The following is a 144,179-nucleotide window of genomic DNA, read 5'->3' on the forward strand; positions in this document are numbered from 1 at the left end:
CACAGGACACACGGAGATTTCTGATGCCAGAGGTTCAAAACCCCATGGGTTGTGCTTGCACCTGCACCCTTCAGAGGTCGGGGAGTGTTGCTGCTGCTTCGCAGGGGCAGTTCATCTGCAGCAGGCCTGAAAACTTGTGTCTGCTCGACTCTGCAGGCTCTTTGTGTAACCGTCACTGTCCTTGGGCAAAACCTTCAACCCCATGCCATCCATTGGGATGATTGTGCAAGCAGCTTCTTGCTGCTCAGCAGCTCTTCTGCACCTCTGAGACACGCACAGGGCAATGGGAAGGCAACTGCATGTGGATTGCAAGGCCCTTTGTTGTCCTGATTTGTTCGTTTTCCAGCCATTTTCAGTGCTAAAGTATTATCTGCAGAGAAGGGACTGCTTTTGTTCCCTGCACCTCCCCTGCACAGAGCAGTGCGGGGGACCTCGTAAGGAACTGGCTATGGTGACATTGAAACTATGGCACAACTTCACAGAGATACAAAAGAGCTGCCAGCCCATTTGTGGACATTTTCCCTCCCTGGCCAAGCACATATCCTCCCTTTCCAGAGTCGCTTCTCTCGCAGGGACAGAGGGAAAAGCACCAATGCGCGGAATTTCCTCTGATTCTGCCATCTTGATCCAAATTAAAATCACAGGTGAGGGGATAGCCTCTAACTGCCCCTTTTTAGGCTAGAATGGATTTAACTGCAATTATGTTTACTGTGTTTTTGAGGAGATTTACATATGGTTTTCTGCTATGAAAAAGTACTTTGGAAAATGTGTAAAATACCACAGCCTGTGAGACAAGCAAAGCCTTTCTCCTTCAACAGCATCAATGACTTCCAGCCAAGTTAATGCCTGGTTACATATGTCTGCAGTAAATCTTCACCTTCTTCTACACCTCCACACGATTTTCTGTCTCTAGGTGTACTGACACCTTTTCTCATGTGAGAACTTTATGGCTTGATAACTATAAAGGGACAGCTGGCTCAACAGAATGGTTACTACTTACTCTCACCTCCTAGTTAGTAGGAATTTAAATATATAGAAATGCATGTACAATTCTTGCTTGTAACCTGATCTCGGGAAATGTTCCTTTATGTATAAGCTTATTATGGGGATGTGTGTCTTATATCAGCAGTGGCTTTGTAAGTCCCTTTGTAAAAATATAGCTATTAGCAATGGGCTCAGTCTGAACACCCCTGAACTCTGAAAGAGGCTGGATCCAGCCCTCAATCTGAGCCAATGGCTCAGGCTTATTTCCAGCTTCAACTGCCTCTGTGCATGGTGTGCAGTAAAACCAAAGGCATAGGTAGGTATTGCTTAGAAAAAAAAATACCTGAATTGCCTGTGCTGAAAGTATTTTTCTGGCTGATTTTATAAATAAGGAAATGGTTCTCTTAATTTCTCCCTCTTCCTTTCCCAGTGTTGTGCTGATAATGTTTAATTTTGGAGGTGATGCGTGGAGCCCCATTTGTGTGGGGCTGGGACTCCCTGTGATTTCCCATCTGCAGGAACAGCAGACTGTCTCATACTTTACAGACCAGGCAGATCTGCAGGGACAGTGACTAATTACCTTCATCTATCATGCTTCCAGGCACCCTTTCAGGTAATCTGATTGAAATCTCCTACTTGTCAGTGGCTCAGGAGTCATCAGTTCACAGGACCACTGCAGAAAAATACTGAGGTTTTGGTATCCATGATTGTGCTGGCTGCTAAGGCACTTAATTACTATAACACAGAGGGAGTAAACTGCATGTGTAAATTGCTAATAAAAGGCAAGTCTTCAGTATTGCTTTTAGAAATCCTATATTCAACAATAATTTTATCTTTGCGGTTCCTGTTCCCTCATCTCACTGGGATGGGAAAGAATAGACAGTACAGGAGAACTGTTGTTTCTATGTGGCTGGGAAAGAAAGAGTAAGGGAATATGCAGGAGCATCACCACATCTAACCTGGGCAACCTGTTGCTATGAAACTGCTTTCCTTTATCTTCCTGGCAGCGTTAAGGCATCCTGTGTATGGCCTTTTCCCCAGAGGAAGAGGTGGAGACCAGACACCGCCTCTCACCAGCGAGCTGCTTCTGGAGTTCTTCCTCCTCTCATGCCACTGAAGAGAGGTCCTGGCCACAGGGAAGGTGTTTAGCAGGGCTTGTGCCTCTCCTGTGGTGAGGGAAGGCACATACACAGGGTGGGGACAGTGGCTGGAGTGCATCCACCATGGCTTCCTCGGCATGAGAAAGCCTTTCTGCTGTCGCTAGCTTTTGGCTGGCTGAACCCTGGAGAATCTTTTAGGAAAAAGAGAAGTGGATGTAATGAGATGGAATAGCTAGAAGCAGCAGCTGTCATGTTTCTCAGAAGGCAGAAAGCCCACTGCCTCTCCCAGCCACTGCAAGGGCACCCCACAGTATGACAAAAAGCTGTCTTTGCTGGATGGTTTCTATGATAAAAATTCCTACAGCTGGACTGCCCTGATGTTGTTTTGAGAAATTTCTTAAAAATTACCTTTTTCTGCCAAATTAATAGCACCACTTCACAAAGCTTGTCTCTTGCCACCATGTTTTCTTTTCTGTTCAGGATGTGAAAAATATTCTTCTTTACTTTTAGACACTGCTTTATTAAATTATTCCCAATTCATGGGGTGTGCTTTAAGTTCTGTAATATGAAATTCCCAATTATTTCATTAAAACTTTAAGCCTCATGCTCCTCCTTTTGTAAAAGTCACAATGCTCGACCCTGACCCCAGGATTCCTTCTCATTTTTTTTCCCTATCTGAACAAAATCTTACTTTGCAATTCCAAGCACTTAAGAAATGTGTTTGCACGCTTTGAAGGAGACTAGATTCATTAGTGCAGAAGGCACCTTCCCTTCCTCTGTTCCTAACTCTTTTGTTACCTTTTTCAAAATTCACCCAAGGCAAGAGTTAATCTTTATTTAGGGAGAGTTGTATTTTATTGTGCTTATTCTCTATACCATTAATTTGAAGTCTTCCCCTTGAAATCCCATGATTTGAGCACAAAAATCTTATGCATGGAAAGATGTCAGTTGTCAGGCATGAAAATGAAACAGTAAAAAAAAATTTTTTTTCCAATTGCAATATTCCACGAGAGAAAAAAAAGTCATTAAAATTAATTATTGTTTAGACAGAGATTTTATTTTCCTATTTGGTGCATTCTTGGAATGGAAAATGTTGAATCAGTCCATTGACTTAAGATCTGAAATTTCCTTTGTTCAATGTTCTAGAGCTCTGCTAAATATTTTTCAGCCAGATCAGTAGCAGTGTAAGTCTATGGTTTTGTCAGTCATATGCTGTATGGTATTGTGTTACCTCAATGATATATTTTGAGTCCCGCACACATCCATTACTGTACAATGGGCAAGCACTTTCCTTTTGGCTATGCTCTCTTAGATATTTCCTTACACTTGACTGACATCCTCAAATACTTATTCTGTTTGTTAAATACATATTTATAATTTAATAATACATTCCAAGGATGATCGCTTAAAGCACCAGGTACTTGGAAAATTTGCAGAGCAAAGCCAGTGCATACTTGTACACATTTCATGACCATTTGCCAACATATACTGTATTTTCCTTGACCCATTCCTTGCTTTTACAGCTTAAAGCAGTGCTTTCCTGAAATAGATGTTTCTTTTTACAGTCACTTCATCATTTGGAATGTAATCACTTGGACTGCAGATATCAGCTCTGTCTTATGTGAGTTGTGCACCTACAATCAGAACCTGAGTCCAGTACAAGTATCAGAGCTCATGACTGTCTCCCAAACTCTTTGGGTCTCCCACCTTGCTGATTTTCCATTCACCTGAGTGGGCAGGAAGTGTTTGTGTCAATAATGATGTCCTACATTCCTTAGTGATTATTTTAATGCAATACAATTTATATTAAGGCTCTATAGTTCACAAGCTTTTATATAGAAAGGAAAAATTGCAACATTATTCACACTACTGATATGCCTCAGAACGGTGACAGGAATGTAACATCAACAGAAGCAATGAAAAAATTCCCTTTCCTGGCCAGAGGGAGGGAAAAAGCCTATGGTATGCAATTATTTCTACAATTCATTTAGAAAGATATTTTACTATGATCTGACCTGTTTTCTCTTTGGTGTAGATGAAACTTGGAAAAAAAACCCAAAAGTGAGATTACCGGAGATAAGGAAAACGAAAATCAATGAGCAACATGAGACTGTAGTAAAAGTCTCTTCCAAACCTGTATTTTACCTAACTTAGTGAATTTTCCTGAATGTCACTGGAATGTCTACAGTCACTGTACTGTGCATTCTTAATAGTTTGTAGTAAAAAACAGAAGGTAGAAGGATTTTTGTGTGACTTTATGGACTAGTCAAAGTTTCACTGATTTTGGAAGGCACTTACATCCTGCTAACCTCCCGCCATTCCAGAAACTGTCTCATACAATTGCGTGACATCTCATGCACATTGTTATGCCAGATGTTCAGTGGGGCAAGAGGGCTTTTGCCTCTCCAGCTACGTGGGAAAGTTCAGCTCTGAAGGGGAAAGGAGAGATGCTGATTTTGGCCACTTAATCATTCTTGTACATGAAAAAGGTTGTTTGAAATTTCTCAGAGTGGTTCCAGTTGTATAGAAAGAGTTTTAGGAAAGATGGATTAATGGATATAACCAAGGTAATAACCAATCCAAACTGTACTTTATCCCTGAGGTAGGTCTACATCTTATCAAAGCAAGTATATGTTTACAGGTGGTAATACCTTAAAACTGAATCACTACTACTGCACGTAGTCATGACTCTTAAAGTGAATGTATTTGGCCTGACTCCAGAGTCCTGACAAGCAGAAAGGGAAGGCAGACTCGTGGCTTTCACATAAGAAAATGCCTGTAGTAGCGCTACTCAGGGTTTGGGTGGAGGTGAGGGGGGCAGGGTTGGGTTTTTATTTTCATTTTTGTAACAGAGGCCCAGGGTAATTCTCCTGAAGGATGCTTCAGCAGGAAAAAGTGTTTCCTTTCTAGCTGGGCTGAGCCAGGTGGATGCTGCATTTTGTTTTCCTGGCAAGAAGCGGTGATGACTCTCCACATCTGCTGCCCCAGGAACGGTAAGAGACGTGCTGCAGGAAGGTGGGAGGCAGCATGTGCTCAGGATTGGGATGCAGCCTGGGAATCCCATCCAGGGACTGCCAACTCTGCAGCTCTGGCTGGCAGCAAGGTCAAAGATCCTTGAAACACAGATTGTCACTGATGGTTTGATTTAAATTCATTGGTCTGGGCAACTTCTTAGGCAATTAGCTGTGCCTTGTGGGTAATCCACAGACATATCCCTATAACCCAGGGGGCTGAGATTAAAAACTATAAAATTATTTCTTCAGGCTGGAAAATAGAAGCCTGAAGCCATGTAAGTATCTGCAGAGATTGTGTTTCAGGGCACAGATTATATCAGTAATCATTAATGTGCTACCTTTAGGCATCACAAGAAAATTTTTCATTGTAAAGAAGAACTTTTTAGTGCTGGGAAATTATGAAGAAAAAAATAAATCTGTAAATACCTGTAAACACTCCTATTATGCAGGTGAGATATCCCAAAACCACCTGTTGGATGAAAAAAATCACAGCTATAAGAGACCTCCAATCAAATTACAGTGTAAAAAATAAAGAATGAGTCTGTGTGACTGGCTGTACCCTTTCAGCATTGCCAAACAGCCCCAGAAAATGAAATTGATTTTTTCCTGACTGTATGATTTGTGTTATTATTCAAACACATCTTTTTCTTGGTAGGAACATTTTTTCAGGAGTTTGTTCACCAAATTGCAATTATTTTAACATTATGAACCATGAGCCATCACTAGGTTAACCACAGATTTATTCCTGTGATAGGCAAATAAAGCAAGTACACCAGCTCCAGTGGGTTCTGCTATCCCTGGAACCAGTTTGCAGCCGGAATGCTCCCTTCATTGGAGTGGAGTAATGCCAGAGCAGACTTCCCCAGCACCTCCCATTGCTTGGCCTCAGCGGCTACGTGGGTTCCCACTGATGTAGTTGGGTCTCTGTGACAGTGGGTCTACCCCAGTGAATTACTGCTGTGGGTGGAGACCTTCTAGTACAGGAGCACAGTCTGAGCAATTCCCTGGGGGAGTTTCTTAGCATTGTTTTAGCTTCTTGTAGATTTTTTTTTTAAAGGTTCACAGAAGAGCTGAGAATGGAAGGGACCTCTCTGGAGATTGCTAAGTCCAACACCCCACTACAAATGGTGTAGTCAGACTTTGCTGTACCTTTCTGTAAATATCTGCTTTGAGATGCTTTGAATTAAATCGTACAGAAAAAATCTACAAAAGCTTTTAAAATCAACCAAAGCTGTTAAATAAGTGCTTTGAGATGCTTTGGTTCACCAGCCGAACAGCTCACCAGCTGTAAACAAGTGACAATTCAATAAACATTTTGGGAACTTGGGATAATCTGAATGGCTTGACTTCTGGCTTGAGCAGGCATGAGGAACATATTAATTCAAAAGGAGGAAGACTGGCTTCTCTTGTGGAAGAAGGTCATTGAAGCTTGAGGCAAAGGTACATCAAAGCATGGGCAGGACATCAAGTACAGGAGCACAGCCATTGATTTCAGTGAGACTGCTCCCAACCTGAGGGTGAAACCAGCAGTTAAATACTTCCCTGGGTTTGTGCTTTATCTTGCGCAGATTTTTAAGGCATGATTTCAGAGATATGGTTCATTTTTTAAGCATTAAACAATACTTCATCCTATTGCAGGCTAATGTAACAAGATGGGCTCACTTTATACACTAAATTAAAAAATAATTCTGTCCTTAGTTTTCACCTGAAGTTGATATTTCCCTTGCTCTCTTTGTGTGTAAATTGCAAAGTGGTAGCCTAAAGGAGGGTGTTTGAAGAATTCTGTGTTTATAAATGGTCTATATTATTTTTATATATGTAGGCAGCAGCTATAGTCTCCACTTTTAGGCCTGAGGGGAAGGTAATGGTTTCCTGCGTCATGGAGCCGCAGCTCCTGTCTGTAAGCAGGTACACAAAGCTCCCTTTAACCGGCTCAAAAGGAGCGGTGAGATGAAACATGCCCACTGATGGTTAACAGATCTGTCCCTCAAGACTGCTTTTTGCTGAACACGGCATTTGTTTACACTCAGCTAAAGCTTTTAGCATTTTCGGGCCTATAAGAGGGTTTGGCTGGTAGCCCTGCTGTTGATTGTCATATTCCCTAGCTAGAAATGTCAGTTACCACTTCTCTTTCTTCTTCCGTTCATTAAACTTTTTGTATATTTTCTCTATCGTTCCCAGGAATTAGCGATGACATGTGCCATTTGCATATTACTGTAGTTTTTCCAGGGGATGTGGGTGCATACAGAGCTTGCAGCTTTTAACCCACTAGGGATTCAGGGGACCAGGAGTGACATAATATGATCTGAATATTATTTGTAGCATCTTGTGTATAGAAAAACCTAGTGAAAAATTAAGAGCTGTTCAGCTGGGACTGAATATGCACACCTATTACTTTTCTTTCATAACCTACCACTGAGTATTTTCTTTGCAGATGACAGGAAGACATTTCTGGAAATCTACCACATTATAACTAACTGGAAGGGTCTCACAGCTAGAGTTGTTTAACCCACCCTTTTATTACCCTGTGGGCCTGAGTCATCAGCGTGGCTGCACAGCTGATTTCTCAGATTTGTCATTGAAGACCTCTCGTGGAGTTGCTGTTTCACACCGCCTGCCTGAGAAGCTACCATGAGCTTTCTCTGCTTCTCTCCTGTGCTAACGTACAGGGGAGAAATGTTCTTCCCCTTTCCTTAGGAAAGATGACCTGCATAATATACAGAATACTTTGCTGTGCAGGGCCTATGCTCAAGATCACAAAATTAAAGCTTCAGTCATGGTCAGATGATGTAGCCCAGCTGCTACTGATTCATGTTTGGTAATTTCTACCCCAGATCACTTTGTTCAGCCATTTTTTCCCCCCCTGGTTCATTCACAAACCCAAACTAAATTTCACTGACTGTTAGTTACACCAGCAGAACTGAGGAGGCAATAGGCTTGGGGAGGAGGGTAGGAGCAAGCAGCTGGGCATCAGTGGCTGTTGACTTAATTTGCCTACCACAACTGTCTTTGGCTTGTTGCACCAATGAACTGGAGGGGCTTAACTACACTGGAGTAATTTTATGTACATCTACCCAGCTAAAAGTTATGAGCTTGTCCTCGCACATGAGTCCCTTTGGTGTCTAGAAAAGAGACAAGCACCTCCAGAAGGAAGTTCATCTGTCTTAGGTGCTTTTAGAGTAACTCATCTGACTCTGTCTCCCTGAGTGACGATGAAAGCACAAATCAGGGCAACCAGATCTATCGTCTGGTCGTAGACATCCAGGGATCCAAGAAAGCTTTCAAGCCATTAACTTGTCCAGATTTTAGTAACACCAGTTACTAAATCCTGCAAGGGATTCATCTAGGATGTGTCTTCCTCCTTGATATGAGTCTTGGACCCCCTTATTTATTTCAAACCTGCAGTGACACAGAAGGAGACTTTCTGCCCGTCATGCTCCCTGACATGCTTGCCATTCCCATTATAGCCATTAATCCCGTGTTTATATTCAAGCTGCCCTATCCCAGGTGGCTAGATTAGACTATCTTTCTAACCTCAGATGGTTAAAATCTAGAGAAATTAAACGCATTTTAAAAGGATAATTATGGCCACACTGGCTTTAAACTAGTTAGCTCAGAGAACATTAGCAAGTAGCTACAGCAGCAGGGAGCTCAGCTCAGGCTGCAGAACCTGCTTTTAGAAAAAGTTTTGTCAAATACTCAAGCCAGCACTCCATTCAAGCAGGGCTGCATCCACAGCAATATCCAGTAGCTACTCAAAGCCTAAGGCTGTATCACACAAGTTACCTGTGTAGTAATTGAATGCTTACGATCTTACTCCCTGTCAGCCCCAAATGAGACTCCAGATAGTCTTTGGCAAAGACTCTGCCCTAGAAAGGCTGTCGTTTATTAAAAGACCCACAGTAATCCCAGCTCAATTTGTGGCCAGCGCTTGGCTTTTATGTATGATGAATTAGAAAGTGGGATGGTTCCTCCTCACACTACAGGTTTCATTTTACTCTTTGTGAGAAATTCCTCCCTTTCAATGTACAGACCTGGAAAACATTTCAAAGCCTGTCCTGTTCATATGATAGTTTGGTAACTCCTCAAAAACTGGTGAATTTAAAAAGTGACACTGTTTCCCACTTTCAATTCCTGAAGCATATCTCAGAGCCACTCAGTTAGTTTCCATTTTGTACCCCTTCTGGAATTTCAGAGATAACTTATTTGATCTTAGCTGGGAAAAAAATGTAACTACATAGCTAATAATTCAACCGGACCAGCTGAACATCTTCTATATCAGCATCAACACTGCAAAGGGAAAAGCCTTCTAACAAAATCTTTATTGAAAATACCCTACACGAACTTGCACAAATTGCAAGTTGATGCTTTTCAAACACACCTTGTTTATTCTGTTTGGTTTTTTTTTTTTTTTTTCCCAGTGAATTAGTCCCTTTAAAAAAAGTTCTATAACTATTTTTTAATTACAAACTGTAATGTGCATGCCAGGCTGTACATCCTCATGTTATCCTCTGGACAGTCCAGTGAAATCTCTGCTAGACACCGCATGCAACACAGCACAGCTGCTGTCGGATTTGGTTTCATTAGCCACTTCCTGTGGCTCTGTGCTGTTGCTGGGGCTCTCAGCTATCCTCCTTCCCTTCCTTCAGTTCATTCCCCCCTCATTTATTCTCAATAGAGTCATATACTGTAAGGTACATCAGCTCCGATGTCTCTTCTGAACAGTTTTCAAAAGAACTGGTACTCTTGAAGCATGCATTGATTAATGTATCTAGTTTCACAAAAGTATACATAAATTGATTGTGAAGAGGGAAAATTCAGGCCATGGCCTCAGGGCCAGCAGGTAGCAGGGCTGCATTTGTAGCTTGTACATCAGCAAATTGTTTACATGGCTGAAGTGCAGTGAGAGCATTGATGGAGAAACGAAGGGACAGCCATAATTTTGAAGCACAGATGCACTTTCTGGGAAAATTAAAAAATGAAGGTACATGCTGAAACTGGCCACATTCTGCCCTCTGAGATGCTCTGCAAATTGTTGCACAGGTTTCACAGAGTGCAGTTTGGCTTGCTGTACATCCTACAGTAAGTTGTTTGCAGATATTTGTGAGATTTGGATAAGGATGTTGTACTTGATCCGTTTAGAACCAAGGCTTTTCAGTGCAGATGGTCTCTCTTTATGGTTGTACTTTATTAACCCAATGGAAGAGGGTGGCTTGTCAATGTTATGTGATAAGAACAGTAATGCTACTGATTTAACAGGAGCTTACAGCTGCCTAGGATTTTTTTCCTTTTACATTATTACTGTTCTTAAGATTCCACCTTTCAAGCTTTCAAGGATTAGACTCCTGAAGGAGTGTTTTGCAGTCATTCATTTGTCCTTTTCCTCATAGTTTAAAAAACATGATGTATTCATTTTTAAGTGCACAAAATAATTTTTTTTAATTTTATAACAAATATTAACACATTTTTTAAGTAGCTGCAGCTTGTAAGTATTTCTTGGATAAAGACCTGAACTTGGCACACAAATAATTCCATGGTCTGAAATGTTCCAGCATTTCAACAGCCTGGTGAAAGTCCATTTTCTTTTGTCCAGATTATCACAGTTAAGTATATGCGGCTTTTGCAGAACGCAGAAAGTGATTCTTTTCCTAACTATCTGCCTCTCAATTTTCTCCTGCCTCTGTGCATGCTTGTGTAAGTAACCTGAGATGAGTGTTCAGTCTCTGAGGCTACAACTATTCTAGTAAATTAAAAAGTGGCAAGGAATGTTCCCAGGCACTGTGCTTCAATTGCCTGTACTCCTAAACTTTTAAACAGGTCTCAGGGATGGTTTTGGCTTAGGTCAAATAGCACTCTCCTGGACAATACCCAGGCATGGTCTGAGGGTTAGCAAGGGACAGAAAGTCTTCTCAGTGGGCAACTTGAATGTAGGGACCCTGATTTGGAGGGCAAGAGTGTGATGATGTGATCCCAAGTGCCAGTTGCACTCATTGCCAGAGAGTGGTTCCAAGCACGTTTACTTTATTAGTTCAGACACAATTTGAGTGGTATTAGGGGACTTTTACCTCTTTGATATTTGAAAGACCTATAAAATACCCCTCTCATTTCAAAGGAACTGTTAATGGACCCACACAAACTTTGATGTACCAAGACACTTAACCAAGTAAGTAGTTCTGTGACAGTCAGTAGTGTAACTCATACGCTTGAGGTCAGCTCCATCTTCGTCACATCTTTGGGTTGGAGCCTAAAGTATGTGAGCTTTGAGCTGTCTGGCCTCACTGAATTTGGATCTTCACAGGACAGTCTCTTGTTACATCTTGAAAAGTATCTGAGGAGAAACAAGACAAATTCAGCCCAAATTCAGAAAGGAGGCCTTTTTTAGTATAACTGCCACTTGTATAGTTACTGTAGTTATAACTTGCATAGTGTAGAACCAGAAAAAGGCATCAAATGATGCTTCATGTCACCTGCCTCAGCAGAGTGATGACAGCACCCATGTTGTCATCCAGATGAGTGTCTTCAAAATTGCACAGGTCCATAGGGATGAAGGCTAACATGGCTGACTCAAAACTGGCAGATGTCATTCACATCTTAAATGATAAAATAGAAAAGGTAGTACACTTGTCACTGATGAAAGAGTGAAAGTTTCTTTCACTTAATTTTAACCATCTGAAAACTACATCTCTGACCTAATCTAGCTTAGGTTTCCTTTGAGAGAGAAACTACACTAAAGGGAAGTTTAGTAGCTCAGAGAGTGGTCTTAAAATGAAAGGCTTCTGAACATACCTTGAGGTTGTACACTAACTTTGACTTTTACATAGCTAGAAGTGAATCCTACATTAAATCCTTACATGAGGATTTTGATATCTTTCTGAAAAATAGATGTTATTTCAGTTAGATATAAAGGATCTGGAGCATTCAGTGAAGTTGTGTGATCTATGTTCATATTAGAGGACCTTAACAGTACATTAAACGGGTTTAAAAGCTACTGGTGCAAAGAGATGACATGCACTGAATGAAACACCTAAGATGTATAAGTAGGCATACTATACACACAGATGGCTTTACATGTTTGTGTCTAACAGGGTCCAATGCCACATATTCAGCATCAGTATCTGACATGGCATCACTTGGTATTGGACAGCCCTCGTGCCAAACAGCTAAAACAACAACGCTGTTTTGAATGTGGGTCTGGGTTGCCTTCGTTGCTGCTTGTAAGAAGTGTTAACAGAATTTTTGCCATAACATAAAGGGACTCCCAGGTAGATAACTGAGCTTTGATGATCATTTATTCACATGAAACTCTGGATGGGGTGACAATCTAGCAGACTCAGTGTAGCGAAGCACTCACTGCAGTAACTAAGCAATACAGCCCTGACCAATAAATAGGCATCTTCTGCTAGGATGGATTAGAAGGGCATCTGAGAAAGCTGACAGAAGATTACAAAAGATAAACTTTTTTTTACCACCTTTACCATCATATATCCACCATGACAAACTTCTGAAAAGTGAACTGTAAATCTTGATTCCCCAGAAGTGGAGAAATTAAATCCAAGGAAATAAAAGCTTTATAACCTATGGGGAAGTCTGTTGGCTGGGGTCAAGGGCAAAAGGATGCTATAAGGGAGGGCAGACAGAACACCTAGGACAAGGAAAAGCAGCTAAGAAAATAAGAACATGGCTATTTATTGAGACCAGAGGAAGTCCAGATGTTGTGGGCTAATGTGCCATCCTTGTGAAGACCAGGCTGGTGGCCAGCCTCAGTGCCCTGCCAGAGCTGTATAGCTTGATTATAAATAGCTGGTCATGTGGACTTCTCATATTTATTAAAGACATTTTACTTCTCCTCCTGCTTTGGATTAAAAGCCAGCAACTTTTTAGAAGAAAGACCAGCGACTCAGTCAGATGAGGATTTTCTAAGTCCAGAGAGCACAACAGCCCTCAAAGTGGGAAACACGGAAGTTAATTGCTGCTTCTCTTCTCCTACCCCTTCCCCTTGAACAATTTGTCATATCTGATTGAGGCTGGCTGATTTTGTAGTGCAGATGACAGGTCTAGGCAGGCAGTGCTGCTTGTACAGTAGGACTAGGAGGGAAGCCCAGGCAAATCTGTGCCAGCTCATGAAGTTAAAACAATTTTGCATATAAAAAGGAAACCATAACTAATTAACACCAGGCAGGTGGTCTAGCTGAAAAACTAAAATCCAAACTAGGTCACAAGGGAATATGGGACTTGGCAGATGAAATGGTAGCTGAAATAATCTCCCAAGACCAGCCAAGTGAGAGCAGAGCCAACTACCCTTATGAAAAAATGTGCCTGTGCCAGTCATTTCTGGGAAAAACAAGCCAAGGACAAATGACTGCAGCTCTCAAAATGAGCATGATTGCATTTAGTCTTCAGGGCTTTGTTTCTAAAAGGGTTTTTTGTTAAATGCCAATCTTATTTGGTCAGATTCACAGTGAGATCAAAATCAGCCTTCACGGTGCTTTAAGAAAATCAGCAGGGAAGACGACTGGGTGGGTATCAAATATTAAAACAAAGAGGAGGGTGTGAAAATTTATGTTAAATTTAGGTGGGGTTTGGAGAAAGCAATAGACCCTGCTGAGTTACAAAAGCAAAAGCAGATACCAGCAAAGTACAGAGCTGGCTGTTTATCAACTACAGTATTGGGGACTGTGGCTGTTACCAAAAAAGTGGGGTGGGGGTGGGGGGGAGAGCTTGTTTGGAGGAAAGAAATGGAGAAAGTGAGATTTGTGAGGTGAAGGGCCTCTGCTCTTATACTGAAAACAAGGACTGATCAAATAGAAGTATAGTGTCTTAAAACTTACCATGGGTAAGTGTATGGGCTCTGGGAAACTGAACACCCAGATCACATTTTCAACTGGTGGTCCTTAGGGATACAGAAATGATCCCCTCCCCTCAAACTCCTGAAATGTAATCTTATGACATACCTAAACACAAGAGCAGGCTGATGGGGATTTACCCACATGCTAGAGAAACAGTTGATAGATTTGGATTTATGAAAGCTTGCAAACGTGTAATGTATGTACAAAGTCCCAGTTTTTGCTGTTGCAGGTAAATTATTCCACTCACCTCACTGTACTCGTGGTCAGAGTATGTATAGTTCTCCATGTGAAAAACTTCAGCTGTGCATTTACTGCATACTAAAAATACAGCCTGTAAGGTCAATTGACTGTAGCTTAATGGAGTCCTTTGGCAAGCAATTCAGTGAAGAGCTAATTGTAATCAGTGAGCAGGAAAAGTAGCTCTTCAGCTTTAATCAGCCTCATGGTACCATTTATACCTACTACTATAAACACTATTATGGTAATTCTATAACAATTCATGTTCATACTTTACTAAGGCTATGATTGTTCTCCTTTACACTGCAATGCTCGCAGTCACTCACATATGTATAGCATTATACATATGCTTAACGTACAAAGGGCAAAGCTCTTAGCTGGTCAATACTGGTGTAACCTACTGATGCCAGGTGGAGCCCATACACATACTTGCAGTCGCATCAATTGCAAATATGTTTCAGCCCTATTTAAATATGTATAAGGCAAGGGATAAAATACTAAGGGATCAGTGTTTGCTTGTAAAGAAAGTTTGGGGCATGGAACAGTGTCTTCTACCAGATCAAAATGGAGAACTTGAAGACCTAACTGTCCTCCTTTCTCTGTTGCTGGCTCACTGGACCTTTCCCAGCCTTCAGCTCCGCATTATGCAGGCCGCTCAGGGTAAATGTGGCCAGATAAACTTCAAAACCCATCAGCGTGGTTTGAGCTAATCCACTAACCCTGTGCTGAAGCAGATTAGGAAACACTTGCCATGCTTACTGTTGAGGCTGTATTGGCATAGCAAATATTTGTCAGGATGAGTAACATCTTCTGGCACCACAGGGTTTGCAAGGTAAATGTGTCATGCATAAGAGAAATGTGCCCAGTCATAACAACTAGTTTTTCCCTTAGGGAGACAGAAAGGAGAAGTGATTTGTCACAAAAGGCATAGGAAACTATTTCATCTAGAAAACAGCAGCATGGAGGGGAAAAAATGCTAAGATTGGGAGGACATGAAAAGGGGAAAGTTAATGCCAGAAGCTGGAGTGGCAGCATGAGAATACATTTTATAGCACTTAGTGCATGAGAAGAGCTGTCAGACTTCTGCACCAGGCTGGGAATAGACCATGCAGGAGCTAGCATCCATTTCATCAAGCAAAAGGAGAGTTTAATCCCCCTTTCATATCATGTTCTCACTAATTAACTGCTCCCAAGACATTGCCCGGCTAACTGCTTTTCTTGTGTCCCTCCAAAAAGTCCTCAGTTCCTAAAAAAATATTTTTTAAAAAAGAAAAAGAGCAGTCTGACAACTGTGCTGTTGGGACCTCTTCTCTTTCTATGTTTTACTTTAAGCAAAATAGTGCCCTTCCAATAGGTGAAAATCCTCTCTGAATGGGAGCTAAAATAGCTGAGTACCACTGTTTTACAGCTCCATACCATCACTGACCTGCTGCAGGAAACGACTCAAATCATTTGGGAACCTTCTATAGTTTGTGCACAGAGGAGTGATGGACTAATTTATACAGTCATCATAATCTCTATAGAAACACTTCTCATTTTCTTGAGGGAAACATATCTGAATCTGTAAGAGCCTTTATTGCTTATATTAAAATTATTCTCTTGGACAATTGTCACACCTGTTGATTTGGGCATTCAGTTGAAATGGAGCTATTAAAAACCACCCTGAGGTGATCTTTGTAAAACTTTTAATTATTGAGTTAAATAAAACATCAGTTGTCTTTTAATGAAATGTCACTGTGTTCAGCCTTTCCCTTGAGTTTACCAAGTGTGTTCAAATAAACACTTAGAGACAGCTCTGTTATTACCATTATTACATTTATAGTGCCAGATAAGTGCCTGTTGTATTCTAGAGGGAGACAGATAGTAGTCTAAGTATGCTTGAACTATTTAGCAATGTAAATTAAAATCACAGGAAAAGAAGCTGTAGGAGAATGAAATAAAAGAAGGTTGGTGTTTGGCTCCATAGAGCAAAGCTGATAGTCCATATTACAAACTAACTGCTGCACAGCTACAGAAAAAGCCAGGCACTTATTAAGAATGTTAATTAACGTGTTCAGCACGGGTGACATAGCCAAATGCTATTCTCTGACCAATTTCATAGAGGTGCCAGAACTGAAATACTCCCATGGTACAGGAAAGCAATGCCTGGGGCTGGACTATTCCTCTGCCAGGATACAACTGCTGTCCATATGGCACTGAGCCCAGGCACACTGAGAATCCCATTATGGCTTTGCTGTGCATGAAGTCCAAGGGAAGAGAGTGTCCAAAATGGCCTGGGAATCACATTATGGAACTTCACGAGGTTTGCCTGGAGGCCTTAGATGCTCCCATCCCTGTCAGGGCATACGCTGGCTGCATACATTCATGGCTGTGACTATGAATGCCCTCTTGCAAAGCAGGAGTGGCCCTTGGCAGGATAAAGTGCTTCACTGATGTAAAGCATCTTTTCTGTCTTTAACTAGCAGCATAGTGACAGGGTAGCGTCTTTGCTATCAGAGTGCTGCTGTTCTGTAACCACTTAAAGTTGAAACAATGGTTACCCTGCAAGGGAAGAAATATACGCTGAGATGATACGCATGCTACTGCTGGACTTGACCCAAAGCACACTTTGGGTGAAATCAGAGTTATCCCATTGGCCTCCCTGGGACTTGGATGATGCCAGTTTTGCTCCCTGACCACCAGGTACAGTTTGTACTTTTCATGCAGATTATATTGCTACCCTTTTCAACTTGATTGTCTATGCCAAAAAACTGGAGGCTTGAAGGTTATTCTCTTTAAGAAGAGAAATCGATGATGGAGTCAGGCCGTTTGTATGCAGTTCTCCCTGATTACAAACCTCATGTTCTTGAAACCAGGCAGTATTAAGCAATGGGAGACGACTTTGGCTTTAGCAGCAAAATTTTTAGGGCAGCTTCCCCATAGAAGCTCTTTTCCCTCTTGATGACTCTGCTGAATCAGGCCATTCATCAACTTTCTGCTTTTGAGCTTCCTGCTACTGCACCTGCCCAGCCTTTTCTACAAAGAGCAAAAGCACGCACAAATGCATATACACACATCCAACTACATCCCACTTAATGTAAGGCCAAAGCCCTTCTGCCCAAATTGTTTACATTTTTTAGCAATATCTTACACCCCTTTGAGTGGAGACATAGGCTTGTGCTCTGGTTTGGGAGGCTGTTATAATTTCAGGTACATATTTCCACAGAGGCACTTAATAGTTTTTTCCAGCCTTTTAAATGAAGGGTGGCAGCTTAGTCCACTTCCTTCGGTGAATTCATGCCCAGCCTGACTCAGACTGCTTGCTTCACTGTAGCATTCCTCAGACTGCATGATTCTCTCTATACATTGCCCTTTCATTCGGTATCAGATTTTCTGCACGTTTTGTGTATTTTATGCACTATGAAAATCAATAAAACAGATCGAACAAAGAAATGTTAATGAATAACAACTGAAAGACTGCAGCTGTTTCATTTTAAGATGCTTTTAATCTCCATTACCATAGCCAACAGCATGCTCTGGAACAACAATAGTTACCAAGACAGACGTACTGCCCTCATCACTAATGATAAATCACTGAAAAACCTACTCAGACACAGCATTACTGTGAGTGAAACTCCTCCACCAAAATCAAGGAGCCTCTATGCAGCATCAGTTTCAAACACCCAGATCCATGGAATCATTCCATGAAGTGACTGAACCAGTGCAGCCCAGACTCTTTCCATGTCTGCTTATCTGCCTAGGGACACACAGGAAAGTTAAGGCAAACCAGCTTAAGGTGGGAAGTCACTGCACATAAATTACAGCATGCTAATCCCTTCCACAGATGCTCTCATTTAGGTGTAAAATGGTTTAAGGTTATTGAAGTTCCATGCCACCCTTGGCAGGATTTGTTTACATTTCCTGTAGGAGGCTGCGGTTTGATGTTACAAAATGGTCAACAGTGACACCAGCTTAAGAGAAAGTTCCCCAGCTAAAAAAAAAACCAACAAAACAAACCATGGTCAAAGCAACTTTTAAACTGATTTTGCATCCAGATCAGTACACCAATCTTAGTCACAATGAAGTCACACAAATAGCATGCTCAAAGCTCTCCTTTTTTTCAGATAAAGTTTGTTCTGGATACATTGAGGTTTTATGTCCATGTTTTACTTTAAGCAGTTAAGGGTAGTCCCATTGTAATCAATCTTGTTCAGTTCTGCCTACTTACCGGCATAGTAATTGCAAAAATAATTTCTAATGAATGTCCTAATTAGCTAAATATATACAGGCATAAATAAGGCAGAAACAAAACCATGTCCATTCACAAGTTTTCCTCATCAACCTGTACTTCTGCAAACACTTTAAGTACTTGCACAGTTGCAGTGAAGCCTAATGCAGAACCAGTGAATAACATGAAGTCAGTGCAGTGGCCCTGATTAGTGAGATATAATTCAAGATGTATAAAGCTCACCTTACTGAGATTGGTGTATTAGGTCAGTAGGTACCTTGGACTCATAGCACCTCAGAAAACACCTGGGGTTGCAAAGTCTCTGTAATCAGTGTTCTAGCTCAGAGACCTGTGTGGAGATAAGAAATTTAGGGACCGGAAGAGAAGTGTTGGAACCAGACCATGACTGAGTGTGTACAAAATGGAAGGAAAGTGTGTGAGAGACAAGTTTGGAGTGGTAGCACTTGAACCCCCCTCTAGGAGACCCAGAAAACAGGCCAGGGTTTGGCAATTCCAGGAATTAGACCTGGTGGTGATCCCCTGATATGGGGATGGACCAGAGCTTCTTCCTGTTGCACGGAAAACCTCATTAACTCCAGAACAACACAGCAGGAACTACTGAGCTGGTATTGCCTGACCAAACAAGAGGCAATGGCCTTTATTCTGCACTTTGCTGTGGCTGGACACACTGGATAAATACTGGGAGATCTGCCATTAAGGTACATGGGACTATTCAGGAGGATTAATCTCCATTGCTAAAAAATGGGTCAACACAATTCCAGTGCATTTGAAAATGTTTGAAACTATTTAAAAATTCCCTTTCACTAAACCTATCATCTTTTTAGGATTATTTCAACATTAGTCAGTAACATTCTTTGAATAATAGACTAGTGTCCAGCTCCTTGGCAAAACTCACCTTGATCTGTATTATCATTTAGAGTCCACCTGAAAACATCATTAATTTAAATAAGCAATAGAGACTGAAATAAAATTCCATTCGTGCTTAACTCTCCAATGTGGTTTTAAAAAACCTTTCTTCTTTAGCCAGTCTTATGTTACATGCTGGATGGTCTTTGCTTTGACCACCTCATAAAAAAAGGCTCATAAATACTTTTCATGTGTTATTTAAACTAGCGGTATTCCCTGAGGCACCATGCTTTTATTTTTAAAAATCCTTTGTGTATTCCTAAAACATTTCTAAACCAGTAGCAGAGGTAAATGTGTATTTTAACCCAGGCAAGCCATGTTCTGTCAATATCAGACCACAAATTTTCTTACTCCATGCTGATAAGAATAAAACATTTCTAGCAACTTCTACCTGATTTATGTGCTTTCCTTCTAAAAATCATCAATTTTTGAGTATGAGTGAAAATAACTGAAATTATTTTGCCTGACTAGATGCTTTCCAAAACCAAAAATGCATTCCTAGTATGCTACCACAGGCACAAGTAAGAGACCAAGAGCCTCTCCCCCTGCTGCTGCTTGGGAATCATAGAATAATTTGGGTTGGAAAAGACCCTTAAGATCATCAAGTCCAACCGTTAATCTAGCACTGCCAAGTCCATCACTAACCCTTGTCCCCAGGCACCACATCTACACGTCTTTTAAATACCTACAGGGATGGAGACTCAGCCACTTGCCTGGGCAGCCTGGTCCAATGCTTGACAACCCTTTCAGTGAATAAATTTTTCCTAGTAACCAATCTAAACCTCCCCTGGTGCAACTTGAGGCCATTTCCTCTTGTTCTATCGCTTGTTATGTGGGAGAAAAGACCAACCCCCACCTCACTACAACCTCCTTTCAGGTAGCTGTAGACAGCGATAAGGTCTCCCCTCATTCCCCTTTTCTCCAGGCTAAATAATCCCGGTTCCCTCAGCTGCTCCCATAAGACTTGTGCTTTAGACCCTTCACCAGGTTCGTTGCCCTTCTCTGGACACACTCGAGCACCTCAGTGTCTTTCTTGTAGTGAGGGGCCCAAAACTGAACACAGTATTCAAGGTGTGGCCTCACCAGTGCCGAGTACAGGGGGACAATCACTTCCCTGCTCCTGCTGGCCACACTATTCCTGATACAAGCCAGGATGCTGTTGGCCTTCTTGGCCACCTGGGCACAACGCTGGCTCATGTTCAGCCAGGTGTAGACCAACAGCCCCAGGTCCTTCTCTGCCAGGCAGCTCTCCAGCCACTCCTCCCCAAGCCTGTAGCATTGCATGGGGTTGTTGCGACCCAAGTGCAGGACCCGACACTGAGCCTTGTTGAACCCCACACAGCTGGTCTCGGCCCATTGATCCAGCTTGTCAAGATCCCTCTGTAGAGCCCTCCTACCCTCCAGCAGATCAACACTCCCACCCAACCTGGTGTTGCCTGCAAACTTACTGAGGGTGCTCTCAATCCCCTCATCTAGGACATTTGTAAAGTTATTAATCAGAACTGGCCCCAGTACTGAGCCCTGGGGAACACCACTTGTGACTAGACACCAACTGGATTTAGCTCCACTCACCACTTTTTGGGCCTGGCCATCCAGCCAGTTTTTGACCCAGCAAAGAGTACACCCATCCAAGCCATGAGCAGGCAGTTTCTCCAGGAGACTGCTGTGGGAAATGGTGTCAAAGGCTTTACTAAAGTCCAGGTAGACAACGTCCACAGCCTTTCTTTCATCCACTGAGTGGAGTGGGTCATCTTGGCATAGATGGAGATCAGGTTAGTCCAGCAGGACCAGCCTTTCATAAACCCATGCTGCCAGGGCCTGATCACCTGCTTGTCCTGTATGTACCACGTGATGGCACTCAAGATGATCTGCTCTATAACCTTCCCTGGCACCCAGGTCACGCTGACAGGCTTGTGGTTCCTGGATCCTCCTTCTGGCCCTTCTTAAAGATGAACATCACATTTGCTAACCTACAGTCAACTGGAACCTCCCAGGTTAGACAAGACTGCTGATAAAGGACTGAGAGTGGCTTGGTGAGGACTTCTGCCAGCTCTGCCAGCACCCTTGGGTGGATCCCACCTGGCCCCATAGACTTGTGTGTGTCTAGGTGGTGTAGCAGGTCACTGACAATTTCCCCTTGGATTATGGGGGGTCCATTCTGCTCCCTGGCCCAGCTCAGGGGACTGGGTACCCAGAGAACAACTGGTGTTCCTATTAGAGACTGAGGCAAAGAAGGCACTAAGTACCTCAGCCTTTTCCTCATCCTTTGTCACTATGATTCCCCTTGCATCCAATAAAGGCTGGAGATTCTCTTTAGCCCTCCTTTTGTTGATAATGTATTTATAGAAACATTTTTATTGTCTTTTACAGCAATATCCAGATTAAGTTCTAGCTGGGCTTTGGCCCTTCTAATTTTCTCCCTGCATAACCTCATGATATGCTTGTAGTCCTCCTGAGTTGCCTGCTCCTTCTTCCACAGGTCATAAACTAATTTTTTTTTTCCTGTCTTCCAGCCAAAGCTCTGTTCAGCTGGGCAAATTCTCTTCCCTGCCAGCTTATCTTTCAGCACATGGGGACGGCCTGCTGCTGTGCCTTTCAGATTCCCTTCTTGAAGAATGTCCAGCCTTTCTGGACTCCTTTGCCCTTCAGGACTGCCTCCCAAGGGACTCTGTCAATCAGGCTCCTAAACAGGCCAAAGTCTGCTCTCTGGAAGTGCAAGGTAGTCCAAGGGAATGCTCTGAAGGAAGAAGGGATGCATGAAAGCAGCATCTGGGATGGGTGACAGCTTGACTGGAGAAAAGTGGGACTAGTACAGGTGTGGTGGGCAGTGACCATAGGTGCATAGAGCAGGTAGGTAGATGGGAATGCAAAATTTCACCTGGCATAAAAGACTTTTAGTGTTCCCTAACTGACAAGTATAGAAGCCTTTAGAATTAAGTTGTACTGCAAGCAGAAGACCCTAGGTTCACAAAATGTAGGCAACAAAAAAATTAAACATTAATATTATATTGATATACTATAATGTGTAATTTATATCTTATATAAAAATATGAGAACAACAATATTGATGGAATATTACATTTAACAAAATCAAATGTACAGTAGTATTTAAACCAACAAGATTAAAAACTATGTAGCCAGAATAGGCATTAGACAATTGGATAAACCCAGATATTCGAGAAAATCTAGAGTGGTTCTTCCATGTTCCAATCCTGCTTCTTGTTTACGTTTCCGCAGGGAAAAAAAAAACAAACCCAACAAAACCTTTTTTGGATCACAACTGAGCATATTCTTCTTGGCAATTTATAACATGTCAGCTGATTGTATTGTCATGAATTAAAGCAGAAATTACATCATCCTGAGTGAGACAGGTGTTCTCAACCTCCTTGAAAGATCGAGGCTGTGGTGCTCACACAGAATGCTGACAATAAAACCAAGAGAGAGAAGGCAGGCAGGCTTTCTAAGCTAAACCTTTTCCTTAGACTGCTGTTGCAGCAGTGTCTCCTTTGACACGTGGAGGTCACTGGTAGAAGGGGTAACACCTTCTCCTTTGCTTATGGAGTTTGAAATCTTTGCCAGGACCTGACAGCCCTTTAAGGGTTCACATTTCTTTAATGGATAAATCCCTATTTATTAATTTTTCATCCTTCATAAGAACCTGCAAAACACTAGCTCTTGCTGAGATAAATCACTAAGACCCATTTACAGCTTTAGATGTAGCTGGCTTGCTAGATACTATATTTTAGAACAAATATTACAGAAAACTGTTTACATAGTATTTTTAACAGTTGTTTAAACAAATGCTCATATTGTCAAGACTTCCCTTCCATTTATCCTCACAGTTTTAAAAAAACATACTGAAGAAAACAAAATAATTTATTCCCCTACTCCTTGCCCAGCCATCCCAATTACTGGGTAGCCAATCGGGCATGAAAAATATGAGGAAGAAATACAGATTTATGAAGAGTTTAGGATTATATTTGGCAAGGGAGACAGAAAAGTGGCATCAGAACTGGTCTAATAACACTGGAATTGAAGAGGATTTTTCTGTATAACTTTCTCACTCTCAGATCATTCCCTTCAGACAAAAGTCAGCCTTTCACAACACCGTTACCATTTAGCTGACAGAGTAGCTATAGGATTCAATTCCAGGTCAAATTTCGCATAATGTGAAAGGCTGCTGGACTGTAATTATCTGGCACACACCTTGATGGTAGCTAAAGTGGGAACCATGGTCCTGGACAGAAGTGGAGTTATAAGCTCTGCTTGTAGGATGATTTCTCCTCTGAATATCTTCCCAAATTAACAAGAGATGAGATTCCTCCCTGCAGAACCACCAGCCTTGCATTTAGAGGGGTGGGACAGCAGAAAGTGTCATCTCTGTGTACTTTTGCTGTGTGGCCACCAGGGATGACTCTTTTCTCTATCTCTTAGTGCACCCTACACACTACATGGGAAGCCAGAGGCAGGCCACAATGGCACACTCTCAAGGGACATGGAAATTCAGCAGGAGGAGGAGGAGGAGGAGGAGGAAGAGGAGGACAAGAAGAAGGAGGTGGACTGTCTTACAAACACCAGGACATCTGGTTGATCCACTGGGATTGGTAGGGGGTAAATAAAATAAAACAATTGAAATAGAAATAAGACACAATTAAAATGGAAATGCACATACAATGAAATACTGACCTCACTGAAAACATTTGAACTTTTTTGTATGTCTGAGAAGTGCACAATGCTTCATAACTGTAATCATGCCAGTCTCCCGGCAGCTATTTTGGGTATGATTTCTTTTTTACTAAGAGATAAGAGACAGCAGATAAGGTTGATAAGTCACTTACTTAGCATGATGTGCGGAATCAGAGGATACAACCCAGACATCCTGGATACTGGAGCTGCATCAGTCCTTGTTCTCCTTCCAATGCCATACTATTGACTCAAAAAAGTTATCAGCTTGAAAAGTGTTTTTCCATGATGTGCATTGGTTGGAGGGCAACAGTTGATAAGGATAGGAGCTTTTTGCTGCTGGCCATATTCATGCTTTGCCCTTCTATGGGACTTAGGGCAGTTTCTAGAGGATACATATGCTGTACAACTCTGCACTGTGTCCAGTATTTTAACTCTAGCTCTGAAGGGGTCCAGGTGTCCCTACAAGTACAGCAGAGGTGCAAGCAAAGATCCCTGATTCAGGAGAGGGTCATATGTGGCTGCACTGCAGCTGGATGAGCCCAGCTGTTCCTGTCATGGAGCACTTCCTGCTGTCCTTCCCACTCTGGAGGGGGATGGGTTAAGCGCCAGCCGAATTATTTCAAGATATTTTAGCTAACATGGGCTCTAAACCTAACCACAGGTGCTGGCATGGCATGCAACATGCTCTCTAAGCCAACTCATTCCTCCTAGCCTGGCTGATCCTTCCTCCAAAACTGCTGCCCATCTTTTAGTCTGGGAGATAAGTAATGGTGGCTGTCTTTCCATCAGTTATGTTATTCAACCAAAACCATTTATTTGTTTTGCTGCTTTAATCCTGTCTTTTCCTGTCCTGTCCTATCCTTTCCTATCCTATTCTATGCTTCTATTTCAAAGATCCAGAATGGTTGTTATCTACCAAGCAACCTCAACACAGAAGAGTAGAATAGTTGCAGACTGATGTAGTCAGCATCTGGCAAGCTGAAATGCTGTGGCAAAGTTGCAGAGACCACAGGCTAGGTTTGTGGGCAGAGGCTTTTACCATTATCCTATTTGGTTTTTTGGGTCTTTGGTCTTTTTCAGCAGCTGTACCAATTAGTGTTACTGAAACATGGTTCTTTACGATTTACTGTCTGTGCTACAGACCTGAGGCTTTGGGGAGTTCTGGCAGAACAAAACATTGGTACTGATGGATAAATAAAATGACACAGTTGCATGGGTTCAACTTCTGGCTGAGTAATTTCAAATCATAGCTGTGCTTTTCGATTTATATTTGTTTGCCTTCCTTTTTGCAGCAAAGAAAACTACAAACCACTGTAGGTTTACAAGAATATATAAGGATGTCAGAGTTGGTTATAATCTGACCACTAGGGCTCAGTAGTTTATTTTTTCATGGGCTATATCACTAACAGCATGCTTAATCTATGTTCTGGAGAACCAATGATTAATTTTATTTATACAATTAATGCAATTGTTTCCTCCTGGTGTTGTTTAGACAGGCTTAAATTTTGCATACTGTTCTTAAGAAGTATTGTAATGAGTTTGAAACAAAGCCTTTCTTCTAGCCACAGGCATAAATACATGGTGTTTTTTTTTTTATTTTACCCAGGCCACCTTTGGAAAACACTGAACATGAAGATGAAACAGAAAATACTCTTTCAAGTGAAGATATAAAATGAATGGGACATGAGGACCTGACGTGTGACTCAGAGACTTGACTTCAATTTAATAAACAGGAATCCAACCTGAGTAGAAGAGCCAATATGCCATGACAACAAGCCACAGCTCTGCCATTTCACAGTTTACATTCTTGCAACATTACTACACTGACTGTGAATGCAGGGAATTAATATTTTGTAATACCAAAATACCAAGGCCAATGGAGTTGAGGAATGTATGAAATAGGGCTGTATATGGAATAGCTTGAACCCAGCCATGGCAGAGCACTCCCTGCATATACTGTGTTGAGGCTGTTAATGAGAAAGATGAGCATGGACACATAGGCTGCTGCTTCTGCTTCCTGACTTATCATGTCACAAGACTGACAGAAGATGAAGGTGATTGGATGCTAACATACTGATTTCTGTATAAATGTATGTTCACAACAGAGTCTATCTGAAGATGGGTGGGAAGGACACATGATGGCCTTGGGTCTATTTGGGAACTCCTCATACCCACACTGATACTAACTGTGCAGCTGATGCTGGAAGGGAAATCTGAGTGACTGGGAATGGAAACGTATGGGTTAGGGATCTCAGGCGTACTTGTTACATGTGTTTTAGCATGCTCATGTACCAGTTCAGCCACAAACATACTGCATCTTGGTTAGCTTTTCTCACTTACTTAGCCTCTCGTCGATGAAAAGCAATGCCATTTGGTTATTTAGGTGGATTAGTAAATTAAAGGGCCAAAATCCAAATCTCAATCTCACTACTGAATTGTGGGAATAACTGTACTTAACCTCAGACTGCAGCTGTCCCTCATTTATGATTCAAAGTATGATTGAAGGGGGGTCTACTTTCCATTTCCAGTTAGAAGGGAGTGGATTAAATTATTTTTTTCCATCTATGAGAGCCAAAATCTCCTTATGCTTTATGTCCCTGAATGAACACAAACCCCTCAATCTCACCTACAAGTCTAATAAAGTCTAATTAACAGACTGATTTGAAAGCAGCATTCATAGCTCATCTTCAGATTTATGTTACAAAATGAATCATTTACAATAGTCTATTCTTCTTTTACATAACAATTAGGTCATCATTTCAAAGAAGATTTTTATTTCTACAAAATTATTGGCAATTAGTTTGTCATCTGGATAGTAAAACCATCTGTCCAGAGCTATTCCCACCAGGAAACTGAGGGTTTAGAAATCCCATGTACTTCCACACTTTAGAACGATACCACAAATATTCAGCAGAAAGCCACTGTCTAAGAATTAAACTGGTGTCTTGTGGAACAGAGTCCTTTTGCCAGCATGTTTTCAAAATTACTAGACTGGTTTTTAGAAACCTGACCAGAAACAACATAACTGTTCAAAGTCCTGCCAGAGACCTACACAAGGTTTGAACATCACTCTATATTTGGTACAGATGCAAGAGTAATTAGAAGCCTGTGGAAAATATTAGTATCTGAACTTTAACTTTTTCTGCACATTTCAGGTACAGTATTCTCCATCTCAGAACAGAAGGAAATGTATTATATACTACTATGGAAGTATTAAATAGCTTCTGTCTCAGATGTCAATGTTTAAAACATTGGGTATCATTGAATATGGAGGAGGACATTGCACCCAGTAGGAAGAAGTTAAAATGACAAGAACAGGATCACAGATCCGTTCTTCACAGACAAATGTGGGTGAAAAGGTGGTCAAAAAAAAAAAAAAAAAAAAAAAGAAGCATGAGGTCAGTATCTTCTCTCATCACCCAGCGGCCCAGCTCAGGACTTGGACTGCTCAGCAGGAAGGAGGAAATAACATCAGACCACATTCTCAAGCAAAACAAAGTTCAGAAACCAAATTAAAGTCTTCAGAAAAAGTTCTGGCTTGGGATTGCCATAGCAATGATCAGGTTTGTCTCATTTCTATTCCTAGTGGAAAAAAAAAGAGCAAATATCAAGCAAAAAATGCTAACAAACTTTCAGGGGCTGCTACAGTTCCAGGTCTGCACAGATGCCCATAACTTTTATAGAAACCAATGGGTTACCCAATGTCTGGGATTTGTAATAGTTTATGTTCAGGTTTTCATGGAAATTTAGTCTTTGACATCAATGGAAGTAAATTTATAGCCACCATAAGTTAATTCCAACCCTCCTTATCTGTAAGAAAGAGAATTACAAAATATAGTTCAGAAATTGAACTTTTCACCTGTCATTAACACTGAAATATATTAGCCTGTTTCCTATGAACATCCAATGGTAACAAGAGCACTTTCAAGAAGATATTAACATTGGCTCTGTTACCTGCTCTGCACACCTGTCCCCTGGTTTTGGTCTTCTGCAGGGAAATGCCCAAAGATCCTCAGCAAAATCCTCAGACCTGCTGGTTCACACAGCAACTGGAGCAATGGGGAGAGGAACCATGTGGTGTAAGAGCAAGTATTTAAGAAATGCTGGACCAAAAGATTACTGAAGGATGGATTTCAGCTGGATTGTAAGAACACAAAAAGGGATTGCTAGCATTCACAAGAACTTCTTTTTCCCCATGCAATTGCCATTTAAAAGGGATATTGCAACTTTCATAGCTTCTGTTTTCATTTTACCTTGCTGAGCTTTCCTTGTCTTCTAGAGAGCTAAGTATATAGTTTACGGGGTTTTTCAATTCCTATTCAAATACTTTCCATCTTAAAACAAAAGAGCTCCAGGAAGGCTGTTACTAGGGATAAATCTGGCCCTTTTTAATTGAATTCCAAACTCTCAGTTTATAAGATAGCAGAGGCAGTCCTGGAGGATTTACCCTCTCTGTAGTGGAGATATTACTGGACTAACCTCCTGTGACCCCAAATTAATGACAAGTACGAAATGGCATGTAAGTAGACCTCTGATATCTATGACAGAGATGCTCTACTGAATGTTTAGTGAGTCACATATAAATAATGACTGCATAGATAGATTTAGGAGCTGGAATAGGATTTTAATGCAAGGTTAATTATCCCTTCTGGAATTATAGAGTTTATTGAGGTAAAAGGGAATGTCACGATTTTTTTCTATTCAGTTCCTCATCTTTGTACCAAGATCTCAATTTTTTTTACTCCAGAGAGGAGGGGAAACAGGTATCATCACCCCTCCTGCTGAATCTGTGTCAGTCCACCCAATGGATTTTGCTAAAGAGAGCAAAGGGCATGACTGTCATTCAGCAGTGTGAGCACACGCCTCAGAGGTGGGAGCCCCGAGCTGAGTGACAGCTCCCAGGACCTTCTGTTTTTTGCATTAAGCATCTATACAGAGGCAGAGCGTTCTTGTTCTGCAAACACCATCCTCGTGCTTCTCTGAGAGTCTGTGTGCTTACTTGCTCCCTCTCTCCTGTCTTCTTCCACTCCCACAAAAATCCTCTGATTCTTTGAGAATATTAACAGCAGGCAGCCTCCCAGGAGTACAACACATAGACCTGGCTAGGGTTGAAAGCAGACTTGGATTAAAGTCACCTGTATCCTGTGTGAGTGGTCACTAATCACTAAGGTTCTGCAGAGAAGGTGAACAGCAGGAGCTGTGCAGGGCATGGGGAACCTCCTGCCACGTGCCTCAGCATGGGCAGCCTCAACTCCTGCACGGGAAAGGGTTCCCAGCTATCAGTCAAGGGGCGAGAGGTAGTGCCTAAGCTTGTGGCGAGGACACGATTTTGTGCACAGCTCTGGAGCCAGTAGCTGGCTTCAGCAGCTCCTCACTGAGGCTCCCAACTCTCTCCATGGACAGCACGCATGCCCATCTGAAGCTCTGGATGCTCCACTGGTGACCAGCCACAGTGACACTTAGCTTTGCTGAGTCTGAGCCTTTTTTGGGCTGAAGTCCTAACAATATGTTTGGGTCATTCTGTGGCAGAGCCAAGAAAGGAAACTTGCTTTTCTAAATGTAAAGTTAATTCACTCCATGCCAGACAACTCATCATTCTTCCCCACTCCTTGCTTTGGATTATTTTCCCCCAAATTTATTATCTCACATTTTTCAAATAAAAATTTTTTTCTTTCTCTTTCTAACCACTCTCCACCTCCTCTGTATTATACCTCCGGTCTCTGCAGTCCCAGCTACTCAGTTTAATGTAAGCTCTAGATCTCATCTCACCTCCATGTCAAATCTGACATGAGTTGGCAATGAAGAAAATGAAGCAGACTGGGGCTTCCTTTGCAAATGCTTCAATTCCCACTCTGGAAAATAATGCTGCATCTATACATAAGATTGGAAATAGCACAGTGTCAAAGGCCAGCCCTTTGGGGAGTAGTAGTCAGCAGTCTCCACAAAAGATTTCAAAGAGTGGGTGAGAAACAAAACCAAAGCCACAAATACCTCTTACCAACAGAGTAACTGCCAGTGGCTGTGAAGCAACGGAAAGGGCAGATAGCTAATAACATACATAGTTGTGCCTTGGGCTGACTTCTACAAGGTGTTAGCTGGCAACATCATGTGGCTTCCATAAGAGCTGGCAGAGCTGTATTTTCCTTTGGATAAATCAAAATCTTTTGTTTTCCTTTTGTTGTTCTAACACCATTAGCAGGTACTAATAGCCACTTAAAGACCAGAAATGGCAATGTAGAATATTAGTACAGAATGAGAAATGTATTTTTCCCCAGTGTATCAGAATGTGAAAGTTTATTTGCACTAATATAAAATGAAATGCTCACAAACAGCTATAAAAGAAGAACGATTTGGGTAGGCAAAAGTTTTATTTATCTCCTGGATATCTGAAGAGTGAGAGTAAGGGGTGTTTCCTATTGCAAACCATTTGTTTTAAAGTCAGTCAATGACACACCATTTTCATTCTGCTGCCATAACCAAGCTTGGCAACATATATATATATGTGTGTGTGTATGTGTACAGGTTCACAGATTTAGTAGACTGTGCAGGCAGCCCAGGACACACAGCCCACAGATTTCTACATCTTACTGCGGCCTTCCTGGCACATGGTGAGAGGCTATGCTGCAGCTGCACAGACGTAATGGGGACAGGGCAAGAGGTTCAGAAGGAGCCAGAAGAGGAACTGCAACCAGTCTCCTCTTGATTTACACCATCCCCATCTTGAGTTACAGCATGTCCTTGATGTCCTTGCTATGGCCAAGCTGGCCTTCCACACCATGAAGATGGTGGAATAGGGTAGCTGAAAGACTGTGAGGCCTCTCACCATCCCTTGTCCCATCACATCCCTGGACAGAGCACTGGGCAGCTGCTGGGAGGCCACCTGGGAGTGCTGGGTGCTCTGCTCAGTGACCATCACTGGTTACCTACAGACCCTTTTTGGAGCCTTGCAATTCTCACACCTCTCCCCTTTTTTTTCAACCTGGGAGCTGACTGTTTTCACCCACTTTTTCCCTTTTTCTTCTAGCCCTTTGCTGGTACAAGAGAGCTGGACAATTTTGTTAGAGCCGGTCCCTGGCTAAAAGGAGAATGACAAAAGTGGCAGCTGTGCAGCCTTGCCATTGACAAAGTACAGAGGAAGACTGGTGCAGGACTGTGCCTCTTCCTTAGCATTTGACGCAAAGCAACATGCCTCTTGACATCCGTCATCTACTCATGTTGCAGGGCAGAATCCAAGAATCACAACACGGAGAGACACAGAAATTTGAAGGAAAAGGAAAAAAAGAGAATTTCTAACAATATTTTATTGGCTTGCATTGCAAGCATTTTTGAGGCAAAGATACCGCTCACTGAGCATGCTTTCCAGTCATGAAAGACATAAATAATAATAATTACTACTACTACTTTTACTTTCTTGGCACTACCTCAAAGTTACACACTGTAATGATTTTGATGTGTTTTATTCTTAGAACTAAAGCTATTACAGCTGAACATTGTTATCAGTGAGCATCTGAGAAATGGAAACTTCAAGCAATACTGACAGGTTCCAAAAAGCAGACCCCAAGCTTATGAGCTACCTACATCATAACGCGATGGCCTTCACTCTAAAGCTTTCTTACAAGATTTCGATTTAAGTAGGGTGTTCATATGAAGTTTGTTAAAAAATAATTCATTTTCTGAGCCTTGAGAGGCCATTGGTGCTGAAAACATATAGACATAAGTTAATTCTGAGCATCCAACTTCCGGGGTGGTGCCAAACACATAGAAGCAGTTCCTTGGTTGGTCTTGGTTTTGCTTCCATTTGTTGTGTTGTCAGCTTTAAAAGGAAGGGATGGAAATATAAACCAAAACCTCAATTTCATCTTCACATTATAAGTAAAAGTTTGTAAAGCTGTAATTGTGATTTGCTAGTGTGAACTCAACGCTGTAATGGATTACAGCAGAATAATATATTGCATGTCTCTGTTTTGCCTCAAAACCAGCAATAGTACTGTACATATAATAATTTTAAGATGCAAAAGTTTAAAATAAATGAGGGACCCGAGGCAAGATTTTTTAATAGGGGTATGTGTATTCATGTATCAAAGGAGCCGATTCACAGTGTAGAATATTTCAGCTACATAGCCTTCATCAGTAATGTCAGATAATGTTTAGCTACAGGCCTTCCAGGGTTCTGGAAGCAAATGTTTGGAGTTAAGCAACACTTGCAATTTCATGTTCTTGGTTTAAGACTAATCTGAGATCAGAAGCAAGGATGAAAGAGGATGTCTTTAAAACACTGTGATCATCCACCAGCCTAAACACAAAAACCTCCAAAATGTGTTCAATAGAACAGCCAGTGCATTTTCACGGGCAGTGCAGGAGCACACCTGAGCACTGCATTCAGTGAATCAAGGGGAGGAGATAGGTTTAAAGACGGCTTTTTAAAGTGTGGCCAGCTGGCAATGGGATTTCAGTCTCCAAAAGATCTCTATCCTAGTAATCACAAGAAACAGCAAACCTCAGAGGCTTTGTTTATCATTTGCAGAAGCTAACCGCAAAACCTCCTGGAGTTACAGCCACTACACTTGTTCCAGAGTTCTACTTTTTTGGAAGAATTTCTTCAATTTGTCTGTAACAGAGACACCTTCACTTTGACCCTTCTGAGGGTAAGCCATTTCCTAAGGGAAGACAATTTCTGGCACGTGGCGGCATAGTGGAACTGAGGCCATCACACATACTGTGACAGGACACCTTGCAACAAGCACTGCCAAAGAACAAGCTACACTGTAGCAAAACCCAAGTAATCATTTGTTGGAGGAAAGGTGAAAGTAAGGAAGATATAAGAAAGTAAAGGTGTTTAGCACATGGAAGTTGATAATACTACAGCTTAGTTTGTTGCCCATAACCTTTTATTCAGGTTATTTTCCTCTTCCACAGGACTGAGGGAGATGATAAAGGCTAGATACAGAAAGAATTCAAGGTACCTAAAGTGAGACTTCGGCAGACTCTACAATGAAACGATCGTCCTGTTCCTTACCTAAAATTATCAGATACTGCGGTTTGTAAAGTTAAGGGTAACTTGCATTTAGTTGTTTCACCTATTTACATATGCCCTGAATTGGTTTCTTGCTCACTCCCCGGGCCATCAGGGAGTTGGAAAGGAAATATTTCTTCTCCCAGATCTCCTAAGGATGTGACTTGCCAGGCACTTCCAGCACCTCAGACACAAGTAAGATCAAGTTGCTCAGAAAACATGGCAGACATCAGTTAATTCTACGCCATGCAGGGAATGGGTGAAATGCACTCCTTTTGGTCACTACTGTTATAATTGGACGATTAGTTCAAAAAGAAGTTATGCTGACTTAATCCCTTTCTCTCTGAGAAGACTAAAACCCATACTTGTCTAAGCCATGCCATTTTTCAGTTTGGGCACTGTCCATCTCTCCTTTTGAAGATGTACCACAACGTAGCAACAAAACTCATGTCTCACTAGACCAGAAAGTGAGCACAAGTGCCCACTAGCCTCCATTCAAGGCTCTGACTCATGGGTGAAGGAGCAAACAGATCTCTTCATCAGCCACTGCAAAACAACCATACACCGTTGATGGACACGTTTTCTTCTCCTGGCTGATCCTGCTTTTCCCTTCAGTGCAGCCACAGCCATACTCATGCTATGGCTTCTTTTCTGCAGTCTCTGGCTCAGCTAATCCCTTTGTGCAGGGTGGCACAGCAGTACCAGGAGGAGTGGAGGATATTTCTTGGGTAGATTAGTCTAAAAGTTGTTAATTAGGATAAACTTGTGGAAGGTGAGATGTGGGTTTGGGCATTCCCCTCCCTCTCCTTAGAAAAGTGAATTAAACCCACGCTCTGGACCAATACTTCATGGGTCTACAATAAAGTGTCTGCTGTAAAATAGTGGGCATCGCCACTCTCCCCCTGATTTAGAGGGTGCCCCTGCTCTGTGCTTGCAAAAGATAAATACCAGTCCTGAATTCCCAGAGACATTCAGGCCTGTAGATCCTCTGAGGATGGAAGACTTGCTGTAGCCCTGAGTGAGATATCTGAACAATAGGACTCATCCATTCAGCACATGGATTGCTTCAGATGACATTCAGAGGCACTGCAGCAGCTAACGTTGAGTGACTTAGGCACACATTTCCAGTACACCATGAACCGAGTCCCTCTTCTGCACTGACCTTCTCTAGCTTCTTCCATATGAAAAACAACTGCTGCCCATCTAACTGAGCCTTTTGTATACCAGATGCAAATATTTTTTATCCTATTTAATGTCTCAGCTGGGCACAAGCAGGTGAACAACTTCTGCCTTGTGACAGCAAAGAGATGAGAGATCTCTCCTCGTTCCCAAGCTAGAGGGCAGAAATGTCATAGACTTGCATACAAAACAATTGTTTAATACGTTCACAAATCAATTTTATTAATTTAAAACAAAATTAATGAAGAAAAATTCTGTACACAATAGTGGACACAACACACTTTTTGTACAATAAGGCCCAGATAAATGGTTTGGTTTTTTTAGTCTGCGAGTGACTAAAAATTGGAAAAAGCCAAAAAAAAAAAAAAAAAAAAAAAGACAACCAACCCCCCATCACTGTCTACTTTGCTTGAGGAAAAAAAAAAGGCTAATTATAGTCTCGATTCTAAAAACTACCCACAATGTGCTTTATGTATGTATGTGAGTGAGCGCTGGGTGAATTCCAGCACTCATACTGGATAAAGTAAAGCACATGCACAAGTCTTGGTAGGATAAAAACCCCTGTTGGTAAAAAAGCAATCCACAAACATTGAATTCTAGCAGCAATATGATTCCTCCAGTAGAGAAAGGTGTTGTGTAGCTACATTGGTGCTTTGTAGCTTTGCAGGTAGCTCTTTCAGGGCTGGTGTTTTTAGCAAAAGAAAACAAGAAGAAAAGCTGGAGAATGAACCAAAAAAGCTGAGGCTTCTTTTTAATGAAGAGATTTAAATTGGGTAAAGGGAATTGGTACAATTCAAGCCGAAAAGTCAGACTAACAGTTTATCTGACCAAGTAGCTCATGGCCTTCAGGATTAGAAAAGTCACAAGTCACAGACAGACACAGTCTAGGTTTGTCCTGTAAATGGGTATAGACAAAAGCAAATTTTAACTCCTTGGCGGTAACTATTTCAGTATTTCCATTGCCGGCAATGGATGTTATATCTTAGGAAAATCTGACTCCTGGTGGAAGAGGATTAAAAACCTTAAATGTATATGACTATTCTTGTTCAATTTCTCCAAAATATTCCCATTACTGATTTCTAAAAATAACAATGATGATAATTTCCTTCATTTTTGGATGACACAGAAACCTTTTGGTACCAAGATTCCAGTTTAAGTTATGTCTTAAAATATATTTGTGTTGTCTCTCTATTTCTTTATGGAATGAATCTGCTAATTCATTTTTTCAATACTTTAGAAAAGGGTTAATATGTTAAATTTAAAAAAGGAAACAGAAGACAGCAAAGGACTCCTCTTCAGTTGTGTTTTATCTATATTTCTTTCATGCGGGGAAAGAAATCAATCTTTTCATACTCAGAGTAGGTGAGAGAAGAAAAAGGTAGAGAAACAGCTGAGAAGAACACAACCCAATTCTTATTGACACTTGACATCCATGCTTTTGGTCTTGACAAATTTATCTAAAAAAATCCGTTATCTACATATTTATATCCAACGCATTGATAAGGCACTGCACAACAGTTTGTGCACACATGGCCTCATTCTTCACCAACAAGGCATTACTATCTTTCAATAGCATTTACCTTAACAATATGTAAAAGAATCATTCATTATTACAAATTTACACAAAAAATTCTTCCTGTACATGATTGTCTCAGTGATGTACCTATTAGTTTAAATTAGACATATTTTAAACTACTCTGTAATGTGCTAAAATCAAAAGTAGTTGCTGTACCATAAGGCAAAGGCTTATAATAGCCTTTAATCCTATTATACATATCCTCAGTTATATGATGTCAAAATATAGTCTGTTCATAAATAAGTAAAGATGTACAGAGTACCCTGGGCATGAGAAACCAAAAAGTAAACCTTCTTTACAAGAAAATTACTCCACTGGTATTTTGAAAAATCTCAGTCTTCATTGTGCAATCAAGTTTGCTGTGTTGAAGAAACGGTGTGTGTCACTTTGAAGAGTCTAAAAACTACAAAGCATTTGCAGGTCCTTTTTTTTTCTTCACAGGTATGAACCTTTTAATCTCTTTTTTTTTTCCTTCTCTATTTCTTTTTGGTAGCAAATACGGTAAAGATGAGTTGTTCAAACATTTGCATGGCTTATTTTTGTTGGACTCACAGTACCAGAGTCAACAGCTGTTCTGAAGAAAAAGACATGCTCCTCCGTTTACTGAAAGGGCAAGGGTTAAGACCAATTGCAGCTGTACGTCAACATGTTGAAATCACAAAGTTCTGTAGTCCAATGCTGACACAAGACACAGGCATCCCGTCCACGGGCAGAAGGAGGCTCTGGGGTTTCAAAGTGCTGCTGAGCTGCTACAAGTACTCCAGTTCCAAGGCATGGTGAAGGGCCATAAGGTCAGAGTGGCTTGAGATCCTCCAAAATGGCATAGCATGCTGTGAACAGCACAGACAACATGTAAAAATAACCCCAAGCATTCTGGTATTTAGACCCACCCATTGTCTTTCGCAAGGATAAGGGAACACTGCGAGGAGAGAAAAAGAGCTCTCAAAACCTCGAGCCCTTCACGTTTATCTCTGGTTTCTCTGACCCACCCCCTCAGCATAAATTCTCAGTAATAGCAAATCTATTTACCAACAGGAACAATAGCAAACATGTCAGAAGATCATAAGAAAGGGAGGGGTTTCTCATGTCTTTATAAGAAAAACAGATTTCAGCACACTGCAAAAGAACATATTTCTAGAAAAAAAAAAAAAAGAAAAATAACCTATATATTAAGCATGTGCGTTGTTTGAGGAAGGGAACAGAACTTGATTAAAAAACAAAAAATAGAGGAAGTGAAAATATTATTTAGTATCAAAATGTGTTTGTTCCTTGTGGAACTATCCCTGGCAGGTGAGTTAAGAACATAGCCATGGTGATTCAGAATAGCTCATGTGTTGCTCACATCACTCTGAAAGGAATTTTGTCCCAGTGGTTTGTATAACAACATCATTGCTTAGCACTAATCTTTAAAATTATTTTCCATATGGGACAATTTTAAAATAAATACATATTTTTTTCCTATTAGCTGTAATAAAATCTGTCTGGAGCACAAATACATTTGCAAAGAACCTGAATAAACCGAAAACATAAATAGCAGGAAAAAGCACATATTACCTCATCCGTGAAGGGTAAAAATCTGATTAAGAACTATCTTTATACTCTAAATCAGGGATTATAGTGTCAGCAAGAACTCTTGCATAAATAAAAAAAAGATAACCATCAGCTTTCATCAGGAAAATATTCTATAAAACCCATGGGAAAACAATTTCAATTCAATGATGTTCTGAAGGCTAACATGATCATGTTCACCTTTTCACTGGGTCAGCTTGTGTCCTGTCATCTTTGGGGGGCAAACCACAAGCAATTTACTGTCATAATAGCTTCTGAGTTCCCCAAGCATTTTATTGACAGCTTCTCAGAGAGTCTTTCTTCATCCTCCTTCAGCACTTCCTGAGTAAATTCCTAATTCTACTGAAATCAGTGGCAAAACTCCATCTCTCCTGATTATCGCTTCTATGCTTACCTCCTTTTTTCATTCAGGCTTTCTCCTCAAATTTCAAGTTATAGAACTTTTTTAAAAACAATGTGAAACTCTCTGTTTCCAGCTGCATGTTTACTGTAAGCCCTGTAATTTTACCTTATACCTATTTCAGAAGCAAACATCTTAGCACAGAGCCTATCATAAATTTGACTTTAGAAGCTCAGGTAAACATCTGTCTGTCAGTGTATAAATAATTATTATTTTTAGAAGAATGCTGCTTCAATCCAGATAATGCTGAGATGATGAATTGGGTTGGATTTATAGAATAAAGCAGAGATTTTAAAAAGTCTCTCTGAAGTCAAATGGCAACTGTTAAGGAACAATCAAGTGTTGCTCTTGCAAAAGCCAGAGAAGATAATACTTAAGTAATTAATATTAATAAGCAAGACTAAAGAAGCATACATGATCAGCAAGGGAGTGCTGTAAGGAGCCTGGAAAATGCACGCCCAATGAAGGACAAGTGTTAGCAGGTAGACTTGCACAATTAGAAGGACTGCAGAGTGAAAGAGGTGGTGCTGAGCACCCAGTGCCTGTGTTTCAGGATTTTCACTTCAGAATAGCTCTAGTCTGTAATCATGGAAAAAGTGCCCATTAGCATTTGGAGGGCATTTGGTGAGCACCTGGACGATATATTGTTTAGTTCTATCCAAAAGAAATCTGTTGGGTTTGGTGTCCCCCCACCACCCCCAGAACCAGTCCAGGATGTTAATCAAATCATAGTGAGGGGGAATGACTGGAAGGTCTGCTTCGATATGACACTCCTGTAATATGGATGCATCAACAGATGCCCACATTCAGAGTATGCCTAGCTTACAGAGCAAAGGCATTTCTTCAGGAGGAAAATAAAATGACCCTCAAGGAAGCACCACTGGAAGAGTTTCTGTTCTACTTCACTTTACTCTAGGTTGTACAAAGCCTTGAGAAACAGCTGACTAAACCTCAGCTTGAAGACGAATGCATGAGCGATAGCTGCTTATGGAGAGAACAAAACAAACAAAATAATTCAGAGACAATTGAGATGGTGTTGGAAAAAACACTTATGATATTTCCAAAAGACTTTTACAGATTAATCCTTTCTTTAAGAAGGAAGTGTTAAACACTATGACACTTACTATTCCTACATCTTCAATCAAGACTTCCATGGTACTGTGCGTACACTCCACCAGCAACAGAAACTAGGTGCAATTAGCTCCCAGAGTCTCCATGTCTTCCCTATTACGTTATACAGATAGTCTATCCTGTGCGCTCTGTCAGGTCAGACATTGCTGCGTTCCAACTCAAATCTTTCCCGAAGATTAATTTCTTCCACCATGTTCAGGAAATGAACCAGCAAGAGCAAAACAAAATAAAAATTCCTAACCATGCTGTTCTGCAGGCTCACCAAAAGCTTCTGTGCACCTATCTCTTATTTAGGCTGCAGATCTTCCTGGCAGAATTTATAACATCTGACAGGGTATTATATCAAGGACAAACGGGCACAGGTTTGTGCTTGCAGCAGGTCCGTGCAATGTTTGACAGCTGCCTGTGCTTGGCTGGTGGTGCTCAGCTGTGCTGCCTCTCTTTCTTGGGCAGCTGCAGTTTCCCTCTTCTCTCACAAGCCCCCTGCCAGGTAAGACATACCTGCTCTCCCTGCCAGCCAGCCATAGTTCCCCCAGGCCAGCCAGGTATAGCTCCCTGCTTCTCTTAGTCAGCTTGGCACCAACTCTGCCTCAATGACTGGGTCGGGGGGTGTAAATAGCATACCTAAGATGTGGTGTGGTGAAGAGTTTGGTGGACACCTGCCTTTGTGTAGTGTCTCTGCAGAAGCCAAGAGTCAATGACATGGATTCCCTCCAAGGTCATATAGCAAACTAATGAATAGGGAGAGTTGGAGTAATAAATTCTTGGCTTCCAGCTCCTACTTCATGCAGCTCCAGCATTATACTGCTTCCCTAGTAACAACCTCAGCATCACACAGCGTACACACACCAGGCAGCTAGGGCAGTTAAAGATCCTGATTGATTTAACAGAAGGTTCAGCTTCTGCTAAATCAAATCACAGTGATTCTTGCTGGATGCCCATATGCAATATCCAGTTTTGGATTACCCTCAGCTGTTTATGGTCAGATTTTAAACCAAAACTTTAAGTGGTCATTACTTTGGCTATATCTTTCTATTTCAAATTCATTTAACTGCCCTCTGCTTTATTTATGTCTGTCTGTGAAAGGAGCATATCTCCATTTACTCCACGTAGTTACATGAGTGAGGTGTGGAATGATTCTGGAGAGTACCATGAAAATAAAGAGGTTGTGTAAACCTCAGGATTATAATTATTTTCAGTCCTCCTGCATACAGGTCAAAAGACCAGCAGCACACTCCCAAGAAATAAAGCATGCCAGGAACGCAGCGGCTGCACGGGACTGGAATCTGCACGGGCGCTCTCTGCACGGCCGAATGCGGCTGATTCAGATCTCTATCAGTCTGACCCTATGGCACAGCCTTCACACCTAAGAGGAGGGGAAACAAACCTGATACAGATCTAAAAATATATCTCTATATATATGTTTGTGTATGCATATCCAGTCTCACACACATATGTGTCCATATATATGTGTGTGCATTCACAGGGCATACACAGTTAACTTCCACCTTATCTGGGAAAACAAATGATTGTACAAAACTAAAACTTCTAAAGTAATGAAATTATCATACAAAACCTTACAAATTATCCTGTATTAACATGCCCCATTTATCCATGGCTATTCAGACCTGTGAAAAGTGGCAACACACCCATGGGACAGAAGTACATTTTTTTTCTTACCAACTGACCGGGCAAGAGTCTCTTTGTCTATTTATTTACTGAATATCGCCTTTAGAAAGCCATCCCTACCAACACTTAGCACACATGTCATGTACAACACATGTCTTCTATTCTGAGCACTGAAAATTGCTAATATCTCATTTGCTGCTGTGGGTGAATGGATGACAAATGCTAACTGCTAATAAATAGGCAGTGTAACTGGATGCATTAGTATCTAATGAAACTATAAGAAAGCTTTTCTTATTGCATATTGGAGGAATATGCATCTAGACTGGAAGTATAACAATGATCTTGTGTACTATTTCAATGTCTTCTATGTAAACATGAAGCTTTTGTCTTTTAAAAAACATTAATTATTTTGTAGATGATACTTGGTAATAAATACATTTATGAACTTTTTAATGACTTAATTTTGAGGACATTTTGAAATGAACTATGGTGGCAAAAGTGTGATTTTGGTTTTGGTGTAGAAAGCATGAAAATTGAAATTATTAATTTAGTAAATCTGATAATTATAACATTATTAAATGACCTCAAGTATTAAGGTATTTAATTTCTGAAATAGAAACAATATTATTTTTCAGCAGATATTTACTAAAAGAACAAAACTTCCAACTATTTTAGACAACAAAATAAAGTGTTTCTATTAATACACGTGCAAAACAAAGCCATTTTTTGACAGCAACGCTGAAAAGTACAGACTACCCTCTTTCCCTTAAATGAATACATATTTATGCAAAAACCTTACTCCTGAGGTCTGTGTCGGATTTGAATAGAAAATCTACCAGTTACTGTCATCTTTCACAGTATTTTTGTTGTGTTCCTGCCAGATTTGCTAAGCGGTTGTCTTTACTTCCTACCCTGAACCTGACCAGCACAGTGTGACTGTGAGCTTAAAAGCAGTGGCATATTGGATACCCATTTATATTCTATTTATTGCTCCACAAAGATTTATGATTTTTCCTCCCAATTTCCCTCTGAGGCAGCATGACCATTTTGGAAACAAAGGGAGAAGCCGATTTGCCCAGGCTCTCCCGAATCACCTGATGTAAAATCCAGCTCCTCAGTGCAGAAAGTCTCCTCCTTTGTCTCCTCTTGCAAACTAGAAATCTTTTGGAGGATCCTCCTAGGTAGAAAAACTCAGGAATTGGGGTTTTTTCTGCCTTATGAGTATTTCCCGATTATGTCTCCAAAGGGAAAGGCAAAAGATGAGCTCAAACAAAACAAAACAAAGCAAAGCAAAGCAAAGCAAAACAAAAACCAAAACGCAAAACAAAACAAAACAAAGCAAAACAAAATGCCAAGACAATGGAGTCTCTGGCAGAAAACCCCAGGAACTTGTTCTGCGAATAGCTACGTCAGGGCAGTGGCACTCAGAGACGGTGGCTCTGATCCATGCAGCACCCGCACCGATGCCGGCAGCCGTCCTGAGCACCCCTCAGCTCTCGTACCCGTTCCTCTCTCCCCTCCTCTCCCTCTTTTCCTGCGTAAGCTGATCGGAAGGTAGCAACCTCCACGTAAACCCTGGCGTTACAGCCACCCTGGCTGTGTGCGGAACTGATCCAGAAGGGTATGATTATTCCTCAGTCTGCAATGCAAACGTCCCGAGCATTTTAATTGTCTTATAAAATATTTTGCTGGAAGTGACAGCTAAACGAACGCGTTGATACCATGGCTTGTCCCGTGCTACGTGAAACTTAAGAGCGTGCGGTTTCCTCAGTGTATTGTATTTATTTTTGTCAATCAAAAGAGGCATTTCATGACAAAACAGTCTACCCTAAAAATGTTTCTCGAAAGAGCAATGATCTTTTAAATGGTATTAAAAAGTTTCTACTACTGAATTTTTACAATAATGACAATAATAAAAAATTTTAAATGTGTCCTTTATTTTTCCTGTTGTTGTATTGACTCAGGGTTTTCTGTGAATGAAGGACATGAATGAAAATCTTGTCTTATGATGAAGCATTTGATAAATTATTGGTAAATTACTTTTAATAACAAACCTTAACTTTCTTACATCATAAGCTGGAAGTTCAGCTCTTTTAATGAAATGAACACAGAATAAAAAAGTATCTCAAATTAAATAGGTTTGAACCTATATGCTTACTTAAAAAATACTCATTACAGTTTACATGTACTCAGTGAAGTGCTATTTAAATACTGTGTACTGTTTACGCTGTAAGTAGTGTGAAGAAATGCACATATACTAAGGGCTTCACCATAGGCCAAACCCTTTCAGCAAAGTGCTGTGCGAAGGGATAACACAAAAGCTGTTGCTGCCATGAGAATATCACAAAACCCAACATGCTGATGGGCAGGAAGGTAGGAAGGAACCAGCTAGCAAGGTTCAGAGGATAAGCAAAGGAATGGGGTACATCATGGGACAGTTACGCCACTTTGGACTGATGGCCTTTGGGTGTTTTTGTGGGGGTAAATCTTCTGTTTTGTTTGCACAATCTCCAGAGAAAGTCTAGGCCTTTACTGTTTTCTAGTACAGCGATAGCATTTATTCCTTAGACAAGGCATATGTCTTTAAACTAGGGTACATTCCCATGCACACTCCTCCTAATAAATGTAAAAACAACCTGAGGATAACCAAAACCTCATCACCTGAGTTGGGAGCAGCTCCTCGTACCACAGGTATTGTTTGGTTCTTGCTCTTGCAGTATGCAAGGGCCAAAACTTAAGAAGGAAATCCTGTTTTCACAGTGTGAAACATTGACTTCTTTTTCAGTGGAGTAAGAAGCAGGACAAGAATCACAGAAGCATTTTCCTTAATCAAATTAATTGTTTCTGCAGAAAGGCAGGGCTGCTGGTCTACTTATTGACTCCTCTGGCATTGCTGCAGCAGATAATTTAATCCAGAGCATCTAACATGCTTTAAGTCTGAAAATTCCTTCCACCGAGAAAGAATACACAGAAGTAACGGCACAAAGGAACTTTCTATACTGCTACTCCTCTTAGTGACTGGAAAGGCTTTTTCTTATGCTTTTCTGAATCATGTTTCCTGTTCAAAAAAGCCTTGAATTAGATAATGTTACCAAAAGGACTACTCCTGCCATTACCATATACAACACTATTTCACCGAGCAACAGAAAAGGAACAAAGAGAAGAATTTTTTTTCCCCCTGATCTTAAATGCAGCTTTTAAAATGTAATCATTTACAGCGGGAAAACATTTCTCCGCAAAGATGAAAGGCATTTCTGAAGGAGAAAGGAGCAAACTGTTCCCGTCAGCCCGCCAAAGGGATATATGAAACTGAGACTCTGCAAAGTGCTGGGACAAGCCGGGAACCTACCCGCAATGCTTCAGGGGCACAAACCCGAGATTTCACAAAGCAAAACCAGTCAACAGTTGTTAAAACGCCACGCGGACTAATTAGTTTCACTTCTCCAATTTAGAAAGTTCCAGTGGAAACAGATATAGAAGTACCACAAAGAGTTTTTTTGGTTAAAAAGCAGCTGCATAAAAGCAGTTTACCTGTAAAAGGAAGCAAGAACAGAAATGCCAATTTTCCTACTCTTCCTCCTATTGTTTAAATAGCCAATGCTATGCCTCATTGCTCCAAGCGAAGATTCTGTATCTGCCATACTTTGGTAGAACAGCAAGGCTAGGAATACTGCCCATTATTTGTCAGTGGGAAGTATTGCTTTTTATGGAGCTTACACCACACTGGGGGAAAAAAAAGTGAATTTTTCCCTTCTTCCCAAAGGAATGCAAAAAATAATAAAGACATAGTCAAATAGTATCCTCTGCTCAGTTAACGGAGGTTATGAATGCAGGACAAGCCACAAGTAGTTACCTGAATGCAAGATCCAAATTATGGACACAAAAGAAAAATGAAATTTATGTATACCTACTCCATTCCTACATACCTTTTCAAGGTGTGACATAGACATATTTCATATAGTCAAACAGTACACTGCCTTTGATCAGCAAGAATTGCTATTTTTTGCTTGTATTCATAACATCCTATGTGGTATTTTGGAATGCCAATGAAAACAGAACTATTAGTTCTTGGCACAAAAACTGGGGTCCATTTTCTGGCTCCTTTTTGAAATACATTAAACATACATAGCTAGCTTAATATGTCTCTTGGAGAACAGCAGGGTACATTATTATCTACAGTTTAACGCAGTTTCCTAATAGATATGGTCAAAACATATTTCATAAAGCAAAGATAAAAACCCCAAATGTTAATGCACGGTCTCCCATGTTGAAGAAAAGACAATTTTGCTTTACGACTCTTGAAATAAACCTGCACTGAAAAAGGGCCATTACCTTTTTTGCGCCTTGTTCTTCTTCGACACCATCCCCTATAACAACATAAACTACTTTTCTTCCAAATCTTTGAATTATTCGCTCAAAACAACTTTCCTTTCCTGAAAGAAAAAGATCAGACTATTCAGGCTAGGTGGTGATGGAATGATATCAAATAAATCACTTTTTAGCCTGGATCTCCCCAACACTTTGAATACATAATTAGAGCTACTGGGAGAGAGGAGCTTTCCTGCAGGATGGTGTATTAAGGCCAACTGCAGCTTTACTCTTGCCACAGCAGCTGACAGACAACTTAAAATCTGCTCCATGACGTCCTTTAGTACACACACCATGGTAGACATAGCAGACCAGAGGTCCGCAATACCACCTCTCTTGTCTCCTTCCCTAATCTGAGACAGGCTTTGGGAGGAATTTCCCTATTAGGAGAATTGTCTAGTGGCTGTTTACAGACAGTATCCTGAACTGAGCAAACTGACTGAATCTGAGTTGAAATTCTAGCTTTTTCTCCACAACCTGTGACAAGATTAATCACATCTCCTGAAACAGTAGTATCCTGACTTAGAAGATCACCCAAAAGATTTAGATTTAAATGCCTGTAATCCAATACATGGGCAAGGTCCTTGATCCTGTACTGGGATCCATTAACGTGACTCCTTACTTCACTGCACAGACCTAGGGACATGATCCCAGTGCTCCAGTCCTACATGTAGGTACTGAAACTGGGAAGCTTCAGGTACTGGTACGGGGAAGCCAGAAAAAATGCTTAGAGTTGATTTTTCTCAGATGTCCCCATTCTGAAAGATCACTTCAGTCTGGTCATGGTACGTGCTTACCTGTGTGTCTACAGCAACCGACAGGAAAAATCATGTTTTTCAAAATACTTATTTCAGCTACAGAACAATACCACCGTAAAAGCAAACAGGTTGGAAATTAAAAAAAGGTTTTTAGCCAGCAGAGGAGCCAAACTACTCAGTGACACCTTTTAACAGGAGCACCAGGCATAAGAAACCTCCAACACTACAGTAGGTTGAAACGGTGCTTGAAGAACATGAATCGTGTCATGTTACAAAAATCTCATAATTTCCTGTGACAGTCAGTGACTGAATGTAGTTTTCCAAAAATACGTCTGTCCTGTGTACATGAAGTCACAAGTGAATATTTATAAAATGTTTTAATTTAAATGTGTATTTAAAGTATTATATTCAAAGTTTTAATTTACTTTAAAGTTTTGACAGATTATACCATAACATTTCTATCCAGAAAAAAGTTTTAAATCTTTTATGGCAATGCTTTCAAATTTCTACATAAAACTGTCAACAAAGTTATGTTTTTAAAAACAAAACCAAACAACCCACCATTCTTTCTTGGCCATTTGAGCTTCCTGTATTATAGATACTTAAGAACACATGAAAAATGTTTTCATGTAGCCCACAATTTTGAGGGAATCTGAGACAGAACAGATATGTCATAATCATGTTAAAAACTACAAGCACCATTGCCATCTGGTCCTATGTACTTCTACATGCTCAGAATAACATCTTTTATATTGAGCCAGAAAACAAATAAACATTTGCCCGGCTGAAGCTTATTACAGTCAGTATGAACGAACTTAAATAATTACATTCTGCAGCAAAACATTCTTGCTTCTGGTAAATTGTTTACCAAAATTTGCTCCAGAGCCCGTGAAAACAAATGGTGCCAGGGCTTACCTTTACAGAATTTCTTCTGCTAATCTGGGGAGACTTCAGCATTCTGCACTCACAACCTACTAAAAAGCCTTCTCAGCTGCTACACAGACTCACAGTTTTGAGAAATGATGACAAAAAAGCAATGATATTTCCTCCCAACAGAGGCTGCAGCAGTGTTAATAGAGCTATAGGAAGCTTTCTGTGCTGGACCATGACAAACATTTGCAAAGCACTCCTAGAATGCTTTAGCATGAAAAGTGTTTAATGAGATCAGGTATTACTAATCTCTATATTTGCAAAGTGAATGCATGTAAGAAATAAATATAGACCACAATATCTTTTTATTTATAATTACAGCTTCAAATGTATCATAACCTTATAAAAATAGCTCACCTATTTTAGTTGCACTGTAAATATTCTCTATGGGAAATACAACCCCTAGTCCATACAACAAGACTTTTGCCAGAGCTGGAATTAGCTGAGTAGTTGTTACGAGAATGTTCACACAGTTTGTCCTATGGGAAAGAAAATGCAAACTTCACTTTTTGAACAAAACAAAACAAGGAAAACCTTATCCCTCCCATCAGAACCCCTCACCATTATTATTGCCACTTACAAAGAAAGGGGTTTTCTTCCACCTTACAGGAGAGCAAGGTAGAGAGTGGCATGGTCAGACCAGAACAAGGAATGAGAAGAAGGTCCTCCAGGTTCAGCATTTTGCCCATCAGACCACGCAGACTCTTTTAGATCATCAGCATAAGTTCACAAAAGATCTTCTAGATCATCAGGTAAAGTTTCCTAACTACCCCGTACTCTTTGTACTCACCTCGAATGAATAAGGGTGAGTGCTTTCAGTGCAAGTGTTAACCAAGAATCCGTCAAAGCTTCAATTTCTGCTCTTAGTTGTAACCAAGCCTCTCTTTTTGCTGGACCAAGAAGACCTGTGGAGTAGATAAGGGTATGTCTGCACTGAAATTAAGTAACGTTTTGTCATTTTCCTTTGCTTTCGTTAGCTTGAAGACAATTTTCCACACACTGCAAACTAAACAGCTCACTAAACGCTACCATGTTAAAAAAGGAACAGAAACCAAAAGTTCTTCCTTTTTAGTACTTCTCATCTAGATTTTTTATATACTGCAGAGTCACTTGCCTCCGACATTATTTTTGTAGGTATTGTATATTTCTTTTACTCGTCTGTAGCGGAAAGCCAATTTTCGCATCCAGTCCACTCCTCCGCGCACCCCCGTCGCGAGGCACAAATTCGCACTGGTGGCAGCCGCAGGAAAGCCGTCTGTTCCGAAGTTATAGGTGCTAGTCAGAGATAAGAAAACCCCCAGATTAACAAAAGGCAACAGGCTAAATTCAACCAGCAGCTACTCACTTTGCTGAGTTGCAAAGGCTAAGACAGCTAAGAAGACAGACGGCTACTGTAAGTGTTACAGCAGTTCATTGCTTTCCCAGGACGGAACTTGCAAAGCAACGTATTATCTTGTTCAGTTCTCTTGTACCTTAAATCTTGACCGTTGTCGTCTGAAGACACGTCGTCAATGTGAACCTGGTCGCATTCCTAAGGCGACAGAAAGACTTTATAATTTTCTTGATCTCACAAATCTCAAAAATAAAGCTGTAAAAAACTATGAACAATCTACTCATCAGGGATATTTTTAATTGTGGAAATCAGTAGATGGCAGTCTTGTTAAAACAACTATTTTACCTATTCCTTGTGTTCATTTCTTAGAATAAATGCACACCATCATTAGCTACTACTGTTAAATAGCTTTCCAAAAACACATTTTTGTGTTTAGAAAGGAAAGTGGTTAAAAACAATTAGCATATGTGTTCCATAAACGTTCTTGTAGCCTTTCAGGTACCTTAAAACATCATGCTGCTCAAAGCTGATTCAGTCAGTGCATAAGTGTAACTGAAACCAGACATTTTGGTAAATGTAACATATTAGAAAAATTAAACCTGATGCTAACCGCCAATGAAATTATGACCTCTGATTGCTGTTGAGCCACACACCAACACAGCCTGAGGCCAGTGTTTCAGAGGAGCACAGACGAAAAATCTGTTCCTAGTTTGCCATTCATTTGAGAGTTGTGAGTTTCCTTCTCTCCGTTTGGTCTTAGTGCATGAAAGCAGCATGCAAAGATGAAGAAAATCTGAACAGAAATAGCCAAATCAAACCATCTTTCTTCAGCGACTTGTATGCAAACTAATGTGGCACATTCATAATTAGCTTTGTGCATCACTAAATTAAAAATCGTAATGCATATTGTTTATCCACCAAGAAAATATTAGAACATTACTATTAACAATTTAACTTCTGGCAGGAAAACAAATAAACCTCCTGCACTCTAGATCAATCTCAATTCAATGCTTGAAACAATAATGGATTTCAATTATTTTAATAATTTCCTCTTCCCTCTTAATGTGAAGTCCTATAACAATCATGATCTATTTTAAACATTAAAATACAGCAATCCTTTATTTTTGTGTTACTGCTTTCCTCTGAACAAATTTTTCTCTCTCCATGGATTTGTGAGGAAGGGAGGGAAGATAGAAGTGGAAAGAAACTCAAACCAGCTGTTCCCTAACAGAATTAAAATCATGACCCTCAACCCTTTTTCTAAAACATCTATTTTCCAGCCAACCCTCTCCCAGCAAGCAGCAAGCTCCAAGGAGGAAAAGACTTTGACCCTGTAACCTTCTCCTCCTCTCCTGAGGTCAACAACTTCAGATAAGAAAAAAGCTGAAGAAGGCTATTTGGCCTCACATGATGGCTGTGGATTCTAGATTTTTAAAAACATAGGTCTATGAAAAATACCTCAGAAACTTTTCAAATGCTTTGAAGAACACGGTGTGGTCTTTTGCACTTGTACACCATATACTTATTCTTACTGTAATACATTTTCTTTTGTATTTTAGGCATAGGTAGCTTGTGCTAGAGAGAGAGGCAAGAGCAACAACAAGCACAGGAAAGACAATACTACATTTGCTCATATTTAACCACCATACAGTGAATTTCCTCCTCAGGCAGACAAAATGTATTAGATGTACAGACACAGCTGAAACTACAAGTGTGAACATATGTTGCCAGGCTTTGAAAATCAGCTTGGCTAAAAAAAAGCCGGAAGCTTCTCCAGCAAGTTATCAATTTCACAGAAATTAAGGGGTTTTTTTTTGTTTAAAACTGAAAGGAACAGTCCATCCAAATGTCTACAAAGTTAACAATTCAAATATGAGCTGACTGTTAGCTAATGAGGGGACACCTTCCTGAATCCACAAGTTTCCCATTGTAGTTACTCCTCCACTGCTCAGTGACTTCTCAAAGTCTCCATGGACAGAAAGCATAAGCTTAAGTTGTCAATGTGGCAGTGAAAATTATCAAGCCAATAGCTTCCTCCTCTGGCTTGGAAACTATGAATGACAACTGGAACAAGCTGCTGGAGAAGAGGATTCAAAATAGAAATCTGGGGAAAAGAAACAATTTTTTAGTAACCACAAAACTATAGGAAGGGGTAGAAGATCAGCTTCTCACAGCAGCAGCTGAAGGAAGGAATAACTCAAAAGACGTCCAAATTCAGCTCTCTCAAGCAAAAGATAGAGGCAGAAAAGACACCACATCTTAGATCCCACAGTTAGAGAGGACATGAGGAGCTAGAATTTTAATTTACGTTGCATGGTCTTGGGACCGTCACAAGCCCTGGAACATCACAGACATTCTCCCCTTTTGTCTAACCATCTGCTGCAGGTAGAAAGTGAGAACTGAAATGATACATTAGAAATAGAAATCGTGGTATTGAAAGAAAGGGATTTTTGCAGAGAAAAACCCAGAAAAAGAAATCAGATACTAAAAATTGGTGAGGTAAAGGTACAGAAATAGTGTCAAGAAAGTAAGCAAAGTGAACAAAAGGTCACAAACATCACAGATTTCAGGTGAAATAGTAATATAATAGAAAGAGATAGTGTCCTCTTTTGTCAGGAATAAAAGAAGAAAAAAGTAAAGTCAGGAAGGGACTGAAGCAAAATTAAAGCACGAGAGATACATGTTATAATTTGGAAAGGATTAAAGAGCAATGTGATTGACACTACGTTACAAGTAAAGGAAGGTCACAAACAGTGCACGACTGTTTTGTTCCTGTTGAGTGGCAGGACACAGCTTTGAGGCTAAATGCGAGCTTTGAGTGCCAGGTATTTTTTCATGCTGTCTAGCTGACTCTGACTTTGGGCTAATGAGTGATGGGTGCATTTTTCAACCCCTGAACACAGGGAGGGAAAACACTCATTTAGCAATTGCTCTTTTAGCAGTAAAGTTATTTAGGAATACCTCTTCAAAGCAGCCAATTAGCTGCCCACCACTAATTGACCTGGTCCAGCCTTCGTTTAGAACACCTTGCATTTGTTTTCACCTGCTTGCTTTGTGTGGAGTATTTTGTTTGTGAGCAAAGACTACCTGAGACACTGCTCAGTCCCCTGATGAGTTATAAGCAAGCACCCACACATTGAACATTTTAAAATAGCAGATTACTCAATATGCACCATAATCTGGGATACACTAAAATGAAGTTTGACACTGACCAACAAATAAATATGCACTTCCAACCAGTACATTTTTGCAAAGATGTATTTTAATAAAAATACAAAGACTCATAAAATCCTCGAGTATTTCCCAAAAAAACTTCTGTAACAGGAGCCAACTTAGGGTTAAACAGCCATTCAGAAAAAAAAAAACCAAACTCTGGTTTGTTTGCAGGGTTTACCATTTCAAACTTTTACAGATATATTTGACACTTTTGTAAAATTTTCATAGGAAATACAGTACCAGTATTCTCCCTCTAATTGCTCTAGCGAAGTGATATCTGAAATTAATATTGAAAGCCCCTGTAGAAACACTATAAATACATGTTATTTATGCAGATGTATTTTATTATAATAGAATCAGTTTAGCAGTCAGCTCCAAAGCAGAACATTAAAATTGTTGGATTCTCTTTTAAAATAGGCTGAATTGGCAAGTAAGGAGCAAAATATCCTGTGGCTTATGTATAAAGATTATGCAGCAAGCTGTGTTTTGCTCCTAAAGGTGTTGACCTTGCAACTTCAGTGTATCCAGTTTGAAATCTTCACGAGGGACTACAAGTGATGACATGTTTGCACTGAAGGTTTGGATTTCAGTCAGACAGGCTGAGATGCAGCTCTGCACTTTGGGATCAATCCCTGGAAAGCAAAATGCACTTGGTATAGTTCAGGGATAATATTTTCAGCAGGGCAAAGCACCTTAGGCATCTAAACCCTATTCTCACACAGGTCTGTTAAACTGCACTGATTTTTATGAAACCCTTGCCAAAGTGCTTAATTCGCATTTGAAAATGAGATTTGGGCTACTAAACCATAAAGAAACTTTAAAATACCTTATTCATGGTGCTGCATGCATGCTCTGTGTAAAAGGGGCAGACACTGTGGAGGACAGGTATTCACAAAGGGTAATTTAGTCTAGGGAAGCAACGCTGCTCTGATTCAGATCTCTGCTGCAGACCCCTTGCAGCCACAGCCAGCAATCATACGCCAAGTTGGTCAGAAACCTGGAGCAGTTGTTTCTTCTTGGTTGGTTTTCTGTGGGATCAGCACACTAGCTTGATGGCTGCTTTGGGAAATGACAAGAGAGAGGGGCTGAGGGTGGGAGTGGGACTGGTTCTCCTGGAAGCAGCCCAAGGCAGCACCCCCAGACCTACATCAAATAAGTGCCGTCTGGAAGCTGGGGACGTTTGTTCAAAAGGCTTCATGGAGAATTACATTTTAAGAAAGAATTTGAGGCAGAGAGAAAATTCATCTTCTGAAAAGGGAGAGAGCAAGTCTTTTCAGTTCAGGAATGGCAGCATGAAAGACAGCAGGCTGTGAAATGCAGGAGCATTTAAAAGCCTGTAGGAAGAAGACCCCAGCAAAAGCTATTGTCAGGGGAGAGAAAGGAAATATTTCTGATATATCTTTAAAGTGCAAGTTTGGATGAGGCTGGATGCCAGATAGATAAAACATTAGTAACATGCTCAAAGCATGCCCACAGATAGAATGTTAATGGTGATATTGGGGGTTGCTTGTGGACTTACCCATTAGCCTAAGGGAAAATGAGAGTGTCAGCATGTGTAACTTAGCAAATCTACCTATAGTATTTTAAGTTGTTCCTGTCCATGTTGTCCTTTGCTGTTCTCTTGCACAGCTGGCTTGCATGGATCCATGTGTTTGTGTCCCTCAGACCTTTCAGACCTTTCAGTGCCACAACTGGTAGCTTAGCTTGAACCAAATCTGCAGCAGCTCGGTCAAACCGACAGAATTTGCATGGAGTAACAGACTTGTTTCTATGTTCCCTTCCACCAGCTCTGCTTTGGGGCTTGAAGCGGCAGCACATACGTGCTTGCATGAGCTCCGTAAAACTGCTGCAATCATTTGCTAAGTGAAAATATGTCTCCAGTGAAATGCAGTAAGCCAAAGAAAAACAACAATCAAAAATGAATGACCAGATGAGTCTAGCCTAAGACATGTACATGGAAAGCTTGTGTCTTCTCCCTCCTCCATTCCCAAAGCATTTGCTAACTCCTTCCTGCTAACTTTTCCCCCTTCTCTTTTCTGTTTTTGTATGACGAGCCAAAAACTCCCAGAGATGCTCCACAGTCATCATTCACAGCTCTTAAAATGCCTGGACCTATGTAGTCTTTTGGAATCATTCCTTTAAACTAACTTAGGATCTTTTTATAAAGAGTCATATGCAAATCATTAAGTTATGGCAGAAATGTTCTGCAAATATTTATATTACTTTGCTCCTTTGCTACCACCCGTCAAGTTGTGCACTTCTGCCATAATTATGTAAAATATGCTTCACTACTCAATTTACTGTAGGAAAATTAATAATAATAATAAAAAGAGATTCAGGCTGTTACAAGAGTTCCTCTTATCTGTGCCAATACTACATGCCAAGTGGAGTGACGTAACGGCTAGCATGCTGATCATCTACGTTTCTGTGTTACAAAACTAACAAAAATAAATCTAATAATTCTGCTGTCTTTGAATAAACACTGAGTGTAAGATAACTCTGGACAAGCTTGCACATTATGAAATGGAATAATGCGAATAATATTATGGACATAACCTCAGAGGATGCTGAAGTGTTACAGTCCCAACCACATTTGGTTAATCTTCTTAATTTACCGTGAGAAAATTAACACCACACTGTCAACGAATAGTTTCAATACGTTAGTCTGCAAAGTCAAATGAGAGAGGGGAAAAAACCCAAACCAACAACCACCCTTCACAACAAGCTATTTTCATTTTGCCTTTACATCAGCGTGCCCATTGAGACAGCCTGGAAGCTGGCCAACTCACAGGAAATGATTGCTGGGATTCTCTGTTCCTCTCATATCTGTCATTACGCAATTATATCCACTGCTTCATTTTCCCTACTGAACAGTAGAGAAATTTGGTCATGTACATGTGAGAAAAGATCTGGCAAAACAAGTTAAAGCTGCAATCCTTTACAAATGTGATGTATCTGAAAAAAACTTAATTAAAAAAAACCAAACAACCTCTAGTGTACACTGCTGTGTTTCTTTTTACACAGCTTTTAATGACAGCAGTATCTCTGTTTATGTCTTTTCCAGAAAAAAGATATATATACCCTTTAAGAAATGTACCCTTTCAGATTATTATCTGCTCCACAAATGATCATCACTTCTATCAGCCATCACAACGTGCTTCTTTGCGAAACATACACTTATAGATTATCAAGGAATGTTTTTCCAAGCAACAATTGCATATTTCAAAGCTAGTCTGTGAATGACCTTTTTCTTTATAAATCTGTTGATTTCTACACCTTTTTTACTTATCGCTGTGATAATCTTCCTGCATAATAAAAAGCAGATTGCTCCTACTAGTCTCTATTCTAATTTTAGAAAAATAACATGCAAGGATCCCAACATTATTTAATAGTAGTCATCAAACTTGACAAGTAAATCTCTGTTTTTTACTGGACTAGAAGGACAGCAAAATCTCTAGTATACATACAGGTTAGAAAATCGACATTACATAGAACGACACACCTACATCCCATATATACGTGCATGGCCTGTGCCAAATGCTCCTCTGCTGTACTTGCTAAATATACAAAAACCTCTGGACTTCCTTTCAAGCCAAGGCAATAGAGGCTGAAGTGTGCTGAACTTCCTAACCCACCATCATGGAGTGCCTGTGAGCATACAGCGCAAATCCATGTGAAAAAGCAGAGACTACGGTTCGCAGGTTCTCAATACTGGCACTCAATTGGCAGGACCTGTCATCTCTGTCTAGCCTGCACTTTGTGACCCTAACATTTTCTCTTCTTTCCCACCACAATTATTCGCCGCTGAAGAAAAAAGGTGCAGATTACCTGTGGGTCAGGCACAGGATATGTAGAACAAAGAGAGTTCTTGAAATCCACTTCATTCAGTCTGACAATTTGTGGATGAACAGTCAAGGAATTAAATCAGGCTGTGAAGGTTTTCAAAACACCCCCATTTTAAACTTAAGACTATAAAGAGAAGCTTATAGTGTAAGAAAAAAAAATCACAACAAAAATCCAAACCCACTTTTTACTGTTAGAATAGCATATCAAAACAAAAAATAAATTTAAGGCTGTTAGCTATTATTAACACTGAGGACTAAGAGGACGTAAAATTATTTAACAAACTAATTTTCATAGCCAGTGACTTAGGAGCACTCTCTCGCACCAAACACGAAACCCTTTTAGAGCACACAATGGATTCTTTTCTAATAGAAGAAGTGATTAAAATCCTATTTTGCTTGCCCACACGAACAAGTGCATTCGGATTAAATACGATACTCCTAAAGTAAACAGTGTTTGTTCCAAAATAAATACAGCTCTTATTCTGCAACTTGTGTTTACTGAAGTAGCTACACTAAAATCAAGGTTTACGTTTTCATTTCAGCTGCACCTGCAACTGGAAGAATCCAATGTAATAAAATAAAACATGACCTAGAAGTATCTACAGAGTTCCTGTAACATGACAGTTACAGTCCCACAGCAAAAGAAAACTCTATTTTGCTAGTTCTCTTTACCTCGTAAGTGTCATGAAGAAATATTTCAAGAACTGGTAGTTTCTCAGTATATATTACTCAATACATTGAAATCTTTCTATTGAAAAGGAAGACTGAAATATAAAATCATACCTCTAGCACAGGGTCAGCAGAGCTCAGGACCATCACAATAAGTGCAGTCCTCCAAAGCCCAGAGCTTTCTCCCTTGCTTTAGGGTGTAGATTTGTTGTTTGGGTTCCAGTTCAGAGATACTCCCTATCATTCCGAATACATTTATTACATTCCAGTTGTTCAGTCAAGATAAAACATAAAACTATTCTATTTCCGTAATGTATGATCTTAGGGAAGTGTTTTGGAATGACTCTCTAATGGTCAATTCTTGCTACGACTCTGACAAAATAATTTGTTATTCTATTTCTGTATATTTTGCAGGAAAAGAGAAGGGAAAAGGACGGTGTCAGAGAAAGAAATTTACCCATAGATAGAAACGGCTAAATATGACTCAAGTTTATCTGTTTAAGGAGTCTGTGTCACTCCTGGAAAGGACAGTGTTATGTTCAAATGTCAAATTGACTTTATTCAGCACTTCACTTTGTTCAAAGTTCAGCACTTTGTACAAAGTTCAGCACTTCACTTTGTAAATACCTTCTTTACGACATAATTCATGTTATCTGCAGATACATTTGTAAAAAGAAGAAAATTCTACAACTAATCAAAGCCAGTGAAAACAAAATATGAATGTGTTTCGAGGAGTAACAACAGCTGTGAACCTGGTCAGCCTGTCATGAATTATTCCCAACATATTAACTTGAAAGTATACTTTTAGGAACATATAATTTTATTGAAACTATATACTAAAGGTTGTTCAAATATATTCAAATTTTAAACAATTTCAAAATTAAACTTATGAAAAGAATTATTTTTTCCATAAAAGCCTGAAAACAATGTCTCATATCTCAGGAAATAAGAGCGTTCTCGTGGTTCACATGGAAATTTTCACAAAAGGATGCAAGGTTTCTCTTTCAGTCCTGTGCAACCAATCTATTTGAACCTGCTGTGCCTTGGTGCCGTTGATCAAATCCTAAATGCATGTGTTTAAATGAAAGCTACAATGCTTTGGGCTGGCAAGTCTCCCATCCGGGACAAAGACTGGGATTAAAATTCTCTCTGCTAACCTTACCAGTAGAGACAGCTAAGACTTCTGCTCCTATGGGCAGATTGAAGACCACTGCACAATACTGCATTTTTCTCCTTCCTTTTCTTTCCCCCCTCGATGTTTTGGGGCAGATGTTGACCCCTATGCCACTGCTCAGTGGCAGAAATAGAGACTGAGCTGAGGCACCACTGCCTTGCCCAGCTGGAGCAGAGGATGACTATCTGCTTCGCTAGAGCTCTAGAATCGCCAGCTGCATAGCCAAGAGATTTTGTGTCACTTTACAGCCTTACATTTAGAGGAAGAGGAAGCAACAGGAAGGTAAATAAAGTGATAAAACTGATGCTATGAGATTGGTATGTTCCCGTGTATTTCAGCTGAGCTGTATGTGTGCAAAGACCACTCCATCTGATTTTCTTGAGAAAGGAAATCATATAGGGTCTATTTTCAGTGGCACCTAGTATGAAAGTACTCATCACTGGCCACATGAAAAGAGTTAAGTGGTTAATAAGTTGCATAAGCCTATAGGAATGATCTTCTCAAATAAGCTAAGGAGGTATTTGTTATTCTTCATAGCTCTAACACTCATAAACCATGGCAGCACATTCCACAACATTCAGGCATCATGCATTTCGGATGGGTTGAAGCTTTTAGCTGGGTTCTGCACAGGCCAGCAAAGCCACAGTTCTGCCTATGAATAAAGACTTTGTTTTGCATTTCTGTTCATTTACCTACAGCTACATGTGTGGTGTAATTTAGTCCCACATTCATGAAGTGGAACTTCATGAGCTTTCTGCAAGTCACCCATGGTTGTAGTATCATGCAGACGAGAAACTGTTTCCAGCCATTCCCTCATATACATATCAGGGATAATTCCTTAACATAATTTGTATTTCCTTTCTTTTCTTTCCTTCTTTCCTGCAGCGAAACTGAGCTGTTCCTGGATTGCTACTGTGGAAGACTAAATGCAAAGAGATGGGCTTTGCGTCTCAGTCTGAATGCACTGAGATAATTGCTGTGATGCCTGCTGGAAGGGAGTCGACACTGTTGATGGGTTCATTACAAAGTGAACTCTCCTACTCTTCGTAGGACTTATAAACCTAATTTTTAAGGTTCTTTATCTACAAATGTAATGCTGTAAAAAAAAAAAAAAAAAAAGCTCTTCTGAAGCTTTTGGAATAATCACATTCAGCTTTCCCAGAACTCTTTGTTGCTGAAGGTGAACTACCAGAAATTGAATCATGGGCTCCTCATAAAGCATACCTTGCCACAGTCTGGTCAGGAGGTTCGGGTCACAGCCGTTACCAACATCAGCAGCAGGTGCACTCTTATTTCAGCCAAATGAGAAAAGGCAGCTTTGAATAGATATTCCTCTGTAAGGCCCCGGATGGCTTTACTCGGGGTGAGCCAGGATTAGTTCAGCTGCTATCCTTATGGTATTTGGGGGTGGGAGGGAGATAATTCAGCCAGCTCTGCCTGAAGTTTTCCTCTCCCTGCAACCATCCCTTGTATCTCACCAGGAATAAGGCTTACTCAACAGCCTTTCCTGTAATCACTTATTTTTTTGAGTACGATGGCCCAGAAATTTCATTATGTATTTTCATTACGGTCTACAATCCTTTCTACCTGTTTCTGTAATAAGTGACTACAGTTGTTTCTTATTCAACATCAGCTATCCAATTAGGAAGTGAAGGCCAAATGTTTGCTAAGACTTTCCAGGATCCATCCTCCAGTCACAGCCAAATCAGACTAACTCTGCCAAAATCAGATAGGTGCCTCAAGGAAAACAGCTATTTCTCACAGCAGTAGAACCAGACCTAGTGGGCTGAACACAAACTTCAGTCCATTGTTCATTGCTAAATGAAGGTCATCTGGCAAAACTCAGCACTTTATGAAAAGCTGGACTGCTATATTCTCAGTTTTTGTAATGCCAGCAATAAATATTCACATGGCCAACATGAATGATTACATTCAATCAAGAGCTGATTCTGTTTTCAGCTGCATCTTTAACTTTCACACTCTTCTGAAAACTATTTTCAAACAAAAAGTATTTCTTTCATAGACTGTTTTTTAAATATTTCTAGTGAAGAAATATTTCTTTGAATAGTAAAGAATGCACATGTTATTCTTCTGGTTTGAGAGAATGTGAAATGTAATGTTCTTAAGAAATTGATTTTCTTTGGCCTCATCTTAGTCGATATTTACTTTTGGGTCACCTCTTTACCTCAAGAGAAGTTAACCTCCACCTATCAACAACACCATTGCTCTGTACTAGATAATTTTTTTCCTGATATTGAGACAGCGAGGTTGATTTTCTGCCTTGCTGCTACATCATTGACGATCCCAGCACAACAAAGGAAATTCATGCCATAATGCTACCCCGAGGTCTTGCAATGCTCTAACACAAGTTTGCAAATGAAATGTTTTAAATAGATCTGGGGTAATTGCGCATGAGGGAAACAAAGAGCAGGAAGCACTCAAAGCTGCCGTGTTTACTTCTTTAACAGCTGCTACCTATTGCTTTAAAAAAAAAAATCCCAACCAAAATAGTAACAAACGCCTCCATCCTCCAACAACTAACTTTATGAATGATTGAAGAATTAAAACCCATAAAGTTGCTGTATGGTTTGGGAAGAATCATTGAATTCTATGTAACTTTACTCCTCATCTCGAATGGAAGAGAATACCAGCTCTAACAGTGGTGCTGCAGACTTATGGTTTAATCTTTTAAGCATTCTGAAAGCTTATCACAAACCGAACCTAAGTGCAGTAACTGTTAATACCAACTAAGTTCATTTATGTATTAATGCATTTTCCATCACACTTTCCTTCTGATAACATAATTTAAAAAAAACATAAAGAAGTAAAAACCAGAAAAGCTATACTAAGACATAATAAAAACTGTAAATAATTATAATTACTAACTACAAAATAATATTAAAATCTAATCAAAGAAGAAGATTTTTCTCCTTTCTCCTGAACTGCTTTAATTCATACATACCAATATTTTATGTTAACTCAAGGACAATGGTATAACTTTGCAGTAGTTTTACTGATTTCTGAAGCATTATTTCACACCTCTGCAACTGAAAGCCTAGAAGTCTCACTTGCCTTATGGACAAGTGAAATGGGAGCTATTAAATGATACACACAATCACAAGTAACTTGTTTTGGAACAGCAGTACTTAGAGGAGAAAGACTCTGATTTACTGTTGTTCTGATTTGTTCTTTTTCAATGGGTTACCCCATCATTTTGTAAACATAATTTGTCACCAACACCAGCCAGAGTTCTCTGTAACTCCTTTTTGCCTTTCTTTCAGATCTGTTATCCCTGCTGAGAGAATCTACTAAAGAAGAATTTTTCATACTGACACCAACTGTAGTCTTGCTGTGAATAACCACATTCCCATAAAAATCATTCCATTTATTGCAAAGTTGTTGGCAGACCATAGGAATAATAGTCAACTCAGGAAACCTTTTATCCTGAAATCACATAGCTTAACCCTTTGCATGACCATATGAAGTTTAGACATAAAAGCTGTATTACCACACTGCTGATTTAATGCTTTAGTAAAAGCATTTTTGTTGTTGGCAAGTTTTTAAAATATTTTTTTTCACAGTACTTCTTTTAACTAAAAAGAAAAAAAAAAGACTGAATTTGCATCAATCAAGCAGTATTCATGCTTTTTTCTTAATGCACAATGTTGTATTTAAAATTAGACTCTTTCCCAATACATGAAATAATACATTAGCATAGATGCTTGGGTATGGTTTTGATTATAAACTAAAAATTTAAAGCCATACAAAACTTTTTTCCTGTTTTTCCTATCTACTTATAGTAAGGAAAGATGTATGAATTTACAGTATATTGGAACAATTAGAAAAAAAACCTGTTTGCTTTATGATTTTTGTGGAAGATATTTCTGTTAGTCATTATATTTGCTTTGTTAAGCACCAAACTAGTGGAGATTACATTCAGGAAAGAGACATTAGTTTTGTTCATCAGTCTCTTGACTGTTTGGGAGTCAAAGGTTGCTTGTATTCAAATTTCTGTCTGAATTTATTAAAGTGATGGAACAAAAAGAGTCGGTGTATGTTTTCACTGTCTTTTTTTGTTCTGTTCATCAGCCCTTATTTGTAAGTAATTCTGGCTTGACTTTATTCGTTTGACCAAGGCCATAATGGGAGTTTTGGACTTGTAAACACACCTTTAAGAAAAAATATACAATTTTTGATCTGATAAATTAATTGAAATATTTAACTTGTGTTTTTAAACATTTCAGTCAGAGAAAATTATTCAAAAAGCTCTTACTTGCATTTTAACTGCTGCTACAATTGGCTTTCCTCCTTGCCTACCAATGTTAGGGAAGGCGTTACTCCCCCGTGTATCCATACTTTACATTCGCAATGCGAGTTATACAAATATGCAGAAGAAAAAGAGGAGATCGTTCAACTGATTGAAGTGATTTTCTACAGTTCAGAAAGGATTATCTGCTTAGATATAGCTGATCTTTCTTGTGGCAATAATATTTCAGCTGAGCTCAGTACTCATGTCAGCAGTCTGCGCTCTGCTGTCAGTGATCACATAAGAACTATCATCTCCTGACTGCATAGAGTACTGCAGGTAATGTTCAGAAAGTGCCTAGACTGCCCTGTTCTGACTGGACAAGGATCTTGGGAAAAAAAAACCCAAATCAAATACTCCATTCGTTCAATACCTCATTGTTTCTTTTAAGCTTTTCTTTTACATTTTTAAAATCCTCATTAAGTCCTGGTGCTTTAACAGCACACAATAAGATCGCTTTAGTCCACTACGGAATCACCCAGCTTCTTGACCGTATCTAAAGACAAAGTTTAAAAATACAGTTAACAGCAGTCAAATTTTACTTTTAAACACAGAAAAATAAAAGTTATACTGCTATGAGTAAAGGGAATAATCCCCTCCCCCTTTCTTTAAAGTTTCATTAGACCATTGAACTGGATGAAATTCAGATAGAGGCCTTATTGTAACCACACTGAAACAGTAGAAATCTCCCGAGACCATGAAACTCAAACATTTTGGGAACCAACTTCAAGCACTCCAGCACTCCTTTCGTGCTTTTAAAACAAAATGAATGAAAGACACTTCTTAATTTTTCTCCCTATAGTAACATTTTAATATGATTCCTACAAAAAGCCCAGCACAAACAGATCTGTTTAAAATGCATGTGCATACACATTTTCTTAAAATTTAAAACTACAATTGTAGCAGTCACACATAACCACACAAGGCACAAACTGCATGATGGCTCTCACGCTATCAGACAACTGCACTGATAACATTGTGAATTTGTGATAAAATTAAACGGAGGCTGAAGAGGTTGATAGAAACTACCTACCATGCATACTGCTAAGATGCTTATGCTGTGGTTTCAAATCTTTCTACTTATGTGAGGATTGGCTAATGTGCTCTCACCCTGCAAAATGGCATGTAAGGATGACAGTTTCGCCTAGCTTTCCTAAAATAAAAGATACTTAATTTTCAGAGACTAACCTGAATAATGCAAATCTGAGATTTGTGGTTTAAGATGGTACCCAAATCAAAAAGGAGAAAATTTTTTTAAAGGTGACTATTAAGTTCTCTTCAGTTTATCTTCTGGGTTTTGCACTGAAAGAGTCTGGTGAGGAAAAAACAATGTTTTGCCTCAAAGTGGTGGAATCAGCACAAAGTAACTGCATTATATGAAAAGAAAGGGTGGGCTGGGAAAGATATTTGAGTGTAAATTAATGTTGATCTTAGCTGGAATAACTTGCACTCCTCAGCATTTACAGCTGTGCCGCGGGCATGACTGGCTGTATGAGATTTTACACCTGTCAGCTTAATCAGAGACCAAAACACAGAATCTACTGCTCAGGAATGTTATTTGAATTTGTGAAACTTTTTAGATTTTTAGGTTATAAACTAATAATGGATTACTTTGGGAACTTATGAATGAGTCATAACTACAGTATTTATATCTGTAGTAGTAGATAGGCTTTTGTTCAGTGGTATTCATAATATTTAAAGAAAATGTAAAAACTATTTTGTTCACATCAGCTCCATGAAATAGTAAAAGCCAAAGAGAAGCCTCTCTATGCAAGAATAAACGGAAAGCAATACATTAATTGATAGCAACATTAACTGCTTTTACCATTAGTATCAACTATAGTTACTCCATCGTTTGGCATCACTGTTCATTATTTCAGACTTCTTGTATAATTTAAATAATAAAAAAAGCCCATTCAAATCTGAAATTACAGTTCTGGTACTAAGAGGCCTTCAGGATGAATCCCATCATTACCTAGTTTAATATGTAGAACCGTCAAGCAGTGTATCACATCCGTGCTTAGGGCACAATCTGAATTAGCAGAGGAGCTCTATGGCACATATCAAGGATTTTGCAGCTCCTCAAAAGTAAAAATTCAGTACGGGGAGGCATTTATATGTGTCAGCAATATAACGTAAGCCAGTGTTTTGAAATCTGCTAATGAATTGACAGCAAAAGCATGAAAATAGACTGCAAACTTCTCAGTTTGTTAAATTTCTTACAGTGAGTTTCGCATCTCAATTTCCATCAAGCATTAGACAGGTTTTTAGAACAACTATATTGTTTCGTTACTGGTTATAAGAGAATTTTCAAAGTGCTGTCTCATGTCATTCATAGTATATCAATTTTTATGTTACCCTTCAGAGCCTGCCGCTGCAGCACAACACTAAGGTTTCTGTTGCAGTTAAAGCTGCCATACCTCAGGCAGATCTGTAATTCCAGAAACAGACCCTGTCTATATACTTCTTTCATGCAGATACTACAATGACTTCCAGGTACCTTAATGCTGCCCTTCAGAACACTATCATCTCCTGTACTGGCCAATCCTGAAATCTGATATTTCAGGCTCTGCAGAACCTAGCTGTAATGGGCAGGTACAATTGTTACCATGAAAAGTATGTCAGCATTTGGTATTTTATTTCCTGGGAAGAGGACAATAACTTTAATTCTGTCACCAAAAGGAACACCTTTGAATGTGCAATTTGGAAGAGTGTGCAGACAAAACACGTTTTGTTATCTGACAGAAATTTCTTTAGGCTACCATCTTGGAGATGGATTTAATAGCACTAAAAGTTAGCTTGCTGTCTATCACAAATCTTTTTTTCACTAGCATGTATGCCACTGACAAATGGGATGCCATCCAGAGGGACCTTGACAGGCTTGAGGAGTGGGCTGATGTGAACTTGATGAAGTTCAACAAAGCTAAGTGCAAGGTCCTGCACCTGGGTTGGGACAATCACCAGAATCAATACAGGCTGGGTGGTAAACTGATTCAGAGCAACCCTGCAGACTTGGGGACACTGGTGGATAAAAATTTGGACATGAGCCAGCAACGTGCGCATGCAGCCCAGAAAGCCAGACATACCCTGGGCTGCATAAAAAACATGGCCAGCAGTTTGAAGGAGGTGATTCTCCCCCTCCCCTCCACTCTGGTGAGACCCTCCCTGGAGTACTGCATCCAGTTCTGGGGTCTCCAGCATAAGAAAGACATGGACCTGTTGGAGCAGGTCCAGAGGAGGGCCACAAAAATTATCAGAGCAAGGGAACACCTCTCCTATGAAGAAAGGCTGAGAGCACTGTGGTTTTTCAGCCTGGAGAAGAGTAGTCTCTAGGGAAACCTTATTGTGGCTTTCCAGCATAAAAAGGGGACGTATAAGAAAGATGTGGGGAGACTTTTTACCAAAGCCTGTAGCAATAGGAGAAGGTATAAGGGGTAACAGTTTTAAACTGAAAGAGGGTAGGTTTAGATTGGACACACAGAAGAAATTCTTTATGATGAGAGTGGTGAGACATTGGAACAGGTTGCCCGAGGAGGTGGTAGTCACAACAAAGTCAGGTTGGATATGGCTTAGAGCAACTTCATCTAGTGAAAGATGTCTTTGCCCATGGCAAGGGGGTTGGACTAGATGATCTTTAAAGGTCCTTTCCAACCCAAATGATTCTATGATTCTATGAAATGCTCTTTACTATACTGGGCAATTTGTGGGTCAACGTATTTCTTCACAAAGCATGCCTACTCTTTAGCTCATTTGTACTCCAGCAAAACCTAGGCATCCCAAAAAGAAGCCCTAATACCAAACAGTAGACTACATGGAGTTCATACTGATTACTAGCTCACAAGTACAGACACCTGAAACACTACAATGATTAGTGATGACCAATGGCCTTCTGCCCTACATGTTGTTTTCTTATTTTTTTCCCCGTGCTTTTAAAAAACAGACTTCCTTGAAATGTATGAATAACTCAAACTGGAACAATTACAATTTACAGAAATAATCCCAATAAAAAGCAGTAGAAAACAAATTAGCAAATACAATGGAAAACTGGAAAGTTTTCTTGGATGACTATTTGCAATTAAAGTTGTTTGAATACACGCACTTTCTAATTGTGTCAGCAGAGAAAGCGTTTGTCAGGATGTTCCTGAGGTCTAAGACATTAAAGAGACCAAGCTGAAGCATGGTTAGAAAGACAACTACAACTGTACACAATAACAACTACTACAACCACCAAGCTTGGCTGTCTCTTTTCCCTCTTGAGTAATTTATAATAGAATTATCATCCTCCTATCTGTAGATACCATCCTTATCACCACTGTCATCCTTTCCTGGAGATGAGGAGAGTAAGGCACACTGATCAGGACTTATAGAGTAGCGGCAACCACAAAAATGGACCTTGTGTCACTTCATTCTACACAAATATATATGCAAAATACATGCACCAGACAACTGATGAGTACATAATGCCAACAAAGGCTTACCCTGCAAATATTCAGGGCTTGGAGCATGGCTTCAGACACAAAACAATCTTGATCTGATTTTTTTTCTGTGCAGATGTTGAACAAGCTTTTCTCTCTGGGGACTGTGCTTTCACAATCCTCATTTTCCACTTTCTTGGTCTGCCTGGCTACACCTCTGCAGCTCCCCCAACTCCCATCACTGACTGGACCGCCATACAACTTAGTTAAGTTTAAATCTAGGCAACTTCATACCTGTCACACCTGCCCAAAGCTGGCTCTATGACATTTCCACAAGGTGTGAGAAAATAAATGATGGACTTCCACACTGCTAATAGTGGCCAACCTGCTCTCCCAGCTTGCTCTGGAGCTTGCTCAAAGCCTGCACTTAAGGGCTGGCTTGCATCCAAGCACTTCACTTGTTAGATTATTTGACTCTAGGACCAGATGCGCTAAAATGCTTTCAGAAAGAGGAGTATTTTACCTTACAGTGGTCATGGTTCTTTGAGATGTGCGGTAACCTGCACATAATAAGTCTGATGACTGTTATTATTCAATAATGTGTATTATCATAATGCCCACAATCCCAAATCATGCTTCAGAGTGCTACTGTGCTAAAAGTTACCAGCCTAAGTCTGTGGCATATTAAAGTATCAAGGTCTGAGGGGAAACAGTTTTCCTTTCTCCTTCAGATTAAAGAAACAGAACATATGGCTGTATTGCTTCAAAGGCATTCCTACAGGGCAATGCGTGATACACTGGGGACAGCTGTGTGCATGGTCACTGAAGGACCTGGGAGGAAAGTCACTTAGTCTCCCGCGGCGTTACTGAGACCTACAAAGGAGAAAATTCTCAGGCTGATGAAAAGAAGAATATATGTTCCTGTCATGAAGAAAAGGTCTCCTTGAGGCCTAGAAGTGATTTATATGGTGCATTTGCTTCCAACAGCAGGGAGGCAGCCTAGTTTCACCTGTAAGAATTGAAGGCAAAGGCCAAAGAGGGACTAATGTTGGAGAAGTTTTGCTCTGTGATCAGGCTTCATGGTTTCTGTGCTAGGGTTGAGTTTCTTAGGCCTGAGCTCTCACTACGATCTCCTTGGAGCACCTCTTCTTGGAGCAATCCCATCAGTGCCCAGTGTTAGCACAGAAGGTGTCATAGTCTGCTTTAGTGCCATGAGAGTCTGCATTCCAACGTGGTCCTTAGAGGTCCTTTATATTTCTTTAGGAAACAGAAGGGCTTTGCATACTGCTGGGTATCAGACATCCCAGTCACAGTTCAAGTAGAAAAGCTGCCTTTCACACAGCCTTGAGCTTGCGAAAGAACACAAGGGAGAGGTAGTGTTGACAAATACTGATAGTCCGATGACTGGGTGCTACAAACAAGGAGAGCAGGCACATCAACATAGTAAATTATGCAGGAAACAATCCACAAAGGGCAGTTTTCATTAAAAAATACCTGCCAGTTAATTTCTCCCTATCAACTTCTAGATCTGAGTAAATCCAAGATAGCACTTACAGACTAGTAGGAGTCCTGGAAGGATTTATTGCCATATGGGTGGAGGGAGGAGGTTTACAGGGCAAACACAGAGTGTGAGAGTGCGAGGCTGTAAATGCTGTTTATTCTTTGCTTTAAACTGTGAAAAGATGCATCTACGTAAGTCAGTATCTTGATGCTTCATGAGAGCCGGTTATACTCCCATATGTGTTAAGTGTAGGATTTGTAAAATGTTTCTGTATTAATCTAACTTTATTTAATGGAGTGAAGAGGCAAGACAGTTAAGAGCAATGCAGACGGCTGCTCTTGTCTCACTCCTTGGCGTGGGAGGACCGGCCAACCCTGCCAGCAGGCAGGACAGAGGAGCAAAGGTGCTGCCCGGTAGCTGGGTGTGGGAAGTGAGCACCATGGCCTCCGCCTGCCCGGGTGGCTGCTCCAGCCAGCCATGGTTACAGACAGAGCTGCATCTTATGGAAATCGCATGCAACTTTAATGCAGGCAGCTTTCCAGAGGGGTCCATGCATAGTAATATGCTAGTGCAATGCCTTAAAGGTTCATTAATCTGAAGTAACACCGTACTTGTAATCATAAAGCAGTTACGCAGCTCTTTTTGACACACAGAAGAGACTATGCTCTGAATTTTCACCAGAAACACATTGATACATATCCAGGTGGATTTTAAGTAGGAATCTGAGGAGAAACTAATCAAAAGCAGCATTCCTAATTGTTAGAACATATTTTCCTTTTTTTTCTCCCAAAGAACTAAAGTTACTGCTTTACAGTAATACCTGATAGCATTCCCTCATCTTTTATCATTAAGAGAAATAGATCGACTAACATAGCTGAAAAACTCATACCATGCTGCCATTCACTATAAACGACTCTCATACATACATCATCACTTTGCATATAGAGACTCCACAAACAGAAGTGAATTGCGAAGCCATGAGCGCGCGTTATATATCCTTCACTGATGGAAGGAAAATGAATGCTAATCATCATTACTGTGCCCTTATGCATTATCGCATTTCTTGGAGATGTCAAAATCATTTTTTTATAGTATCATAATATATATAACCTTATTTTGAACCCCCCACAAAAGCCCACACCAAAAACCTGAAATGGACAGAAATAAAAAGCCTAAAAGAAAAAAAAAACCAAACTACAAATTAATTTTATTTTAATTACTTAAGTAGAATTCAACACAGACCAGAAAAAAAAATATCTTATTCATACAAAAGTGTTAGGTAAGGATAAAAGAAAAAAAAAAAAGTCTTCATAAGTGACATTTTTCAGCCACAGTAAATATCTCTAAAGGAACAGATCTGAGATGGTACCATTTTAGAACAGAGTTTGTAAAGCACTGAACTAACTTTTAAAAATAAAATGTTCATAATCATTCACATATATACCATTAAAATATTACACCTTATTATCCCCATCACAACATAATCAGCATGTAAAATCACACATTTCCTTCTGATGAGATAACTCTGGTTCTCCTGGGAGAACTGCATCAATGTAGTTATTCTCTCCTGCATGCAATTAAAATTCTACTGTAAAACAGAGTATGAGAAATTTAAATGAAAATGTTCAATACTGAAAACCTAAACTTCCTATTTTGAAGCCCAAATGCAGATTTTTGAACCTAAATTTTGACAACACTGCACTATTTTCTACTGTTTGGCCTAGTGTACTCCTATAATTTCATTATGAAATTACTATTAATGCAAGAAAGCATTGTTTATGATGGTACTTAGATCAAATTATACATAGGTAAACATTAATATTTTCCTTTCAGTATGTTAAAAATTTGTCATACCCCTCTAACATGCTGTTTAAGAAACATTCCTTCAAGATCTGAAATTATTTGCTATCATATCTATTTGGAATTAATTACTCTAAATAAATATGCGCAAAGTAGAGGAAATAAGCCATCTCTTTTACTTTTTCTCAAACCAATAAACTAAGAAGTAGTACAAACTGAGGGTGCAGTAACTAATTGTAAGTCTAAGTGCCGCTCACCCATTCATAAACAGAACACTGACTTCAGAGCTAGATGGTGAGATCTGACTGAATTTTTTCATGGAATTTGAAAAATGCCAATTACAAATACCATTATTATTACATTAAGATCAACATATAGGAAATTAGATGAGTCATTTACCTGGCTGTATCCCCTACTAAATTAGGATGGATAAACTAGCTTGCAATTGATATGTGTTGGCATTGATTCACTTTATACAGACTAAAACATGACTGCTGAAGTTTAGAATTTAACCTAATAACATTAAATTAATCTCTAGGTTGAGCTTTGAAAAGCCAGTTGGGTCATACACAAATCAAGCAGTGCTTTGGAGATCACTGCTGCAACTCTGCCCTTTGCATTCAAAAAGTTAAATCAGTCTTCAGCAGTTTCTAAGAAGACAAAATACTTTCCCCATAACTTGGATAACAAGAGTTAAGTTCTGATTAGAACTTTCTGGAACACGTTGGATGAAAAGAAGATTTTTATTAAAAAACATTAACTTGTGGTATCTGAGAAAATGTGCATCATAGGCCAAAGTTATGACAGACGACTGCCTGCCCATAAACCCAGCCTGTCTATATGCCAGGAAGGGTTCCCTCTGAGCCTGGGTGAGCCAGAGAGCATCAGCTTTCAGTTTCCCACTTTGAATTATGCCTAGACCCAAAGACATGTCTACACTGTGGGTTAGACATGTTCCAAATGCAGCTTTGCCTGTCTTCATACTATTTCTGGGCAAGGATGCCCAAGCTCTGTGGCTCACTGCCAACATTGCCTACAAACTTCTCGATTCCTAACAGCCAGATGCTTATGAACATGAATTGGAAAGCTTAGGCCTGAGCAGGTCACCACTAGATCTTCCAGACTCAGCCCTTCATCAGCAAGAACAGATGCTCTGAGCCTGAGGCACAGCCAACCCAAATTGCCCACAGGTTTCATGGAAGCCTGTCAAGCTGTAGGGCAGACTGAACTTCCAAACCACCAAGCAAGGACTTTGAGTTGCTCAGATGCATGCGAGGAATCTGCCCCAAGGTCGCAGGCCTTGGGAACCAGACAGGCCTTGCTAATAATGGTGATACTCACAAGAAAAACAAACTGCGGCTCCAGGAGGACACGTTCCTTCAAGAACACCACATGCCTGCAACGTGTTTCAAAAAACCTGAAATTTATGGTGAACTGAAAGCCTCAGTCTGTGGCCAGGTCTAGTCCTTACATGCTGCTTCCCATGAAGTACAGGCTCCGTTATGCCCTCTCCTTGTGCACTTCTCTGAAGACTTCTCTATGGCAATCCACAAGCACAAACCCACTCCCCTGCACCACTGAACATGCTCTTATCTCCCTTGGACAGACCATGATCTTTCAGATCAGAACTTATGTTCCTCAGAAATAAGGACTTAGAGCTCATGTATAAGGATATGAACACAACTGCTCACTCCTAAGTGCCTCTGTGTATGAAGAAGACAGACTAGAATATAGACATAGACTATTACACTTGAGTTTGGAGAGGTGAGATAAACTGGCTTGTTATGGGGTAAGTGCAAAGAACCAAGCTCATTCAATGAGCTCCTCTTCTTCCATGAACCACCTGGATCAGTATTTTTTCCATACACAGCTTCAGGGTTCTTCCGCGAATGAACTGCTGTGCTGTACTGTTAAGGGTGTAACACACCAATTAGCAGAAGATAATCTGCTATCCCTAAGATGCAGTTGATTAACTTCCATTAAAGTCAGAGAGGGTGACAATAACATATGAAGTGGTGGCTACAAGTATCTGGCTACGCACAGCAAATGAAAACACACCAATCTTTATTGAATATGCTGGTAAGATACAGTAGTACTTTCTCTTTCTGCTCGGAATAAAATGAAATATAACCAGAAATCAGAAACAGATTTGGAAAATAACTAGCATTGTTATACTTTTCTACAAATCTGAAAAATCAGTCTTATACATGCAACTCGCTAATGGAGTTTCTTATATCCAAGCCAATCATATCTGTACATACAACTACCTTAATGAAAGAAAACACTACTTTAAAATGTAAAGAAATCATCTATTTTATTGTAAGTATAAAAAAGAAATACTCCACTAAGGAAGGGAAGAAAAAATAAAGCACATTTAAATAATTTCATTACATTCTAAGATGCCAAATCATCTGTGAGTGGTTTCTTTTTAGATGAAAAGAAATCAAAATATAGGACAGATGTTGGACAAACCACATTTGAGGTCTATCACACACTGGCATTTTTCAAATTATTTTGGCTCATCTATTAAATAAGGTGTATTTTGCTTGATTTTGAAAAGGGAAACATCAGGAAATATTTAAAGGCCAATTGCTGCCAATTAACTTTGATCAGCAAAAGTTGCATTTGAATCTTTTAGATTCTTTTGCCTGTCTGGAATAACACACTATTCTAAAATCTAGCAAAACAACAACTTGATGATTAATGTGTGTTGGCAGCCCCACCACAAGCTTGCTTAACAGTTGGATTTTAAATAAACAGCTGTCCTCATTATGATGGGAAAGAAATCTGACTGTTTTCATGTTTTTGTGTTATTAAAATATGATCAGAAATTGCTTTCTTCCCTTTTAAGATGAAACAGCCAGGCATTATAGTGACAGTCTCTTTCAGCAGTTTGGATAGTTTTAGAGTGATCTCACAAGCATCGCCAAACCATAGCCTATGTAGGCTGAAAAAGCCCTTGGCGTGCCAACACCAGCTCCTCGCTCACACCACAGGGGAGGGGTAGAGAAACCCTAGTGCCTAACAAATCGTACCTGCTGCCAGGGAAGGCGGAGGACCCCCAGTAGTAGGCCACTGAGACGGACAGCGTACACAACATTAATGATTCCCCTCGGGTTTAAGGTAATACTTGCCCACAGTGGGATGTGAGAAATCTGTACCCAGCCACTAACTGTTTATAGAGGCTGAAGTTTAATATTTAATGGCCTGTGCAGACTTCTGAATTCTGATGTTTATAGACGCTTTTGGTGTATCAATTTCTAAAACTTGCCTACTGTGGTCATAAATACTGAGGCCTGTGAGGACAAAACCCTCCCATTTAAACTATTGTAACCTTTGAATGCCATTGCAGACACTTAGTGTAGATATTATTATATATCCTAATGACTAAATTATACAGATATTTTTCTAAACGTTTCCATATGAAAACTGTAAAATGAACAATAATTGTCAAACCATCTAATAACACGTAAAGAGACAAATATTAAATCACCTCTATGTGTTTTCAAAGAATGAACACTTACTTCTAAATCATTAAAGAAGAGATGCGTGTCCGCCAAATTGAAAATCATCTCTTCCATCCGGAGTCCAAGAGACACAGAGGTGGGCGGATCCTTAAAGAAGAAATTAAGCAAGTACACCATCAATTCCATGCCTAACGTACATACCAGAATACAAACTGGAGGAATTGCTTTTCAAGAGAGATTACTTGATGTGTTAAATGCAGCATCCACTTGTTCAGTTTAACTTCAGCAACTCTCTAATCCTGTACTATAACACTTAACCAGTAACTCCCAAAAATACGACTTTAACTACCCATACTGTGATTCTGCAGTGCGACCTCGGTGGCCACCCTTGTGCATCCCTGGCATGGGCTCTCTGCCCTCCACGCAGAAAGGGCAAATCCATTTCAGCTAAAATTTATCCAGATTTTACAAGTGTTTACAATCAACTGGGGACATGATGATGCTATTGTTGCTCAAATTAAACTCTCACTGGTCACAAGTGAAAGGATTCAGTCCTGGGAATACCTAGTGACTTTAAAGCAAATCACCATTAATGTTTTATTTGCAAATAGCAATTATATTTAAAACCACTCCTTGATTCTCCACAAAACCATGCTTTAATTATGCTTTCAGTTCGGCCCACCCATGCAGAGTGAACAAATCTATTGTTTGTTATTAATACGTAACACACTTTAACTTCTCTACAGAAATTACCATAACAACTTATTCCTTACTGAGCTAATAAACTCAAAAAGCATGTTCAGCATTGTGGTTACTAAATGTATTACAGATGTTTGTCTTGTTTTGACTTTTTTTTTGTTTTATGTATTTTCAATCTGAAAAAACAAAAAGAAAGCCTAATATATACGTTAGATGCAGAGTTTCTTGTTTATAATGCCAAGTATATCCGAGCGCACAGAAGCATGAGTTTGAAAGAACATGTTATATTATCTCATGACACCCTCTGTTAACAATGTTAGTTTGTTAGGAATCATATTTGAAATAGAACTGCAGAAGTGACAACCCATATTTTACTTAAAATAAATTAATATTCTAAACCTGATGACAACTCAAAGTTAAAAACCAAGAGATGCAGTCCCTGGTTTCTTTTTCCACCTCTCAATCAAATTAATAGGTGTTTCAACATGATCTCTGAACCTTCAAACATTTTTCTATAACTACTGGTTAAAAGGCAAAATGTGTCAGCAGCGAAGAATTGGAAAAGAGTGGTGATTTGGCAGCTTGTTTGCCTTCTGGAAATGCCAAAACCTAAGTAAAATGAACCAGAAAAAGAATTTTGGAAAGAAGCATTTAAAAACAAAGCTGCATAGAACAGACAAAACATCTATTCTTGCACTTACATATGTTAAGAGTAAGTAAGTTTTCCAGTATCAAAAAAATAGCCCGTATAAATGGGAAATAGAAATTGCATCATGCTATTTTGATGAACTTTGCCTTTAAAAATAAGGCTTCTATTTAAACTGGCACTGCCAGAAAAAGAATATTTGGCTTCTCAATTCAAATGGAAAGACTTTAAAATATGAACAAAAATATTCTGTCTCTCTGTTTTAATATTGCTCTATTCGTAGACCTGCGTATTTTACTTTTGTAGGCATGTGAGGTGGAAAGCAGGTGAGATTTTCTCTCTAGGTAGGCCTGAGGCTACTTTTCTCTCTGACATTCCTGTTTACCTTTGTGCCCAGTTACCACCCCACCATCCTTCATAGCTCATTAACCCTTCTTTTTTGAAACCAGACAAGGATTTCGGTTGTCCCTGAGTACTAACAGAATTTGCACCACTGAACTCTCTGCTCCAGTTATTAAAAGGAGTTAGATGAACTAAGTGTCTAAGATGCAAATGAGGATCACTAGATACATCTTGATTATCAGCCAGCAATGTAACAGTGTGGAATTAATTCCATTCTGAGCTTCCATCCATAAATAGGAATATAATTTTGAAAAGCAGAATAAATAGGCAGACAGAACATGACGTTGGTTATGAACCCATGTGGTTGATTTTAAACAAATGGCTCCAAATATAAATTTTAAGTTTTAATGTACGTATGACTTAAATTAAATATTTTTATTAAACATTTTGTTATACTTCTGAGTCTGAAAAAATAGTTTTTGGTAACTCTTTCTGTAAACCATTTCACTCCAAGGTATTTTTAAATGGCAGACAAAACAGTATGGGGATTTCTCTAAAGTAATATTAAAATAATGCCATTTATTAGGTTAATTTAATTGGAGAAAAACAAATAAGAAAATCATTGTCACCTACTGAAAATGTCAGATTAAATATCATAAAAGCTAAGAGAAAAAACAAAGCAGGTTGCTTTTCAAAGAAAACTTAATTCCTTGATTAAACACAATCTTTTTCTATAGAAAGTTCCACTTAGGAAAAAAACTGTGTTAAGCTGCAGCTCTGGATACCCACATATTTAACAGAAGCAAAAACCTTATCTGCATTAGGGTTTTAAATATCTGTGTAGTCACAATCTTGCAAATGCTCTAGTGAAAAGCACAAGAGCCTTGGTTTAAGGCACTGCAGTATATTGAACCCCAATGTCAGGCATTACAGTGGAGGCTGAAAACATTAAGAAAAGACAAGGCTAGAATAAGGTTTAAAAAAAAATCCCATACCGAACCTTCTTTTGCAATTTTAAGCCACTAATTGCTAACTAATTATTGTGAGGTGTCACACAATGAGGAGGAAAGCTGACAATCTGTTCTTGTTGATTGGGATTTGCAGGTTCAGGTGGAGTGTCTTTTCAGGTATGGTCAAAATCAGGTACAAATCTCTGAGGGAGGTACAGTTTAGCTAAAGAAAAGAAATACCAATGTCAAACTCCTTAAGCAGGCCTCTTGTTTTGAATACTGGTATTGGAGCCAAAACATTGTCTGTATGTCATTTCTAAATTCTACCCACTTGATTTCTTTGTTTTGTGGAGAAACAAGAAGCTGAAAAACAGGAAAGTTCACTTTGGGTACAAGGCTTATTTTCCACTTAAGCCTACAGGTCACAAATGAAGGGTTAAGTGAAACCAGGCTTTGTTTTTCTCAATCTCTAAAATATATTAAATCACATTAAAATACCTTATAATTTAAAAGAAAATTCCTTTAAAGCCTCTGAATATATATGCTTTCACGGAGAATGGAAATGTACATAAAGAACACAGTATTCTAGGGCCAATACTGAGATGTATTTCCACCTGCTCCAAGATACTAAAGATGGGCTCCAACTTTTTCCAAATTCCAAAACTTAATCAGCTGACATCTGGTGCAATACATAAATTTTGAGGTGTTAGAAGCCCTAATGTCAATTAAAGTAACTGATAACTTGATATTTGATCAATTGATCTCTCTCTGTACACATTAAAAAAAAATCCAAAAGCAACGGGAAATGTTTTGGTTTGTTTCTTTATCTTCTCCTCTGGAAGTACAAACCATATTCCTATACTAGTTTAATACATTTCCATGAAATTCACAAAATTCAAATCACCCTTAAATAAAAATGTAGCTGTTTATACCATGACTGTGCAAAATAACAACAAGGGTATTATTTTGTTCCAACAAAGCTGAAGGACAAAAGCAGAGCACAATAGCAGCAAAAGGAGAGCAGGTGATAAAAACAGATGAGAAAGTAAGAATATGCAGAAAAGGATGGCACAAGCAAGAAGTTATGAGGAACAAGGTAGAGAATAAGGAAAAGAAAATCAATCCCTTCAGCAGCAGGGCTGCTCATCATTCATAGTCATTCACCATGAAACTCAGGCATTAGGGAGAGAGCTGAATGCCAACTTGCCAAATCCCCTACTATTTAATTATGATATTTTTGTTTGTTTGAAGATCCAGCTTTTGTGAGCAGCATAGATTTAATTTTTTAAAAGGGCATTTCTAGCCTTCACCACAGTGCAGAAACATATGAGACTGTGATGTTAGACCGCCCAAAAAGGCGGAATAAAAGTGAAAAGAACAAAAATGCCCCTCAATTTTTTTTCAGATTGACTTATGATATGGATTTCTGATTTTAAAGGCCAGAAATCATTAGGAAACACTCTTTAAAAAAATGTGCACCTCCCACAGCTGCAAATAAATGTTACAATTTCATATGACAGATACATGTTTTAGCATGTTTGCTTTGAACATTTGATGCTATCTTCCTCTAATGTCTATGAAATTGCTAACTGTTGTCTGAAGCTGTCAGTAAGCCACGAGAAATTGTGATATGAATGAAACTTTTCAAAAACAAAGGAAGAATGGCACACTTCCATGATGGCATCTGAGAGCCAAGGACTTGCATGCTTTCACTCCTCACCAAAGAGGGGCATTTATCCACAGTATAAGTACTAATGCCATCATCCCTCTTAACATCAACGGTCTGTTGGTTTTTAGCAGTGCAGAAGTATTCTGCCACATGCCATGCAACCAGAGCCAGCTGGGTGAAAGCTACATCTCAAGTAAACAGTGCCAACAGTGATGGAGCTGCAATCAGGAGTCACCCACCTCCTTGCAGCATACGTACTTATGCCTCTTCACAGCTGAATAGTAGCCACTTTCCTCAACCGCAAGCATCCCTCAAGAAAGGTGTTTATGTTCAGGCCCCAATTAATGAAGCCACTATAGGGAACTAGTAACAAATGGAAAAAATATGCTTGCACAAGTACTTCTACAGCAATGACTGATTAGGTTTTCCAGCCCTGCTCGGCTGCCCGAAAGCAAGTCCCGAGATTCTGTTGGCACCAAGTTTTTTTGTGAGCACTGGAATTTGTTCTCCACAGTCTGAGCTGAACTTAATCTGCCACTTATTTGGTGATTTTGGGGTGCCATGCAAAAGCTGGTTTTGGAGGGAGATTGTCATATCATCATAGAAGGCTGAGAAATGGAAAACAACTTTTTGTAAATGTTTAATACTCTATAATGCTACTGTCTATACATATCCGTACAATAATTGTAGAAACATTTACAGTTATAGTGTCTTTTTTACTACCTAAATAAGAAACTATTAACACACAGGAAACTAAGACTGCTAAATTAACTTGCTTTTCTGACACATCATGAAAAATCTAATTATATTTCTCAAACAGGTACGCTGCCATTACAGCAAACATTTCTGAAAATACACTGCACCTGAACAAGCAAGAAAGGTTGCAAAGAAGTACCACTTTAGATTTTTGTAATGCAAAAAGCTAGTAGGAGGAATTCAGAACCTTACTCAGGCACAGACCGAATCAGTAGCTTTGCCCTTCACTTTGCTTTACGAGAGTGTGATTACATAAAGCCAGACAAAACTACCTGGTTGGTCTTTATATGAAGAATTTTTTAAGGTTACAAAACAATCACATTCTAGTTATACCTCACATGAGGCGAACATGAAATTGCACAACAGGATTTAGCACAAGCTGAGACATCATCTTTCAAATACAATCCTGGAAAAACAAAGTTTAATCTACAAGAGCATTCCATTCATAAACTGTTCTTATTCACCTAAGACTGCATTTCTCTTCTGAGAATTACTGAGGAAACCCACAGTCTGTAGATATATTCATCAGTTCAGTTATGATTTATAGACTGTGCGTAATAGAAAGATCTGACTCAAGCAGACTTTCAAAAACATCAGTCAATATGTAGATTAAAAAAAAATTAAGGTAAAAAATTTTAGACTAATCTGTCTCTGTCCAAGAGTATTCTTCCTCTTGCCTTCTCAACAGAGTACAGTCCACTGCCGATCACTCAGAACTAAAAATGTTATTTTAGCAGTCACTCCTGGAAGTTCTTCACTCTCTGAGGGGACTAAACCTTTGCAGATTTTGATGATATCAACAGGTTTCAGACACTTTGTACCTACAAACCAAACCTCAAGCAGTCAAAGTATTACTCTCAATGCTATTTAATTATTTACTGAATATAAGAGCTGAGTAAATGCAAAGAATGAATATGTGAAACACCTTCATTTTTCATGTCCTGAAACACCAGTACCGTTTTCTCTCTGGAAAAATGAACTAATGTTCTGGTCTTCCTTGTGTATCAACCACAAAACAGCAAATATTACTGAAAATTTCCATCAGTTTCTTGACACTTACCCTTCCATATCTGTTGGCATAAGACCCTGTAAGCAAGGAATGGAAAATGATGATTGTCTCATCCAAATCCCAAATGAATACTCTCTGTAAAAAGAGAATCAAATCAATGTGTTCCTCTGTGAAGCTGATACTTGAAATGGAAAGTTAAAATTTGAATCAGTAAGTGCACAAATGAGAAAATTGTATTGAAATGGTTATATATTAAAACCATAGTTTCCTTGCCATTTATTTTCAGAACTAACAAGTTTTTTCCAGAATAGGGTAATACAATCTGTTAGCTTTTTACTACAATTGCTATTATATCAAATTATTCTATTAGAATAAAATTATAGCTATTGTCAAATACACACAGAAATCAGATGTACAATGTATTATTTCAAATCCAGATGTGAGATAGAAACTGAAACAAATGAAGAGAAGCCTCCGAAAATTAAATATTCTGCGTTTGAATTCTGTATTTCTGCAAGTTCTACAAAACAAAGTCCATATAACTGCTCTTGAAAATGACTTCTAAAATGAAAATAAAGCAAATTGCTTCTAAGCACTTAAATCCTCTTAATCTGTGTTCATTTTTAATGGATTTTAGGCACCTGAAGAATGAAAATTATGAACTTAGATGTTGCATGTGTAAGAATTTATGGCATCAGTAAATAATCCTTTCGGTTACAGCCAATGGAAAAGATGTGTTTTAAATTTGTCCTCTGACTACACACAAAATGATATTTTAATGAAAAAAATAAAGTGTTCAAATACAAGTCTCTTAAATCCTGGTGAGATTATATTTCCCGTGATGACAAATGGGATAAGCTTTTGGAAAGGAAAAGTAATGCAGTGTGGACATTCATAGCTGTGGTGTGTCACTGGAGATGTGTTCTCAACACAAAGCACGGGCCACTGAGGGGAATGTGAACATAGCATGGGAGAACAAAAACCACGGTTGTGCTAGAAGTGTCTCCTGTCCAAACACAAACCCTTCTTTGACTTGGGAAAAGCTTGGTCTTGTGTTTGGGGTTTTTAATTTATTTATTTATTTTTAATCAAAAGGAGGAAGAAACCCCCAGTATTTTCCACAGGAAGTAGGTGCTGTTCATGAAGAAGTTTCTTTAGAAGAAAAATTCTATCTTCTACAAAAATACTGTTAGGAAAACAAAAGGAAGGGAGCTCCAATGCCACTTTATTTTTGATGTGTAAATAATATTTCTCCCTGCAAAATAATGATAAAAATAGAGAATGTAACAGGTCAAAGACATCTAATATAATATACCTCTAGGTCAGAGTCAGGTGGTGGTGAAGGATTATTGTTTCTTCTGCCACGTCCACGTGATTTCCCATCTGAACTGCGACGCAATCTATCTGAATCTGAATCTTTAATGGGTGTTGATGGACTGTGGATTGTACTGTATTCTGCTGTAGTAAAGAAACAATATTTTTACCTTTCAGTTTAAACTTCAAAATGTTCAACTTACTTGCTTTTTACAGGTGATGCTAAAACCAAGATGTCCCCTAAAGAGTCTAAGTAAAATAATTAAATCTACAATAAGTGGCATTACTGATACATAAGTTAATTAAATTGAGCAATATGTAAAATAGATAAATTATTTCAATAAACAAATTTAAAAAGTAAAACAAAAATCTTAATTCCCTCAATAATAGAGAAGAGCATATTACTTCACAGAAAAGACTAAACTCTAAATGAACAATTTTAAGGGATACCAGCTTTATTTTAAAGAACATTGATTTAATCCTAAGTATTCAAATATGTTTTAAAATAACCACTATAGTGACTGGTAAGAAAAAAAATTCCAGGTGTGAAAAAAAATAAGCCACAGACATTGAAAACTTTTCCAAATTGCCTGGTTGCAGACACTTTACTTTTAGATTGCTACATTTGAGCCAGATGACTAGAATTTTTCTAAATACGGCATAAAATAGAGTCCTTACTTTACCAGGTTAAGTTCAATCAATAAGTTTTAAATATGCATCAACTATGAAGATGAAATTTATAGTATTCTTCAAAGGCCTACTCAACACCGAACTCTTCCAATGAGTACCTTCAAGACAGGATAAAGTTCTATATAAACAGCATTATATGCTAATTACTATACTTCAAAGTTTATTTACAAAAATATTTACTGTGCTGAACAGGTGAAAAAGAATGATGATTTATGTATGTAAGAACAACAAAGTTTTCCTAAAAACATGCTGTGTGGAAGATGTTTTGCTATTATTAACATCCATAGACTCAGTAACAGTGAAGTGCTTGAACATTAACAAAGCAGACACCCAGCATAAATTATCCTTCCTAACTCATTTAACTAGAATTACCATACTCCTCGGAAATGCAACAACACGTTTTTAAATCTCTTTTCAAGACTTCCTTCCACAGTCTTAAGTTCACAGAGAAAAGACTTTTATTTTGATGGTTATTGTTAATTTTTTTTCCTAAGTAAACCTATTTTTCTGAAGGCAGCTAGAATTTTCAGCATATGATATATTTATCAATTTCATGTCGCAGTTAACATTAGCTCCTCTTTAGAGTTCAGTAGATGTGGATACTTGTATCAACATTAATTTATTTTTTAATCAGCCTAGTCCATGGCATTCCAGTTTGAACAGACAGGTATACTTCTCACACAAGTGATTCTTTCTCTTAAAAAAACATCCTGTTGAGGTCAAAGGTTAGATTAAGGAGGAGACTCTGGACATCTGTGTAACACCACATCTTCACAATTACTCAATATAACAGTTACTTGTGCCAAAAGAAAGAAAAAGGTCTCAAAGTTCTCATGTTCAGCCTTCAAAACTACACTTAATGGAAATTAGTATATATTACATATTTCACATTATACCTCTGCCTGAGTATCTCAGGCTATACTAAACAAAGCAGAATAACAAGTAACTCAAGTGAAAACAAAGATTCCTCAAAAAAGACTCAACCTATACCTAAAACAGTGATTCTGTGTATGCGCCATACAACAATCATCATCTAGCCACATCAGACTACGTAACTAGTCAGAGGTTTAAAAGCTGAAGATCATGTACATTCCAATAATATACATTTTTTCCTATGATGCTGTATACTTCAGAACATTCATTTAAACTAATACTTTGAATGCTGATTCCTCTTTCACTTACTGAACTAAAACATAAATAAGAATCATTACTCAGGTAGTAGAAATTTTCCCAACCTTTTAAACTTAAATAGGTTTATCTGTTATACATTGGTTTTATTATTAAAATCATTAATAAAAAGAAAAAGAAAAGAAAAAAATGCACAAAAGCTTTGAAATAAATTATAACCCAGTAAAATAAATGGACTGGAGTTTCTTCAACAGGTATACTGGCCAATGATGTTCTAAATATGTGCTCTAAAATGAAAAATTGCATTTCCTATTGCCTAATTGAAATTGGGGTTGCTTTTGGTCTCTGACAGTATTTTTAGGAGTTTAGCTTTAGATTCCAGTTTTCAAAATTCTTCTCATGGACGTGATATCCCTAAAAATTTTACATATTAAACTTGACATAGCAATAATACTACTAAATAAAATAGGGAACAGATAGCATGGAAAAAGTGTAAACAAAAAAAGCCAAGTAAACCTAGATGAGTGAGCGCACAGGGCAGAGCACGGTGAGGGTGGGGAAGAAGGTCTGTTTGTAAGAGTCATCCAGCTTTCCATTTTTGCAAACACCTTCATTTAAGTATTCTGCATTCAAAACTTCAAACACAGGGCTGCAAATTTGGGTGGAGGCTCATTTCCATCTTCCCTTCTCAGCTGCAAGTCATCTGTCTGAATGGGCCAGCCCCTCACCTGACTTTCAGACTCCCAACCCTAGCTCGGGACCCCAAGTTTGGCTGGACACACCATATCCCACCCTTCTGGGGCCTGCTGTACCTGCAACATTCCCAAGAGAGATTTGTCTGTCTTGCACTTAGGGATCTCTCCAGGCAATCTACTCTGCTGCTTTAACAGCCATACCATTAGAAACAAAACATACAAGTTCAGCATTCATTACAGCAATTTAAGTTCCATCCATGAAAGTGGGGAAAGAATTCTTCCCTTCATGGTATTTGCATGCGTTTGAAGGCTGTTCTCAGATCCCCTTAGTTGTTAGGTTAACCCTTCCCTGACAATCATCTTTTCTAGGCTTCGATTATTGCTCTCTATTTTCTCACCAAACTGGACACAGTAATCCAAAACAAGGTTGAGCAAAGCTTTACTTCCCATGTCTTGCAGGCTACCCTCCCCTGGACACCACTTGGCAAGGAACAATTTGCATTTTCTGCAATATTTTTAATAAATGTTAGTTTCAGGATCCCTAGATCATCTTCCAAGGAAGAAGTGGCACCTAACTGGTCGTTTCTCAAACACCTGGCCCAATGTTGGACATGAACTGAATGCACAACATTGTTAATACCTGGAGCTTCCAAGCCTATTCAGGAGACCACTCTGCTATGAACAGTGTGACAGATGGCAGTAATCAATGGAGGGAAGCGTGACATAGTGTGTTAGAAACTTATTCCATGTATGTAAAAGGAAACCATAGCATGTACTCTTTGGATTAAGGCTGCTCGACAGGGCAGCCTCCATGTGGGCGGCTGGGTTACCAGCTCACTGTCCAATGGTCACTCTCAGGTCCTCATAAGGAAACCCAATTAAAGAATCCAGTATCCAGCTGAGCCCTGAGCCCTGACAAGCCCGAGCCCTGACAAGCCCAAGCCCTGACAAATTCTGGAGCAAGAAAAACAACAGCGGCTGAGGGTACTCCATGTGCCACTAATATTTGGAGTACTGAGAGCGGTCTGCAGAGAAAGGTAGAGCCTGGAAGGAGCTGCCAACATTCCCCATCCCACATTTGTGCAGTTCATCATTCCTGCCTAAATGTATACCTCACACCTGCTCCTATTCAGATCACATCTCCATTTTTTGAGTTCTCATCCTGTCTCCAAAGAACTCAGAGCCCCTCTCAGCACGGTGTCATCTACATATTTAATAGGCAAACACATTCTGTTCCGTCATCTAAATGATTAATGAAAATGCTGGGCCCAAGGCAGACACTAAGGAATGCTGCTGTAGCCATCCTGCTATTTTAACAGCGAGCTCTGACTTCTCTCTGGACCTGGTTTCCTAAACAGCTCTATATCATTCTGCTGTAGTTTCTGCTAGGCTGCTTCAGCCTAGTTTGCTTATAAGATTGTTAAATGGAAAGATTTAACTTCCAGGGTGCAAAAGCCTTGCTGAACACAAGCTGTATAGCCACAAACCACATTATTGTTATACCCATTATTCTACATTCGTTGATAGGAGGAGGTTAATTTGTTCAACCTCAGCAAACTTCATAGTAACAGACTTACTTTAATATTAGCCAAGGGAAATTATTATGTTTCTAAAGCATTGGAATTAATTTTATCCTGTTCCTGAGCATCACAAACACAGGGAAGTGCAGGACAAAACCCATCCCCCCACAAAATCATGAGCAGAAAAGGAGGTGAGGATCAGCCCTCCACTGCTCACCCCAAAACGAAAGCAAGATTACCAAAGGAAGCTGGCAGCAGCCAGGTTAAACACAAGAAGTAGGAGTTCAGATAAAAGAATCACAGAATTGTAGAAGAGTTTGGGTTGGAAGCGACCTTTAGAGGTCATCTAGTCCAACCCTCCTACAGTGAGCAGGGACATCTTCAACTAGATCAGGTTGCTCAGAGCCCCGTCCAACCTGACCCTGAGTGTTTCCAGGGATGGGGCATCTACCACCTCTCTGGGCAACCTGTTCCAGTGTTTCACCACCTTCATCATGAAAAATTTCTTCTTTATATCTAGTCTGATGGGCAAAAAAGAAAAGCTGGGAGATTTGTAGCACCTTTTCTGAAAAAATGCCAGGCTCCCAAAAGGTTGTAAGTGTTCAAGAAGAGCCTGGAGACATCCTTGGAGGAGGGGATTTCAGGGGTTCTATAGCCATGTCTGCACTAGCAGGTTGGGTCTGTGGGACCTAACAAGTGGTGGCAACAACCCCAGGCTTCACTGCCTGTTTTTGGGAGGTCACTTGATGGGAGGTCCTGCCTGATCTGGTGCCCTGAGCATCCTCAAGAGGGTTTGGAGGAATTAGAAGCTGTCCTGGAAGACACCTTCCAGGTTAGTTTTTCCTGGAAGGACTCCAGCTGGGTGCTCTAGGACGGCTCTGCTGAACCAAAGCTCTTTGCTTCAAAACAGACTCCTGCTCCAAATTAAAATGCTAATGTAGGTGCACCCTAAACATACAAACAACAGCAGCTTTGGAAATCCCCTGAGACGGAAATATCTGGAAGCTGGAAAAGTGCTTAGGGCAAGTCTTATGCAAGCTTAGCCTGTCCTCACTGCTCCCAGGGAGTCAGCTGATGGCCACTGAGGCAGGCAGGGTACCGGGCCAGTTGATCTGTCAGTCTGGACCACTAATGCCATTTCTGTAGGTTGCCTATGCCTTCACAAAATTATAATAATATTGTAATAATGGTTATTCTTCTGCATCCATTAACAGACACATACAATTTTAGATGTCTCTTCTATGGTACCTCTCTAAACTCTGCCCCAGGCTGTCTGACACCAAATGTTACGGCTTGTTTCACACACTCAGAATTCCCTCTTCCAAACCTTGAGCAAATGTAGTAGACCCAATCTTGACTTCTCTAATCAGTAAGAAAAACATTTTTACCCCAGGGTCTATAAATGTATACCTCTTTTTCCGAGCTACACATAATTGTGAGGAATAAAACATGTTTTCATTCTGTTTTACCTAAAATATACGAAGCATATTGTAGCAGACCTTCCCCTGTGCTACAACTAACGATATTAACCCAACTTGACGTAAAACATCATACACACATACTTCCCCATTACACATCATCATGGGCAGTTTTGATGGTTTTGTCGCACAGAACAATTTTCCATCATCTTTGATTACTTATGAATAGACAATATAGACCCAGAGATACCATTTGCAACACTGTATTCTGTAATTCCTTTCTGATTGTTACAAAAACCCTGCGAAGTAATTGCTGTATTTTCTTACTACAGCAATAGCCTCAAATGACAAATTTTGGGAAAACTAGCTGCCCCAGAAATCTCAAAATCAAGTCTATCTCTAGGTAAATCTGACTGGCAAGTGTGTGGGTAGAGCTCTTGCTGTTCACAAAGGCGTTGGAAATTTCATCAGACTTTTTCCCTACTTCACTGAAAGGGTATGCAAAAATGAGTAAATGCACAATATCAAAGTAATGATATCTCGTGTCACAATGTAAATCCCATAGATGAGATGGGTCTAGATAGCTGCTATAGTCAAATGTCCCTGCAAATAGGTAGGTACAAATATTTTCTATTTAGATTGTGGTAAATAGATTAATGGCTTCCCCCCAAATCTAATGCTTAATTCCAAATTAAGACCTTAAATCCTCAGGCCAGTGTTATTTCAACTCCTGTATACCAAAATAAAAGTATAAGATACAGGTAGTTTGAATATGTTGGTCTCAGCTATGATTTTCTTACTTTTGCATAAATACAGCTAGACAGCATAAATACAGCAGTATTTGTTTCCATACAGGTGTTAGTGAAAAGTTTCCTATATAGTCTACTTGCTCTGTTTCACTTTCCTGTCTTTAATTTATTGTTATGAAATATCATAAGGAGAAACTGTGGAAGTAGCTTTCCCTTTTGCAATACTAAATGTGATACAGTGTTCAAGGAAAAAGTTTAGTCTTTAAGAGCAAAATGGTGACCCATGGCTGAGAACGATATTTGTTGGCTAGCACAGCCCTTGTGGGGTTTTTAATCTCCATTGTGAAGTATGTGAGCGATATGAAAAAAACCTTCCAGTAATATTTTAAACATACTTATTGCATAAACCAAGAAAACTGAAAGAGATCAAATCTCAAGAACAAAGCAAGTCTCTCTTGCAAGAAACACTGTTTAATAAATTACAAATACAGCATCATATGAAACAGAACAATAAATTCAGTTTGTTGACTGCATTTCTAAACAAAAATTTGCACAAAATCCAGGGTAAATTTCAACACTGGCCAACAGCAGGTGACTAGGTGAGAGAGCGTAGAGGACAGACATATACATAGTGCTAATTCATCCACGTTCTCCAGTGATTCTTTGTGTCAAGAAGTTCTTGAATTTAATTTGGTATCTGTGTAAAACCAGTCTTTGAGTTTGTCTAAGCAGTGCTTGAACTGGCATAAACTTTTTGCATCCACAGCATCCTGCAGCAAGGAGCTGCACATCTTACCTACATGCAACATAAAGAAATACTTCCTTTTGTTTGCTCTGAACCTACTTCAATGAATTTGAGTATTGGAAGGGAGAGTGAATTTTTGCTCACTCATCTACTTTTATTATTTTTTATTATTTTAATTATTATTACTCCTACATACTACGGCTCACATGAAAAATCAGCAACTCACTATTAGTACCTGGGATAATCTACTCATGTATGGATTGAAAGATCATGCCAGAAGGAACCCAGTATTATGTTGTTATTCTGATGAAAACCATTTTATTCTGTAAAGCAAAAGTTAGAATTCTACGAGTGGAGAAAAAAAACTTTGAAAATTCTTTTGAGCTGAAACAAAATTTCCAATGAAACCTGAAGCAAAGCACACATTAAAAATTTGAAATGTTATACTGAGATTCATAGTTTTGTTTAATAATTTTCTGATTATGTCACTAGCAAAAATAGAGCCTTCTGTTCACAAGAAAGTAACATTAATTTGTATGCCTGCTTTATGGAGACAGAGGCTACCAACCTCTGTGCAATCAAAAGGTTTTGTCATGACTGAGGTACAAGAAATTTTTCAAATCCGCAAAAGAAAGAAGAAACACTGAGCATCGAAAAATCTCAGGTTCTCCTGCAAGAATCCCTGGATGTTCTGGATTGCATGGCAAAAAAACTTGCATATTTAACTAGAAACTGCGGGAAACCATAAAAGGATTATTTTATATTTGGATAAGGAATTAAACATATTTTAAGTGAAATTATCTGAGCTTTCTGACTCTGCAAAAGTCTACTAAAAATGTCACAAGAGCACATAATTACTTTTTCTCTTTTCACATGTTTCTTACCAGATTCTTCTGTTTCACTTACTGGCCCAAATTCATAGGAACCACCTATGTCTGTCAAATTATTCTGGTGCCTCTGCAAAGTCTGAAGGCCGCCCTCTGCTTGTTCTGGCATAGTTCAGAACCGCACAGATGACATGGGTTTTTAAAATATAGATGATGTCTAGGGATATCAACATCCAGTAAGAACAGCTGCAATTCAGCAGCTGGAGCCCATCCTGCTAAAGGGGTACAGTAGCCTAAGGTGATGGCTCTGCACTGCCCCCCACCATCCCTCATATGCAGAGTTCCAGTTGTGGTAGACAACCACAAGCTTAACTTGACCAGATGTGGCAAAACATCCTACAGAAATCTCACTAACTGTAATTAAAATTTGGTTAGTTTGCTCCTTTGTTCTGTGGATTTACCTAACTGTGAATTTCCTTCTCTCTAATTTGCCTTTCACTTGTCCCCACTCCAGCAGAATGCCCTTCCTCCATGCTGACCCCTCTTTCCTTTGCCCTCAGCCTTGCTTTATCTTCTGAGCATATGGCGTATGAGCTCAACTGAGGCTTTGCAAAAAGCTTCAGCAAGAAGAGAGCACAAAGAATTTACACCATCTGAGGGGAAATGGCAGGCACAGCATTGGATTCACTGACAGGTCCTCACTTCCCTTCTACCAGGGTTGAAGGTTTGTGATGCAGCGAGAAGTTCTCACCTAATTTTAACTAGGAACATAACAATAGTATGTCAGCCACCTTAAACTGCTCATACCAGTGGAGAGGCTTTGGCACCTCGGGATTAAGACTGTAGTTAAACTGACCTATAAATAGAGGTACTCATCTCTCTCCACTCAGTACAGAAGGAGCCTAAATGGGCTTGATCCTGACTTAAATGCATAAAGACAAGTGAAAAAAGATAAATGGAGAAATCTTGGTCTAGCCCTATACCTTCTGCCAACTGTGACCCTGTTGGCGAAGGGGAATAGAGTGGCGCACAGCAGGTACCTTCCTAAATGTATCCCTGCCTGTGGGATAACCCCATAGCTACACTAAGACTTTTCATTTGAAAACCATTTGAAGGAACTTTTTCAGAATTGTTAAATCAGTAAAATAATAAGCCCGCCCAGCAGTGCCGGACGAGGTGTGCACGTGACCAAGGAACATGTCTAAGGGAGCAATGATAAGGCACCTATGGGTACACAGCTTTCAATACTTGAAAGCATAACCTAGAAGAGGGCTTAGGTGCAGGACCCATCCATAAGAAAGCCCACCAACTTCTTTCAAATTTTTAGACAAAGCTTTCTTAACAAGACTCTCTCCCTATATGTGTTTACTGTTGCTTTTAGGAAGTATCAACTACTTTAAAAAAATATATGCAAAGATTTTGTAAAAGATCAAGACCCAGATGATACAATGATTCAATCTGAGTATCTTGGTAAAAGCTAAAACTTGATCACATTTGTTTTTTGGGGTAAGAGGAACTTCCTGCTTCCAACTTAAAAAGAAAAGCAAAAAAACCCACATGAAAACAAAAAAGAATTAAAAACAAAGTGAAAAGCAGAGTAATTATGCAGGCTTCAATACACATCCATATATTCTAAAAGCTGCAGACTCCGATATGCATTCATATTTTTAGAAAGATTCCGTCCTCAAATACATTGCACACACACATGGTCTCATGTATATAAACACACCAGCTGTATTTTTTTCCCTACGTACTTTCAGCAAATGTATCAAGAGACAACACTACATAAATTTTCTTCAGGTACACGCTCATGCAGAAAAGCAGGAGAGTCCCGGCAAATGTATTAAACCTCACATTGCACATGCAAGATCAGTCTCATCATGTAAACTAAAAAGTTTTCATCAAGAAAACTAAAAACAATCTACCCTGAAAAAACTCCAAAACAAAACCTCCTGACAACATCACCAAATCATAGCTCCTTCTTACTACATTACTGAGAAACGCATCTGCAGCCTTGTACTTCCTCTCTGACAGATTTCAGACTTCTGCCATCTACTAACTACTGACATGTTTGAACTGTTAAAAAATGCAAATTTTTTTTTTTAATAATGGGAAAAGTATTTTTCACCTCTCATTTCCAAAAACAGCTGGAGCAGTTTGGCATAAATATTCAAAAAATATCTCAACTAGAAACGGACTGCCAAATTCTAGCAAGAAAGGTAAAACAACTGGGAAGAAGGACAAGTCACTGAAAATCTTTTCTTAAAATGGAAACACTTGTACAATTTTAACTCCCCATTACAAGCATTATGATGTCCTCCGAAAGTGAAAAACACAAAAGCTCTCTTTCAAGTGGACAGTCGGGATATGGTCTGAAGGCCTCTCGATTTCAGTCTTTCTTAGGAAAAATCAGAGGAGTTTATCTTAATGAAGACAGAGCTTAAAAGCATCAGGTTCCGGTTTAGTGTAAAGACCTTCCCATATCCTGCAATTTTTAACACAATCATTTTACAAATAAATACAAACAACCTGCATTTTGTACAAGCTTTAAACTTTTACTGATCCCAGTTTTTCTTTAGTCTATTTTCTGTTAGAATCTGTGCAAGATGTGCTACAGGCTCAGGATTAAGAAATAATAATAATAAAAAATATCAACGACTACACACACACACACACACAAAATCCAATTCAACCCCCTTTCAACTTACAAAAACGTGCTTCATAGGGACCATAAAATCCATGTAATTACCTGCTGCAGGATCTGTAACCGCTTGACTGGTGATGCCAGATGGTGGTTCTTGAAGCTGGTATGTTGCATTTGTGGAGGGTGTCGTTGGGCTGGTGTTGCTGTTTGTCATGTAATGTGAAGGATACGGTGAGCTATTATAATACTGTGCATATTGGCCCTGGCCAAAACTAGGATAAGAGGGATATTCCTGAAAGACAAAAAAGCAACTGAATAGTCCATCAAAGTTTTGCTACTTTTCAGTATAAATTCCAAAATATAACTACAAACACATGTCAGACTTTCAGCACGTATGCTGCCTGGATTGGATGCTGTAGGACTTAAAGCTGTGAGGCAGTAAAACAAAATCTAAATTACACATAATTTAGTATGTCTTCTCATACAAATAGTTTATTAGGCACACTACTGAAGATGTGTGGATAAGAACATCAAACCCAGACAATTAGTTCTATTACTGGAAGGTGATGAATTGAAGAAAAACATTTCTAAACATTAGTTTAACTTGAAATGATGCTAATTTTATTCAAAAAGCTATTTATGGGTTACGTGTTTTCAGTGGATAATTCTGCCAAAGTTTCCTTGACTCATATCTACAAATTTACCTGCTGTGAACTATTAAATCCAGTAGAATTTGTGAGTGAATTATTTCCTGCATATATTCCTGATGATGTTGTAAAACTGCTGCCTGAAATGAAATGAAAAATTATGTGAATTACTAAAACTGCGTATCAGAAAATAACTTCCATCATGCGATTATATCATGAGGATGTGGCATATTTGTAATATTTCCCATATGTTGACCGATTTGGTTGTCATCAGCTCTATAACATGTTAATATAGGGAAAGTGATAATTCATTGTTCCTACACCCTGTGTTTCATTATTGCAATAAAAAGAAAACCTGGAAATTTAGACAGGAATTTGGAGGCACCTTGGGTCTGACTGAATATTAGGCTATCTCACCCTTCCAAATAATCCCCAGCTCTGTGGAAGTAATGAAGGTCTCTTTACTTTCAATTTTTGTTGAACGATAACTGCGAGCCTTGTCCCGAGAGACGCGATCTCCCCGCACTGAAGTCCACTGGCTCCATATCTCCTAACCCCTTTGAAAACCAGGTCCTCTCCCCTCCCTGAGCCTCAGTGCCTGAAGGAACAGCAAAAGCCGTAGCAAAAGCTCAGCAAAAGCTGAGCTGCTCTGAACAGCTCAGCGTGACTGCAAAGCCATTAGGATTTGCTAATTGATCATAGACAGCCTTGGGCCGCAAACCTTTCTCTTTTTCGGTAGAGTCTACTGGGCATGACACAAAGGAAGAAAAGTACCTCTCTGAGAACGGAGACCCAAGATTGAATTTAGCCCAGAGACTGAATTACCGCCTTCATGTCCCTCCTCCCCTCATGAACCACAAAAAATAGACAGATGGGGCTCTTGTTTAATACCTAACCTGAGAAGCTGTTCCACTAAAAGGGCAGCAACCCCCTTTCAGCTGTTTTGCCCTCACTGGTTATAACCCAGGAGTGACACAGCCACCAGCTGAGACATATGGATGCACAGGGTGAAGCTACGTAAGCCAACAGAAAGTCTGTAATGAGGCAACCTATTGAACTCATCCAGCGGGAGAGCCTCAGCCAGCGAGGAGCTCACATTAAAGCACGCGGGTTGTTTGCAGCCTCCCTCACCACTGAAACCTTCCTTAGAGCAGCGATAAACCAAGACCTTGGTAGCAAAAGCTTGCAGGTGAGCAAAGGAGGCAAAGAGGGATGGAAATCAACAGGAAGCCAGGAGCACACATGCACCAAACCTCTGATGTACCCAACACAACTCAATTAACCAAACCCTATGCGGGGGTTACTCACTGGGAAAAGCAACTTTTCTTGCAACTCCGAAGAGTGAGGAATGCAGGCTGGGCTGCATGCTTAGTACAAGCCCTAAAGGGCATTTGTGAGCTATTTACTTTTTAAAACAACAAAAAACCAACCCCAAACCAGCAATAGGTATCCTAGCTATAAAAAGTCAGAAGGAAAAACATTTAAATGCTTTGATTGCAGAAGTTACTAAAAATGCCCACAAATTAAGCCTCAGTGTAGATGTGAAGTATGTCCAACAGCAGTGGGAGGAAGAGATGAAGCTTAAACTTAACGTGTGATAATGACTGTAAACACTTCTCTTGTATTTGTTATTAGTACAAAAGCTCTGTGGTTGTTGATAGGTGCTACTAATCCTCGGAACTAAAATCAGATTACTTCAGCAGAAGAGTTGACATCCAAGTTTAGCAGATAGTACAGATAAACAGTACTAATGAGAAAAACATGTTGTTTTAAATTTAATTTAAAATTGGAAAACAGATGTTATTTTTTATTATAACAAACCCCAGAGGCAAAATACAGCTGAAAAATATTTTAAATTGCAAAACTTTGAAATGCTATTTTATTTCTAAGAGTGCTTTGCCTAGAAGAATGTAAGTCACTGTGTCTCTTTTTATTTCTGTAGTTATTTCTGAGTGATGCAGTAATGCATTCAAACACAAGTTTTATAGGTGCACAGTTTGAACCATTCTGAAAGGATAGAAAAGGCTTCTCATAGTTATAAGAAGGAAAAAAAAGAAAGAAAAACAACCCCAAACTTTTTTTGATGAATACATTATCTTTCCACAGAAAGTTTGGCAAATAATTTGCAAGAGCAAATGAGAAAAGTAATTACATGCCAGCCAGCACCCCTCCCTCTCAGACAAAGACACACACATACTAACACGCAAATCTCTCTCTTTCATCTCATGGTCAGCACTGGCTCCTATGGAGGAGGGGTAGGGGTCTCCTAGACCGTAACAAACATGAAGCAGGTTTCTCAGAAACGGCTCTGTGGGCCACCCAGAACTACTTGCCTAAAGTTGTTTTTAAAACACTCCAATTTTGCCATTTGTTTTTTAAATAATCGGCTGCAGCACGGCAGAGAGCTGCTGTTCCCGCCTTAGCTGAGCAAACATAAAAATAGGGATCTTTACAAAATGCACGAGATTTACTGCCCCAAGTTCACCCGCTATGTAGCTTTAAAATGTGATAAAAGCTGTAAATTGCAGGTCAAAGGTCTATTTTGCAAAGAGCACGGGCCCACATTAAAGCTGGGAATCCCAGTCAGCGTCGGAAGACGGCCGGACCCTGCTGGGACCAGGGCGCGGGCTCCAGGTGCGGGGCTTGCCCCCATGCCGCCGCGAGGCGTAGGACGTGGTCCTCCCCTGTGTATTTGCCACAGAAGTCCATTTGCTTTCCTAGCTCAGTCTCCTTGCCATGGGCTATGTCTATCATCAGGGTACAATGTATGTGGCAGAAGTTTAGTGCAGCTCTCCTGGGAAAGCCTAAGACAGCCAGATGGGCTATTTAAACTCAAGGTTTCTTCCGTTTGCTTACAGTGTTTAAAAATCCTTGGCAAACTCCCCCTTGTTGTCCTAGTAACTGCTTAGCCATCCAGCACAATATTTTTATACTGTATAATAATAACCAAATACCTTAACGTTTACTTTTTTGTGGACGAATTCCCAAACCAATTGGTTAGTATACTCTCAAACATCACAGTCTCGGTAACTAAAACAACGCTTGTGCTCATCACAGGTCTAGTACCCTTCCAGCGGTAGGATGCTCGGTTGCAGGGTAAAAGCCATGCTTTTATCACAATCAAAGGGTATTCAAGAAGATGTTTCCCCCAGCCCTTCTCCACTTCATTTATCCTCACTGAGCACTTCTTATAACTCTGCCAATATAGGAACAACGGCCCATTCCCACAGCCATTAGTCATGTAAGTGGTCTTTCAACGTCTATGAAGCAACTTATATGAAAAACATTAAAGTAAGAGTGGGGAGGAGTGGGGAGAGGGACAGCAGAACCACCTAGGTCCTCTTCCCAGCCCCTCCCCTCCGCACTCCCCCCCTCGTCAACACCCCCCCTTTACAGGGAAGATAAATTTGTAACAAACAAAAATCCAATTACCAGAATAACCTTAGCAAGGAGTCACAGGCCACGATTTTCCTCATCATCTTCAAAAGTTGGCAGGCTTTCCCTCCTCTATTGTTCTGTGACTAATCAAGCTGTAATTTTAGCGGTGTCAGGAAAAGCACTGGGTTTAATTGGCTGCACACACATCACAAGGCAGAGCCTTTACGTTGCAGGGAGACATTCACCCCAGGGAAAGGAACCAGAATAACTCCAAAGCTTTTGAGCGCAAGGTAACCCCAATCAGGGAGCACGAACATGGCAACTGCAAGGCCGCTAGGAAATCCCCTTTACTGCAGGCAAGAATGCCAGAAGGGCCATGAGAACCCTGCTGTGTAAGGCTTGGTTGTGAAGTAGGTTGTGGGATCCATTATCTCCATTTAGCAGCTCAGCAGCCGCACACTGGAGATGAAGAACGGCTATTGCAGGCTATGAAAAGGCTGAGGCTTGAGCCTGCCCATATACTGGTAGAGGAGAAAGGGAGAATAAACTCATTTCCCCCTCTGGAGGTTTCTGCACAAACAACTGAACAGCAGCAGCACTACCCCTGTCTTATGTCATGAGAATCAATTTTTTTCCTTAAATAATAGTTGAAACTATGAATAGGTTGTGCATCCAAAATTAAATGAGGAAAGGGAAACAAATGTTCCTGTTTACTTTTAACATCTGTTCAATCAAAAGGAAGAATTAAGTCAATTTAAACTTGTTTCAAATTCAAAAGTTAGCCTAATGAAATCATTAAAAAGACATATATTCTCATTTATAGTATAGACTGTCAATATTTAACTGCAAGAAAGACCTGTTTAGCAATGTGATTCTTTTGTACTTAGTTTCTAAAAACTCCACTATTTTCATTTGAAATAGTCTCCTTATTTCCTCTTGTGGTCTGTAAGGTTTCTGTAGGACACCAGTCCTTCCCTCATCCACATGCCATGCCGCTCATGAGCACAACAGAAATGACATACACACCATGGGGACCCCAGATTCTTCCACTCTGACCTGTGGCTCTTCCACCCAAGCCAGACTGTCAGTGACCTGCTATTGTTCATAGGCAGGCAGCTCTCAGCCCAAGCATGGCACAGCTGGAGCAGAACCCAGGCTCAGACCCCCTCCTCCCTCAGCCCTGCAGACAATACTATCATGAAATCAATGCCTCTGACCCTCCTCTTGTTAGGGCTTCACAACTGGGTCATCTTTAAAACATCTTTTCAGCAGAATATTTTTAGATCCTTGCCTTTCAATGTGTACAGCTGAAATGCTTTCCAAGATCCTACTGTTCCATCTCTTGAGAGCCATCACCCTTTCACAACCTTGACAATTCTCATCTTATACACATTTTGCATATTGCAGAAAACAAAGCAATACCCTTTATGATAGACCTCTATGTAGCCCATTGACCGAGTCCCAGCTTTGCTCTACTAATGCCAGAATTCACTCTTACTCTTAACATTTTCCAACAAGCACTCTCACATTATCCCATGCTGTTCCCCTTTTCCTCCCTCCATCGAATGAGTTTCCAGTAGACATCTGCAAAAATACTTCATTGTCCTCCCTAAAATCCCTTTTTATTGACATCCCCCTGCTCTGTATCTTTAAAAAAAACCCACCTTTAGAGCTGTCAGATAACCAATATGGGGTGATGACTATTTATTATGCCTAAACTCTGTCAGCTTTATTGTTATATTAGGCCCTAATAAGCCTGTGGGTTTTATTCTACCCTCCAACTTCAATGGGGACTATACTTTCATTTGGCTGTATGAGTTAGCACAACAGGATCCCAATACATGACTGTGGCATGAAGGCACTACTGCAATAGAAATTATAGGTAACACAGACATGATTTATCAATAACTATTTCCTAGCGACCATGAATTATCAGTTCCTTAAAAGCTGGAATGTCGATCCAGGAGTTCCTCGCAGCTGCTGCTGGCAAGCATTTTGAGCTCTCTCCTACAGAGAGGTAGGGTTTTTTTCAGAGGGGGGTATGTGTCTGTGGCTTTTTTTCAGCGTGGCTATCTGCAGAAAGCAAAACCAACAGCTTGGTTATGGTTATATTTACTCCGATGAGTAGACAATCACCACTATTCAGCATATAGATGAACGTTTGCGTACTACTCTCATACTATTTTCCTCTTACTTGTCAGAGCACACTACAAGTAAGCAACACTTCAGATGTCAGATGGATGCTTCTGCCGTACAGAGCTACCCAACACATAGTTCAAAAAAGGATTTAAAAACAAATAAAACAAACGACAAAAACCCCCAAACCAAACCGAAAACATGTCTCTTGTGTCTGAGCAAAGGACTGGATCAATAAACCCCAAAGCCAAGGAGCAAAAGCAAAACCTCAATCACTTGGTCTCTAAAAGCACGTCTGCCTCAAGCCATTTCATGGAGCATTTACATGATGGCACGGAGTTTAAATGGAGCACAATAATAATAGAGAGGTGCTAATTTTTTTTTAAAAAGTGGTCCAATGCTGTGAGTGATCACTTATTTCAACAATTCTAAAATCTGAAACACACTTGATTTTAACTGTCAAAATCAGGGGCGAAAAGTCCCGCAGCAGACAACCAAAATTATTTGTAGTAAACAAAGATTCCTTACATATCCCTTAAAGTGGTGAAAATCCAGAACCACACATACCCAGTGACTTCCTGATACAGAAGGGGAGAAAGGAATTGGGAGAACAAGGTGGAAAAATATTAAGTAAATTAACAGGCAAGTAAGGCTACAAAGTATAATTGATAATAATAGCCCGCACATACAAAGACTTACAGCTTTTAAATAGACTTCAAAGAAACAGACTTCAATCATTACTTAGCTACCTCCACAGCTGCACTAGGTATTTTTATCTTCTTCTCCCTCCCGCACACTCTCAGGTGTCAAATTATATTTGGCACTTCCTAAATTCATAATCCTGACACGTTTTCCAGGACTCGCTTTGGCACATTCGTATTTGTTAAACTATTGCTATTCAGAGATACATTTTTACTGTAATAACACTACAACACTTCGCTATTTAAAAATTAATGAAGTCACTAAGCGAGGGATCTTCCAAACTGCTGAGAGCTGGCCCGTCACTGCTCTCAGCAAAGGCAATCATCATGTCAGCTCCAACTGCAATAACATCAGAGGTAAGTGCTCAAACAATCATTCATTTTTTATCCTAGGAATGTAAAGAAATAAGGGTGGGGGGGAACCCATAGCATTAACTCTATATAATTAATGGTAAAATCTGTTTATACAGACCTTGCATCTGGTAGCTATAGGGAGCCTGTCCAGGTTGAGGTGTGCTAAAGCTGGCACCGTAGCTTAGAAATCCTGTCTGTCCAGGTGACTGTGACTGTGCCAATCCACCTTCTGTCTTGATGCCTGCCCACAATGCACCTAAATCAGTTAGTGACAGCAAATCTATTTGTTCATATTCAAACAGGGATGGAAAATAAAATCACTTAATTAACAGCATGTTTAACATACTCCTACTATTGCATGCACGAGAGAACAAATATTGATAGCATGCACAAATGAACAGGGTAAGGGTAGTCTAAAAGCACACATAAAACTGAAGTTCACCAGGGAGAGGTTAAATTCAAAACTGTGTTTCCAAGAGCTGCAAAAGAAATTTATATATGAACAGGAAGTTGCATTATTCCTTTTTTCCCTTCCTGCCAGAGGCTAACTTTTCCATATATTCATGACATTTCACAGAGGTAGATTAGCAACTTTATACGATTTTAATGAAGCATAGCATAGCCAAGCTCTCCTGCCATCCACCCATTAATGACATAACTGAGACTTACATTGTATAATATTCCTACATGAAAATTACATGGCTCCAAGTGCAATGGCTTTCTAAGGAATTAGAAGTGGATAAAGAGAACGAGCAGCATTAAGAGTAATGATGATTTTCAAAGCTAATTAAACACTATAGGAGGCATTCAGTCTTTTAACAAATAAACACCTAATAGACAGGAACTATTCCTGAAGCAATCTCCCAAACTGGGAAGAACATAGCAGAGAGTCATTACTCTGCACTGACAGGGAAATCCATTACACATCACATTACCCTCTCATTTCCAAATTTAGTAATAAAAGAATCCAAAGTCCAATTAAATGAACGACTTGCCTCCCAACTTCAGTGATTCTTCCCCCAATTTGTAAGGCAACAAGCAAGTAAACAACAGCAAGTGAAACACTGAGGAAACATACACAATTCAGCCTCTGTCTCTTAGTTTTAATTATAAGGTTGTCCCAACATGAACTACCATTTAAAAATAATTATAGCCAAAGCAATGGAAAAGTAATACAATACTCTTAGGTTTCACTGGGGCATTCAGTGATACCTCATTGTTCAGAAACCACCGTTATTTGAACAGAATTAACTAAGTGTGAATTAGTAACATTCCTTTGAAAATGACTGTTAATCTCAGTCCATTTCCTGGTTGGACTTTTTTTAAAAAAAACAATATTCAACAGCCTTTGAAGGTAAGAGAGGGCTGAGAAGTTACTGTGTTTGCAAAACTTCAATATCTCCCTATATAAAAATGGCAGCGTATTTTCTTCTGCCATTTAAGTCATTATTTTTCAACTGCTGTCATTAATTACCCTTAATTCCTTCTGCCAGACCTGCTAACTGCCAGACTAACCCTATTTGCTTGTTTTTCCCTGATGCTTACTTGCTTCTTCTGTTTCATGTTACAATTAAACAATCACAATGATGAATCTGACACCTCGTTTCTAAGGGGAAACTCCTGCTATGGGTGTTTTGGTATCAGTGATCCCTATTTGTTGCCTCTTTAAGGACTTCTGAAATGCTGATTAAATATTGCTTAGAGAAAGTTTAACTAAATCAAGCATTACATTTCTAATCCAGCTTTAACGGCCTGGTTCAACTCTCCATCTCAGGCGAAGTGGGAGGAGACGATCAAAGGCAGCAGCAGGAGGATGCCACTCGAGTGAAGACAACTTGGCACTGACGTGCCCTTTTGCAAACCTCTGTGCTATGAAGAGCCTTTCATCTCCTAGGATGTACTCTTCCCATCTGCTCTCACCCAGAAGGCCTTCACTCATTAAACCTTGATGCTCCCTTCTCCTTCTCCCAAATCTAATGTATGCAAGGAAGCGGGAAGGGACAGTGAGAAAACATAACGGGACTGCCAGGAGCTGGAAGGATAAGAAGCTGGTGAGCGAAGCCTTTGCTAGATGCTGGTACTGGAGCAGGCAGGAGGAGGGAGCCTCAGGAAATTCTCCAGCCTCCTCAGGGGCTTTGCAGATGAACCAGCGCCAGGAGCCCCGGGAGGCAGCTGTCGGTGGCATTCCCCTCCACCCCCCTTCCTGCCTGCACGGCTGCACCACGGTGGAGGTGGGGGAGTGGAAAATTAAGAGGTTAGAGGTGCATTCGAGGCAACACCTTCCCAAAGTCTGCCCAGGAGAGAAAACTTGAGGGGAGGTTGATATGGGAAATAATGAATACTTTTTCTGCCAGTAAGCCCAAGCCCCAGAGTAAAGAAACAAAAAGAAAGACTCCAACTCAGATTTTTCCTTTCACGTATGTCATAAGCCTCCCCTTTTTATACCTGCTGGAAGCTCTCTGCCTGGACAAGGAAACAGCAAGGCAGACAGTACATGGGGTCTAAGCTCGAGACCCAAGAGGAGAATTTTGGCTCTAAACCAGGTGCCCCAGTGTTCCCTAGGTAATTTATTTTAATAGCATGGATTATACGATGTGCCTCAAATATGCAAAAATATATATGGTATTGGGTCCCAAAACTTTTTAATAGTTATTTGCTTTTAAATATTACTTCTATAAAGTACATCAGCACGGAGCACCTTAGCCCCAGTCACGAGGCACTGTCTGAAAAGAACACAACACATTAAAATCCACTTGGCTCAGGAGCTGGGGGTTTCAGTGGTCAAAAGCAGCTCTGCAATGTAAAATGTTAAGCAAAATTATCCAAAGTCCTAGGCACAAGGGATCGACTGGGCAAAAAAACAAAACAAAACAAAAGAGCAGGCAGGCATGTTAACCCCCAGCAAGCAGTTGCCAAGTAAAGCAACTCTCAATTATAGCTCCGACGACAGCGAGACAGCTAAACTCAGTAGTGAAATCAAGGCCTTGCTGAAGCCAGTGGGAGTTTGATAGTTGACTTCAGTGAGGTCAGGATTTCATCCAGAGGAACCAAGCAAAAAACAAAAAAGTCACTGTTTGGGCTGTCCAAGCCACCACAGCTGGCCAAGTATGAACACGAGGTGTCCGCAGGAGAAAAAGGTCAAGAAAAGCATGATGGGGAAAGGGGTCGTCTGTTATCACACCACCTGATCAAGCAGACAAGCTCTCATCAGCAACATGAGCTTGTGGTGGTGGTGGGAAAAATCCCCATAGTCTTGAAAATGTAGTTTAAATATCCTTAAAGTATTTTGTTTGTGTAAGTTTAAAATATGTGGATTCAAACTGACACTGAAACATCTAATTCATGTTTATAATCATATTTTTGGCAGTAAGTAATCAAGGCTGTAGCCACAGGAAGAATGCTTCCTTGGATCATAATTATTGATGATACATTAATGAAACACATTTTTTATAAGTAAGGGGAAACAATAACCTATTTCTTGTGCCTACTGTTACAATAATCTGCTGTAGGATATACTTGAGACCGAGTGGATTTCAGCTTGCACATTTCAGGATGAAAAATTGACCAGTTTTGCATTTAAAAGTTTTAATGTCTTTAAGGGGCATGGCTTGTACTGTCAGTCCTGTCCTTCTGGTATAAAACTTACATTACCTGAATGTGTCTTTGCAAAATATATAGCTAAAAGCATGTGAATTTTATATTTTTAATATATTCCCCCAGAGGAATAAAAGACCTTTTTTCTAATAATGCATCCTTGCTGCTGAACTGCTACGTGGTCTGCCAGCAGACAGTCTGGCAGCAAAATGGTCTCACCCACAGCAGCTTGTTTTTAAATTAAATTTTTTTGGAAATATTTGCTACTTAATACTATCTCCTTCATCAGGCAGACAGAGCTTTAGTAGCAATTTACCTCAATTTTCACCTCCAGGGAGTTTTAAAACATTGAAAGTGAGTTGGTTTTTTTTTTTGTGGAGGTCTTTTTCTTTCACCTGCTGAAAATCAGCATGGCTTCACTAATTCATCTGGGCTCCAGTAATCTGGATCAGCTGAAAATCAGACCTTTACGTACCGACGTACCCTACTGCATTGCTGGAGAGCAGAGGTCCTCGGCAAGTCACCAGGAGCTGTGCCTGTGTAATGGAAGTCCCTAGATCTCTTTTCCCCCTTCAGTGTGGGGTTTTTTATATCATCAATAAAACCCTAATGAATCCCTCTCCTTGATCCCAAAGCAGAAGCACCCTTTTGAGTAGCTTCTTGGCTCTTTAATACATAAATTAAGCATCATGCACTCCAGTGGTGAAATTACCAGTCTTCCACAAGAAATGCTCAAGAGCACAGCTCTTCCACTAAGCACGGATGCAAGGGTCATGTAATCTTGTTCTAAAAACTATTTGCCTCTGGAACAAAATAACATGGACACGGTTTCTTACCATATGAAGGGATTCCATAAGGTTGGCCGGGCTGCGGGTAGGTGGCATAAGCTGTAGCTTGTTGCATCCCTGTTGTAAACTGTGTCTGCCCATACGCAGCCATCGTTTGTGAAGAAGGGGTAGGAAGAATATGTGGGTATGGTCTGCTATTGATTACAAAGGACAGAAAATAGGACAGACGCTGCATTAGACAGACATGCGTGTACTTATTTTTAGCCTTATTATAATCCTGCTACTTCATTAATATATAATCATAGGCTGTGCTAGACAACAGAAACTAAGACAATGACAAAACAACAATAAGAAATCAACAATAAAAGAATAAGCAAAATAAGAATTTTCCAAGTATTTGAAAAATATATTCTTAGCATTAAAAAAAATATATTTCCCCTAGAAGCTGCTGTGGTTTAAATTATGACTTAACAGATGGACCCAATTATTATTTTAAATGAGGTAAAAATCTGCCTATTTCAGTTATTATTATTACTGCTACTACTACTGTTATTATTTTTAAAAGATATCATACTTGGAAGGGTAAATCTGTGGTGGGGAGAACTGATGTGTTTGTCTTGGGCTGAAACCACTGCTTCCAATTGCTGCACCAAGGAGAAAAGAAAGCACACAGAAGTGTAAATACACACACCAAAGATAAATATTATTTTTCCTAATAGAATTTCAGAGTATTAACAAGATTTTAATTAAATTCAAATATCATTGATACTTTAGATAGAAAATATTTAATCAGGAACTATACAAGAATGCTTAAACATTAAAATCTTGATTACAAATTTCAAATACTAAATTGCCCCTTTGTACAACTCCTGAGCAATAGTTTATTCTTTGCTCACACACAGACAACATTTTCAATGCAAACTATGTATTTCCTAATGGAAACATTTCCCTTCATATTTTCAAAGGATTATTGATATCTCAAGTGCAATATTTTATTAACTTTTAGAATTTTTAAGACCTACATTTTATGAAGGAGCTTTATGCATGCCTTGATTGAAAACATATGGCCAGCTTCAGAGCACGTGCCTCTTTTTTTTAAAATAATTCCATAATGCATATGATGTATTACCGTATTACACTTCCTTCTTTTTTTCCCCATCTTATCTGCTTGCTAAAATGCTTTCAGACCCTCAAAACACTCAGCAGTGCATAAAGATATGACGACTAATATGCAAATTTTCTTAGTGAAACACCTAAGCCTAGAAGGCTAAATAGTGAGCTTCTCCCCCACTGCTGACACAGAGCTTTACGCCAACGCATCCCAATTTCTTTCGGTATTTTTGGGTGCTGCTGAGAGCGTGGCGGATGTGCCGGCGTGCTCTGCTCGGGGCGTTATTTTTGGGAGCCCTTCCCTCTCTGGTTACCGTTTGGGTGCCATTTCTTCTCTGGGTCCCAGGGTGGGTTTTGAAGGCTTTGCCAGGAAGGGGTCAGCAGCAGGTTATGAGACTACTGTAAAACCAGACAGCCGGAGAAACAACAGGCCCTATTGCTAAGTACTTGGAAATAAACAAGGCACGGATAATTACCCTTCACCAGCTACCCCTTTCCTGGCCAACTACAGGGAAAATCCATCATCTTTACACTCCGGGAGCGCTCGCGAAGCGCGGAGGGAAGCAGGGAATCTCTTTCTGCGCCTTCCACACCTGATAGTTTTTCTTTCTGTGGCCTGTAAGGCTGCAGATACGTCAAATAATACAGTCCGACCTTTAGCCAGATCACCACAGATGTACATAGCTACTATTAAACGCACTACCTTTTCTTCTTTCAGAGATTTAAAATACCCTAGAAACCTTCTTTTGGCTTTCAAGCTTGATAGTTTCATACTCAGGAGCATGGGTAGAAAATGGAGGCTGTGATGAGACCAGAAAAGGGTTGGCTGCTTGAAGCCTGACTGTGAGATGTCAGATTTTGTATAATCCCACAACATAGTATTAGATCCTTTTTTATTTGATTTGCACCATTAAATGATGTGCTAGAAATACTACAGTTAATAAATAGGTATGCAAAAGTGTGCAAACATCTTAGGGTTTTCTCACAGTGTTTGTCTCCTGTACGTTAAAAGCCAAGATGTGTTTGGCTTCCAGGAAGAAAAAAAGCCTGACAAAAGAATGAATACCTTGATAATATTAAATTAGAATAGATGAGGAAGACCTACCCCTCAATTACAACACTAATCACAGAGGCAGGTATGTTTACTCACAGAAAACAAAAGAGTAATTACTCTGGGCCAGAATACTCCCTAGTGAGACTCCCACCAAAGACACCAATGGACATTAATAAGCCTGATGCTGTAATGCTCCTTACTTGGGGAAAACTCCTATTGACTTACACTGTCTGAGTAAGATGAACAGAAATAGGCATAAGCTGCAAAGTGTGCAAGGCTTTTTAACAGCTGTGCACAGGTTTAGACCACATGGGATAAGAAAATAGTAAATGAAAAGAATGCTGAGCTTAAAACCTTTGTTTATTCCTTACCTGATCCTGAGAAATTGTCTAAAGACCCGTCTGTGGTAGTAGTAGTAGCAATCTCACTGCTGCTCATTGGTTCTGTTTTAACTATAGAAATATAAATAAAATATATTCTATATGCACCTAATATTCTTGCACACGCATGCACACACACTCACTGCAGCCACAAATTCAATAAAACAAAAATCTGCCAAAAATGTTTTAAATCGTGGCTGTCGATATTTTGCATTTTATGTATTTGCGTATACAAACAATGCAAAGTACTGGCAGCTATGATTTACACATACATATAAAATGATTAAGAGGGTTATTTCTGTCCCCAAGGAATAAGAGCCACTGTAACAAACCAGAAGTCCCCATGCAACTCTCTGCACCTGTCCTGATTCCTCTCAATCCTGCAGACCCAACAATAAGGGTCTACATTTAGATCAGGTCACACAGACATTTACAGGCTTGAAAGACAGCAATCTGAATAAGACAAAAAAGGAAATAATTTTCAAATGGGTTTCCCTAAGGGCTGCTCACATTTTTTTCCATCCGTGTAACTTTTCAGAGGAAAAATGACAATTTCTAATGAAGTAAAACACTTCCCATGTGGTGGATTTCTCCCCTCAGAATGAAAACCAACTTCATGCTCAGCAACCCTGAATAAACAAAGGGGACACAGCCCTCACCAAATACTTCAAAGAATGCTTTTACATTTTATTCCCTCTGCACCCGCAACCCAGCACGGCTGTCAGAGTGTAAAAAAAAATGAGTAAGAAAGATTCTCTCCTGGCTCATGTTGCTTCATAATTAATTATTAATTAATGACTTTTAATAAAGCCTCAAAGAAATAAGGAAAATTCCCTTTCGATTACTCCAGCGCAATCTCAGTAACAACAGTGTTCTGACCCATGGAGCAAGGATGGGGCTGACCCGGCATGGGTGCAAACAGGCACAACACCTACTGCCAGGGAGTTAGCAGATCAGCATGGCAATCTCTCAAATCCATTTTTATATACCTAGCTTTTGGAGTTACAGCACAACAAAAGCAACTGAGGATGGTGTTTCAGAAAACAACAGAGCTGATCTTACTATCAGCATCCCACCGCTTTCGCTCTTGTTGACACACACAGTCGCCGCTTCCCACACACCAGCGCTGGTGCATACCTGACCTTTCAGCGAGGCAGTTAGTAACGCTGCAGAAAGCGAATCCAAGAAAACCAAGGCAAACTGAACCCCATTTGACATGTAAAGCCTTAGTGTCACCTTGACATAGGTGCGCATGTCTGCATGTATGTTCGTCTATACATACGCGTTCAGGAATTGCAACCATCACTAGCAGAAACCCTTTTGGTGCCAGGTTTGCAAAGGGTGACAGAGAGGCACTTTCCCCTTTGGACAAAGGACCTTTCCTTTCCTTGCCTATCCAAGTTCTTATTTCCATGTGCCTCGCTATTTCCTTCACCTGACCTCATCCAAGGGATTTGCATGAAATCTCTCAGGATTTTACTAATTGCCCACTGTTTTCTTTTGATTCTCATGCAGGATGTGTTGTGTGCACATGCTAACTCAGGAGATCAATGCTAGCTCCACACAAAATTCTGCTATGTCTGCATTAACAAGCAATGCAGCCCAGTAAGAAAAGTTTCAAGGAGTGAAATGGTTGGTGCAGGGGGTCCAGTATCCACAGTTTAGGCATGTTGAGAGGCGTTATTTGTGTAAGGTTTAGTCTTGTCCCAAGGAGGGAGCACCCATCAGCAGCTGGAGAAGACGAGCTGCACTCTTGCAGAGCACCTTATTTGAAAGGCTTTACACGGTGAATTAACATGTGGAAAGAAGGGGTGGCCAAGAAGTTCACTTCAGGAGTGCACTCATGATCTGAACTACGACTCTAATATAAACATATTTCTTAAAAACACAGCATATAACATATCCAACACCCATCTCATAACTAAGTATTGAAAGTCTAACACACATATGCAACAAAACATTTGTTGCAAAGTGTCTATCCCAAGTAATTTTCCAGAACCTACCGAGAATTATAAGCATCTACATTATCTTCTGCTTTTTCTTAAAAGTTTATCACAGCTACATTTTACAGTCAGACTAATATTTCCTTCACAGATTGCTCCAGCGTTCCCCAATATTTGCATGTCTTCTGAACCTTATTTCCATAATGCAATTATACTTTCGGAAATAACAGTGAAAGATGCTTTTCTCTATAGCTGACAGCTGTCGGGGAGGAAAAGAGAAGATGATGAGACAAATCAGCCTAACTTGGGGTAAAGGTTGGGAGATTTCAGTATATGCTTTCTCCAAACTCTTCCCCTCATCTCTACTGGAAAAACAATTCATATATATTCCTTATAAAATAAAATATAATTGTTTTGATCACCACAGACCGGCAGCCCAAGGACTACACTGAGCCACCTCACACAGTGTCAAGACTTTTAGCATCATTTATTCTAGATAAAGATTTTTAGGATAATTTCTTTCCAAGTGGAAGTAAATGCCTCTCATGCCATTGGTTTAAAAGCCTACTTCACATGCACTGTTTGCCACCTATCTGGATCTCAGATCTTTGTTAAAGAAACTATTTTTGGAAAAACCTCATCAAAATGGAATTTCTTTCTCTAAGACTCATGAAAAATACTTCAATGCAACTACATTTATAACTGAATGCTCTTTACTAAACATATGACTTTTGAAGATACAGGAAAACTTATATGAAATACACTGCAGTGCCTCCTTCATGGAAAGGAATTCTAGTTGCTGTCTGAGATTCTCACAAATTTTTCATTAAAACTGTTCCTTATGTCTCCTCTCTCAGCTGTTGTATTTCCTGAATATATGAAAAAACGGGATGCGAAAGGCTGTTCACATTATACCTGATGTGGATACCCATTAGTAGGGTGATAATAAATAAGCCCTATCATGCTGTCTTTAGGAACAACCATGACCTTAATGGACCTTCTGCCGCAGCTAGTTGGGAATTTAATACAGATGGATAGGAACTGAAAAGCCCTCCATTCCCCAAGCACTTTAATCAAAATGCCAGAAAATGATGGAGTATTTCCTTCTACCTGAGCCTAAAAATATTTCAAGAGGATGAAAGTTTGCTATAAAAAGAAATCAACTGAGAAGAAACAGCCATGGTTTCACCAGTTGGAAATATTCACCACATGGCTTCTCACTGCCAAGGAAGGTCTCTCATTTGCCCAGGACAAAAAGTGACCTGCAACAGAGCGTATTTCCCCCTAGAATCATGGGGAAAGAAGGGGTTTCCTAAGGTTACAAGTCTGCCACTCTATCACAGTAGCGTGTCAGTAATCCATGTCTATCATGAGATGTATGGAGCTGTCCGAGGAAGCAAGGCTTTGGATCTGGCCCTGCCGCGTGCTCCTTCAGCATGCTCTGGATTTCAGCCCTCCACATTTTCCATGACAATTAACATTTCTGCAACGTGTCCTAAGCTTTCACAGGATGACACCGGGCAATCAGTGGGAATATTGCCACATTTACACAGAATGTGTTGCAGGCTTGCCAGTAACTTCCAACAGTGTCCTCAGTTGTGGCAGAGACCACAGAAAACAAAACAGGAGAGTTCCCATTTCTGCTGTTCCTTTATCAAAACAGACCTTTACAGAGGTGCAGAATTATCAGAACTGCATTATAGAAACAGACTCTGATTTAGCAATATGCTACCAAGGTTTAGTGACAGCAAAATCACTCATGTAATAAACCAGATTATGAACAAGAAATTAAAGAAGAAATCTAATGTATTCCTAATCTGCCGCAAAAATTCAACATTGAGAATTACTGATACAGATTTGATTTATATACCAAGGAACTTAAGAAGCTACGTCAACAGAGAGACATTTTTCATCCTTATTTTTCTTTTCTAGTCATTTATGAGATTCTAAAAACAAGATTTAAAAAGAAACTGTATAAGAAAACAACAGAATAATAGAAAAAATAGGAGCTGCAGATAAGAACACACACGCTGGCTGTGAGAAAAAAAGCACAAATATTCTGAGATAGCATCACTGTTCATCTACCGTTCTATCAATTGTCAAGATATTTTTTCTTAGGACTCTCGGAGATAGCAAATGCAATGTGCCCTGTTTTGTCAGCCGTATTACAAAAGGTGGTTAATAATGACTACATGGCAGTTTCTGAACTCTACCGAGAGAGAGAACTTCAGACCAGAACCCACACGTTCACATGGTTCATTGGCCATGTAACAACTGTCTGAGTTCACAGCTTGTCACACAGCCACTGGCATATATAGCAGCAAAGAGGACTATGAGGAATGAGATGATAGTTGTTTTAAATATGGATTTAGGGACCTAATATTTGGCCATTGCTAACACAAAAGTCATATGAATGCATCATAGCAACTGTACCTTCAAGCATGCAAAAAGTAAAGTTTTTAAATACCTTTTTAAAATTACTTTTGTTGTCTAAAATACATATAAGGCTTGCTCTACTGAACTAGTCTTTGTTAACAGCTGCGCCATATACATCAACCCAGCATAGAAATATTGTAAACATGGCTGAGTTATTAAATAAGTTCTAATTTTGCAGTTTTAAGACTGAATTAATACTATAATCTTACAGTATTTGTATTATAAGTGGGCAAAATGAAATAATCCCTGACTGACAGCTCTCAATATTCACAGGGCACAAAGAGTCCCAGCAAAGTAAGTGAGGCTGTTAGTTTGTAGACACACATGTAAATACAGTCTCTAGCCCTGTTTTGTTCTATCTCAAGGTGACATCTTCAAATAATGTTAGCAGCTAAACACTATGTTGATGCAAATTTTAATGACAGACTCTGCCCCAATATATCTTAAGTATTTTCTGTATCTATTACTATTCATACACTATTTTCCTTGATACCATCCTCTTTCTGTACCCACTAGAAGTCCAAAGCTCACCTGAAAGCTCAAAGAAAATTATGTAACAACAGGGGAAAAAAAAAATCTACCTTGAATCTCTAAGCTGATTATATTTTCCATTATTTTATTCAAACTCTCAGCTGTTTTGTACTGGAAAATCTTGCCATTATAAACAGGTTACTAAGGATTACAGGTTAATTATAAACAAGTTACTCAGATATACTAATTCCGATCCAGGACATAATTCTCTCATTTTATCACACACTATCAAATCATCAGCTCCTAACCATGAAGCCTGATAAACTTACTTGCTCTTGCTTCTCAAAGCAGAGGACTCTTCCTGAATCTCATTTGTCGGGAAATTACCAGAAGATAATTACTACAAGGTAATTTCCAACCTAAATTTAAGTTCAGTTTTCAAAGAAAGTCCCTGCTCAAAGCAGCACATTCTAGTTCAAGTCCAGACTGTTTCCTGCTCTCCCCTCCTCTGATGTGAGGTGGTTTCAAAACTTCTGCTGTATTCTGGCTGCAACTGACACCTAGCCTTCACTGCATGCACGGCTCCCCCACGACCCTCATCATCTTCTTATGCTATGCATTACACTGAAAGAGCCTTAATGTCTTTGTAACCTGCTCATCTAGCGGTAAAAACTTTAAATTCACAAAGAAATGGCATCACTGCTACAGTGCAAAATCAGAAAGAAAATCCAAAAACATCTAATTGGAGACAACTTTTGATAGTATTTGTAGCTTCTAATCAGGATTTAGCCCAGATATTTGTCTGAGAACTAGTGTCATGGGTTAAAGTAGTCTCGTTCACTGCAGTTAGATGAGAATATCTGAGCCAAGCTAACGTTCTTACCCCTTCACAGTCACTTGTCAATTTATACTGAATAATTGTATCTCTCCTGTCCAAACAGGCAGCATATATGCAGGAACAATCTTTTTAGAGGTGTTATGGCCTTTTTTTCCCCTTCTTAAATCCTCGATTGGGAATCTGACCATGGCAGCTCCCCTACACATGTGTAACAGTTTGCACCATGTCTGTGTAAAATATCCATACACTTTAACCAAAGCCAGACAGAACGACCACACAGCGTCACAGCCCCAGGCATTAATGAAAAAAAAAAAAAAAAAAAGGTTGTCTTCAGCTACCGTCTGGGAGCACGGAGGGCTTCAAGTGAGTGGAGAGCATCATGGAGAAGTCAAGACTGCCCTGCCATTTAGTCGTACAAGACAGAGACATGAAGATAGAAGCAAAATGACAAAGCAGGTGGGGCCTTTCATAAATGCGAAATAATATCCTTGACTTCTGGCCAGGGTCTGAACTCCAGAACTGCCAGACTTGAAGGCAAATTCACCTGGACAGAGATAGATAGCACCAGCTTGCATTCCCCTCCACCCAGCAGGAGCAGAAAACTCCCCAGCTTGTCTCATCAAACCAGGTGGCACAAGTACTTCACTCACCGCCCAGGGGTGAGATGACACAGCTAACCCTGAAGTTTAACCAAGTTTCTTGGTTTTTTTATCTACCCACGATAAGCAAAACCCCTCAGAAGACTGCAAGAAGCAAATGAAAGTGCTAAACCATCTGAAGGATCACAAGCCTCTGAATTTGCTAAGGCTCTTCAGATCTCACCCTACTGTCTATTAAGGTGTGATCTCAGACGAGATTTAGATGTGTTACTCCTGTTCCCTGGAGTTTCTGCTGGCGCACACCAACAGCAAGGGCTGAATTTCCTTCTGTTCTGTGTTACTGGCCAGGCGTATGATATTCCTATGTTATGCTGTGCAATCAGTGATTGCACACCTGCAGGTGGTGCGTAACAGGCTGGTCCCACTGGAGAGGCTTGCAACACCTAGCGCAATGTGTTGCAGTTAGTTTTCAGTGAAGTAGTGAATATTTTCACAGGTTCTTGACATCCTGCAGCCTGTGCAAAGCCACTGTGCCAGCGGGGCTCTGGGACCCTCAGGCATGCTCAGAGGGTGCTCTCACACCACCACGCTCCATCCACAGTCTGGCACAGCATATGCTGCAAAAATGTTTACGAGAGGCTTGCAAAAAAAAATGATATTAAAATAACGGTGCTTCCAAAATGTTCAATTGGTTGTTTGGTTTTTTTTTTAAAATCCTTTGTCATTCAGAGTATTTTCTTTCCCTCAAGTGTCTGTGGGAACCAGTATTGCTACTGACTTTTCACTTAAACAAGGTGCTTTCTTTCAGGAAAATGTTATGGGGGGAAAACAAAACGGTGAAGCTTTCACAAACAGATGCACATACATGCAGAAAAGATAATAAATACATAAATATTTATTAGCTAGTCTCCTTCTCAAGACCTTGCAACAGGAGTTGCTGGACTGAGCCAACAGAGGAGTAGACAAGTTATTTCACTGGCCAAAAACCTATGAAGGAGGAATAATAGAGCATTATGCTACAAGTGCTCAGAACAGACGGAAGGACTCTTAGGGAAGCAGGAGGATAAAAGCACAGATAAGACAAAGAGTCTGGAAGGAAGGCAATGTAATACAGCAAGAAGAAAAAGGTGAAGAGCAGGGAAGAAAAGATAATCCAAGTCAGCCCCTTGCCTTCACATAAACGGGCAGAGTGATGAACATCTGTTTTTTATCCTCCAGAAGTGGCAGCAGGTTGAAGACCAGATTACTAGCCCCTACTGACCCCCAGGTTGCTTTTACCAGCCTGGGGCCTGGGACCACTGCAGTCTTTGCCTCTGGCCACACAACTGTCCTCTTGCAGTCTTCTGGGGCTGAGTGAAGAAGCTGGCATCAGCAGTTCTTGATACTAACACCCTACTGGAATGTGAAGATTAGATTCACCTTTACCAGGCTATTATTTCAAGATGTCTAAATATGGAGGTATCCCTGCATCAATTACAAGTTTCATACTATCAAGCTCATCATCACAAACACAAGTCTAGAAACTTCAGCATACGTAATTGGCAGAAACTCCAAAAATGAGCAATTAAAAGATACCAGAACCCAAACATCTCCCAAAGGAGGATCACTTTGTCTGACTGCCATCACCTACCACAACATTGCACCTCAAAGCACGCAAAATTATTAACTATTAAAAATTATTAATAACTTACACAAAATTAAAAATTATTCACTACCAATGCACAGGCTTGATTGCAATACTGAAAGACTATTTCGAGTGCTATAAAGCATTGTTAGAATTACAACGAATACGCAACATATCATTTACTTACAGAAGTCTACATCATGTGCCATAAGAACAACCAGCTCATACTCTCTATGGATTTCAACATCTTACTCCACCATTGCTTCAGAAAATAATGAAAACAATTTTCCTCCATTCTATGATATTGCTACTCGACAGCAAACGTACCACACAGCACTGTCTTTTGAAACCCTGAAGATGGATTTATGTTCACCAGACTTAAAACAACCTTTCTAATGGCCACCCATTAGATAGTCACGTAGTGGGGAGCTTTGAATGCCTTTGTGTGGGATCTCATTCTCATGTTGCAGCAGGTACTTAAAGAGTGAGAACCCTTTTTTTTTCCAAAGGAATTTTGATGTCCAACTCCCTTTGAAGCCTCCCTTCCTATGTATCTTTGAAAATCTGATCTTCAATTTGTTATCCATTTTCCCCTCCTGCTTGATATGAAAACGCCATCTCTTCTTCCTTCTGAACACTCAAAAACGAGGGCAGAAGCAGCTCCTTGCTCCTAATATGAATGAAGTATAGCTGCCTGGAAAAGCACAGCTCCTTCTCCCAGTCTTCATCTATTCTTTTCCATTCCAGTTGCATAAAACATTATCATGATGGGCCACAGGCTTCTGTTTCTCACTCTATGTAATCCATCAGAACTGATTTATGTTTTTTAGGTAAAAGTAAAGATCACTGTTGGCAGAAACTGGATGCAGTTGTCTCCTATAGAAAACAGCTTTGCTACTCCTTTCAAATTTATTGATTACTCACAGCCTTTCCCCTCTGAAGTGTATCTACCAAAGTGGGCACTGTTGTTGGAATAGCCACTAGCTGTCTGATAAAACTTAATGAATGGCAATTTTATTAGCTTCTGTTGTTATTGTTTCTTTAACTCCTTCAGTTTCAACCCACCATAGCAATTTGCTGACAAAGGAAGATTAGAGATAAGGCATGACTATGAACATTTTGAGCCCTTCTTCAATTCTCTTTTTTTTTTTTTTAAATAGATTTTCTTAGGCAAGTCACACAGGGCCAAATTTTTAATGGTGTCCAGTGTCTGCTGTTCCCTACAACAGAGGGCATTTTGTGGAAAAACACTTAAAGAGATCATGGAAAACTGAAATACTGCAGTATTTATATCATCAGCTCCATCTTGGCGTGCCAGAACTGACTTTTCTGAGTGTCTTTAGCCAGATATTTTAGTGTTACTCCTCTGCATTTGATCCTGGGAAATTTCGGACTAGTCAGGGTCTATAATTTCCTTGTTACTTCCCCATCAATGGTTTGAAGTCCATGCTGCCTTTCCCAGAGAAGAGAAAGAAAAAACCCAAACACCAGCAAAGTAATTACTTCTTATTAGCTATGATTTTTTTAAATCAAGATGTTAAGGAAATACTGCTTTTCCCCTCACCACACATACATCCAGAGGTATGAAGACTGTCTCATGATCTGCAACAAACTTTAAAAAAATAGCGTTTGTTCTACAGAAATCACTATGCTCTAAAAGAATCTGTAGAGGAATTGCTATCTGAGACAAGAAGTAGTAAACCTGACTTGTTTAAAAATGTTTAGTTAGAAGGAAATAAACAGCAGTCATCCAAAACCCCCTGAATTTCTTCAGCTGCAGTCATCAGCCAGCACGACCTGGTCAGTTCTGCACTACAGAAATTTTGCCCTACCAAAGTGAAATAAGCACACAAAGAGTTATTGTATCACAGCCGCACGCAGAGATGAAACCCAGACTCAATCACACAGCTAAATCCCTATTCAGTGCTTTGAAAATATACCACTAAGTGTGAAGCTAAAAATATTAGCTAATAACAGTGAGCTGTCTTCCAACCACATCCTCTTGTAGAACAACATCAATAAGAGACAAGTCTGAAAATATGCCTTAGAGGAATTAATGAACATTTGTTTGAAACGGGGCCATTTCACTTTGGGACAGGGTTTTTTTTTATTTTCTCCTCCTTCTTCTTTCTTCTCCTCCCCCTCATCTAGTGAACATATCCTGCACTTGGGGTATGGAAACTTGCCTAAATCACACCCATAGTAAAATCAAATTTAACATATCTTTACAAGATATTTATGACATGCGAATACCTGGAGGCCCTGCTTCTCATTCACATGAAGGTCCCTTATGCCAGAAAAGGAGGGCTTTTTCATGTTAGTGAGAACGGGCGCGTAGTAGATTAGACATTGGCTTCACATATTATATTTAACATGTGAAGCTTCAGCAACCCACATCTCCACTCCACATGCAACAAGCAAGCAAACCACACTGCAGCATTTTAAGATACGACTATATCCTTATAATCTGCCACTTGTGTCTCAGCAGGATTCTGCTTCAAGAATCTCAGGAAAAAAAGATTTTATTTCACCTTTCATTAAAAAAATAAGAAACCTTTGCTTCATTCAATCTAGTTTTTCCTTAAGCCTGTTTGGCAGCTCAAGGAACCCAAACCAAACATTTTCTCAAGATAAAACAGATTAAAAGCAAAAACTCCACCTTCAGATTCTTAGGTATCTGCTTCGCTCGCAGATTGTGTCTCTTGGAACACATCTAATTCAGAAATAAATTATTCAATTATGTTTATTTCACGAACTTTTCCTTATTTGTCACTTAAGAGCAATCAGAGACAGGAATTTTCAGTTTAGAAAGTTTAGACCAGAATCGCCAAGCACAAGCTATTTCTCGGGGCGCTTTCTGGACAACATCTGAAAATGCATGCTGAGTGCCCACGCCTGCGGCGCCCACGGCAGCCACCCAAACCTGCGGGGGTCTGTGTGCTAGGGCTTAGCAACCAGTCTGCAGTGCTGAGGAGGGTCATGTCACCTGAGGGAAAATTGCAAACAAAAGAAAACCGTTTGGCTTTGTCTCAGAAGGTAAACGTGTATTGCAAATTATAGCTTTCTGGGCAGCGTTCACCCAAAATGAATAAGCCTGAACTTTGAAATTCTAATTTCAGATAAATAAGTTACTGTGATTCAATTTACTTTCTTCGATAAACTGATACCTACTAGAAGTTGGGATATTATTTCCAAAATTATTTGCTACCTGAGGCCAGTGCATGAATAGATAAAATATATAGCTAACTTCTTCACAAAGTAATATTAAGCAGCCCGTTTTTCAGAGCGTATGCCTGCATACAACTGCTTAGGAAAAAAGTCAAGCCAGATGGTGAGTGTCTTTCAGTGTTTCAAGGAACACTCCCTATCTTTGTGCTACTAAAGAACCTTGAAGTTACATGGAGGTACAAAAGCTGGTGAAGTTTACAGCAAAGGCTTTCATGAGCAAGAGGAATTATAATTTGAAAGGATTGAGCAATTTTATCCTATACCAATAACTGGTATATACCTGATAATATTATATAAAAATATAATAATGTACTTGGGCATTAAAAAGGAAGAAGAGTCATTTGTGGAGATGAAAAATTTTTCTGCTCAAACTAAAATAACACGATAAACAATTAATTCATTCTTTAAAAAGCTACTTTTTTTTTCCTCATATGGCTTAAAATTTGATTGCAGCAATACTTTTAAAGCAATAGCAAAAAGTAAATTATACACAACTCTGGCACAAACGCCTGTTAATCTGATAACCCATAAACCCTCCCCACTACAGAGGACTCCAATTAGAATGAATAACAGAGATGTTTGGGGAATTGAGGGGGACGACATCTGTTTGACTGACATGTGCCTTTCCTGGAAGAATGCAATGCATGTCCATAATCCTAAACAGTCTGACAGCACTAATATGACCCAGTTCTTAGGGGAAAAAAAGGCGTATCTTTGCTACAACAGTTGTTTAGCTATACATTTATACTGAAAAGTAGAATCACACATCTTCAGATAATGTTTTCTAGTAATGTATTAAAACCTCTGTCCACATAGCTAGCCAAATGACATCTACGACCTTTTCTACTACTGCCATAGAAATGTTACACGGAAGAGTATTTTTCACTACTTATTGTATAAACCCTTCTGTGTTTCATTATATGTCCTTACTGGCAAAATTGTTAGCTTGTTGCGTCGTTAGTATTCTACTGAGAACAAACATAACTTATCAACTGGCTGACTGCTTCTTGAAAAATAGGTATCAATTTACCCCATTGAATTACTACACCTGTTTGAATTTTGGCCACTTCATCAGAGCCGCAAGCTAGCCTGAGGAAATTTCAACACTCAGTTTTATTAGCCTACTTGACAAAACTTTCACAGCCTTAGGAGCCTGCAAAAAGTGAGAACATAAAGAAATACTGGAATAGTGAAAAAGATAGAAAGATTGCCTTTTGTAGTAAGACAACTGTAAACACCACCTTTTTTCTCATCACTAAACTACCTTTTGAGGGTGTTTGGATCTTTTTTTTAAAGTTCTGCACATGCTACCTGCTCAGACCATTCAAACTCCATGAAAGGAACATAAACCTGGAATGAAAGCTATTGCTGAAACTTGATAATAGTAACTACCGATAAATATTGAACATCCACTCTTTACACCATATTACATAAACCCACAACACCTAAAAAAGTAAAACAGTGTCTGTGTTTGGCTTGGAGACTGCAAGAACACTAATGCAACAAGGAGAAAAAAGAAACTATGAAACACTAAAAAAGTGGTAGCTCACCTTCTGTGCCATTGGGTGTCATGGAATTATTATTTATATGAGAGTTATCAAGTTTTGGACCACTGGGGGATTCACTACTACCACTTAGTCGGCTATGTGGGCTGGCTAGATCCTGCATTTCCATAGACCTGAAAGCAAGATGCAACTAGTTTTAGTGACATATTCAACATGGATTACAGAGGAGTTACCTATATGAGACGCAGCCTGCTATTAATCAACATCCTGAAGCCACTTAATAAAAAATTAACAGCTTCTCCCAACTTGATCTTTTCTAGTGCTAAACTCATTTTGCAGCTCCACACACATGACTGACCACCTACTGTAATGACTTTTACAGCTTCTAACAGAAAAAAATTTAGATACGAAGCAGTGTACTTTAAACGTTCATGTCACCTTGTATTTTTAAGACACATACAAAGATGGAATCACCAATATATGAAGACATATATTCTCTTAACGACAAATTAACACTCTGCTTTTTCAAGATTTACCACTCAGTGGCAATATAATGGGCCTCCAAACCAAATAAAACACTTGAAGCAATTGTGGAAACCTATCATCTACTGACAGGGAATAAGATATTCCTGATGTATGTGTTTACTCTGGCAAACTACTTAATTGTTCCTCTGTTTCCGTTGAAACAAATGCAGCATTAAAACATTATTATGTCTGCTCACTTGTTTGCTTTGTGGATTACATAAAGCGTGCCCAACTGAAAAGGGATATGACCAACATACAGTGAATCCATATAGGCGTTAGTATGCCTTAGCACTCTGCCGTATCTCAGCAGCTGTCACTTAGGCAAAATAAGAAGAGCCATTCCGACTGAAAGCAAAAATTAAACGTTTATACAGCACACAAGCAGCTGAATATTTCTGATCTGCGTTTTTAACAGCCTTGTAGAAAAAGGCCAACAGCCGTCACCACCACGACATATGCCTTGGTTGACGCTGGGGAAGCCTATGATTGAAGTGCCCCATCCTTCTGTTTCTCTCTACCTAAAACTTTTGATAATGTTATTTGATGTACTCAGTCTAAGTAATTGCTCCCAGTAGAAGTTTCATAGGTTACTGTGCCTCCAAGGCATTCAAACCAGTAATTTTTCTCTTTAAAAGAAACGCTTAGGCTCCTTTAAAGACTATTAAAATTATATAAAAATTCCTCCCACAGTAATGCTATAAACATCCTTAAGCGCAAGTGTCATTTCAGCTATGAAGTTTTCACATTTTAACTGAGATTTTATCACAAGTTCTAAACACAAATCTTTCACTTTATATTTCGTTACCTAAACCAATCTACACATTAAAAAAAGGATAATATCACAATGAATTTGAAAAGCCAGTACCTAATACAAAGTGAAACAATTTAGTGAAAAAGCGTACGTGCTTGTGGTTTACAGACTTGGTTGCATGCACATAAAAGCAACCCTCCAGCACTTACTCATCTGCTTAACGTGGAAAACAGGAAAAAATATTAACTTATCACCTGAAGTTAAAAAGATATTAAAAGGCTTGCAGAAAAATAGCAATTTTCAATCAAATCCTTACCTGCAGCTTGAGGAAACAGCAACATCTGAACTGGCTTGGGACTTCTGCACCTGTAAACCAGGGAAACAAACAGAAGCCTCTATTACTCCGCTTTACTATGAGGCCTTAATTTAAAGAAAGGGTATCACCGTGGATGACAATTCCGTCCTTTAAACCCAAAAGGAGAGGAGGAGGGCTCGGTGCCCGTGAAAGGCATATTGTCTTTAAATTGAAGGCTCAACTGCTCTTTCCTCGGCAGGTCTCTCTCCCTCCTCCCCGCGCCGGGGGACGGCGGCCAAGTGACGGGATAGTGATTCATCAGGGGCCCATGACAGCTGCAGAGGGGCTCACTCCTCCCCCAGCACGGCACGGCACGGCACGGCACGGCCACGCACCCCTGCGAAGGTAAACCTGCTGCGTCGCCCCACCAAGGGCGGCAGGAGCCGCGGGGCCACTCCAGCCCCGAGCCCCCCAGCATCCTCCACCCCTCTCGCCTCTTGTCACCGGCCGGGTTATGTCTCCCTCCCATCCCCTTAACTCTTGAGAGCTTCTTGCCCTCATCACGTTGTCTTTCCTCTTCCTCCACTCTTCGCCATCCTTCCTCCACGCCTGGGCAGTGGGGAACCCACAAGTCAGCTCACCCCAAAGGCAAGGAGCAAAGCAAGCTGGAGAGGCTGACACTGTTTCTTGGGGCGGACAACAAGGGGCAGGTCTACCTATTGTAAAGATCTTCAATATATAACCAACAGTATTACACAACCATCTCCAAAATGAGCCCATCTCTGACCAGGGCAAATTAAAATAAAATCCGCACACGTTATTGCACAAGGTCTTACTTGTAAAAAATTCCAGTCACTAATGAGATTTCTGATAAAATGACTTAAAAGAACAATTCCGGCTAAATAAATAGGAGGAAGCTCTAGCATTTACCTCTGAGGTCACTCATCAAGAAAAGGAATCTGGTTCTACAGGGAAGCCCACCAATAATTTTCCAGTTTAATAAAACAACTCCTTTTATAACTCAGGTGAGCAATAGATTTATCATATCCTATTAGAAAAAAACACTGTTGCTTTGCTAACAGACTCTTCCCTGTAGCCAGTAACAATTGTCAGCAGGTGATAAAATTCAGGTGAAGATACACGGCTAGACACTCTTAGCTTAAAAGCATACAAAGCTTCTCCGGGCAAGGTATATAACCTCTTAATGTCTGCATTGAGAATCCTTCATGTGCGTTTCCACTCAACCTGAACCGACATCTCTTAAATGATCACAGAGCAAAGACAAGAGAGATGAGGCATTTTAAGTGCTATAAAAATCATCCAAGCAAATCCTACTTATGTGTCTGTAGGGTTTGGTTTGTTTTGGGTTTTTTTTTTTTTGTTATTTTTACTCACAGACAGAATTACTACTAGCAAGAGTAAACAACTGCTAGGGGCAGCCAGGCAATGCAGAACATTACAAATGATGTCAAGAAGCATGCAATGATGTACGCTGAAAAACATCAATCTTTTTACAACTGGGTACTTAAAGTACTGCATAATGTGCTTTTCAATACATCGTCACATGCCCAATCAAACTAGATGAGCAGATAAATTCAAAACTGTGCATTTTGTTTTATTTTTTTTTTTTTACTTCTTTACCCCAGAAACTGCAGCAGAGTGCCTTAGGATATGTTTCTGCTGTTACTTCTAAACACCTGGAAAAAATTATAGGTGAGAACTCAGTTTGCTTACAGAGCTATCTTCACTCCCTCTTGCACAGGATCCTTCAAAACCTATCTTTTATAACAGCAAAAAACTTTTGCTTTTCAAACAGATGCTTTAATTAATTGATATTTTCCAAAGTGCCCTACAGTATTATTCATACTTCACTAAACCTTAAAATACAATTAATCCTCGCTATTTTACTTACCCAAATTGAAAAAAATAATAACTTCCGTACACTTACAAATGTATACATATATGCACACGTGTGTATAGTGAGAGAGATTTCATTTAAAGATTCATGGGAGAGGGCAAAAAAAAGAAAATCCAGCTCATTCACAGTGAATTAAATATATACCTTATATGTCCTCTAACACTCCATGATTTGCGAAAGTTCATATCCACAATCTTCATTTTCATTAGACATACTTTAGATATATTCCTTTGTGTCTCAAGGATTATTTAAACCATGTGTTGCACGTTACCATATTTAAAAATGACTCTTTAATCAAAATAACTTTAAAACAACTAATCCTCACTTAGGCTGGTCAGCTGAATCCACAGAGTGGTCCAGGAAAAATAAATCTACTCTCAAGAATGCGAATGCAGACAACAATTAGACACAGATGTGAGTGAAATTAGTTACAGTTTACAAAATGCTACACTTCACATGCTTTCAGTTTTTTATGTGTAGTACAAAATTACAACGTGGTAAGGAACCACACTTATGACGACCAGTTCATAGAATAAAAACATTTCTGGGTGGCGTGTGCTTGCTCTCATACATTCTCCCATTTTGCCAACAGATTTCTGGATAATTGAAGTTCTGCAACACAACTCACATATCAAACAAAAAGCGGAAAAAAAAAAAAAAAAAAAAAGCAACGGCCTTACCCAGCCAGCCAAAGGAGCACATTTAAAAAAAAAAAAAATCAAAAAGAGAAAAAAGGAGCTGTCACTCACCCTTCATACTCTGCTCTCCGCTTAAACTAAAAATGCCTGCTATGAAAAATGACATACACATTCTCCTTAGTACCGCAAAAACGTTACTGTGTATAATTTCATTGCTGTAAATAACGTTCACATCTTTCTCTTTAATACGGACTGCAAATCAGGGGACTACATAGTACACGGCGAGAAAAAAAGGACAATGATAGCAAAGCTACTTAAAATTCATCCATTTAAGAATCTTAAATCAGTAACATCAAATTCTGATTAGTTAATGAGGTCTTTTAAGTTTGCCTTTTTTCTAATTAAATTTATAATTCTTCACAGATGTAGGTTTTGTTGATGTTCAATTTGTCTCTCTCATTTTGTTAAACCTCACATAGTACTCCACCAATCCATTGAATAGCCACATTAAATCTGTTAATACCATGCTCTTCAACCCCAGAAATTATTTCCAGAAGGCAAACTTGCTTTGAGAGATCATCAAACAAGACTTAAGGTACACATTTTATCACATTTTCCCTACCACAGAGCTCAGGATGCAGAGGAAAATTCATGACTTTTGCACTGTTTATTATACTTTGCTAAATTACAAATCAAAAGCATCTGACAGAATATCATGTATGAAGCCAAAAAGTTAATAATGTTCTGTGAAAAGTAAACTGTAAATGGGAAGGGATTCTAAATTTCAGCAGCACAGAGCAAATAAAATGTAGGTACTTGTCTAAATTACAGGTTTTCCACAGTATTTTTGCTTGCTAGGAGCAATTTTTTTTTTTTCTAAATGGCTATAATTTAAAACATTTTTCCAGCTGAAAAGAAATTTTCTAAGTAAAAAATAAGAAGTTAACCCGGAAAACTATAGCCAACGCATGCGCTTTTTCTTAAAACAGTTCTACTTTAAAGAAGGAAATTTCAAAGACAATGGCAGTTTTCAAATCAGAGCGTTCCTCCTTAGGAAAAAAAAAAATATATCTGTCATTTTTAGCAGGGGGTGGAGGGAAGGAGAGGAGAGCACTTTTCCCCCCAACAGCACTCTTTGCCTCCTTAAAAGCGCTGTGCAATCACTATCTACAGGGTATTGACTTCAACAGCCAAAATGTTACAAAAATAAAATGCAAATTGGCTACAAAAAAGGCACCTTGCTGGCAACACATAAAACTTGGTAATACTTTTACTCTTCCAGTAATCCTATGGCTGGGCTCTAAGCGAGTAGGTAAAGCTTTTTCACTACTTACTCACACCAAAGACAAATTGCACTTATTAAACCAGAGGCAGGTAATTACAGTGATTTCATTTTTAATTACTAGTTTAAATTCTTCTAAAAGCGCTACCCTGCGTGCTCATGTCATACACTTATGAATGAAACGTTTTGAAGCCCCACCACTTGCTTCCCTTTAAGACAGAAGTACTGCAATGTGACAATGCTCCTATTCTGACCAGCCATTTAAGAATGTCTTTCTGCTTTTCCAAGATTTTTTTGGCTCCTGAGAAATATTTCATACTTATTGCAATTCAAACAAAATGATTACTCATTCTTTTTTCTCCGCTCTCCAAAGGCGAAGCGTGACTCAAGCCGTCTGTCACTGCGCAGAACTGCCGAGAGGGGATGGCTGCTCATTTCCAGACCCTACCAGGCCTTGGGAAAACTCCGACAGCAGTGAGGTGCTCGGCTAAAGACTGCGTGTCACGGGTTCGTGAGCAACATGTGTAACGCTGTGTGCATACGTGTTGATGTACGTAAAAGTATACAGTGTGTATACATGCTCACATATATATTTACAGACACATATACACATTATGAATTTGTTTTAAACACCAGACCAGCAGCCAGTGTTCTGGCAGATGCTTTGCGAACCGTCTCAGTATGGGATGGAAAATAGAAGATTCTTTATACGTGGTATCTAACGTTAAAAACTTTCAGTGATATTCTACACAACATTTCCACTTCTCATCCCAAATTCCTCGCTGCGATCATTTTTAAATTTAAACAAACTACATGAAATACACTATCCTCTTCTTTCCCCAAAAAAAGCTTTTATCTCTTCTGCTTGCCTCTTTTTTAAATGTTTACTTACCAAAGAAACCCCACCAAAACTCAACCGCCTTCTAAGAAACACTTTTAAAAACACTAACACCTTTACTTTTCCAGAATAAACCTTTCGCTGCAAAGGGCAGTCCTTCCTCTTGTCGGTGGCTGTCTGAAACACGGAGAGAAACGCATACTTGGGAATGTTTTGTGGGTCTGGGTTGCTCAAAAGCAAGATGTAAATTTAATGAGACTTCAAAAGGTCTTTAACTTCCTCGTTCTAAGATCATCGTTCTAAATAAGCCATCTAAAATGTCAATAAACGTCAACTATTTCAGTTGTGTAGATGTTTATTCTGTCATCTTGAAAAGTTCTCCTGTGGGGATCTGTGTGTTTTCCTTGGTGTTTGGAAAACTCAAACATATTAAGCAAAAGGATTTCCTGCTTCAGAAAGCGCTGTCAAAATCTCTGTCAGGCATTCTTCCTCCCAATTTTTTTTTTTTTTTTATTATTTTTCTCACGCTCTCACGTCTCTTTCAGAAAGGTCTACGGCTTTCCTATATTCCGTACCTGGTTTTTGCCCCCATTTAACGTCTCACCATCACGTTATTCCCATTCGCCGAACCATTAGCACTCCAGGAAACCCAACAGGAGAAGCCCCAAACCTGCCTGATCACAATAAACAGAACCGCCTAACATCTGCTCTGTGGGAAGCCTACAAACCCCGGCCTGAAACGCGGCCAAAATTAACTGCTGCACCTAGTGATTTATAATTGAGCGTTGCTCTTCTCCGGGACGGCAGAAAGTCACCGCTGCAACTCGGCGCACGGGCGATCCCCGCCGCCGCCGAGCTCCGGGCTGCTTTGCAATGCGGCCAGCGCAATCGCCCCCTTCCTCCGCTCCCCTCCCGCCCCGCTCCCGCTCCCGCTCCCCCCGCCGCCCGCCTCGCCGCCGACGGCTGCTGTCAGCGCCCGCCGGGTACTCACGGTGCCGGGGCGCGCCGTCTCCGCGCAGCGCCGCGCAGCCTCCGCGCAGCCTCCGCGCCGGCGGGATCACAGCGCGGCGGCGGCGCCTCCCATGGCGCGGTGCGGCGCGGCGCGGCGCGGCGGGGCGGGCGCGCCCCGGGGCGGAGGGGCGCGGAGCGGGGCCGGGGCCGGGGCCGGGAGCGGGGCGGCGGGCAGACAAAGCCGCGGCGCAGGCTGCCTCCAGCCCCGCCGCCTCTTTGCTCAGCCTTGTGGGTCTGCCCAGGCAGTGCCTGGGGGCACGCTGCCGCTCCCGCTCTCCTCCTCACTCCTCTTTTTCTCCTTCCCCCCCCCCCCCTTTTTTTTTTTCTCTCCCCTCTTCGGGTTTTGTTTTTGTTTTTGTAATGCAAACCGCAGCTATTCTCTTGTCCCAACCTTATTGGCTTAAAAACAACAACTGCAGCGAGGCTCCCTCGGTCTGAAGTCAACCTTCCAGCCTGGGCGAAACGCGGCCGGGGCTGCGCGCCCCTGGACCCCAGCCCGCACCCTCCAGCCCGCACCCCCCAGCCCCTCCGCACACCTTCCTCAGCCTCACCCCAGAACAAGTAATGAACCCCCCTCGAGTCCCTCCTCGTTTAAAAACTTTGCGCGGAGACGCGTCCCCTCTAGTAAGCTGGGTTTAAACAAAAGCCCTGCTAATAGAATAACTGGAATTAAACCAACATTGTATCAATGAGAGAAGCTAAATAAGGATACTCACAGAGGCTCTTAAGCATACAACCGGCATGCACGTCCGGACATGCCGTTTTGATTGGATATGTAACAGATTTGTTCTCAAATATCTGACATTCTTGCAACCTTGTAAAGAAAGGGTCTGCTAAAACTATTTAAGCCGGCCTTCTCCAATTTAAAGGTATTTATTAAATAAAGTATCTGGAACTTTTTAAATGGTTTAAACCATGCAGATACGTGAAGTATCTCTAACCCTAAAAGCAATCGTAAACACAGTCAAGTTTGTATTTTACATTATTACAACTCACCTACTGAAGTCTTAAAACTGCGTAAAGGCCCTTTCCATAGGCCTTCCAAATATTTCCAAAGAACAGGGAGACAGTTGCACAGAGTTAAATTTGTGCATTAAGTAACAGTAACTCTTTAAAGCTTCACTTTTACCAATCAATAAGTAATTAAATAATTTAATTAGTAAGCCATTTAAACTGAAATGGGTTTATGATACATTTCTATTGCAGCACTCTTAGTTGTTCATAATTCAAAAAAACTCCTTTAAAAAATATATACATTATGTTAAAAAACATTATAACATACACAATAACCAAATTTGACCAGGGTTCTCCAGAGCATTTCCACTTTGTAGACAGTATCTTTCAATTCATGTAACACTTATTCTTCTACACTTTTTCAGCACACGTAATCCAAATATGATGAGGAAAACAGTGTAATGATTTACAGTACCAAAAAAAGAGAAGTCGTAATACTATGCCAGGTCTACAGTACTAAATAATAATAATAAAAAAAACCAAAAGCAAAACCAACAAAACTTTACGCTGTATAAATAGATTCAAACAGAAAACTCTTTTTTCTTTACCTAAATCTGTTGTTATTCACTGCTAAGATATCCTTACCTTCAATTAACTAATCTGTGAACGAAAGCAATGCTTCTAGAGGAGAAATGTCTTCTGGCTACTACATCCCAGTAAGCGAGACATTATTTTGTAGCACGTACATTGGGAATACTTCAGGAAAGCAGATCGGTTTGCAAAGCTACAAGTCAACCTCGAGCTGAAAAGGCACCTAGGATTTCATTTTGTTTAGCGGAGAAAAGGGATCTCGGGACAGTCACACACCATATATGGGAACCCAGGTCAAAATAAGCAGCTTTCGATTGGGCCCGTCTGCGTAGCCAGCACAAACACAATCCCTTTACTTCTTTATAGTCACAAACCGGATCTCGCGCCAAGAAAACTATTTGTGATGTTCTATATTAAACTGTGAAAGAAATACAAATTACTTATTATGGAGACATGCAGTTTTGTCAGGTAAAATTCACTGAAATCCTGAAATACAAGGCTATGTAATTATTCTGAACTATGCTTTTTGGAACAGCCATGATCCTCTGGAAAATACTCACCACTGAAGTCTTTAGCAGTGATAAGAAGATCATTGTAAAAAAAACCCTACCCAATCCTATACAGAGTTAAAGACACCTCACTGTCTCTAGGAGCTCCATCTACCACATGAAAAAGATCAGGCACATACTTTTAGGAAACAGAAGCTCATTTTTTTTTTTTTCTGGGGGGGAAAAAAAAACCAAGCAAAAAATACCATCTCCTTGTTGTGAGGTACCAACAGACACTGGAAAATGTAACTCAAAACCCCCTCTCAAAAACAGTGATAATTCAATGATGCTGTGGAAATAAAAAAAAATTATTTCAAAAATATGACTGTGACTTCTAGTGACACATATGAATTTTTGCATAACTCCATTCAAAATTTGAAAAAAACAAACAGCACAAATGGATGGAAAAATTATTACTGTTTTGAAAGTAAAGCTTACTGAAACAGGTTTACTGTTGTTTGGAGTTTGTAGTCCCTAATGGGAATTTTGCCTAAGTAATAACTTCAGGAGTGTGCCCGGTCTCTGTATTTAATTAAACTATGACAGATCCTCTCACACACATACAAAGCCCGATGATGAGATGATAAACATGGGATAAATTACACAGAGGCTGAGATGATCAGAAAAAGGGTGCTGATGATGCATTGCAAGAAAAGAATCAGCTTTGAATATTTAATCTCTTCTGTAGTATGGCATGTAGGCAGCACGGGAACTGAAGCCATATAAATGATCTAGATGGGGGTTATAAGATAAAGTAGGGTCCTCGGTGTTTATACAGCCATTAAACAGTGACTTAAAGTTCTTTATCTGATGTCTGAAGATTGGACTTCAGATTAGTGTATATCATTACCCCATGATATGGTCTAACCTATGAACTCATCCTACGGCTGATACCATGGACCAGAACCTCATTTGGTTTAAGCGAGTGCAGGGTTGGGTTTGGGGTTTGTTTTTTTTTTTTTCATTTCAATAGCTAATCTAATTATGCCAGCTGAGCACTGCACCTAGTTGAAGCCTGTTTGAAAGAGGTTTGTTTACTGGGCTTTTTGGTTTTGTTCTTCCGGTTAACTGCATACCAAATCAGTGCGGGCTGGGCTGTTGATCACTGGCACCCAGCATCAATTTTAAACCACAATTGCACTAACACTGGGTTTGGAAGATATTTCAGTGGGATTTGTATATGTTTACATCATGCCTGAATTTGCCCTGATTCTGCATTCCTGCTGATGCAGCTGGCATCTCAGGAGTAAAGAAATAAAGGACCAGGCCTATTACATAATATCAAATGCACAACAAGCTATTGGGTATATTTTTACAACTGTTAGTCATGGCAATATGGTTTTAAGTCCATATGCAGTGTCACACACTTGTTTTAGCTCAAGTAAAGTGGGTCTATCCTGAGCACAGTATTTACTGGGCACCGAGGTGCCACAATTACCGATGCACTGATAATTAAGAAAAATTAGGTATAAGATGGATACGGAACAGTGGCATGTTTGCATGTTTGCCTTTAAGTAGGAAATGCTACTGAAATATTTCACATTAGAAATAGGCCCAGGGAGATCACAAAAAGCAAAAGATGCATCCCGTCACTCCTGAAAGCCACCGCCTGGCTCTTCCCGTAACAACTGCAATGCAACGTCAGAACCCTCTGAAGCAGGCAATATCCCTCCTATGTCTCCATACAAGTTTTATCTTACACATAGCAGCTGTTGCCTAGAGACGTCCCTGGCTGGAGCAGAAGTTTGCAGCGTTTGACAGGAGCCCTTATTGTCTCATGCTGCTCATGTGAGCAAAAGTAGGAAGACCTTGGTAAATACAAACAAAAAAAGTGACAGAAATCAACCATTTTAACTGTTTTGTCCAAAAACTATCGGCATGATTGAGAAGGGCAATTTCATTATAGTCTTTCAAGACATACTGGATAAAATTAATCATAAATTAAGGTCTACGTGTAATGTGTTATATGAAAAGGTACATGCTGCTAACCATCATCCTTAGTCAAAACATGTATCAGCTGCTGGCCCCAATGACATCTTTGCTACTGTGCATGCAATTGTGCTGGGTTTTAATCAGCAGCTACAGTATGAGGTACAGGATCATTTTGTATAATTTTAAACAGGAAACAGTAGTCTTTATTAATCTCAGAGAGATACTACTTTAGCTTGTTGAATGAATGCATGACTTAATATGATTCTGAAATAGTTCTTGACAACTATGATATTAACTAATGCAGAGATTTTCCACAGAAGAAGTGGCCAAGATCTAGTTTGAGAGCAAATACCTTAGTGTTTCTCAATTTTTTGCTTTCCAAAATCAAGGTATGCATGTTTTTTCAACAGATTCATTACCTCTTAAAAGCATTATGTAACAGGGAAAAAACACAGAGTGTGTATATATATTTAGACACAAACAGTGTAAACTATAAATATGCTCAGTACTCTAACTGCAAAATAAGTAGTTTGGCGGGGTCAAGGGAAGGTTTCCTACATGAAGGTAAATTACAAGCATATCTAATACTGACATCTCTCTTTTGGTACTTTGTAATACCCAACTGAAAACTTCCTACATCGCTTTTCCCTTCTAGAAATCTCATGAAGGTAATTATACTTATGATCACCACACAAAAATACCGATAAGCTCTGGTCTCCAGATCATCTGAAGTAGATGCTCTACCCGAAAGTAGAGCAGTGTCCCTAAAGACTGAGGCACCAGGTCTGTGACACTCTGAGGGCAAAGCTCTGGGAGCTGCTCCTGATTTAAGAGTGATATTCTAGCTTTTCTAACTACAACAGCCTTCATTTAAGCCATGTCTTATCTATTAAATTGAAGTACTGAAAATTACTTTCCATTTTCCAGTAAAGTTCAGTAGTGTTACAGGGGGATTTTCACACTGTCTATGGTACCTAAGAATCAGTGAGAATGTCACTTTTTTTTGCACAAAAACCTCAGCTGAAAAGATATGTGAAATGTTAGTAACTTTTTATAAAAGTAGCCCTGCTGAAGGCAACAAAATTGTCTTTCAGTGAAGTTGTTTGCAAGATAGGGGGTGAAACGAAAGGAGTAAATTGCAACCTGTGAGCGTCCTTGAGAAAGAGCTAATTTTTCTAAGTTACACTCAAGCTTTTACTCCAGCTCAGCATGGAAACATCACTGCCCAAAAAACAGAAAGTAATCATCCTTCGCTGTGGTGTTTGAATAATAATTTGCTTGCAAAAATGAAAAAGTCAAATCAAATGCACCAGTGATGATGAGGAGCAGCTTGCTAGCACTCTAATGGGCAATAAAAGCTATACTGAGTGGTTCCTCAGAAGACTCAGTTGCACAAAGAACACAGTACAAATGAGAGATTATCAGTGAGCTGACAAAATAATCAAGTCCCGTTGTTCTGTAAAGACTATAAAACACACCATTTCACACACATGCCATTTTTCTGTAGTTTGTCCTCCCACAACTATTTAAGCCTTCCTCATCTTTCATTTAGTGCTACTAGAAAAAAGTTAGAATTCACAAACCATTGCAAATTTTTTTCACAGCAATAACTTACATTTTTGCCAGTGATATAAATACAGCATGCTGTATAACATGAGTCAGCTCAGTAATGCTAGACTGTCTTTTCTCCAACTATTTTCCACTAACATGAACAAAACCAGTTTTGTCAGCACCTCCTATAAGGTGAAAAAGGAGATGGAAAGTTCCTCTTTGTTTTTCAGCTCTGAATTAAAGTCGTACTCAGAATTCTTAATTCTGCAAGAAAAATATGTTTGTTCACTAACCACAGAAACAATAGGTTGATTTGTTGCAAATTCCATTTTGTTATTACTTCCTAAATGCATTCCGTATTTTCTCCTGAAGCATTACTCATGTCACTGTTCAACAGTAGATGGAGCAGTGGATCATTACTGTATTTTAGTTATTTGTATCAATTATTGCATAATTTTTCAGCTGCTGACATATAACACTGGGTAAGCAAATAAAAAAACTGATATAGAGAAAATAATTGTTAATTAAAGAATTCAGAACTATGAAGAAAATGGAAAGAACAGCAATCCAAGCTCACTTCACAAATTTTTAAGACAAGCCTGCATTTATGACTAATATAAGTGATTCATAAACACACATTCAAATCACAAACCTTGCGTTAGTTGAATACAGTAAATATGTACGTCCTTAACCTTGAAATATTCAGTCACACATATTTTTCTTACGACGATCAGGAAGGCTGAGGTATCTTCTAAAAGTGAAGTTCATAAATATTCCACATTTTGGGCCTTGTAATGAAAAGGAAAAAGTGGAAGTCTAAGTTAAAATAATCATTACAAGGGCAATTTAATTTACACTCGCAACAATTGCTTTTCCTGTAAACTGTTTTTAAGAAATTTACCACAATAAATTGATTTGAACCTGACAGTAATTATGCCGTGACCTTCATTTGTTCAGCAGTGGTTAGATTCTCACCTAACTGTAACCACCTAAAATTAAGCATTTCGTGCAGGATGATCATCCCAACCCTCATCATCAGTGGAGAGGGACAGACACTTCCAGTCGACGTGTCTAGGCGGGACTCAGTTTTGAGGTTTCCCCTCCCCATAGACAGAGATGATGGGCTTAAGCTGGCTCTGAGGTTTTGATGGCTACGGCTCCCCCAGGAACCCAGACTTTGTTGAATGCAACAACATAATTTCCCTTAAAATCCATCAGGTCTCAATAGTAATTGTATTCACAGAAATTTCAATTGCCGCATGCTCTATTTTGAAACTTTGTATAATTACTAAGAGTCAGACTGCCAATATTTGTTGTTACAAATCAAGGCCAGAGGAAAACTTCTCAGATGGCTTCAAAGTCCCAGTTCTCGTCTCCAAGCCCAGCTCCCTCCCCCGCTTCCTTCCAGCAGCATTAACTTTTTCTCTGCAATCTCACAAATCGGAAAAAGAGTAACCTCTAAAGCTGTTTTAGACTGAAGGTCAGAATTCAAAGGATTGGTAACTTTATCCACAGAGCCTTGCAATCACATTGCTATTGGAAACACACCCAGAAGCACCAGCACTCGAGATGTTTTTATTAAGCAATGTCAATAGGTACAAAATTTGAAGGTTGGGGGGGACGGGAGGGGGTGTTCTATACTGTAAGGTTTATCAGGAGTCATATTCGTGAGAGATCAAATTGCTCTCTGCCACCAGATTTTAGTTTAATATTCTCCAAGGTGAGGAAACTGGGCTCTGTGTTACATGCTAATGAAAACAGCAGCTTTGGTTTGTTTATCTAAATACTTAAAGAGAGGCACCTCTTGCAGCCAAAATGTAAACAAAGCTTAAACTCTTTTTACTGCTCGGATACTTCCAAGCTCCTAATACAGATTTTTTTTAAAATAAGTGCAATATACAGATTTTCTACACGTATTTCCTGCTTGATAATCTACTTTTCCAATGAAATATTTAATTCCTATACAAATTATTCATAATTACACCTATATTTTCAGCCCATGAACATAAGATGACAGATGCCTTTCAAACCTAGGCTCAAGGGGAAAAAAAAATTACAGAGGGCAGTCAGTACTTTTGTCCCTGCAAACCTGTCATTAATTTGGAGGGAAATAGGTTAAAATAAGGATTTCAAGAGGGTTTCAGAAGAATTAAGAACAAGCAAATGTTTGATTTGAATATCTAAAAAACTAAATCATATACCTTGCCACTCTGTCTTGTACCACATTTGCACGCGCAAAAGACTGAAGCATTCACATCCAGCCGAGTGATTCACCGGATGAAGTTCTGAAAATGTGTCCTTAAGGACGCCTTGCCTTGTATAGTACAGGAATCTCTGCACACAACAGTCCCCGTTAAATAATGTTGCCAAACTAGACACAGACAAATGAAAACACACCTTGCACTGGATGCCAATTTATATGCTGAAGGACACAGCGCAGGTACGGCACGCCGAGAAGAGGCAGAACGCTTTTTACGCAGTGATACCAGAAGAATGTCATGACGTAAGGAGAGAGGGCACAGAGATATACACAACAGAACAAAACTGTATGAAGAACTCGAAACAAAGGTGAATGAGCAGAGATAAACAGGTTTTAACTCTTATAAATTGTTTTTTAAAATTGTAATTCAGCAGCTATCAGTATAAGGAATGTGTTAGGTGCACCCAAAACGCTCATTTATCATTGGTGCATCTGGTGCCACTTTCATTATATTGATAAGCAGAGTACTGTTGTGTATCTAGGCTGATTCTTAATAGCTTTTCCGGAAAGCAGCAAATCCTAAACTGGACCTAGGAAAACTTAGTGGATTTAGTAGCCTAAAAATGCACTAGCTTGAAACATAATCCACCAAGGTACTCCACTGCTTATTGAAATAAAGTCAAAATTATACTGCTGGAGACCGAATGCTTCAAGTGATGCCTTATGGTGCCTGGGACACAAACAAGGGCTCCATTGCCCTGGCTGAGGACACCGGTGGTGATGCTGCTTGCTCTACCAAGCCTCAACAGGCTATAGCCATATGGGAAAGCATCCCCGGCCCCCGCAACCACTGACGAATTGCTTCCCCACCCCTCGCTGCAAAGGGAAACAAGCATCCAGAATGAAGGCTCCCCCTCCTGAATCTTAAGTCACATCTAGAAAAGGTTTTGAATTCAGAAAGAGTCTCAGGAACCGTGTGGGAAGGAGGGAAGGAGGGAAATCCAGTTGGGAAGGAGGAAATCCAGGGGATGGAGAGCAGCTGCCCCTCAGCTGGCTACAGCTTGGGCACCATAAGGCTCTAGTTCCCCTGTGAGACCCAAACGAGCTGCAACAAAGAAGCAATGACAGCCTTACAATACATTTCTCTCTCCCTCCTGTCTCCCTTCTCATAAAATCCTCATTATTTTTAGTTCTATCTTTTTCTTTTTTTAAATAAGAAAACACTATTAGTACTTTTACCTCCAAAATACTACAAAACATTGTGTATGCATCTTAAAGCTTGAATTAAAATAGGATCAACTTCATGCCAAGTTTCTTTTCATGGAATTGACCTCAGACGTATGCAGTACACCAAGCACAGCAGGTGCTTTATACAAATCTTTCTCTATTAGTTGATGAATTCCAGGATTTGCCTCTTGTTTTTCTGGTCAATAAGTAAATAATAGTAAGTAGTTATGCAGTACACATCATAAAGTAACAACTGCTAGGTCAAACGTTTTTTATGGTAGTCTAATACGGGGATGCCTAACACTGCCTAACACTTAAATCTGATGAATGTGCAGGATGAAATACATTTCAGCAGGTCCTGCGTTACGAGGCTCGTGTCAGCCAGTGTCGTGGTCTGCTTCAGCCAGGCCACCGTCCTGCAGTCCAATCCAAAGGTGGACTGTGGTACCCATTAACAGTCCTTCTGCCCTCAGAAGGGCCCTGTACTGGTCTACCCTCACAGCCCAGGTTGCAGGACCCAGGTCGGGTTATCTCTTCATGTTTGGATGCACTGAAGTCCACCAAGACACCAGTTTCTCAAAATTTGAATGGGTACCATAAAATGACTTGAAGTGAAGGGCAATGAAAAAATGGCTGAAAGTTAATACACAGGTAAAAAATGTTTCCTATTAATTTAGTAAGAGAAGTGGACTTTAGAGACCCTGAATGAGAGGTTTGAAGACTGCTGTTTACATTTGGTTTAGAAATTCATGACTGTGAATAAAAAAAGAATAAATCACAGTGATTTAAGAGACTGGTTTGAGACACTGATTTGCTAAATCTTTACACTCACTTAAGCTTGCTTGTAACTTTGCAAGACATAAGTTTCTTTGTTTTAATAAAACTGCACTGCACCGCTTAAAAATACATGGCAAATTTCCAACTTTAGCTCTGTTTAAGCACATATGTGGCTCTTCTCTTGCTAGAAAGGTCCATGTACAACACCAAAAAATTCTCAGATAGCTGAGAACTAATAGTAGTTAGAACTATTAGCAGTTAGAAAGCAGTGATGTCATTTAACAGTCAACAAACATGAAAGTACATGTGCAGACATCAGTGGAAACATGATAACCTAATAAATAATAAAAATGGTGACATCCAGACATTATACGATTTCCACGTATCAATGTGCCACAAGCAGATAGGTGTCATTTGCTCAAGGGAATGAGTCATTCATTTATTATCTCCTTTAACATATGAAAATGTGTTTATTTCCTCCCATCCTAGAAGAACTATTAAACCACGGCACCCTTCCCTGCCTAACACCAAATGCAGGGATGCCCAAATTAACACCTTTGCAGAGTGGATCCTACTGATAAAAGAATTAAATCCAATAAATTTTGTTCACTTGAATGGATCTTGGATTAGCTCCATGATTTGAATATCCCAAAGAATTTACTCCTTACTCTGCTTGCTTTCTGAAATGTGCAAATGGATTCACTATAACAAATTTTGAAACATCCTTTTATGAAAGCTTGACAGAAACAGGTATGCTTGGAAATGGTCAAACTGTTGTTCTTTAAAGCTGATTTATAATACCTGATCTGGTATTCCAGTGACAGATGGATTACCAAGTAAAGGTTAGCATCTTGTTAATGATGGTTGGCTAACAGTTACAATGCAAAATAAAATTTATGACAAAAGATTAATAGTATGGTTAATTATAGACAAGGTATTAATATTATGAGTAGTTATACTGGACAATTATGAATTGTATCAACAAAGTGAAAGGAATACTTTTTCTTGCCTACCAGAAAAAATAACAAATACCCCCAAACTGTTCCCAACTCCATGAATTGACCTTAGCTTTCAACCAGCTTACAGTGCAGCCCAAATAACTGTATCGGACATCATCTAAGAAAAATGAAGTCAGTAATGATGTCAGATTGGAACTGGTGCTTAAATTGTGCTACCAAGCATAAACAGTGCCATTTCTCCCCTTGGAGGGCTGAGCACTGTGTTTAGGCTACCGTCCTCTGGTACCTAAGGCCTGCCCGGATTCAGAAAACATCACAGCACTCACATTCTCATGCAAATGCAATTTGTAAGGGCCAGACACTGCACCTCTTGCACCACAGCAAAGCAGCTTGGCCAGGAGAGGTGGAGAAGACCTCTTGATGGAGAGTAGGACAGCATGATGGTGAGTGGTCCCTCCCGCGACTCAGGATCTGCCTGTAGGATCAAACCGCAGCCTTCACACTGCAGCTCTCGCTACCTAAGTCATATCGTCCTCTTCCTAGGTGGCACTTGAACGACTCAGTGCTGGGAGAAGCAGCAGCATCAGCATGCAGACACCTACATGAAGGACTTGGGTTCAAATTTGAAACCTACCTCATGGAGGGGTGCAACCGCAGATCTCATACAAGCACATGGCAGGAGAAACCTGCAACCGAATGGCACAGTATCTCCACACTGCAGGATTCTGGGATGGGATGGGAGTGAGGAGAGGCACAGATTCACAACCAATGAGAATTTCTGCATCTTCCCTACAACTGGTAGAACCTGCTTTTAATCTAGCTTCCAACAAACATGCCTTACCGGCTGCCACAAAGGAAGCATTCCCTGAAGAAACTGAATCTCTCGTGAAACCATTGTTTTCCTGACCTGCCATTTCCACAAATGTTTCTACAATACTTTATTGATACGAATGATATCAGTATGTTTACTAGAATGTTTATCATGTTTGTCAGAGTGTTTATCAGAGTTACTGGATATCATGACAGTGAAAATAAAACTACTTTTTAAGGGGAAAAAAAAAAACACAAAAAAAGAGCTATTTGTAGTAAGAGCATTTTCAAAATTTCCCAGAATTCTTTTTCAACTATCTGGGCTGAAACAAATGAAACTCTGACTTCCTGCAAGTCTAGAAAACATAAATACTGATTTACCATTTAAAATGTGTTCCTTTTCCTCACCTGCCTGCAATCACAACTCTGACTTCATTAGCTGAAATCTGCTAAATGTATCACAATCATCTTTTCATAACTGTACCCTGAAAAAGTGTTTCATTTCTTCAGTCTTGATCACTTTATCTGATTATTTCTCCATTTACATAATTCCCTGATAGCTCCAGAAATTACTGTTCAGAAAATGTTTATCAGAGAAGTCAATGCGTTGTCCAACATGCCGGTGTCTTGCCCCTAACCATGCTATAAATACTTTCTGAGGAGTCCATTCTCCCACGCAGGGGTGACAGCCTTACTGTGTGTCGGAAGCTTATTTCCCTTCTCTTTACTTTGAAGATGAGAGAAGGGAGTGAACATATTTATTAGATCTCTGGTGTTCACTCTGTCAGCTCTCTTGATCTGAACCACTGAAGTATGAATCACAGATATTCTGAATTATATTGGCAGTGGGGACAGTCCCATGGCAATACAAGCTGGCTGGCATTTTTTCATAGCAGGTTCCGCTGTCCAGCTGTTCACAAGCCACTGCCAACAGCTGGCGATGCCCACATTCACCTAGCACCATCTTCCAGCCCTCTCTCAATTTACCCTTTGGTTAACCAATTGCACAATTTGTCTTTCTTTACACAAGCTTGTTAAACTCTCCTTTGGGGAAGAACCACATGTATTTCCCAGGGGAAACTATTCTCTTGGAACAGGCTTCCTAGCGAGGTGGTCGATGTCCCCAGCCTGTTGATGTTTAAGAGGCATTTGGACAATGCCCTTAACAACATGCTTTAACTTCTGGTCAGCCCTGAATTGGTCAGGGAGTTGGCCTAGATGATCATTGCAGGTCCCTTCCAACTGAAATTCTATTCTATTCTATTCTATTCTATTCTATTCTATTCTATTCTATCCTATCCTATAGATTTTCCATTGGGTAGGGAGGTCACATATTTTTCTTGGGACATATAAGGGATCACTCTCTCTGATACTGATCAATTTGTTATATATTTCTTCTCATCCCTTTAGCCATTCCTACACTGGGTCTCACTAGGAAGGGTGTGAGCAGCTTGGTCCTACTGGAGATGTGACTGTTTCCTTTTTCAGTTTGGGATCCTGGGGAGGAATTTGGCAGCTTCACAGCTTCAGAGGAGGAGGATGTTTGGGTAAGGCAGTGTTATACAGAGAGAAAGCATAACATTTCTTTTCTCTTGATCTTTGTTTGGTATCCAGTATTCAGTCCACAGGGCAGAGAAGTTCAGATAAGCTGACAAAGCCTATGACAGACTAATTGGTGATGGAATTATTTGGCGGAAGATCGCTGCTCATTTTGACAAGACTTCAAAACGTAGAAACCACTTGGCAGACAGGGAAGCATGGAGAAAGTTGCAGAACATCTACTTTTCCTGGCAGGTTTTTTTAAAGATTATATTGATTCAGAATTATTCTAATTTTGCAGGCATTGCCATGTTTTGACCTGCTGCATCCCTTTTGGGAAAGCAAAGGTGGTACAATAATACTAACAGATAAAACTAGTTCTGGGGCTCCTGAGTTTGGGATGGGGTGCAGACACCATATGATAAATTTTTTTTCAGACATAACTGCTTCTTTCAGTCTTTCCCTGAGCTGAACTGCCAATCAGGAATGACGAACCTTGCTAGTTCTCTTGCTTTGGATTTATGCTGCTGAATAAAAGATCAGTGGATAATAAAATTAACACCATTCATGACTTAATTAAAGATAAGCACCTTGTGCCTTTCAGCAAGCCAGTAGTAACTGGTCAGAGGACACTGTAGATAGGTGGGTTCTTAAGCAAATGCATACCCCTTCCCTTTCACATCCTGCACCTTTCTCATGTCATCCTTCAGTGCAGGTACAGTCTTCAGAATTCAAAGAACTAGTTTAACCCAATGTTGAGATCAAATTAAGATCCACGGTACACTACCAGAAGGCTGTTTGATATCTAGTGATCCAATTGGCATAAACCTCTCCCCTAGAGTGATGCAATCATGTCTTTTTGTTTTTTATAACATACTCTGGACTCTAGATTTTGTTAAAACGCAACCAGGTTTAGTGACTTCTTTAGAAACTAAATCAGAAAAGTATTTCTTTTTTTAAAAATTGCTGAAATTGTTTTCTTTTGTGTTTAATGACTTTTTAATTCATATGCATTTTTTTATTACTGGACAAAAGAAGAGTTTATGTCAATAATTTAAAACATGTAAATTATGTGATCACTTTGTATTTACACTGTCTTTTTCTTCATTGTCTGCATTTTATTTCTGATTACATAAATATTCATAGAGAATCACCTAGGGAAATTTTCAAAGTGGTGCATAGAGACTAAACTATGCAGTTCCTATTAATTTTAATGAGTCACATGGTTATGTTCTCACACTCTAATTTGAAAATTTCTCTCCTGCTTTCCACCATCTAAAATAACTGTCTAATTCCAAGTATGCACTGTCTGCATCTCCCATTCTATAATCTATAAATACACAAGGGAAACGTAGTCTTTTCACATAGATACTTCAGGATGCTCTGGCGGCATTTTATACCCAAAGGAAGAAGTCCCCAGCCTAACCAGAGTTACTAAACTCCTCATGCTGCTCTTAATCCTCATCTCTAAAGATGTTTCCATTAATTCCTTTGCTGAAATGCCTACTTAGGTACATAGAAAATTAATACCCTGAGAACCTCTGACATGATTAAAAGCACAATGACTGAAAAAGTAGGATCAAAAGCACTGCTAAAAACAGAATAAGACACAACCAACCTGGTAACCCATCAAACAGTCCCAGAAACCATGCTTTGACATCCCTCCCCCAGAAGCTAATGACAGCAGGTTGTAAATGAAAGATTTTTGTCATTTGACTATATTTGAACTTCCCCCACAATGTCCCAGGAAGGTCAGCCAGGGTATTTTAGAGCAAGGCTGTGAGCAGAGAGAATTACAGTCTTGGAGTTACTTACAGTGTCTTGCCAGAGATTCCCTCAGTTTTATAGCTTGTAGGCTTCATTTTTCACAGTTGCTGCTTCTAACCAGCTTTTTTACATCTCCTGGAAACCGAGTGGGGCAGGAAGGGAGTACTTCTTTTCCTCACACAGATAACCTCAAGAAATTCAGCAGCCGGGGAGGCAGGGGCAGTGAACACAGGTGGCCAGTGGGAGCGCAGCGGCTCGAAGCAGCACTTTAGAAAGGCTGAAATCTGATGGTGAAGCAGCTGCAACGGGTTTGAAGGCTCCATGCTGAGAAACTTGGAGAGAGGATCACGGAGGGGACTTAAGTGAAGGGAACCAAGAGACAGGGAAGCAGGGGAGTTTTGCTGATGAGGATGGTGTAGCTCCTAAAAGGAAAGGGTCCTGTTTCTGGGATGCAAGTTGCTTAGAAATGCAACCTTTGGGCTTGGGAGCACTGAGGGTGTATGGCTTAGGGTTGACACAGACCAGCTCTACCATGCACCTCTTACCAAAACCCCAGTCTGGGGAGAGGAACACATGATGAGCTGCTCCCACCAGCAGCACCCCCAGGGCCAAAAGGCAGTTAGCTTGGATTGAAGACCCACACCTCCAACCTTTCTGTTGTCAGTACAGGGCAGCCCTATCCTACAGATTCACAGATGTCTACTGAAACATGTATTTGTCTTTAGCCTTTCATCAGCCAGGGATGTCTACACGCATTTTCCACGACTGATCTGCCTGTTTTCATACAAATTTAAGTGTGGTATTTTTGAGGCTCCTAGATCTCCATCAGACTGGACTGAGATTTACCAACAAATTGAAAAGTTATTATTAGGAGGCATACAGCTAGACAGACATGTACAAAGAATGTGGTTGTAAAAACCATTTTTCTTTAGGAAACCAGGTTATAACAAGAAAGTGCCTGATCTCCATTTACAGTTCTGTTCAGTTATTTTAATGAAATTTTTCATTTTGCTGACATTCATTCTGCTGACAGAACAACTTCATTTTACGTAGAAAGACAGTTCCCCAGAGGGTAAGTTCTGTCAGTCGTCACAGGAAATCCTTTCAGTCCCTACCTGTACAAGCAAAGCTGTACCTCAAGAAATGAGCTTCATTCTATAGAGCTGCTGAAGGAAGGAAAACAGTAAGCACAGAAACCTTCCCCAATATTGTTGTGCATTGCCTGCTACCAGGGCTTGGGTACGGCTGCAATCAAGAGGTTGCTTCCTCCATATTTTGCATCATTTGAACATTTTTTTTTTTTCAGCCAGCGGTTGCTTCTTCCGTATTACAGATCATTTGAACTCTTTTTTTTTTTTGAGCCAGCACCTCAGACCTGATGCTGTACACAGCTGGACTGTCCTGTCTCATGTGTGGGCCAGACTCACTTTCTCCTCCTCACCATGGAGCAGCAGGTCATGAGTAAGAGTGATATCAGCGAAGATGATCTTCCTGTTTTACCCATTCGTTCAGTCTACCTTGATGAATACCAGAAAATAAAACCAAAGGCAGCACAGGAATGCAGTGAGGGATAAGACCACTAGAAAAGAAGTAAAAGCCACAAGAACTGACACTGTGTGTGTGTTCACAATGAACCTGATTTTCTACCAAGTAGGTCTTGAACAGGCTTTGTTATAAAGCCTGCTGGAAAGCCTTAGGCTGTCAGCTTGTTTCAAGGAAAATGGGAAGAGTGTTGGCAATCTAAGGGCATAAAATGATGGGGAAAAAAAGCTTTGCATCAGGGACAGGGGAAGCAAGAGTCCTTCTCCCTGGCTTAATGACCCAATGCCTTGACAACTTCCAGCTATGGTTATCTATATCTCTTGAAAAAGAATCTTCTCCTGAAACAAGCAAATCTCAAACCAGAGGTCTTTTCACCCAAACATAAGCAAAGTCTCACTTGTCTAAAATATTTTAAAAGCTGTAAGAATAAAAAAAGCTAAAAGGTTTTTGCCTTAAGTGTCTTAAAAATTTTACTGCATCCTGTAATTTTCTGAAAACCCACATTTCCCTCCATTTTTAACAAGTTTTTCCTTCTTAACATAATCCCCCTGATAAACATTATTTTTACTCCTATATTAAGTCCTCTGCAGAAACCTCTTTCTAGTTGAAGAGTTATGAAAGAGGAAAGCAACGAACAAGAAAAAAGCTGGAAACTCCATGCCTCTAAGTAATATTTTTATTAAACTTGGTATCTTTCTTTTAGAACATTTCTAAATAATGTTAATTAAGAACCATACTAAGTGCATGATGTTCTTTATTAATAAAGGCAGAAGACCAAAGGTTATAACAAGCTAGATTGGGCCACATCGTGTGTTTTCACCATCAGTGTTAAAAATAAAGCTTGAAAAGGTACACCGCTGAAATTGGTTGCTTTTTAACGTATTTATATCTATGCAATATCCTATTAATTGTTGTCTTTATTAAATACAAAAGCAAAAGGATGTTAATGGAGGTTACCAAGCTGTTAGCAAGCCGTAAATGAAAAGCCTCCCTACAAGTTTTTTATACCAGTGATGACATCATCACTGCCATTCCATTTTTCCTCATAGATCATGTCTTTGCCCATGTGAAACTGTCAAAACTTGTATCCAAAGTATTGAAAAGCTGTATCCAAAATGCCTGTTCCACAATATAAGCTGGATGTACAGTTTCTTTACTGTTTCAGCATCTGAAGTTCTTAGAAGGCTCACCTTTCTTGTACCACTTGAAAAAAATACAATATCACACGTAAAAGGAAGAGAGGAGTATATGGGCACTTGCCACCACAGCCAGTTTGCAAACACTGAAACACTTCATGGAATATAGGTGTGAAAATTGAGTACACGTACCAATGCATCTGACCTGAATGAATAGCTATAATTTAAGCTGGTGGCTGACATATGTCATGTCTCAAGTATGCATTTAAAATTATTTGCTAACATATTGTAGCGTGTAGCCTACATGATCCTTAAAGGAGATTTCAAAGTAGAGTTCAAAGCTGTCAAGTAATTATACAATGGGAAAAATGAGAATAACCACTGCCAGCTTACCAGCCCCAACACGGGCTAGGATGGGCTGTTCCACAGTCAACTGCAGCACCGAGATTTCAGAATGCAAAATACAGCAATCACCTCATCTTTGCCAAAGTGGAAATGAAGTTTTTGCTGTAACTTACTGAAAAATATATTAAAATACTGATTTTAGGCTGAAAAGATGTCAAATGTAACTCACCCTTTCACCATTCAAGAGTGTGCAGATGGTAATCACATTGCAGTGTAACGTTGCAAAGGTTTTAGTCTAGGTATTATTGTTTAGCTTCACTCAGAGGTTTGGTTCTGTGAAGAAAGTGTCAGAGACCAAAATTACTAGTTGTGGTACCACCACTTGCTTCATATATGATCTTGGGACTTTGACAGAAGAAATGTATTTGTGTGTTAGTAGGTACAGACCTTACATATGGGGCTTACATATGAGTATCTGTATCCAAGTGTAAGATGGGTGGCTATTCTGGAAAATGAGAGCTAGATCCTTGGCTGGCAAAAGCAGCATACCAAAAAGTAAACTTCACTTCTGAATATCGTCTGGAGAGCTGTCCTAATGAATGTAATCTCCCTCACAGGAATAAAACCATCCTATCCAGCCCACTAGGGTACACTGACATTTAATTAACAGTCCTGGCTTTCGGGAAGAAAGTACCAAATAATAACAACCAGTGATGTTGATAAAGTCGTAAGTACAAGATATGACTGTTTTGCCAAATACAGGCAGTATTCCTTTGTTTTTATTAACAGAAGCATAGTGTTTCATTCCTTCAGGATGAGGATTGAAATGCTCTACAGTAAATTGTCCGAACTTTGGGGCGCATTTATTTAAATCCTCTAAAATATGCAGTCTATTTGGCCAGTGAATTTCAAAGTTAATGAAGCAAACATCCTCTTACATGCCTAAGTGAGGAGAAAAAGGACATAAATCTTTCTGTTTGACCCCCGTTCACATCTGAACATGAAACACGAGCACTTTTCAAGCAAGGCAGAATTTTGTAATGTATTAAAAGCATCTGCTAAAGCCTACTGCTACTAAAAAGCCTGCCGCTCCTCACTTTATCACTGCACTACTTATGCTGCCTCGCAGGTGTCTATGAGCTTTTATACACATGCTATTTCTAAATGTGGAAAAAAAACAAAAGGAAAGGAAAAAAGAAAAAGCAATATTATGATGACTTTGCAATTTATAAAAGAAAGCTCTTTGAAACACTGCCCTGAGCCACACAGAACTCCAGCTGAATAATTAATTACATATTGACAAGGTCTTACAAAAGAAAAGCTCAGAGCTGTATTGAAGTTTATATCTTCTTCTTAACATTCATTAGAAAATGTCATTCTGCTTCAAACAATTATTGGTAGCTTATACGTTTTTGCCTTCATATCCAAATTCTTATCATGAAGATATGTGACTGATGATGTTTTATGGTTATACGCATTATCAATTTGCCTAAAATTTAACCTTTATGATCAACTAATTTATATTAAGAGAATACTAGTGTCTTCTATAAATTAATAAGAAATTCATGCATGTACATAGCTACAAGCCACACTGTGCTACAAATATTTCTTTGAACTATTCTAATTAGACATTACATCTGAATTTTTGTGCGATTAGGAGCCGTCAACATGCAAAATACAACCAAAAAGCATGAATTAAAATGACTGTCCATGAACTTTACTAGGTAGGTCGTAAAGAGGAGATGCACCAAATAATTGCAAAATGTGCAATTCTGTCAGCGTGCTGAATTTCAAAAGGAGAAAGAATAAATTTTCATATTTCTGTTTTCCTATTACATTTGCAAGTAATTGGACTAGGATGGCATGTACATTTCTGCTAAAGCAACTCTGTTACAGTACTTCAAATGCACTTAATAAATTGCACCTTCCATGAAAAGAAAAGGTGATGGATTGAAAAATGTTTAGCACAACCATGCATAATTGATAGGTTCCCTAGTGCAAATAAGTGTCTAATAAATAATTAAATTTAATCTCATTATAAGAGTTTTCATAATGGGATAATTTAATTAAATGAAAGCCAAAGGGTTTCTAGGGGTTGAAGAATGTTGCTGTTGCTATATTTGGCTAATGGTCTGGGGATACTATAGTGAAGAAGGGTAATTCACATGGGTGCATG

The 144,179-nt window shown here is 39.6% G+C and overlaps 1 protein-coding gene across 11 annotated transcripts; it reads right to left on the reverse strand.

The window, feature by feature from the left end:
- Positions 1 to 34,915: 34,915 nt before the first annotated feature.
- EYA1 (EYA transcriptional coactivator and phosphatase 1) lies at positions 34,916 to 118,711 on the reverse strand. 11 transcript variants are annotated; one of them, XM_075085221.1, is made up of 18 exons: positions 118,460 to 118,711; positions 116,913 to 117,040; positions 115,058 to 115,120; positions 104,215 to 104,295; positions 102,254 to 102,323; positions 101,728 to 101,873; positions 97,416 to 97,553; positions 90,786 to 90,868; positions 90,187 to 90,373; positions 79,667 to 79,809; positions 78,403 to 78,486; positions 72,338 to 72,427; positions 48,027 to 48,085; positions 47,669 to 47,829; positions 47,345 to 47,459; positions 46,912 to 47,033; positions 44,831 to 44,931; positions 34,916 to 36,599 (listed from the first exon to the last, which is right to left on the reverse strand). In XM_075085221.1, the coding sequence occupies exons 2-18, from the start codon at positions 117,034 to 117,036 to the stop codon at positions 36,519 to 36,521; spliced, it is 1,848 nt and encodes a 615-aa protein (XP_074941322.1). In that variant the 5' UTR covers positions 117,037 to 117,040; positions 118,460 to 118,711; the 3' UTR covers positions 34,916 to 36,518. The 11 variants fall into 11 exon arrangements, with proteins under 11 accessions (XP_074941322.1, XP_074941324.1, XP_074941325.1 ...); XM_075085223.1 differs by having other exon boundaries at positions 97,416 to 97,538; positions 118,460 to 118,710; XM_075085224.1 differs by lacking the exon at positions 115,058 to 115,120 and having other exon boundaries at positions 118,460 to 118,503.
- Between the last annotated feature and the right edge of the window lie 25,468 nt (positions 118,712 to 144,179).

This window comes from Phalacrocorax aristotelis, chromosome 2 (genome assembly GCF_949628215.1).
Source record: "Phalacrocorax aristotelis chromosome 2, bGulAri2.1, whole genome shotgun sequence".
Lineage (NCBI taxonomy): Eukaryota > Metazoa > Chordata > Aves > Suliformes > Phalacrocoracidae > Phalacrocorax > Phalacrocorax aristotelis.

Excerpts from the sequence above, each read along its gene's own strand:
- EYA1 (XM_075085221.1), bottom strand. The coding sequence starts at position 117,036 with ATGGAAATGCAGGATCTAGCCAGCCCACATAGCCGACTAAGTGGTAGT. Across the intron at positions 72,428-78,402 it reads ATGCCAACAGATATGGAAGG|GATCCGCCCACCTCTGTGTC; the intron begins GTAAGTGTCAAG and ends TTCTTCTTTAAG. Across the intron at positions 48,086-72,337 it reads TCTTCTTTAATGATTTAGAA|GAATGCGACCAGGTTCACAT; the intron begins GTAAGTGTTCAT and ends CTGTCGCCTTAG.